Below are 133944 nucleotides of genomic sequence, written 5' to 3'. Positions count from 1 at the left end.
AAAACCTCAATTACTGACACTCCAATAGTGCAGCACACCCTCAATTACTGACACTCCAATAGTGCAGAACAGCTCATTTACTGACACTCCAACTGCTCAGCACACCCTCAATTACTGACACTCCAATAGTGCAGCACACCCTCAATTACTGACACTCCAATAGTGCAGCACACCCTCAATTACTGACACTCAAATAGTGCAGCACACCTTAATTACTTGCACTCCAATAGTGCAGCACTCACTCATTTACTGACACTCCAATAGTGCAGCCACCCTCAATTACTGACATCCCAATAGTGCAGGAACCCCTCAATTACTGACATTCCAATAGTGCAGCACACCTCAATTACTGACACTCCAATAGTGCAGCATGCCCTCAATTACTGACATCCAATAGTGCAGCACACCATCAATTACAGACACTCCAATAGTGCAGCAAACCCTCAATTACTGACACTCCAATAGTGCAGCACACCCTCAATTACTGACACTCCAATAGTGCAGCACACCCTCAATTACTGACACTCCAATAGTGCAGCACACCCTCAATTACTGACACTCCAATAGTGCAGCACAACCTCAATTACTGACACTCCAATAGTGCAGCACACCCTCAATTACTGACACTCCAATAGTGCAGCACAACCTCAATTACTGACACTCCAATAGCGCAGCACACCCTCAATTACTGACACTCCAATAGTGCAGCACACCCTCAATTACTGACACTCCAATAGTGCAGTACACCCTCAATTACTGACACTCCAATAGTGCAGCACAACCTTAATTACTGACACTACAATAGTGCAGCACAGCTTAATTTACTTACCCTCGAATAGTGCAGCACACACTCAATTACTGACACTCCAATAGTGCAGCACACCCTCAATTACTGACACTCCAATAGTGCAGCACACCCTCAATTACTGACACTCCAATAGTGCAGCACACCCTCAATTACTGACACTCCAATAGTGCAGCACACCCTCAATTACTGACACTCCAATAGTGCAGCACACCCTCAATTACTGACACTCCAATAGTGCTGCACAACCTCAATTACTGACACTCCAATAGTGCAGCACACCCTCAATTACTGACACTCCAATAGTGCAGCACACCCTCAATTACTGACACTCCAATAGTGCAGCACACCCTCAATTACTGACACTCCAATAGTGCAGCACACCCTCAATTACTGACACTCCAATAGTGCAGCACACCCTCAATTACTGACACTCCAATAGTGCAGCACTACCTCAATTACTGACACTCCAATAGTGCAGCACACCCTCAATTACTGACACTCCAATAGTGCAGCACACCCTCAATTACTGACACTCCAATAGTGCAGCACACCCTCAATTACTGACACTCCAATAGTGCAGCACACCCTCAATTACTGACACTCCAATAGTGCAGCACACCCTCAATTACTGACACTCCAATAGTGCAGCACACCCTCAATTACTGACACTCCAATAGTGCAGCACACCCTCAATTACTGACACTCCAATAGTGCAGCACACCCTCAATTACTGACACTCCAATAGTGCAGCACACCCTCAATTACTGACACTCCAATAGTGCAGCACACCCTCAATTACTGACACTCCAATAGTGCAGCACACCCTCAATTACTGACACTCCAATAGTGCAGCACACCCTCAATTACTGACACTCCAATAGTGCAGCACACCCTCAATTACTGACACTCCAATAGTGCAGCACACCCTCAATTACTGACACTCCAATAGTGCAGCACACCCTCAATTACTGACACTCCAATAGTGCAGCACACCCTCAATTACTGACACTCCAATAGTGCAGCACACCCTCAATTACTGACACTCCAATAGTGCAGCACACCCTCAATTACTGACACTCCAATAGTGCAGCACACCCTCAATTACTGACACTCCAATAGTGCAGCACACCCTCAATTACTGACACTCCAATAGTGCAGCACACCCTCAATTACTGACACTCCAATAGTGCAGCACACCCTCAATTACTGACACTCCAATAGTGCAGCACACCCTCAATTACTGACACTCCAATAGTGCAGCACACCCTCAATTACTGACACTCCAATAGTGCAGCACACCCTCAATTACTGACACTCCAATAGTGCAGCACACCCTCAATTACTGACACTCCAATAGTGCAGCACACCCTCAATTACTGACACTCCAATAGTGCAGCACACCCTCAATTACTGACACTCCAATAGTGCAGCACACCCTCAATTACTGACACTCCAATAGTGCAGCACACCCTCAATTACTGACACTCCAATAGTGCAGCACACCCTCAATTACTGACACTCCAATAGTGCAGCACACCCTCAATTACTGACACTCCAATAGTGCAGCACACCCTCAATTACTGACACTCCAATAGTGCAGCACACCCTCAATTACTGACACTCCAATAGTGCAGCACACCCTCAATTACTGACACTCCAATAGTGCAGCACACCCTCAATTACTGACACTCCAATAGTGCAGCACACCCTCAATTACTGACACTCCAATAGTGCAGCACACCCTCAATTACTGACACTCCAATAGTGCAGCACACCCTCAATTACTGACACTCCAATAGTGCAGCACACCCTCAATTACTGACACTCCAATAGTGCAGCACACCCTCAATTACTGACACTCCAATAGTGCAGCACAGCCTCAATTACTGACACTCCAATAGTGCAGCACACCCTCAATTACTGACACTCCAATAGTGCAGCACACCCTCAATTACTGACACTCAAGTTGTGCAGCACACCCTCAATTACTGACACTCCAATAGTGCAGCACACCCTCAATTACTGACACTCCAATAGTGCAGCACACCCTCAATTACTGACACTCCAATAGTGCAGCACACCCTCAATTACTGACACTCCAATAGTGCAGCACACCCTCAATTACTGACACTCCAATAGTGCAGCACACCCTCAATTACTGACACTCCAATAGTGCAGCACACCCTCAATTACTGGCACTCAAGTTGCGCAGCACAACCTCAATTACTGACACTCCAATAGTGCAGCACACCCTCAATTACTGACACTCCAATAGTGCAGCACACCCTCAATTACTGACACTCCAATAGTGCAGCACACCCTCAATTACTGACACTCCAATAGTGCAGCACACCCTCAATTACTGACACTCCAATAGTGCAGCACACCCTCAATTACTGACACTCCAATAGTGCAGCACACCCTCAATTACTGACACTCCAATAGTGCAGCACACCCTCAATTACTGACACTCCAATAGTGCAGCACACCCTCAATTACTGACACTCCAATAGTGCAGCACACCCTCAATTACTGACACTCCAATAGTGCAGCACACCCTCAATTACTGACACTCCAATAGTGCAGCACACCCTCAATTACTGACACTCCAATAGTGCAGCACACCCTCAATTACTGGCACTCCAATAGTGCAGCCCACCCTCAATTACTGACACTCCAATAGTGCAGCACAATCTCAATTACTGACACTCCAATAGTGCAGCAACCCCTCAATTACTGACACTCCAATAGTGCAGCACACCCTCAATTACTGACACTCCAATAGTGCAGGAACCCCTCAATTACTGACACTCCAATAGTGCAGCACACCCTCAATTACTGACACTCCAATAGTGCAGCACAACCTCAATTACTGACACTCCAATAGTGCAGCACACCCTCAATTACTGACACTCCAATAGTGCAGCACACCCTCAATTACTGACAGCTCCAATAGTGCAGCACACCCTCAATTACTGACACTCCAATAGTGCAGCACACCCTCAATTACTGACACTCCAATAGTGCAGCACACCCTCATTTACTGACACTCCAATAGTGCAGCACAACCTCAATTACTGACACTCCAATAGTGCAGCACAGCCTCAATTACTGACACTCCAATAGTGCAGCACACCTGCAATTACTGACACTCCAATAGTGCAGCACACCCTCAATTACTGACACTCCAATAGTGCAGCACACCCTCAATTACTGACACTCCAATAGTGCAGCACACCCTCAATTACTGACACTCCAATAGTGCAGCACACCCTCAATTACTGACACTCCAATAGTGCAGCACACCCTCAATTACTGACACTCCAATAGTGCAGCACACCCTCAATTACTGACACTCCAATAGTGCAGCACACCCTCAATTACTGACACTCCAATAGTGCAGCACACCCTCAATTACTGACACTCGAATTGTGCAGCACACCCTCAATTACTGACACTCCAATAGTGCTACAAACCTCAATTACTGACACCCCCATAGTGCAGCACACCCTCAATTACTGACACTCCAATAGTGCAGCACACCCTCAATTACTGACACTCCAATAGTGCAGCACACCCTCAATTACTGACACTCCAATATTGCAGCACACCCTCAATTACTGACACTCCAATAGTGCAGCACACCCTCAATTACTGACACTCCAATAGTGCAGCACACCCTCAATTACTGACACTCCAATAGTGCAGCACACCCTCAATTACTGACACTCCATTAGTGCAGCACATCCTCAATTACTGACACTCCAATAGTGCAGCACACCCTCAATTACTGACACTCCAATAGTGCAGCACACCCTCAATTACTGACACTCCAATAGTGCAGCACACCTCAATTACTGACACTCCAATAGTGCAGCACACCCTCAATTACAGACACTCCAATAGTGCAGCACACCCTCAATTACTGACACTCCAATAGTGCAGCACGTCCTCAATTACTGACACTCCAATAGTGCAGCACACCCTCAATTACTGACACTCCAATAGTGCAGCACACCCTCAATTACTGACACTCCAATAGTGCAGCACATCTCAATTACTGACACTCCAATACTGCAGCACACCCTCAATCACTGACACACCAATAGTGCAGCACATCCTCAACTACTGTCACTACAATAGTGCAGCACACCCTCAATTACTGACACTCCAATAGTGCAGCACACCCTCAATTACTGACACTCCAATAGTGCAGCACACCCTCAATTACTGACACTCCAATAGTGCAGCACACCTCAATTACTGACACTCCAATAGTGCAGCACACCCTCAATTACTGACACTCCAATAGTGCAGCACACCCTCAATTACTGACACTCCAATAGTGCAGCACACCCTCAATTACTGACACTCCAATAGTGCAGCACACCCTCAATTACTGACACTCCAATAGTGCAGCACACCCTCAATTACTGACACTCCAATAGTGCAGCACACCCTCAATTACTGACACTCAATAGTGCAGCACACCCTCAATTACTGACACTCCAATAGTGCAGCACACCCTCAATTACTGACACTCCAATAGTGCAGCACACCCTCAATTACTGACACTCCAATAGTGCAGCACACCCTCAATTACTGACACTCCAATAGTGCAGCACACCCTCAATTACTGACACTCCAATAGTGCAGCACACCCTCAATTACTGACACTCCAATAGTGCAGCACACCCTCAATTACTGACACTCCAATAGTGCAGCACACCCTCAATTACTGACACTCCAATAGTGCAGCACACCCTCAATTACTGACACTCCAATAGTGCAGCACACCCTCAATTACTGACACTCCAATAGTGCAGCACACCCTCAATTACTGACACTCCAATAGTGCAGCACACCCTCAATTACTGACACTCCAATAGTGCAGCACACCCTCAATTACTGACACTCCAATAGTGCAGCACACCCTCAATTACTGACACTCCAATAGTGCAGCACACCCTCAATTACTGACACTCCAATAGTGCAGCACACCCTCAATTACTGACACTCCAATAGTGCAGCACACCCTCAATTACTGACACTCCAATAGTGCAGCACACCCTCAATTACTGACACTCCAATAGTGCAGCACACCCTCAATTACTGACACTCCAATAGTGCAGCACACCCTCAATTACTGACACTCCAATAGTGCAGCACACCCTCAATTACTGACACTCCAATAGTGCAGCACACCCTCAATTACTGACACTCCAGAGTGCAGCACACCCTCAATTACTGACACTCCAATAGTGCAGCACACCCTCAATTACTGACACTCCAATAGTGCAGCACACCCTCAATTACTGACACTCCAATAGTGCAGCACACCCTCAATTACTGACACTCCAATAGTGCAGCACACCCTCAATTACTGACACTCCAATAGTGCAGCACACCCTCAATTACTGACACTCCAATAGTGCAGCACACCCTCAATTACTGACACTCCAATAGTGCAGCACACCCTCAATTACTGACACTCCAATAGTGCAGCACACCCTCAATTACTGACACTCCAATAGTGCAGCACACCCTCAATTACTGACACTCCAATAGTGCAGCGAAATCTCAATTACTGACACTCCAATAGTGCAGCACACTCTCAATTACTGACACTCCAATAGTGCAGCACACCCTCAATTACTGACACTCCAATAGTGCAGCACACCCTCAATTACTGACACTCCAATAGTGCAGCACACCCTCAATTACTGACACTCCAATAGTGCAGCACACCCTCAATTACTGACACTCCAATAGTGCAGCACACCCTCAATTACTGACACTCCAATAGTGCAGCACACCCTCAATTACTGACACTCCAATAGTGCAGCACACCCTCAATTACTGACACTCCAATAGTGCAGCACACCCTCAATTACTGACACTCCAATAGTGCAGCACACCCTCAATTACTGACACTCCAATAGTGCAGCACACCCTCAATTACTGACACTCCAATAGTGCAGCACACCCTCAATTACTGACACTCCAATAGTGCAGCACACCCTCAATTACTGACACTCCAATAGTGCAGCACACCCTCAATTACTGACACTCCAATAGTGCAGCACACCCTCAATTACTGACACTCCAATAGTGCAGCACACCTCAATTACTGACACTCCAATAGTGCAGCACACCCTCAATTACTGACACTCCAATAGTGCAGCACACCCTCAATTACTGACACTCCAATAGTGCAGCACACCCTCAATTACTGACACTCCAATAGTGCAGCACACCCTCAATTACTGACACTCCAATAGTGCAGCACACCCTCAATTACTGACACTCCAATAGTGCAGCACACCCTCAATTACTGACACTCCAATAGTGCAGCACACCCTCAATTACTGACACTCCAATAGTGCAGCACACCCTCAATTACTGACACTCCAATAGTGCAGCACACCCTCAATTACTGACACTCCAATAGTGCAGCACACCCTCAATTACTGACACTCCAATAGTGAAGCACACCCTCAATTACTGACACTCCAATTGTGCAGACGATGCTCAATTACTGACCCTCCAATAGTGCAGCACACCCACAATTACTTATACTCGAATAATGCAGCACACCCTCAATTACTGACACTCAATAGCGCAGCACACCCTCAATTACTGACACTCCAATAGTGCAGCACACCCTCAATTACTGACACTCCAATAGTGCAGCACACCCTCAATTACTGACACTCCAATAGTGCAGCACACCCTCAATTACTGACACTCCAATAGTGCAGCACACCCTCAATTACTGACACTCCAATAGTGCAGCACACCCTCAATTACTGACACTCCAATAGTGCAGCACACCCTCAATTACTGACACTCCAATAGTGCAGCACACCCTCAATTACTGACACTCCAATAGTGCAGCACACCCTCAATTACTGACACTCCAATAGTGCAGCACACCCTCAATTACTGACACTCCAATAGTGCAGCACACCCTCAATTACTGACACTCCAATAGTGCAGCACACCCTCAATTACTGACACTCCAATAGTGCAGCACACCCTCAATTACTGACACTCCAATAGTGCAGCACACCCTCAATTACTGACACTCCAATAGTGCAGCACACCCTCAATTACTGACACTCCAATAGTGCAGCACACCCTCAATTACTGACACTCCAATAGTGCAGCACACCCTCAATTACTGACACTCCAATAGTGCAGCACACCCTCAATTACTGACACTCCAATAGTGCAGCACACCCTCAATTACTGACACTCCAATAGTGCAGCACACCCTCAATTACTGACACTCCAATAGTGCAGCACACCTCAATTACTGACACTCCAATAGTGCAGCACACCCTCAATTACTGACACTCCAATAGTGCAGCACACCCTCAATTACTGACACTCCAATAGTGCAGCACACCCTCAATTACTGACACTCCAATAGTGCAGCACACCTCAATTACTGACACTCCAATAGTGCAGCACACCCTCAATTACTGACACTCCAATAGTGCAGCACACCCTCAATTACTGACACTCCAATAGTGCAGCACACCCTCAATTACTGACACTCCAATAGTGCAGCACACCCTCAATTACTGACACTCCAATAGTGCAGCACACCCTCAATTACTGACACTCCAATAGTGCAGCACACCCTCAATTACTGACACTCCAATAGTGCAGCACACCCTCAATTACTGACACTCCAATAGTGCAGCACACACTCAATTACTGACACTCCAATAGTGCAGCACACCCTCAATTACTGACACTCCAATAGTGCAGCACACCCTCAATTACTGACACTCCAATAGTGCAGCACACCCTCAATTACTGACACTCCAATAGTGCAGCACACCCTCAATTACTGACACTCCAATAGTGCAGCACACCCTCAATTACTGACACTCCAATAGTGCAGCACAACCTCAATTACTGACACTCCAATAGTGCAGCACACCCTCAATTACTGACACTCCAATAGTGCAGCACACCCTCAATTACTGACACTCCAATAGTGCAGCACACCCTCAATTACTGACACTCCAATAGTGCAGCACACCCTCAATTACTGACACTCCAATAGTGCAGCACACCTCAATTACTGACACTCCAATAGTGCAGCACACCTCAATTACTGACACTCCAATAGTGCAGCACACCCTCAATTACTGACACTCCAATAGTGCAGCACACCCTCAATTACTGACACTCCAATAGTGCAGCACACCTCAATTACTGACACTCCAATAGTGCAGCACACCCTCAATTACTGACACTCCAATAGTGCAGCACACCCTCAATTACTGACACTCCAATAGTGCAGCACACCCTCAATTACTAACACTCCAATAGTGCAGCACACCCTCAATTACTGGCACTCCAATAGTGCAGCACACTGTCAATTACAGACACTCCAATAGTGCAGCACACCCTCAATTACTGACACTCCAATAGTGCAGCACACCCTCAATTACTGACACTCCAATAGTGCAGCACACCCTCAATTACTGACACTCCAATAGTGCAGCACACCCTCAATTACTGACACTCCAATAGTGCAGCACACCCTCAATTACTGACACTCCAATAGTGCAGCACACTGTCAATTACTGACACTCCAATAGTGCAGCACACCCTCAATTACTGACACTCCAATAGCGCAGCAAACACTAATTTACTGACATTCCAATAGTGCAGCACACCCTCAAATACTGACATCTCAATAGTGCAGCACACCCTCAATTACTGACACTCCAATAGTGCAGCAAACCCTCAATTACTGACACTCCAATAGTGCAGCACACCAAAAATACTGACTCTACAATAGTGTAGCATACCCTCAATTACTGACAATCGTACAGTGCAGCACACCCTCAATTACTAACAATCCTACAGTGCAGCAAACCCTCAATTACTGACACTCCAATAGTGCAGCACACCCTCAATTACTGACACTCCAATAGTGCAGCACACCCTCAATAACTAACAATCCTACAGTGCAGCACACCTCAATTACTGACACTCCAATAGTGCAGCACACCCTCAATTACTGACACTCCAATAGTGCAGCACACCTCAATTACTGACACTCCAATAGTGCAGCACACCCTCAATTACTGACACTCCAATAGTGCAGCACACCCTCAATTACTGACACTCCAATAGTGCAGCACACCCTCAATTACTGACACTCCAATAGTGCAGCACACCCTCAATTACTGACACTCCAATAGTGCAGCACACCCTCAATTACTGACACTCCAATAGTGCAGCACACCCTCAATTACTGACACTCCAATAGTGCAGCACACCCTCAATTACTGACACTCCAATAGTGCAGCACACCCTCAATTACTGACACTCCAATAGTGCAGCACACCCTCAATTACTGACACTCCAATAGTGCAGCACACCCTCAATTACTGACACTCCAATAGTGCAGCACACCTCAATTACTGACACTCCAATAGTGCAGCACACCCTCAATTACTGACACTCCAATAGTGCAGCACACCCTCAATTACTGACACTCCAATAGTGCAGCACACCCTCAATTACTGACACTCCAATAGTGCAGCACACCCTCAATTACTGACACTCCAATAGTGCAGCACACCCTCAATTACTGACACTCCAATAGTGCAGCACACACTCAATTACTGACACTCCAATAGTGCAGCACAACCTCAATTACTGACACTCCAATAGTGCAGCACACCCTCAATTACTGACACTCCAATAGTGCAGCACACCCTCAATTACTGACACTCCAATAGTGCAGCACACCCTCAATTACTGACACTCCAATAGTGCAGCACAACCTCAATTACTGACATTCCAATAGTGCAGCACACCCTCAATTACTGACACTCCAATAGTGCAGCACACCCTCAATTACTGACACTCCAATAGTGCAGCACACACTCAATTACTGACACTACAATAGTGCAGCATACCCTCAATTACTGACACTCCACTAGTGCAGCACACCCTCAATTACTGACAGTCCAATAGTGCAGCACACCCTCAATTACTGACACTCCAATAGTGCAGCACAGACTCAATTACTGACACTCCAATAGTGCAGCACACCCTCAATTACTGACACTCCAATAGTGCAGCACACCCTCAATTACTGACACTCCAATAGTGCAGCACACCCTCAATTACTGACACTCCAATAGTGCAGCACACACTCAATTACTGACACTCCAATAGTGCAGCACACCCTCAATTACTGACACTCCAATAGTGCAGCAAACCCTCAATTACTGACACTCCAATAGTGCAGCACAACCTCAATTACTGACACTCCAATAGTGCAGCACACCCTCAATTACTGACACTCCAATAGTGCAGCACACCCTCAATTACTGACACTCCAATAGTGCAGCACACCCTCAATTACTGACACTCCAATAGTGCAGCACAACCTCAATTACTGACACTCCAATAGTGCAGCACAGCCTCAATTACTGACACTCCAATAGTGCAGCACACCCTCAATTACTGACACTCCAATATTGCAGCACACCCTCAATTACTGACACTACAATAGTGCAGCACACCCTCAATTACTGACACTCCAATAGTGCAGCACACCCTCAATTACTGACACTCCAATAGTGCAGCACACCTCAATTACTGACACTCCAATAGTGCAGCACACCCTCAATTACTGACACTCCAATAGTGCAGCACACCCTCAATTACTGACACTCCAATAGTGCAGCACACCCTCAATTACTGACACTCCAATAGTGCAGCACACCCTCAATTACTGACACTCCAATAGTGCAGCACACCCTCAATTACTGACACTCCAATAGTGCAGCACACCCTCAATTACTGACACTCCAATAGTGCAGCACACCCTCAATTACTGACACTCCAATAGTGCAGCACACCCTCAATTACTGACACTCCAATAGTGCAGCACACCCTCAATTACTGACACTCCAATAGTGCAGCACACCCTCAATTACTGACACTCCAATAGTGCAGCACACCCTCAATTACTGACACTCCAATAGTGCAGCACACCCTCAATTACTGACACTCCAATAGTGCAGCACACCCTCAATTACTGTCACTCCAATAGTGCAGCACACCCTCAATTACTGACACTCCAATAGTGCAGCACAACCAATAGTGCAGCACACCCTCAATTACTGACACTCCAATAGTGCAGCACACCCTCAATTACTGACACTCCAATAGTGCAGCACAACCTCAATTACTGACACTCCAATATTGCAGCACATCCTCAATTACTGACACTCCAATAGTGCAGCACACCCTCAATTACTGACACTCCAATAGTGCAGCACACCCTCAATTACTGACACTCCAATAGTGCAGCACACCCTCAATTACTGACACTCCAATAGTGCAGCACACCCTCAATTACTGACACTCCAATAGTGCAGCACACCCTCAATTACTGACACTCCAATAGTGCAGCACACCCTCAATTACTGACACTCCAATAGTGCAGCACACCCTCAATTACTGACACTCCAATAGTGCAGCACACCCTCAATTACTGACACTCCAATAGTGCAGCACACACTCAATTACTGACACTCCAATAGTGCAGCACACCCTCAATTACTGACACTCCAATAGTGCAGCACACCCTCAATTACTGACACTCCAATAGTGCAGCACACCCTCAATTACTGACACTCCAATAGTGCAGCACACCCTCAATTACTGACACTCCAATAGTGCAGCACACCCTCAATTACTGACACTCCAATAGTGCAGCACACCCTCAATTACTGACACTCCAATAGTGCAGGAACCCCTCAATTACTGACACTCCAATAGTGCAGCACACCCTCAATTACTGACACTCAATAGTGCAGCACACCCTCAATTACTGACACTCAAATAGTGCAGCACACCCTCAATTACTGACACTCCAATAGTGCAGCACACCCTCAATTACTGACACTCCAATAGTGCAGCACACCCTCAATTACTGACACTCCAATAGTGCAGCACACCCTCAATTACTGACACTCCAATAGTGCAGCACACCCTCAATTACTGACACTCCAATAGTGCAGCACACCCTCAATTACTGACACTCCAATAGTGCAGCACACCCTCAATTACTGACAATCCAATAGTGCAGAACACCCTCAATTACTGACACTCCAATAGTGCAGCACACCCTCAATTACTGACACTCCAATAGTGAAGCACACCCTCAATTACTGACACTCAAGTAGTGCAGCACACCCTCAATTACTGACACTCCAATAGTGCAGCACACCCTCAATTACTGACACTCCAATGGAGTAGCACAACCTCAGTTACTGACACTGCAATAGTACAGCACACCCTCAATTACTGACACTCCAATATTGCAGCACACCCTCAATTACTGACAGTCCAAAACTGCGCTTTAACCTCAATTACTGACAATTCAAAATGCAGCACACCCTCAATTACTGACACTCCAATAGTGCAGCACACCCTCAATTTCGGACAGTCGAATAATGCAGCATACCCTCAATTACTGACACTCCAATAGAGCAGCACACCCTCAATTACTGACACTCCAATAGCGCAGCACATCCTCAATTACTGACACTCCAATAGTGCAGCACACCCTCAATTACTGACACTCCAATATTGCAGCACACCCTCAATTACTGGCACTCCAATAGTGCAGCACTCCCTCAATTACTGACACTCCAATATTGCAGCACACCCTCAATTACTGACACTCCAATATTGCAGAACACCGTCAATTACTGACACTCCAATAGTGCAGCACACCCTCAATTACTGACACTCCAATAGTGCAGCACACCCTTAATTACTGACACTCCAATAGTGCAGCAAACCCTCAATTACTGACACTCCAATAGTGCAGCACACACTCAATTACTGAGAATCCAATAGTGCAGGCACACCGTCAATTACTGACACTCCAATAGTGCAAACCACCCTCAATTACTGACACTCCAATAGTGCAGCTCAGACTCAATTACTGACACTCCAATAGTGCAGCACACCCTCAATTACTGAAACTCCAATACTGCAGCAAACCCTCAATTACTGACACTCCACTAGTGCAGCTCAGACTCAATTACTGACACTCCAACAGTGAAGCACAACCTCAATTACTGACACTCCAATATTGCAGCACACCCTCAATTACTGACACTCCAATAGTGCAGCACACCTCAATTACTGACACTCCAATAGTGCAGCACACCCTCAATTACTGACACTCCAATAGTGCAGCACACCCTCAATTACTGACACTCCAATAGTGCAGCACACCCTCAATTACTGACACTCCAATAGTGCAGCACACCCTCAATTACTGACACTCCAATAGTGCAGCACACCCTCAATTACTGACACTCCAATAGTGCAGCACACCCTCAATTACTGACACTCCAATAGTGCAGCACACCCTCAATTACTGACACTCCAAGAGTGCAGCACACCCTCAATTACTGACACTCCAATAGTGCAGCACACCCTCAATTACTGACACTCCAATAGTGCAGCACACCCTCAATTACTGACACTCCAATAGTGCAGCACACCCTCAATTACTGACACTCCAATAGTGCAGCACACCCTCAATTACTGACACTCCAATAGTGTAGCACACCGTCAATTACTGACACTCCAATAGTGCAGCACACCCTCAATTATTGACACTCAAATAATGCAACCCACGATCAATTACTGACAATCCAATAGTGCAGCACACCCTCAATTACTGACACTCCAATAGTGCAGCTCAGACTCAATTAATGACAATCCAATAGTGCAGCACACCCTCAATTACTGACACTCCATTAATGCAACCCACCCTCAATTACTGACACTCCAATAGTGCAGTTCAAACTCAATTAATGACAATCCAATAGTGCAGCACACCCTCAATTACTGACACTCCAATAGTGCAACACACCCTCAATTACTGACACTCCATTAATGCAACCCACCCTCAATTACTGACACTCCAATAGTGAAGCACACCCTCAGTTACTGACACTCCAATAGTGCAGCTCAGACTCAATTTATGACAATCCAATAGTACAGCACACCCTCAATTACTGACACTGCAATAATGCAACCCACCCTCAATTAATGACACTCCAATAGTGAAGCACACCCTCAATTACTGACACTCCAATACTGCAGCACAACCTCAGTTACAGACACTGCAATATTGCAGCACACCCTCAATTAATGAAACTCCAATAATGCAGCAAACCCTCAATTACTGACACTCCAGTAGTGCAGCACACCCTCAATTACTGACAGTCCAATACTGCACTTCAACCACAATTACTGACAATTCAAAATGCAGCACAGCCTCAATTACTAACAGTTCAATAGTGCAGAACATCCTCAATAACTGACACTCCAATATTGCAGCACACCCTCAATTACTGACACTCCAATAGTGTAGCACACCCTCAATTACTGGCACCCAAATAATGCAGCACACACTCAATTACTGACACTCCAATATTGCAGAACACCCTCAATTGCTTACACTCCAAAAGTGCAGCCCAACTCAATTACTGACACTCCAATAGTGCAGCACATCCTCAATTACTGGCACTCCAATAGTGCAGCACACACTCAATTACTGACACTCCAATAGTGCAGCACACCCTCAATTACTGACACTCCAATAGTGCAGCACACACTCAATTACTGACACTCCAATAGTGCAGCACACCCTCAATTACTGACACTCCAATAGTGCAGCACACCCTCAATTACTGACACTCCAATAGTGCAGCACACCCTCAATTACTGACACTCCAATAGTGCAGCACACCCTCAATTACTGACACTCCAATAGTGCAGCACACCCTCAATTACTGACACTCCAATAGTGCAGCACACCCTCAATTACTGACACTCCAATAGTGCAGCACACCCTCAATTACTGACACTCCAATAGTGCAGCACACACTCAATTACTGACACTACAATAGTGCAGCACACCCTCAATTACTGACACTCCAATAGTGCAGCACACCCTCAATTACTGACACTCCAATAGTGCAGCACACCCTCAATTACTGACACTCCAATAGTGCAGCACACCCTCAATTACTGACACTCCAATAGTGCAGCACACCCTCAATTACTGACACTCCAATAGTGCAGCTCACCCTCAATTACTGACACTCCAATAGTGCAGCACACCCTCAATTACTGACACTCCAATAGTGCAGCACACCCTCAATTACTGACACTCCAATAGTGCAGCACACCCTCAATTACTGACACTCCAATAGTGCAGCACACCTCAATTACTGACACTCCAATAGTGCAGCACACCCTCAATTACTGACACTCCAATAGTGCAGCACACCCTCAATTACTGACACTCCAATAGTGCAGCACACACTCAATTACTGACACTACAATAGTGCAGCACACCCTCAATTACTGACACTCCAATAGTGCAGCACACCGTCAATTACTGACACTCCAATAGTGCAGCTCAACCTCAATTACTGACACTGCATTAGTGCAGCAAATCCTCAATTACTGACACTCCAATAGTGCAGCACACCCTCAATTACTGACACTCCAATAGTGCAGCACACCCTCAATTACTGACAGTCCAATGGAGCAGCACATCCTCAATTACTGACACTGCAATAGTGCAGCACACCCTCAATTACTGACACTCCAATAATGCAGCACACCCTCAATTACTGACACTCCAGTAGTGCAGCACACCCTCAATTACTGACAGTCCAATACTGCACTTCAACCTCAATTACTGACAATTAAAAATGCAGCACACCCTGAATTACTGACACTCCAATAGTGCAGCACACCCTCAATTAGTGAAACTCCAATAGTGCAGCACACAATCAATTTCAGACAGTCCAATAATGCAGCACATCCTCAATTACTGACACTCCAATAGTGCAGCACACCCTCAATTACTGACAGTCCAATACTGCACTTCAACCTCAATTACTGACACTTCAAAATGCAGCACACCCTCAATTACTGACACTCCAATAGTGCAGCACAGCATCAATTACTGACACTCCAATATTGCAGCAAAACCCCCATTACTGACACTCCAATAGTGCAGCACACCCTCAATTACAGACACTCCAATAGTGCAGCAAAACATCGATTACTTACACTCCAATAGTGCAGCACACCCTCAATTACTTACACTCCAATAATGCAGCACATCCTCAATTACTCACACTCCAATATTGCAGCACACCCTCAATTACTGACACTCCAATAGTGCAGCACACCCTCAATTACTGACACTCCAATAGTGCAGCTCAGACTCAATTACTGACACTCCAATAGTGCAGCACTCCCTCAATTACTGACACTCCAATAGTGCAGCACAACTTCAATTACTGACACTCCAATAGTGCAGCACACCCTCAATTACTTACACTCCACTAGTGCAGCTCACCATCAGTTACTGACACTACAATAGTGTAGCAGACCTTCAATTACTGACACCCAAATAGTGCAGCACACTCTCAATTACTGACACTACAATAGTGCAACGCACCCTCAATTACTGACACTCCAATAGTGCAGCTCTGACTCAATTACTGACACTCCAAAAGTGCATGACAGCCTCAATTACTGACAATCCAATAGTGCAGCTCAGACTCAATTACTGACACACCAACAGTGCATCACACCCTCAAGTACTGACACTCCAAATTGCAGCACACCCTCAATTACTGACACTCCAATAGTGCAGCACTCCCTCAATTACTGACACTCCAGAGTGCAGCACACCCTCAATTACTGACACTACAATAGTGCAGCACTCCCTCAATTACTGACACTCCAATATTGCAGCACACCCTCAATTACTGACACTGCAATAGTGCAGCACACGCTCAATTAATGACACTCCAATAGTGCAGCACACCCTCAATTACTGACACTCCAATAGTGTAGCACACCGTCAATTACTGACACTCCAATAGTGCAGCACACCCTCAATTATTGACACTCAAATAATGCAACCCACGATCAATTACTGACAATCCAATAGTGTAGCACACCCTCAATTACTGACACTCCATTAATGCAACCCACCCTCAATTACTGACACTCCAATAGTGCAGTTCAAACTCAATTACTGACACTCCAATAGTGCAGCACACCCTCAATTACTGACACTTCAATAGTGCATCACTCCTTCAATTAGTGACACTCCAATTACTCCAAGCACACCCTCAATTACTGACACTCAAATAGTGAAGCACACCCTCAATTACTGACACTCCAATAGTGCAGCTCAACCTCAATTTATGACACTCCAATAGTGCAGCACACCCTCAATTACTGACACTCCAATAGTGCAGCACACCCTCAATTACTGACACTCCAATAGTGCAGCACACCTCAATTACTGACACTCCAATAGTGCAGCACACCCTCAATTACTGACACTCCAATAGTGCAGCACACCCTCAATTACTGACACTCCAATAGTGCAGCACACCCTCAATTACTGACACACCAATACTACAGCACACCCACAATTACTGACACTCCAAAAGTGCAGCACAGCCTCAATTACTGACACTCAAGAAGTGCAGCACACCCTCAATTACTGACACTCCAATATTGCAGCACACCCTCAATTACTGACACTCCAATAGTGTAGCACACCCTCAATTACTGACACTCCAATAGTGTAGCACACCCTCAATTACTGGCACCCAAATAATGCAGCACACACTCAATTACTGACACTCCAATATTGCAGAACACCCTCAATTGCTTACACTCCAAAAGTGCAGCCCAACTCAATTACTGACACTCCAATAGTGCAGCACATCCTCAATTACTGGCACTCCAATAGTGCAGCACACACTCAATTACTGACACTTCAATAGTGCATCACACCCTCAATTACTGACACTAAAATAGTGCAGCACACACTCAATTACTGACACTCCAATAGTGCATCACAACCCTCAATTACTGACACTACAATAGTGCAGCACACCCTCAATTACTGACACTCCAATAGTGCAGCACACCCTCAATTACTAACACTCCAATAGTGCAGCCCAACCTCAATTATTGGCTTTCCAATAGTGCAGATCAGACTCAATTACTGACAATCCAATACTGCAGCACACCCTCAATTACTGACACTCCAATAGTGCAGCACACACTCAATTACTGACACTACAATAGTGCAGCACACCCTCAATTACTGACACTCCAATAGTGTAGCACACCGTCAAATACTGACACTCCAATAGTGCAGCACACCGTCAATTACTGAGACTCCAATAGTGCAGCTCAGACTCAATTACTGACACTCTAATAGTGCAGCACACCCTCAATTACTGACACTCCAATAGTGCAGCTCAGACTCAATTACTGACAATCCAATAGTGCAGCACACCCTCAATTACTGACACTCCAATACTGCAGCACACCCTCAATTACTGACACTCCAATAGTGCAGCACACACTCAATTACTGACACTCCAATAGTGCAGCACACCGTCAATTACTGACACTCCAATAGTGCAGCACACCCTCAATTACTGACACTCCAATACTGCAGCACACCCTCAATTACTGACACTCCAATAGTGCAGCACACCCTCAATTACTGACACTACAATAGTGCAGCACACCGTCAATTACTGACACTCCAATAGTGCAGCACACCCTCAATTACTGACACTCCAATAGTGCAGCACACCCTCAATTACTGACACTCCAATAGTGCAGCACAAACTCAATTACTGACACTCCAATAGTGCAGCACACCCTCAATTACTGACACTCCAATAGTGCAGCACACCCTCAATTACTGACACTCCAGTAGTGCAGCACACCCTCAATTACTGACACTCCAATAGTGCAGCTCAACCTCAATTACTGACACTCAATAGTGCAGCACACCCTCAATTACTGACACTCCAATAGTGCAGCACACCCTCAATTACTGACACTCCAATAGTGCAGCACACCCTCAATTACTGACACTCCAATAGTGCAGCACACCCTCAATTACTGACACTCCAATAGTGCAGCACACCCTCAATTACTGACACTCCAATAGTGCAGCTCAACCTCAATTACTGACACTCCAATATGCAGCACACCCTCAATTACTGATACGCCAATAGTGCAGCACACCCTCAATTACTGACACTCCAATAGTGCAGCACAGCATCAATTACTGACACTCCAATATTGCAGCAAACCCCCATTACTGACACTCCAATAGTGCAGCACACCCTCAATTACTGAAACTCCAATAGTGCAGCACAACCTCAATTACTTACACTCCAATATTGCAGCACACCCTCAATTACTGACACTCCAAAAGTGCAGCACATCCTCAATTACTCACACTCCAATAGTGCAGCACACCCTCAATTACTGACACTCCAATAGTGCAGCACACCCTCAATTACTGACACTCCAATAGTGCAGCTCAGACTCAATTACTGACACTCCAATCGTGCAGCACACCCTCAATTACTGACACTCCAATAGTGCAGCAGAACCTCAATTACTGACACTCCAATAGTGCAGCACACCCTCAATTACTGACACTCCATTAGTGCAGCTCACCATCAATTACTGACACTACAATAGTGCAGCACACCTTCAATTACTGGCACCCAATAGTGCAGCACACTCTCAATTACTGACACTACAATAGTGCAACGCACCCTCAATTACTGACACTCCAATAGTGCAGCTCTGACCTCAATTACTGACACTCCAATAGTGCATGCACACCCTCAATTACTGACACTCCAATAGTGCAGCACACTCTCAATTACTGACACTACAATAGTGCAGCACACCCTCAATTACTGACACTCCAATAGTGCAGCTCAGACTCAATTACTGACACACCAACAGTGCATCACACCCTCCAGTACTGACACTCCAATATTGCAGCACACCCTCAATTACTGACACTCCAATAGTGCAGCACACCCTCAATTACTGACACTCCAATAGTGCAGCACACCCTCAATTACTGACACTCCAATAGTGCAGCACACCCTCAATTACTGACACTCCAATAGTGCAGCACACCCTCAATTACTGACACTCCAATAGTGCAGCACACACTCAATTACTGACACTCCAATAGTGCATCACACCCTCAATTACTGACACTCCAATAGTGCAGCACACCCTCAATTACTGACACTCCAATTGTGTAGCACACCGTCAAATACTGACACTCCAATAGTGTAGCACACCGTCAATTACTGAGACTCCAATAGTGCAGCTCAGACTCAATTACTGACATTCCAATAGTGCAGCACCCCCTCAATTACTGACACTCCAATAGTGCAGCTCATCCTCAATTACTGACACTCCAATAGTGCAGCACACCCTCAATTACTGACACTCCAATATTGCAGCACACCCGCAAATACTGACACTCCAATAGTGCAACCCACACCCAATTACAGACACTCCAATAGTGCAGCACACTCTCAATTACTGACACTCCAATAGTGCAGCACACCCTCAATTACTGACACTCCAATAGTGTAGCACACCCTCAATTACTGACACTCCAATAGTGCAGCACACCCTCAATTACTGACACTCCAATAGTGCAGCACACCCTCAATTACTGACACTCCAATAGTGCAGCACACCCTCAATTACTGACACTCCAATAGTGCAGCACAACCTCAATTACTGATTCTCAATAGTGCAGCACACCCTCAATTACTGACACTCCAATAGTGCAGCACACCCTCAATTACTGACACTCCAATAGTGCAGCACACCCTCAATTACTGACACTCCAATAGTGCAGCACATCCCTCAATTACTGACACTCCAATAGTGCAGCACACCCTCAATTACTGACACTCCAATAGTGCAGCACACCCTCAATTACTGACACTCCAATAGTGCAGCACACCCTCAATTACTGACACTCCAATAGTGCAGCACACCTCAATTACTGACACTCCAATAGTGCAGCACACCCTCAATTACTGACACTCCAATAGTGCAGCACACCCTCAATTACTGACACTCCAATAGTGCAGCACACCCTCAATTACTGACACTCCAATAGTGCAGCACACCCTCAATTACTGACACTCCAATAGTGCAGCTCAGCCTCAATTACTGACACTCCAATAGTGCAGCACACCCTCAAGTACTGACACTCCAATAGTGCAGCACACCCTCAATTACTGACACTCCAATAGTGCAGCACACCCTCAATTACTGACACTCCAATAGTGCAGCACACCCTCAATTACTGACACTCCAATAGTGCAGCAAACCCTCAATTACTGACACTCCAATAGTGCAGCACACACTCAATTACTGACACTCCAATAGTGCAGCACACCCTCAATTACTGACACTCCAATAGTGCAGCAAACCCTCAATTACTGACACTCCAATAGTGCAGCACACACTCAATTACTGACACTCCAATAGTGCAGCACACCCTCAATTACTGACACTCCAATAGTGCAGCAAACCCTCAATTACTGACACTCCAATAGTGCAGCACACACTCAATTACTGACACTCCAATAGTGCAGCAAACCCTCAATTACTGACACTCCAATAGTGCAGCACACCCTCAATTACTGACACTCCAATAGTGCAGCACACCCTCAATTACTGACACTCAAATAGTGCAGCACACCCTCAATTACTGACACTCCAATAGTGCAGCACACCCTCAATTACTGACACTCCAATAGTGCAGCACACCCTCAATTACTGACACTCCAATAGTGCAGCACACCCTCAATTACTGACACTCCAATAGTGCAGCACACCCTCAATTACTGACACTCCAATAGTGCAGCACACACTCAATTACTGACACTCCAATAGTGCAGCTCACCCTCAATTACTGACACTCCAATAGTGCAGCACACACTCAATTACTGACACTCCAATAGTGCAGCACACCCTCAATTACTGACACTCCAATAGTGCAGCACACCCTCAATTACTGACACTCCAATAGTGCAGCACACCCTCAATTACTGACACTCCAATAGTGCAGCACACCCTCAATTACTGACACTCCAATAGTGCAGCCCACCTGCAATTACTGACACTCCAATAGTGCAGCACACCCTCAATTACTGACACTCCAATAGTGTAGCACACCCTCAATTACTGACACTCCAATAGTGTAGCACACCCTCAATTACTGACACTCCAATAGTGTAGCACACCCTCAATTACTGACACTCCAATAGTGTAGCACACCCTCAATTACTGACACTCCAATAGTGCAGCACACCCTCAATTACTGACACTCCAATGGAGCAGCACAACCTCAGTTACTGACACTGCAATAGTACAGCACACCCTCAATTACTGACACTCCAATACTGCAGCACACCCTCAATTACTGACACTCCAATAGTGCAGCACACACTCAATTACTGACACTACAATAGTGCAGCACAACGTCAAATAATGACACTCCAATAGTGCAGCACACCCTCAATTACTGACACTCGAATAGTGCAGCACACCCTCAATTACTGACAGTCCAATGGAGCAGCACAACCTCAGTTACTGACACTGCAATAGTGCAGCACACCCTCAATTACTGAAACTCCAATAATGCAGCACACCCTCAATTACTGACACTCCAGTAGTGCAGCACACCCTCAATTACTGACAGTCCAATACTGCACTTCAACCTCAATTACTGACAATTCAAAATGCAGCACACCCTGAATTACTGACACTCCAATAGTGCAGCACACCCACAATTACTGACACTCCAATAGTGCAGCACACCCTCAATTACGGACAGTCCAATAATGCAGCACACCCTAAATTACTGACACTCCAATAGTGCAGCACACCCTCAATTACTGACAGTCCAATACTGCACTTCAACCTCAATTACTGACACTTCAAAATGCAGCACACCCTCAATTACTGACACTCCAATAGTGCAGCAAACCCTCAATTACTGACACTCCAATAGTGCAGCACAGCATCAATTACTGACACTCCAATATTGCAGCAAAACCCCCATTACTGACACTCCAATAGTGCAGCACACCCTCAATTACAGACACTCCAATATTGCAGCAAAACATCGATTACTTACACTCCAATATTGCAGCACACCCTCAATTACTTACACTCCAATAATGCAGCACATCCTCAATTACTCACACTCCAATATTGCAGCACACCCTCAATTACTGACACTCCAATAGTGCAGCACACCCTCAATTACTGACACTCCAATAGTGCAGCTCAGACTCAATTTCTGACACTCCAATCGTGCAGCACTCCCTCAATTACTGACACTCCAATAGTGCAGCAGAACCTCAATTACTGACACTCCAATAGTGCAGCACACCCTCAATTACTTACACTCCACTAGTGCAGCTCACCATCAGTTACTGACACTACAATAGTGTAGCAGACCTTCAATTACTGACACCCAAATAGTGCAGCACACTCTCAATTACTGACACTACAATAGTGCAACGCACCCTCAATTACTGACACTCCAATAGTGCAGCTCTGACTCAATTACTGACACTCCAAAAGTGCATGACACCCTCAATTACTGACACTCCAATAGTGCAGCACACTCTCAATTACTGACACTACAATAGTGCAGCACACCCTCAATTACTGACACTCCAATAGTGCAGCTCAGACTCAATTACTGACACTCCAACAGTGCATCACACCCTCCAGTACTGACACTCCAATATTGCAGCACACCCTCAATTACTGACACTCCAATAGTGCAGCACACCCTCAATTACTGACACTCCAATAGTGCAGCACACCCTCAATTACTGACACTCCAATAGTGCAGCACACCCTCAATTACTGACACTCCAATAGTGCAGCACACACTCAATTACTGACACTCCAATAGTGCATCACACCCTCAATTACTGACACTCCAATAGTGCAGCACACCCTCAATTACTGACACTCCAATTGTGTAGCACACCGTCAAATACTGACACTCCAATAGTGTAGCACACCGTCAATTACTGAGACTCCAATAGTGCAGCAAAACCTCAATTACTGACACTCCAATAGTGCAGCACACCCTCAATTACTGACACTCCAATAGTGCAGCTCATCCTCAATTACTGACACTCCAATAGTGCAGCACACCCTCAATTACTGACACTCCAATATTGCAGCACACCCGCAATTACTGACACTCCAATAATGCAACCCACACCCAATTACAGACACTCCAATAGTGCAGCACACTCTCAATTACTGACACTCCAATAGTGAAGCACACCCTCAATTACTGACACTCCAATAGTGTAGCACACCCTCAATTACTGACACTCCAATAGTGTAGCACACCCTCAATTACTGACACTCCAATAGTGTAGCACACCCTCAATTACTGACACTCCAATAGTGTAGCACACCCTCAATTACTGACACTCCAATGGAGCAGCACAACCTCAGTTACTGACACTGCAATAGTGCAGCACACCCTCAATTACTGACACTCCAATAGTGCAGCACACCCTCAATTACTGACACTCCAATAGTGCAGCACACCCTCAATTACTGACACTCCAATAGTGCAGCTCATCCTCAATTACTGACACTCCAATAGTGCAGCAGAACCTCAATTACTGACACTCCAATAGTGCAGCACACCCTCAATTACTTACACTCCAATAGTGCAGCTCACCATCAGTTACTGACACTACAATAGTGTAGCAGACCTTCAATTACTGACACCCAAATAGTGCAGCACACTCTCAATTACTGACACTACAATAGTGCAACGCACCCTCAATTACTGACACTCCAATAGTGCAGCACACCCTCAATTACTGACACTCCAATAGTGCATGACACCCTCAATTACTGACAATCCAATAGTGCAGCTCAGACTCAATTACTGACACACCAACAGTGCATCACACCCTCAAGTACTGACACTCCAAATTGCAGCACACCCTCAATTACTGACACTCCAATAGTGCAGCACACCCTCAATTACTGACACTCCAATAGTGCAGCACACCCTCAATTACTGACACTCCAATAGTGCAGCAAACCCTCAATTACTGACACTCCAATAGTGCAGCACACACTCAATTACTGACACTCCAATAGTGCAGCACACCCTCAATTACTGACACTACAATAGTGCAGCAAACCCTCAATTACTGACACTCCAATAGTGCAGCACACACTCAATTACTGACACTCCAATAGTGCAGCAAACCCTCAATTACTGACACTCCAATAGTGCAGCAAACCCTCAATTACTGACACTCCAATAGTGCAGCACACACTCAATTACTGACACTCCAATAGTGCAGCAAACCCTCAATTACTGACACTCCAATAGTGCAGCACACACTCAATTACTGACACTCCAATAGTGCATCACACCCTCAATTACTGACACTACAATAGTGCAGCAAACCCTCAATTACTGACACTCCAATAGTGCAGCACACCCTCAATTACTGACACTCCAATAGTGCAGCACACCCTCAATTACTGACACTCCAATAGTGCAGCACACCGTCAATTACTGACACTCCAATAGTGCAGCACACCGTCAATTACTGAGCCTCCAATAGTGCAGCTCAGACTCAATTACTGACACTCCAATAGTGCAGCTCATCCTCAATTACTGACACTCCAATAGTGCAGCACACTCTCAATTACTGACACTCCAATAGTGCAGCACACCCTCAATTACTGACACTCCAATAGTGCAGCACATCCTCAATTACTGACACTCCAATAGTGCAGCACACCCTCAATTACTGACACTCCAATAGTGCAGCACACCCTCAATTACTGACACTCCAATAGTGCAGCACATCCTCAATTACTGACACTCCAATAGTGCAGCACACCCTCAATTACTGACACTCCAATAGTGCAGCACACCCTCAATTACTGACACTCCAATAGTGCAGCACACCCTCAATTACTGACACTCCAATAGTGCAGCACACCCTCAATTACTGACACTCCAATAGTGCAGCACACCCTCAATTACTGACACTCCAATAGTGCAGCACACCCTCAATTACTGACACTCCAATAGTGCAGCACACCCTCAGTTACTGACACTCCAATAGTACAGCACACCCTCAATTACTGAACTCCAATAGTGCAGCACACCCTCAATTACTGACACTCCAGTAGTGCAGCACACCCTCAAATACTGACACTCCAATAAAGCAGCACACCCTCAATTACTGACAATCCAATAGTGAAGCACACCCTCAATTACTGACACTCCAATAGTGTAGCACACCCTCAATTACTGACAGTCCAATACTGCACTTCAACCTCAATTACTGACACTTCAAAATGCAGCACACCCTCAATTACTGACACTCCAATAGTGCAGCAAACCCTCAATTACTGACACTCCAATAGTGCAGCACTGCATCAATTACTGACACTCCAATATTGCAGCAAAACCCCCATTACTGACACTCCAATAGTGCAGCACACCCTCAATTACAGACACTCCAATATTGCAGCAAAACACCGATTACTTACACTCCAATAGTGCAGCACACCCTCAATTACTTACACTCCAATAATGCAGCACATCCTCAATTACTCACACTCCAATATTGCAGCACACCCTCAATTACTGACACTCCAATAGTGCAGCACACCCTCAATTACTGACACTCCAATAGTGCAGCAAATTCGCCATTACCGACACTCCAATAGTGCAGCTCTCCCTCATTTACTGACACTCCAATAATGCAACCCACACCCAATTACTGACACTCCAATAGTGAAGCACACCCTCAATTACTGACACTTCAATAGTGCAGCACACCCTCAATTACTGACACTCCAATAGTGTAGCACTTCCTCAATTACTGACACTCCAATAGTGCAGCACACCCTCAATTACTTACACTCCAATAGTGCAGCTCACCATCAGTTACTGACACTACAATAGTGCAGCAGACCTTCAATTACTGACACCCAAATAGTGCAGCACACTCTCAATTACTGACACTACAATAGTGCAACACACCCTCAATTACTGACACTCCAGTAGTGCAGCTCTGACTCAATTACTGACACTCCAAAAGTGCATGACACCCTCAATTACTGACAATCCAATAGTGCAGCTCAGACTCAATTACTGACACACCAACAGTGCATCACACCCTCAAGTACTGACACTCCAAATTGCAGCACACCCTCAATTACTGACACTCCAATAGTGCTGCACACCCTCAATTACTGACACTACAATAGTGCAGCACACCCTCAATTACTGACACTCCAGTAGTGCAGCACACCATCAATTACTCACAATCCAATAGTGCAGTTCAGACTCAATTACAGACACACCAACAGTGCATCACAACCTCAAGTACTGACACTCCAAATTGCAGCACACCCTCAATTACTGACACTCCAATAGTGCAGCACACCCTCAATTACTGACACTCCAATAGTGCAGCACACCCTCAAATACTGACACTCCAATAAAGCAGCACACCCTCAATTACTGACAATCCAATAGTGAAGCACACCCTCAATTACTGACACTCCAATAGTGTAGCACACCCTCAATTACTGACACTCCAATAGTGCAGCTCAGACTCAATAAATGACAATCCAATAGTGCAGCACACCCTCAATTACTGAAACTCCAATAATGCAGCACACCCTCAATTACTGACACTCCAGTAGTGCAGCACACCCTCAATTACTGACAGTCCAATACTGCACTTCAACCTCAATTACTGACAATTCAAAATGCAGCACACCCTGAATTACTGACACTCCACTAGTGCAGCACACCCTCAATTACGGACAGTCCAATAATGCAGCACACCCTAAATTACTGACACTCCAATAGTGCAGCACACCCTCAATTACTGACAGTCCAATACTGCACTTCAATCTCAATTACTGACACTTCAAAATGCGGCACACCCTCAATTACTGACACTCCAATAGTGCAGCTCACCCTCAATTACTGACACTTCAATAGTGCAGCACAACCTCAATTAATGACATTCCAATAGTGCAGCACACCCTCAATTACAGACACTCCAATATTGCAGCAAAACACCGATTACTTACAATCCAATATTGCAGCACACCCTCAATTACTGACACTCCAATAATGCAGCACATCCTCAATTACTCACACTCCAATATTGCAGCACACCCTCAATTACTGACACTCCAATAGTGCAGCACACCCTCAATTACTGACACTCCAATATTGCAGCAAAACCCCCATTACTGACACTCCAATAGTGCAGCACACCCTCATTTACTGACACTCCAATAATGCAACCCACACCCAATTACTGACACTCCAATAGTGAAGCACACCCTCAATTACTGACACTTCAATAGTGCAGCACACCCTCAATTACTGACACTCCAATATTGCAGCGCACACTCAATTACTGACACTCCAATAGTGTAGCACTTCCTCAATTACTGACACTCCAATAGTGCAGCACACCCTCAATTACTTACACTCCAATAGTGCAGCTCACCATCAGTTACTGACACTACAATAGTGCAGCAGACCTTCAATTACTGACACCCAAATAGTGCAGCACACTCTCAATTACTGACACTCCAATAGTGCAACGCACCCTCAATTACTGACACTCCAGTAGTGCAGCACTACCTCAATTACTGACACTCCAATAGTGCAGCACAACTCAATTACTGACACTCCAATAGTGCAGCACACCCTCAATTACTGACACTCCAATAGTGCAGCACACCCTCAATTACTGACACTCCAATAGTGCAGCTCAACCTCAATTACTGACACTCCAATAGTGCATCACACCCTCAAGTACTGACACTCCAATAGTGCAGCACACCCTCAATTACTGACACTCCAATAGTGCAGCACACCCTCAATTACTGACACTCCAATAGTGCAGCACACCCTCAATTACTGACACTCCAATAGTGCAGCACACCCTCAATTACTGACACTCCAATAGTGCAGCACACCCTCAATTACTGACACTACAATAGTGCAGCACACCTCAATTACTGACACTCCAATAGTGCAGCACACCCTCAATTACTGACACTCCAATAGTGCAGCACACCCTCAGTTACTGACACTCCAATAGTGCAGCACACCCTCAATTACTGACACTCCAATAGTGCTGCACACCCTCAATTACTGGCACTCCAATAGTGCAGCACACCCTCAATTACTGACACTCCAATAGTGCAGCACACCCTCAATTACTGACACTCCAGTAGTGCAGCACACCCTCAATTACTGACAGTCCAATACTGCACTTCAACCTCAATTACTGACAATTCAAAATGCAGCACACCCTGAATTACTGACACTCCAATAGTGCAGCACTTCCAAAATTACTGACACTCCACTAGTGCAGCACACCCTCAATTACTGACACTCCAATAGTGCAGCACACCCTCAATTACGGACAGTCCAATAATGCAGCACACCCTAAATTACTGACACTCCAATAGTGCAGCACACCCTCAATTACTGACAGTCCAATACTGCACTTCAACCTCAATTACTGACACTTCAAAATGCAGCACACCTTCAATTACTGACACTCCAATAGTGCAGCACAGCATCAATTACTGATTCTCCAATATTGCAGCAAAACCCCCATTACTGACACTCCAATAGTGCAGCACACCCTCAATTACAGACACTCCAATATTGCAGCAAAACATCGATTACTTACACTCCAATATTGCAGCACACCCTCAATTACTTACACTCCAATAATGCAGCACATCCTCAATTACTCACACTCCAATATTGCAGCACACCCTCAATTACTGACACTCCAATAGTGCAGCACACCCTCAATTACTGACACTCCAATAGTGCAGCTCAGACTCAATTACTGACACTCCTATAGTGCAGCAGAACCTCAATTACTGACACTCCAATATTGCAGCACACACTCAATTACTTACACTCCAATAGCGCAGCACTCCCTCAATTACTGACACTCCAATAGTGCAGCAGAACCTCAATTACTGACACTCCAATATTGCAGCACACACTCAATTACTTACACTCCAATAGTGTAGCACTTCCTCAATTACTGACACTCCAATAGTGCAGCACACCCTCAATTACTGACACTCCAATAGTGCAGCAGAACCTCAATTACTGACACTCCAATATTGCAGCACACACTCAATTACTTACACTCCAATAGTGTAGCACTTCCTCAATTACTGACACTCCAATAGTGCAGCACACCCTCAATTACTTACACTCCACTAGTGCAGCTCACCATCAGTTACTGACACTACAATAGTGCAGCAGACCTTCAATTACTGACACCCAAATAGTGCAGCACACTCTCAATTACTGACACTACAATAGTGCAACGCACCCTCAATTACTGACACTCCAATAGTGCAACGCACCCTCAATTACTGACACTCCAATAGTGCAACGCACCCTCAATTACTGACACTCCAATAGTGCAGCACACCCTCAATTACTGACACTCCAATAGTGCAGCTCTGACTCAATTACTGACACTCCAAAAGTGCATGACACCCTCAATTACTGACAATCCAATAGTGCAGCTCAGACTCAATTACTGACACACCAACAGTGCATCACACCCTCAAGTACTGACACTCCAAATTGCAGCACACCCTCAATTACTGACACTCCAATAGTGCAGCACACCCTCAATTACTGACACTCCAATAGTGCAGCACACCCTCAATTACTGACACTCCAATAGTGCAGCACACCCTCAATTACTGATCCTCCAATAGTGCAGCACACACTCAATTACTGACACTCCAATAGTGCAGCACACCCTCAATTACTGATCCTCCAATAGTGCGGCACACACTCAATTACTGACACTCCAATAGTGCATCACACCCTCAATTACTGACACTCCAATAGTGCAGCACACACTCAATTACTGACACTACAATAGTGCAGCTCAGACTCAATTACTGACATTCCAATAGTGCAGCACACCCTCATATACTGACACTCCAATATTGCAACCCACACCCAATTACTGACACTCCAATAGTGAAGCACACCCTCAATTACTGACACTCCAATAGTGTAGCACACCCTCAATTACTGACACTCCAATGGAGCAGCACAACCTCAGTTACTGACACTGCAATAGTACAGCACACCCTCAATTACTGACACTCCAATGGAGCAGCACAACCTCAGTTACTGACACTGCAATAGTACAGCACACTCTCAATTACTGACACTCCAGTAGTGCAGCACACCATCAATTACTGACAATCCAATAGTGCAGTTCAGACTCAGTTACTGACACACCAACAGTGCATCACAACCTCAAGTACTGACACTCCAAATTGCAGCACACCCTCAATTACTGACACTCCAATAGTGCAGCACACCCTCAATTACTGAAACTCCAATAGTGCAGCACACCCTCAATTACTGACACTCCAGTAGTGCAGCACACCCTCAATTACTGACAGTCCAATACTGCACTTCAACCTCAATTACTGACAATTCAAAATGCAGCACACCCTGAATTACTGACACTCCAATAGTGCAGCACACCCACAATTACTGACACTCCACTAGTGCAGCACACCCTCAATTACGGACAGTCCAATAATGCAGCACACCCTAAATTACTGACACTCCAATAGTGCAGCACACCCTCAATTACTGACAGTCCAATACTGCACTTCAACCTCAATTACTGACACTTCAAAATGCAGCACACCCACAATTACTGACACTCCACTAGTGCAGCACACCCTCAATTACGGACAGTCCAATAATGCAGCACACCCTCAATTACTGACACTCCAATAGTGCAGCAAACCCTCAATTACTGACACTCCAATAGTGCAGCACTGCATCAATTACTGACACTCCAATATTGCAGCAAAGCCCCCATTACTGACACTCCAATAGTGCAGCACACCCTCAATTACTGACACTCCAATATTGCAGCACACCCTCAATTACTTACACTCCAATAATGCAGCACATCCTCAATTACTCACACTCCAATATTGCAGCACACCCTCAATTACTGACACTCCAATAGTGCAGCACACCCTCAATTACTGACACTCCAATATTGCAGCAAAACCCCCATTACTGACACTCCAATAGTGCAGCACACCCTCAATTACAGACACTCCAATATTGCAGCAAAACACCGATTACTTACACTCCAATATTGCAGCACACCCTCAATTACTTACACTCCAATATTGCAGCACACCCTCAATTACTGACACTCCAATAGTGCAGCTCAGACTCAATTACTGACACTCCAATAGTGCAGCAGAAACTCAATTACTGACACTCCAATAGTGCAGCACACCCTCAATTACTGACACTCCAGTATTGCAGCACACACTCAATTACTGACACTCCAATAGTGTAGCACTTCCTCAATTACTGACACTCCAATAGTGCAGCACACCCTCAATTACTTACACTCCAATAGTGCAGCTCACCATCAGTTACTGACACTACAATAGTGCAGCAGACCTTCAATTACTGACACCCAAATAGTGCAGCACACTCTCAATTACTGACACTACAATAGTGCAACGCACCCTCAATTACTGACACTCCAATAGTGCAGCTCTGACTCAATTACTGACACTCCAAAAGTGCATGACACCCTCAATTACTGACAATCCAATAGTGCAGCTCAGACTCAATTACTGACACACCAACAGTGCATCACACCCTCAAGTACAGACACTCCAAATTGCAGCACACCCTCAATTACTGACACTCCAATAGTGCAGCAGACCCTCAATTACTGACACTCCAATATAGCAGCACACCCTCAATTACTGACACTCCAATAGTGCTGCACACCCTCAATTACTGGCACTCCAATAGTGCAGCACACCCTCAATTACTGACACTCCAATAGTGCAGCACACCCTCAATTACTGACACTCCAATAGTGCAGCACACCCTCAATTACTGAGACTCCAATAGTGCTGCACACCCTCTATTACTGACACTCCAATAGTGCAGCAGACACTCAATTGCTGACACTCCAATAGTGCAACAGACCCTCTTTTACTGAACTTGCAATAGTGCGGCACAATCTCAATTACTGGCACTACATAACTGCAGCACACCCTCAATTACTGACACTCCAATATTGCAGCAAAACCCCCATTACTTACACTCCAATAGTGCAGCACACCCTCAATTACTTACACTCCAATAATGCAGCACATCCTCAATTACTCACACTCCAATATTGCAGCACACCCTCAATTATTGACACTCCAATAGTGCAGCACTCCCTCAATTACTGACACTCCAATAGTGCAGCACACCCTCAATTACTGACACACCAATAGTGCTGCACCCCGTAAATTACTGGCACTCCAATAGTGCAGCAAACCCTCAATTACTGACACTCCAATAGTGCAGCACACCCTCAATTACTGACACTCCAATAGTGCAGCACACCCTCATTTACTGACACTCCAATAGTGCAGCTCAGACTCAATTACTGACACTCCAATAGTGCAGCAGAACCTCAATTACTGACACTCCAATAATGCAGCACACCCTCAATTACTGACACTCCAATAGTGCAGCACACCCTCAATTACTGACACTCCAATAGTGCAGCAGAACCTCAATTACTGACACTCCAATAGTGCAGCACACCCTCAATTACTGACACTCCAATATTGCAGCAAAACCCCCATTACTTACACTCCAATAGTGCAGCACACCCTCAATTACTTACACTCCAATAATGCAGCACATCCTCAATTACTCACACTCCAATATTGCAGCACACCCTCAATTACTGACACTCCAGTAGTGCAGCACACCCTCAATTACTGACACTCCAATAGTGCAGCTCAGACTCAATTACTGACACTCCAATAGTGCAGCACACCCTCAATTACTGACACTCCAATATTGCAGCAAAACCCCCATTACTTACACTCCAATAGTGCAGCACACCCTCAATTACTTACACTCCAATAATGCAGCACATCCTCAATTACTCACACTCCAATATTGCAGCACACCCTCAATTACTGACACTCCAATAGTGCAGCTCAGACTCAATTACTGACACTCCAATAGTGCAGCACACCCTCAATTACTGACACTCCAATAGTGCAGCACACCCTCAATTACTGACACTCCAATAGTGCAGCACACTCTCAATTACTGACACTCCAATAGTGCTGCACACCCTCAATTACTGACACTCCAATAGTGCAGCATACCCTCAATTACTGACACTCCATTAGTGCAGCAAACCCTCAATTACTGACACTCCAATAGTGCAGCACAGCATCAATTACTGACACTCCAATATTGCAGCAAAACCCCCATTACTGACACTCCAATAGTGCAGCACACCCTCAATTACTGACACTCCAATATTGCAGCAAAACCCCCATTATTTACACTCCAATTTTGCTGCACACCCTCAATTACTTACACTCCAATAGTGCAGCACACCCTCAATTACTGACACTCCAATAGTGCAGCTCAGACTCAATTACTGACACTCCAATAGTGCAGCAGAACCTCAATTACTGACACTCCAATAGTGCAGCACACACTCAATTACTGACACTCCAATAGTGCAGCACACCCTCAATTACTGACACTCCAATATTGCAGCAAAACCCCCATTACTTACACTCCAATAGTGCAGCACACCCTCAATTACTTACACTCCAATAATGCAGCACATCCTCAATTACTCACACTCCAATATTTCAGCACACACTCAGTTACTGACACTCCAATAGTGCAGCACTTCCTCAATTACTGACACTCCAATAGTGCAGCTCAGACTCTATTACTGACACTCCAATAGTGCAGCAGAACCTCAATTACTGACACTCCAATAGTGCAGCTCAGACTCAATTTCTGACACTCCAATAGTGCAGCACACCCTCAATTACTGACACTCCAATAGTGCAGCACACCCTCAATTACTGACACTCCAATATTGCAGCACACCCTGAATTACTGACACTCCAATAGTGTAGCACTTCCTCAATTACTGACACTCCAATAGTGCAGCACACCCTCAATTACTTACACTCCAATAGTGCAGCTCACCATCAGTTACTGACACTACAATAGTGCAGCAGACCCTCAATTACTGACACCCAAATAGTGCAGCACACTCTCAATTACTGACAATACAATAGTGCAACGCACCCTCAATTACTGACACTCCAATAGTGCAGCTCAGACTCAATTACTGACACACCAACAGTGCATCACACCCTCAAGTACTGATACTCCAAGTTGCAGCACACCCTCAATTACTGACACTCCAATAGTGCAGCACACCCTCAATTACTGACACTCCAATAGTGCAGCACACCCTCAATTACTGACACTCCAATAGTGCTGCACACCCTCAATTACCTGCACTCCAATAGTGCAGCACACCCTCAATTACTGACGCTCCAATAGTGCAGCACACCCTCAATTACTGACACTCCAATAGTGCAGCACACCCTCAATTACTGACACTCCAATAGTGCAGCACACCCTCAATTACTGACACTCCAATAGTGCTGCACACCCTCAATTACTAACACACCAATAGTGCAGCATACCCTCTATTACTGACACTCCAATAGTGCAGCAGACCCTCAATTGCTGACACTCCAATAGTGCAACAGACCCTCTTTTACTGAACTTGCAATAGTGCGGCACAATCTCAATTACTGGCACTACATAACTGCAGCACACCCTCAATTACTAACAGTTCAATAGTGCAGAACACCCTCAATAACTGACACTCCAATACTGCAGCACACCCTCAATTACTGACACTCCAATAGTGCAGCACACCCTCAATTACTGACACTCCAATAGTGCTGCACACCCTCAATTACTGGCACTCCAATAGTGCAGCACACCCTCAATTACTGACACTCCAATAGTGCAGCACACCCTCAATTACTGACACTCCAATAGTGCAGCACACCCTCAATTACTGACACTCCGTTAGTGCAGCACACTCTCAATTACTGACACACCAATAGTGCAGCTCAGACTCAATTACTGACACTCCAATAGTGCAGCAGAACCTCAATTACTGACACTCCAATAGTGCAGCACACACTCAATTACTGACACTCCAATAGTGCAGCACACCCTCAATTACTGACACTCCAATATTGCAGCAAAACCCCCATTACTTACACTCCAATAGTGCAGCACACCCTCAATTACTTACACTCCAATAATGCAGCACATCCTCAATTACTCACACTCCAATATTTCAGCACACACTCAGTTACTGACACTCCAATAGTGCAGCACACCCTCAATTACTGACACTCCAATAGTGCAGCTCAGACTCTATTACTGACACTCCAATAGTGCAGCAGAACCTCAATTACTGACACTCCAATAGTGCAGCTCAGACTCAATTTCTGACACTCCAATAGTGCAGCACACCCTCAATTACTGACACTCCAATAGTGCAGCACACCCTCAATTACTGACACTCCAATATTGCAGCACACCCTGAATTACTGACACTCCAATAGTGTAGCACTTCCTCAATTACTGACACTCCAATAGTGCAGCACACCCTCAATTACTTACACTCCAATAGTGCAGCTCACCATCAGTTACTGACACTACAATAGTGCAGCAGACCCTCAATTACTGACACCCAAATAGTGCAGCACACTCTCAATTACTGACAATACAATAGTGCAACGCACCCTCAATTACTGACACTCCAATAGTGCAGCTCAGACTCAATTACTGACACACCAACAGTGCATCACACCCTCAAGTACTGATACTCCAAGTTGCAGCACACCCTCAATTACTGACACTCCAATAGTGCAGCACACCCTCAATTACTGACACTCCAATACTGCAGCACACCCTCAATTACTGACACTCCAATAGTGCTGCACACCCTCAATTACCTGCACTCCAATAGTGCAGCACACCCTCAATTACTGACGCTCCAATAGTGCAGCACACCCTCAATTACTGACACTCCAATAGTGCAGCACACCCTCAATTACTGACACTCCAATAGTGCAGCACACCCTCAATTACTGACACTCCAATAGTGCTGCACACCCTCAATTACTAACACACCAATAGTGCAGCATACCCTCTATTACTGACACTCCAATAGTGCAGCAGACCCTCAATTGCTGACACTCCAATAGTGCAACAGACCCTCTTTTACTGAACTTGCAATAGTGCGGCACAATCTCAATTACTGGCACTACATAACTGCAGCACACCCTCAATTACTAACAGTTCAATAGTGCAGAACACCCTCAATAACTGACACTCCAATACTGCAGCACACCCTCAATTACTGACACTCCAATAGTGCAGCTCAGACTCAATTACTGACACTCCAATAGTGCAGCACACCCTCAATTACTGACACTCCAATAGTGCTGCACACCCTCAATTACTGGCACTCCAATAGTGCAGCACACCCTCAATTACTGACACTCCAATAGTGCAGCACACCCTCAATTACTGACACTCCAATAGTGCAGCACACCCTCAATTACTGACACTCCGTTAGTGCAGCACACTCTCAATTACTGACACACCAATAGTGCAGCACACCCTAAATTACTGACACTCCAATAGTGCAGCGCACTCTCAATTACTGACACTCCAATAGTGCAGCACACCCTCAATTAATGACACTCCAATAGTGCAGCACACCCTCAATTACTGACACTCCAATATTGCAGCACACCCTCAATTACTGACAGTCCGTTAGTGCAGCACACTCTCAATTACTGACACACCAATAGTGCAGCACACCCTAAATTACTGACACTCCAATAGTGCAGCACACCCTCAATTAATGACACTCCAATAGTGCAGCACACCCTCAATTACTGACACTCCAATATTGCAGCACACCCTCAATTAATGACACATCAATAGTGCAGCACACCCTCAATTACTGACACTCCAATAGTGCAGCACACCCTCAATTACTGACACTCCAATAGTGCAGCACACCCTCAATTACTGACTCTCCAATAGTGCAGCACACCCTCAATTACCGACACTCTAATATTCAGCACACCCTCAATTACTGACACTCCAATAGTGCAGCACACCCTCAATTACTTACACTACAATAATGCAGCACACCCTCAATTACTGACACTACAATAGTGCAGCACACCCTCAATTACTGACACTCCAATCGTGCAGCACACCCTCAATTACTGACACTCCAATAGTGCCGCACACCCTCAATTACTGACACTCCAATCGTGCAGCACACCCTCAATTACTGACACTCCAATAGTGCAGCACACCCTCAATTACTGACACTCCAATAGTGCCGCACACCCTCAATTACTGACACTCCAATAGTGCAGCACACCCTCAATTACTGACACTCCAATAGTGCATCACACCCTCAATTACCGACACTCCAATATTCAGCACACCTTAAATTCCAGACACTCCAATAGTGCAGCACACCCTCAATTACTGACACTCCAATAGTTCAGCACATCCTCAATTACTGACAATCCAATAGTGCAGCACACCCTCAAATACTGACACTCCAATAGTGCAGCACACCCTCAATTACTGACACTCCAATAGTACCGCAAACCCTCAATTACTGACAATCCAATAGCGCAGCACACAATTATTTTCAGAGCTCACTCTTTAAGCCTTGCTGTCTCTCCTTGCCTCTCTCTTTCTCTCTCTCCCTCTAAGCCTTGATGTCTCTCCATTTCCCTCTCTCCCTCTCTCTAAGCCTTGCTGTCTCTCCTTGTCTCTGTCTTTCTGTCTCTCTCTAAGCCTTGCTGTCTCTCCTTGTTTATCTCTCTCTCTCTAATCCTTGCTGTCTCTCCTTGTCTCTCTCTCACTCTCTCTCTCTAATCCTTGCTGTCTCTCCTTGTCTCTCTCTCTCTCTAACCCTTGTTGTCTCTCCTTGTCTCTCTCTCTTTCTCTCTCTCTCTCACTCGCTTTAAACCTTGCTGTCTCTCCTTGTCTCTCTCTTTCTCTAACCCTTGCTGTTTCTCCTCGTCTCTCTCTCTCTCTCTCTCTAACCCTGGCTCTCTCTTCTTGTCTCTCTCTCTCTCTCTCTCTCTCTCTCTAAGCCTTGCTGTCTCTACTTGTCTCTCTCTCTCACTCTCTATAAGCCTTGCTGTCTCTCCTGGTCTCTCTCTCTCTCTGTCTCTCTATCTAAGCCTTCCTTTATCTCCTTCTTTCTCTCTCTAAGCCTTGCTGTCTCTCCTTGTCTCTTTCTCATGCTCTTATCCTTGCTGTCTCTCCTTGTCTCTCTCTCTCTCTATAAGCCTTGCCGTCTCACCTTGTGTCTCTCTCTCTCTCTAAGCCTTGATGTCTCTCCTTGCATCTCTCTCTCTCACTCCATAAGCCTTGCTGTCTCTCCTTGTCTCTTTCTCATGCTCTTATCCTTGCTGTCTCTCCTTGTCTCTCTCTCTCTATAAGCCTTGCTGTCTCTCAATGTTTTTCTCTCTCTCTCTCTGAGCCTTGCTGTATCTCCTAGTTTCTCTCTCACTCTCTCTCGCTAAGCTTTGCTGCCTATCGTTGTCTCTCTCTCTCAAAACTTTGATGTCTCTCCTTGTCTCTCTCTATCTCGCTCTAAGCCTTGATGTCTCTCCTTGTCTCTCTCACTGTCTCTCTCTAAGCCTTGCTGTATCTCCTTGTCTCTCCATCTCTCTCACTCTAAGCCTTGATGTCTCTCCTTGCCTCACTCTATCTCTAAGCCTTGCTGTCTCTCCTTGTCTCTCTCTCTCTCGCTCTAAGCCTTGCCGTCTCTAATTGTCTCTTTCCCTCTCATGCTCTAAGACTTGCTGCCTCTCCTTATCTCTTTCTCTCTCTCTCTCACTAAGCCTTGCTGTCTCTCCTTGTCTCTCTCTCACTCTCTAAGCCTTGCTGTCTCTAATTGTCTCTTTCCCTCTCTCATGCTCTAAGACTTGCTGCCTCTCCTTATCTCTTTCTCTCTGTCTCTCTCTCTCTCTAAGCATTGCTCTCTCTCCTTATCTCTTTCTGTCTCTCTCTCAATAAGCCTTGCTGTCTCTCCTTGTCTCTCTCTCACTCTCTCTAATCCTTGCTGTCTCTCGTTGTCTCTCTCTCTCTCTCTCTCTAAGCCTTGCTGTCTCTCCTTGTCTCTCTCTCTCTCGCTCTGCCTTGCCGTCTCTCCTTGTCTCTCTCTCTCTCTCTGCCTTGAATTCCCTCCTTGACTCACTCTCTCTAAGCCTTGCTGTCTCTCCTTGTCTCTCTCTCTCTCGCTCTGCCTTGCCGTCTCTCCTTGTCTCTCTCTCTCTCTCTGCCTTGAATTCCCTCCTTGACTCACTCTCTCTAAGCCTTGCCGTCTCTCCTTGTCTCTCTCTCTCTCTCTAAGCCTTGCTGTCTCTCCTTGTCTCTCTCTCTCTCTCTAAGCCTTGCTGTCTCTCCTTGTCTCTCTCTCTCTCTCTAAACCTTGTTCTCTCTTCTTGTCTCTCTCTCTCTCTAAGCCTTGCTGTCTCTCCTTGTCTCTCATTCTCTCTAAGCCTTGTTGTCTCTCCTTGTCTCTCTCTCTCTCTCTCTAAGCCCTGCTGTCTCTCCTTCTTTTTCTCTCTAAGCCTTTTTGTCTCTCCTTGTCTCTCTCTCTCTCGCTCTGCCTTGCCGTCTCTCCTTGTCTCTCTCTCTCTCTCTGCCTTGAATTCCCTCCTTGACCCACTCTCTCTAAGCCTTGCCGTCTCTCCTTGTCTCTCTCTCTCTCTCTAAGCCTTGCTGTCTCTCCTTGTCTCTCTCTCTCTCTCTAAGCCTTGCTGTCTCTCCTTGTCTCTCTCTCTCTCTCTAAACCTTGTTCTCTCTTCTTGTCTCTCTCTCTCTCTCTAAGCCTTGCTGTCTCTCCTTGTCTCTCTCTCTCTCTCTCTAAGCCTTGCTGTCTCTGCTTGTCTCTCTCTCTCTCTCTAAACCTTGTTCTCTCTTCTTGTCTCTCTCTCTCTCTAAGCCTTGCTGTCTCTCCTTGTCTCTCTCTCTCTCTCTCTAAGCCCTGCTGTCTCTCCTTCTTTTTCTCTCTAAGCCTTTTTGTCTCTCCTTGTCTCTCTCTCTTTCAGACTTGCTGTCTCTCCTTGCCTCTATGTCTCTCTCTCTAAGCTTTGCTGTCCCTCCTTGTCTCTCTCTCTCTCTCTCTCTAAGCCTTTCTCTCTCTCCTTGTCTCTCTCTGTCTCTCTCTAAGCCTTGCTGTCTCGCCTTGTCTCTCTCTCTCTCTCTAATCCTTGCTGTCTCTCCTTGTCGCTCTCTCTCTCTCTCTAAGCCTTGCTGTCTCTCCTTGTCTCTCTCTCTCACTCTCTCTCAGCCTTGCTGTCTCCTTGTCTCTCTTTCTCTCAAAGCCTTGCTGTCTCTCCTTGTCACTCGCTGTCTCTCTAAGCTTTGCTGTCTCTCCTTCTCTCTCTCTCTCTAAGCCTTGCTGTCTCTCCTTGTCTCTCTCTCTCTCTCTCTAAGCCTTGCTGTCTCTCCTTGTCTCTCTCTCTCTCTAAGCATTGCTTTCTCTCCTTGACTCTCTCTCTCTCTAAACCTTGCTGTCTCTCCTTGTCTCTCTCTCGCTCTAAGCCTTGATGTCTCTCCTTGTCTCTCTCTCTCTCTCTAAGCCTTGCTGTCTCTCCTTGACTCTCTCTCTCTCTAAGCCTTGCTGTCTCTCCTTGTCTCTCTCTCTCTCTCTCTCTAAGCCCTGCTGTCTCTCCTTCTTTTTCTCTCTAAGCCTTTTTGTCTCTCCTTGTCTCTCTCTCTTTCAGACTTGCTGTCTCTCCTTGCCTCTATGTCTTTCTCTCTAAGCTTTGCTGTCCCTCCTTGTCTCTCTCTGTCTCTCTCTAAGCCTTGCTGTCTCTCCTTGTTCCTCTCTCTCCCTCTCTCTAAGCCTTGCTGTCTCTCCTTGTCTCTCTCTCTCTCTCTAATCCTTGCTGTCTCTCCTTGTCGCTCTCTCTCTCTTTAAGCCTTGCTGTCTCTCCTTGTCTCTCTCTCTCTCTCTCTCTCTCTCAGCCTTGCTGTCTCTCCTTGTCTCTCTTTCTCTCAAAGCCTTGCTGTCTCTCCTTGTCACTCTCGCTGTCTCTCTAAGCTTTGCTGTCTCTCCTTCTCTCTCTGTCTCTCTCTAAGCCTTGCTGTCTCTCCTTGTCTCTCACTCTCTCTCTAAGCCTTGCTGTCTCTCCTTGTCTCTCTCTCTCTCTCTAAGCCTTGCTGTCTCTCCTTGTCTCTCTCTCTCTGTCTCTCTCTAAGCCTTGCTCTCTCTCCTTGTCTCTCTCTCTCTCTCTCTCTCTCTCTCTAAGCATTGCTCTCTCTCCTTGTCTCTCTCTCTCTGTCTCTCTCTAAGCCTTGCTGTCTCTCCTTGTCTCTCTCTCTCTCTCTCTCTCTCTCTAAGCATTGCTCTCTCTCCTTGTCTCTCTCTCTCTCTAAGCCTTGCTGTCTCTCCTTGTCTCTCTCTCTCTCTCTCTCTCTCTCTAAGCATTGCTCTCTCTCCTTGTCTCTCTCTCTCTCTCTAAGCCTTGCTGTCTCTCCTTGTCTCTCTCTCTCTCTAAGCCTTGCTGTCTCTCCTTGTCTCTCTCTCTCTCTCTCTCTCTAAGCTTTGCTGTCTCTCCTTGTCTCTCTCTCTCTCTCTCTAAGCCTTGCTGTCTCTCCTTGTCTCTCTCTCTCTCTCTCTCTAAGCCTTGCTGTCTCTCCTTGACTCTCTCTCTCTAAGCCTTGCTGTCTCTCCTTATCTCTTTCTCTCTCTCTGACTTGCTGTCTCTCCTTATCTCTCTCTCTCTCTCTCTCTCTAAGTCTTGCTGTCTCTCCTTGTCTCTCTCTCTCTCTCTCTCTAAGTCTTGCTGTCTCTCCTTGTCTCTCTCTCGCTCTAAGCCTTGAAGTCTCTCCTTGTCTCTCTCTCTCTCTCTAGGCCTTGCTGTCTCTCCTTGTCTCTCTCTCTCTCTCTAAGCCTTGCTGTCTCTCCTTGTCTCTCTCTCTCTCTAAGCCATGCTGTCTCTCCTTCTCTCTCTCACTCTCTCTCTAAGCCTTGCTGTCTCTCCTTGTCTCTCTCTCTCTCTCTCTCTCTAAGCCTTGCTGTCTCTCCTTGTCTCTCTCTCTCTCTCTAAGCCTTGCTGTCTCTCCTTGTCTCTCTCTCCCTCTCTAAACCTTGCTGTCTCTCCTTGTCTCTCTCTCTCTCTAAGCGTTGCTGTCTCTCCTTTTATCTCTCTCTCTCACTCTCTCTAAGCCTTGCTGTCTCTCCTTGTCTCTCTCTCTCTCTCTAAGCTTTGCTGTCTCTGCTTGTCTCTCTCTCTCTCTAAGCATTGCTTTCTCTCTTTGACACTCTCTCTCTCTCTAAACCTTGCTGTCTCTCCTAGTCTCTCTCTCTCACTCTCTATAAGCCTTGCTGCCTCTCCTTGTCTCTCTCTGTCTCTCTGTAAACCTTGCTCTCTCTCCTTGTCTCTCTCTCTATCTCTCTGACGAAGCCTTGATGTCTCTCCTTGTATCTCTGTCTCTCTCTCTAAGCTTTGCTGTCTCTCCTTGTCCCTCTCTCTCTCTCTAAGCCTTGCTGTCTCTCCTTGACTCTCTCTCTCTCTCTAAGCCTTGCTGTCTCTCCTTATCTCTTTCTCTCTCTCTCTAAGCTTTGCTGTCTCTGCTTGTCTCTCTCTCTCTCTCTCTAAGCCTTGATGTCTCTCCTTGTCTCTCTCTCACTCTCTATAAGCCTTGCTGTCTCTCGTTGTCTCTCTCTCTCTCTCTAGGTCTTGCTGTCTCTCCTTGTCTCTCTCTCTCTAAGCCTTGCGGTCTCACCTTGTCTCTCTCTCTCTCTCTCTCTAAGCCTTGCAGTCTCGCCTTGTCTCTCTCTCTCTCTCTCTAACCCTTGCTGTCTCTCCTTGGCTCTCTCTCTCTCTCTATCTAAGACTTGCTGTCTCTCCTTGTATCTCTCTGACTCTAAGCCTTGCAGTCTCGCCTTGTCTCTCTCTCTCTCTAAACCTTGCTGTCTCTCCTAGTCTCTCTCTCTCACTCTCTATCAGCCTTGCTGTCTCTCCTTCTTTCTCTCTCTGAGCCTCGCTATCTCTCCTTGTATCTCTCTGACTCTAAGCCTTGCTGTCTCTCCTAGGCTCTATGTCTCTCTAACCCTTGCTTGTCTCCTTGTCTCTCTCTGTCTATCTCTAAGCCTTGTTGTCATGCTTGTCTCTCTCTCTGTCTCTCTCTCTCTAAGCCTTGCTGTCTCTCCTTGTCTCTCTCTCTCTCTCTAAGCCTTGCTGTCTCTCCTTGTCTCTCTCTCTCTCTCTCTCTAAGCCTTGCTGTCTCTCCTAGTCTCTCTCTCTCTCTCTCTAAGCTTTGCTGTCTCTCCTTGTCTCTCTCTCTCTCTCTCTCTCTCTAAGCCTTGCTGTCTCTCCTTGTCTCTCTCTCTCTCTCTCTCTGAGCCTTGCTGTCTCTCCTTGTCTCTCTCTCTCTCTCTCTCTCTCTGAGCCTTGCAGACTCTCCTTGTGTCTCTCTCTCTAAGCCTTGCTGTCTCTCGCTCTGTCTCTCTTAGCTTTGCTATTTCCCTCTCTCTCTAAGCCTTGCTGTCTCTCCTAGGCTCTATGTCTCTCTAACCCTTGCTTGTCTCCTTGTCTCTCTCTGTCTATCTCTAAGCATTGTTGTCATGCTTGTCTCTCTCTCTGACTCTCTCTCTCTAAGCCTTGCTGTCTCTCCTTGTCTCTCTCTCTAAGCCTTGCTGTCTCTCCTTGTATCTCTATCTCTCTCTCTAAGCCTTGCTGTCTCTCATTGTCTCTTTCTCTCTCTCTCTCTAAGCCTTGCTGTCTCTCCTTGTCTCGCTCTCTCTCTCTAACACTTGCTGTCTCTCCTTGTCTCTCTATCTCCCTCGCTCTAAGCCTTGATGTCTCTCCTTGTCTCACTCTCTCTCTAAGCCTTGCTGTCTCTCCTTGTCTCTCTCTCTCTCTCTCACTCTAAGCCATGCTGTCTCTCGTTGTTTCTCTCTCTCTCTCTCTAATCCTACCTGTCTCTCCTTGTCTCTCTCTCTCCCGCTAATCCTTGCTGTCTCTCCTTGTCTCTCTCTCTCTCACTCTAAGCCATGCTGTCTCTCGTTGTTTCTCTCTCTCTCTCTCTAATCCTACCTGTCTCTCCTTGTCTCTCTCTCTCTCTCTCAAAGCCTTGCTAGATCTCTTTGTCTCTCTCTCTCTCTCTCTCTAAGCCTTGCTGTCTCTCCTTGTCTCTCTCTCTAAGTATTGATGTCTCTCTTTGTCTCGCTCTCTCTCTCTCTCTCTCTCTAAGCCTTGCTGTCTCTCTTTGTCTCTTTCTCACTCTTTATAAGCCTTGCCATCTCACCTTGTTTCTCTCGCTCTAAGCCTTGAAGACTCTCCTTGTCTCTCTCTTTCTCTCTAAGCCTTGCTTGTCTCCTTGTCTCTCTCACTGTCTCTCTCTAAGCCTTGCTGTCGCTCCTTGTCTCTCTCTCTCTCTAACCCTTGCTTGTCTCCTTGTCTCTCTCACTGTCTCTCTCTAAGCCTTGCTGTCTCTCCTTGTCTCTCCCTCTCTCGCTCTGCCTTGCCGTCTCTCCTTGTCTCCCTCTCCCTCTCATTCTCCAAGCCTTTTGTCTCTCCTTGTTTCTCTCTCTCTAAGCCTTGCTGTCTCTCCTTGTCTCTCTCTCTCTCTAAGTCTTGCTGTCTCTCCTTGTCTCTCTCTCTCTCTAAGTCTTGCTGTCTCTCCTTGTCTCTCTCTCTCTCTCTAAGAACTGCTTTCTATCTTTGACACTCTCTCTCTCTCTAAGCCTTGCTGTCTCTCCTTGTCTCTCTCTGTCTCTCTCTCTAAGCCTTGTTGTCTCTCCCTGTCTCCCTATCTCTCTCTAAACTTTGCTGTCTATCCTTGTCTCTCTCTCTCACTCTCTCTAAGCCTTGCTGTCTCTCCTTGTATTTCTCTCTCTCTCTCTCTAAGCCTTGCTGTATCTCTTTGTTTCTCTCTCACTCTCTCTCTCTCTCTTAGCCCTGCTGTCTGTCTCTCTCTCTCTAACCCTTGCTGTCTCTCCTTGTCTCTCTCTCTCTCTCTCTCTAATCCCTGCTGTCTCTCCTTGTCTCTCTCTCTATCTCTCTGACGAAGCCTTGCTGTCTCTCCTTGTATCTCTATCTCTCTCTCTAAGTCTTGCTGTCTCTCCTTGTCTCTCTCTCTCTCTCTAAGAACTGCTTTCTATCTTTGACACTCTCTCTCTCTCTAAGCCTTGCTGTCTCTCCTTGTCTCTCTCTGTCTCTCTCTCTAAGCCTTGTTGTCTCTCCCTGTCTCCCTATCTCTCTCTAAACTTTGCTGTCTATCCTTGTCTCTCTCTCTCACTCTCTCTAAGCCTTGCTGTCTCTCCTTGTATTTCTCTCTCTCTCTCTAAGCCTTGCTGTATCTCTTTGTTTCTCTCTCACTCTCTCTCTCTCTCTTAGCCCTGCTGTCTGTCTCTCTCTCTCTAACCCTTGCTGTCTCTCCTTGTCTCTCTCTCTCTCTCTCTCTCTAATCCCTGCTGTCTCTCCTTGTCTCTCTCTCTATCTCTCTGATGAAGCCTTGCTGTCTCTCCTTGTATCTCTATCTCTCTCTCTAAGCCTTGCTGTCTCTCCTTGTCTCTTTCTTTCTCTCTCTCTAAGCCTTGCTGTCTCTCCTTGTCTCGCTCTCTCTCTCTAACACTTGCTGTCTCTCCTTGTCTCTCTATCTCTCTCGCTCTAAGCCTTGCTGTCTCTCCTTGTCTCGCTCTCTCTCTCTAACACTTGCTGTCTCTCCTTGTCTCTCTCTCTCTATAAGCCTTGCTGTCTCTCCTTGTATTTCTCTCTCTCTAAGCCTTGCTGTATCTCTTTGTTTCTCTCTCACTCTCTCTCTCTCTCTTAGCCCTGCTGTCTGTCTCTCTCTCTCTAACCCTTGCTGTCTCACCTTGAATCTCTCTCTGCCTTGCATTCCCTCCTTGACTCTCTCTCTCTAAGCCTTGCTGTCTCTCCTTGTCTCTTTCTCTCGCTCTCTCTCTCTAAGCCTTGCTGTCTCTCCTAGTCTCTCTCTCTCTCTAACCCTTGTTTGTCTCCTTGTCTCTCTCACAGTCTCTCTCTAAGCTTTGCTGTCATCCTTGTCTCTCTCTCTCTTGCTCTAAGCCTTGATGTCTCTCTTTGTCTCTCTCTCTCTCTCTAAGTCTTGCTGTCTCTCCTTATCTCTTTCTCGTTCTCTCTCCCTAAGCCTTGCTGTCTCTCCTTGTCTCTCTCTCTCACTCTCTCTAAGCCTTGCTGTCTCTCCTTGTCTCTCTCTCTCTCTCTAAGCATTGCTCATTCTCCTTGTCTCTCTCTCTCTCTCTCTCTCTCTAACCCTTGCTGTCTCTCCTTGTCTCTTTTTCTCTCTCTCTCTCTCTAAGCCTTGCTGTGTCTCCGAGTCTCTCTCACTGACTCTCTCTAAGTCTTGTTGTCATCCTTGTCTCGCTCTCTCTCTCTCTAAGCCTTGCAGACTCTCCTTGTTTCTCTCTCTCTCTAAGCCTTGCTATCTCTCTCTCTCTAAGACTGCTGTCTCTCCTTGTCGCTTTCTCTCTCTCTGTAAGCATTGCTGTCTCTCCTTATCTCTTTCTCTCTCTCTCTCTCTAAGCCTTGCTGTTTCTTCTTGTTTCTCTCTCTCTCTCTAAGCCTTGCTGACTCTCCTTGTCTCTCTCTCTCTCTAAGCCTTGCTGTCTCTCCTTGTCTCTCTTTCTCTCTCTTTCTCCCTAAGCCTTGCTGTCTCTCCTTGTCTCTCTCTCACTCTTTATAAGCCTTGCAATCTCAGCTTGTCTCTCTCTCTCTCTAAGCCTTGCAGCTCTCCAGTTCTCTCGCTCTTTCTCTAAGACTTGCTGTATCTCATTGTCTCTTTCTCTCTCATGCTCTAAGCCTTGCCGTCTCTCCTTATCTCTTTCTCTCTCTCTCTCTCTAAGCCTTGCTGTCTCTCCTTATCTCTTTCTCTCTCTCTCTCTCTAAGCCTTGCTATCTCTCGACTCTCTCTCTCCCACTCTCTCTAAGCTTTGCTGTCCCTCCTTGTCTCTCTCTCTCACTCTCTAAGCCTTGCTTTTTCTCCTTGTCTCTCACTCTCTCTCTAAGCCTTCCTTGCTCACCTTGTCTCTCTCTCTCTGCCTTGCATTCCCTCCTTGACTCACTCTCTCTAAGCCTTGCAGTCTTTCCTTGTCTCTCTCTCTCTAACCGTTGCTGTCTCTCCATGTCTCTTTCTCTCTCTCTCTCTCTATAAGCCTTGCTGTATCTCCTTGTTTCTCTCTCACTCTCTCTCTCTAAGCTTTGATGTCTCTCTTTGTCTCTCTCTCTCTAACCCTTGCTGTCTCTCCTTTTCTCTCTCTCTCTAACCCTTGCCCTCTCTCCTTGTCTCTCTCTCTCTAACCGTTGCTGTCTCTCCATGTCTCTTTCTCTCTCTCTCTCTCTCTATAAGGTTTGCTGTCTCTCCTAGTCTCTCTCTCTAACCCTTGCTTGTTTCCTTGTCTCTCTCACTGTCTATCTCTAAGTCTTGTTGTCATCCTTGTCTCTCTCTCTCTCATTCTCCTATGCCTTGCTGTCTCTCCTTGTGTCTCTCTCTCTCTATAAGCCTTGCTGTCTCTCCTAGTCTCTCTCTCTAACCCTTGCTTGTTTCCTTGTCTCTCTCACTGTCTATCTCTAAGCCTTGCAGTCTCTCCTTGTTTCTCTCTCTCTCTAAGCCTTGCTGTCTCTCCTTGTTTCTCTCTCACTCTCTCTCTCTAAGCTTTGATGTCTCTCCTTTTCTCTCTCTCTCTCTCTAACCCTTGTCCTCTCTCCTTGTCTCTCTCTCTATCTCTCTGACTAAGCCTTGCTGTCTCTTCTTGTATCTCTATCTCTCTCTCTAAGCCTTGCTGTCTCTCATTGTCTCTTTCTCTCTCTCTCTCTCTCTCTCTAAGCCTTGCTGTCTCTCCTTGTCTCTTTCTCTCTCTCACTCTCTCTAAGCATTGCCGTCTCTCCTTGTCTCTCTCTCTCTCTCTCTAAGACTTGCTGTCTCTCCTTGTCTCTTCTTCTCTCTCTCTCTTAGCCTTGCTGTCTCTCCTTGTCTCTCCTTGTCTCTCTCTATCTAAGCCTTGCTGTATCTCCTTGTTTCTCTCTCTCTAAGCTTTGCTGTCTCTCCTTGTCTCTCCCTCTCTCTCTCTCTAAGCCTTGCTGTCTCTCCTTGTTCCTTCCTCTCTCACTCTCTAAGCCTTGCTGTCTTTCCTTGTCTCTCTCTCTCTCTCTAACCCTTGCTGTCTCTCCTTGTCTCTCTCTATCTCTAAGCCTTGCTCTCTCTCCTTGTCTCTCTCTCTCCCTCTCTCACTCTCTAAGCCTTGCCATCTCTCATTGTCTCTTTCTCTTTCTCATGCTCATGCTCTAAGCCTTGCTGTCTCTCCTTATCTCTCTCACTCTCTCTCTAAGCCTTGCTGTCTCTCCTTATCTCTCTCACTCTCTCTAAGCCTTGATGTCTCTCCTTATCTCTCTTTCTAAACCTTGTTGTCTCTTCTTGTCTCTCTCTCTCTCTCTATAAACCTTGCTGTCTCTCCTTGTCTCTCTCTCTCTCACTCTAAGCCTTGCCATCTCTCGTTGACTCTTTCTCTTTCTCATGCTCTAAGCCTTGCTGTCTCTCCTTATCTCTTTCTCTCTCTCACTCTCTCTAAGCCTTGATGTCTCTCCTTATCTCTCTCTCTAAGCCTTGCTGTCTCTCGTCTCTCTCTCTCTGTCTGCGTTGCCGTCTCTCCTTGTCTCTCTCTCTCTCTCATTTTCCAAGCCTTGCTGTCTCTCCTTATCTCTTTCTCTCTCTCTCTCTCTCTCTAAGCCTTGCTGTCACTCCTTGTTCCTCTCTCTCTCACTCTTTAAGCCTTGCTGTCACTCCTTGTTCCTCTCTCTCTCTCTCTCTAAGCCTTGCTGTCTCTCCTTTTTTCTCTCTCTCTAGGCCTTGCTGTCTCTCCTTGTCTCTCCCTCTCTCTCTCTAAGCCTTGCTGTCTCTCCTTGTCTCTCTCTCTCTCTCTAAGCCTTGCTGTCTCTCCTTGTCTCTCTCTCTCTCTCTAAGCCTTGCTGTCTCTCCTTGTCTCTTTCTCTCTCTCTCTCTCTCTAGGCCTTGCTGTCTCTCTCTCTCTCTCTCTCTCTAAGCCTTGCTGTCTCTCCTTGTCTCTCTCTCTCTAAGCCTTGCTGTCTCTCCTTGTCTCTTTCTCTCTCTCTCTCTCTCTAAGCCTTGCTGTCTCTCCTTGTCTCTCTCTCTCTCTCTCTAAGCTTTGCTGTCTCTCCTTGTCTCTCTCTCTCTTTCAGACTTGCTGTCTCTCCTTGTCTCTCTCTCTCTCTCTCTAAGCTTTGCTGTCTCTCCTTGTCTCTCTCTCTCTCTCTCTAAGCCTTGCTGTCTCTCCTTGTCTCTCTCTGTCTCTAAGCCTTGCTGTCTCTCCTTGTCTCCCTCTCTCTCTAAGCCTTGCTGTCTCTCCTTGTCTCTTTCTCTCGCTCTCTCTCTAAGCCTTGTTATCTGCTCCTAGTCTCTCTCTCTCTCTAACCCTTGCTTGTTTCCTTGTCTCTCTCACTGTCTCTCTCTAAGCCTTGGTGTCATCCTTGTCTCTCTCTCTATCTCTAAGCCTTGCTATCTCTGTTTGTCTCTCTCTCTCACTCTCCCTAAGCCTTGCTGTCTCTCCTTGTCTCTCTCTCTCTCTGCGTTGCAGTCTCTCCTTGTCTCTCTCTCTCTCATTTTCCAAGCCTTGCTGTCTCTCCTTATCTCTTTCTCTCTCTCTCTCTCTAAGCCTTGCTGTCTCTCCTTATCTCTTTCTCTCCCTCTCAGCCTTGCTGTCACTCCTTGTTCCTCTCTCTCTCACTCTTTAAGCCTTGCTGTCACTCCTTGTCTCTCTCTCTCTAAGCCTTGCTGTCTCTCCTTGTCTCTCTCTCTCTCTCTGCGTTGCTGTCTCTCCTTGTCTCTCTCTCTCTCATTTTCCAAGCCTTGCTGTCTCTCCTTGTCTCTCTCTCTCTCTAAGCCTTGCTGTCTCTCCTTGTCTCTCTCCATCTCTCTCTCTAAGCCTTGCTGTCACTCCTTGTTCCTCTCTCTCTCACTCTTTAAGCCTTGCTGTCACTCCTTGTCTCTCTCTCTCTCTCTAAGCCTTGCTGTCTCTCCTTTTTTCTCTCTCTCTAGGCCTTGCTGTCTCTCCTTGTCTCTCTCTCTCTAAGCCTTGCTGTCTCTCCTTGTCTCTTTCTCTCTCTCTCTCTAAGCCTTGCTGTCTCTCCTTGTCTCTCTCTCTCTCTCTCTAAGCCTTGCTGTCTCTCCTTGTTCCTCCCTCTCTCACTCTCTAAGCATTGCTCTCTCTCCTTGTCTCTCTCTCTCTCTAACCCTTGCTGTCTCTCCTTGTCTCTCTCTCTCTCTAACCCTTGCTGTCTCTCCTTGTCTCTCTCCATCTCTCTCTCTAAGCCTTGCTGTCTCTCCTTGTCTCTATCTCTCTCTAAGCCTTGCTGTCTCTCCTTGTCTCTCTCTCTCTCTCGCTCGAAGCCTTGCCATCTCTCGTTGTCTCTTTCTCTTTCTCTTTCTCATGCTCTAAGCCTTGCTGTCTCTCCTTATCTCTTTCTCTCTCTCACTCTCTCTAAGCCTTGATGTCTCTCCTTATCTCTCTCTCTAGGCCTTGCCGTCTCTCCTTGTTCCTCCCTCTCTCACTCTCTAAGCATTGCTCTCTCTCCTTGTCTCTCTCTCTCTCTCTAACCCTTGCTGTCTCTCCTTGTCTCTCTCTCTCTCTAACCCTTGCTGTCTCTCCTTGTCTCTCTCTCTCCATCTCTCTCTCTAAGCCTTGCTGTCTCTCCTTGTCTCTATCTCTCTCTAAGCCTTACTGTCTCTCCTTGTCTCTCTCTCTCGCTCGAAGCCTTGCCATCTCTCGTTGTCTCTTTCTCTTTCTCTTTCTCATGCTCTAAGCCTTGCTGTCTCTCCGTATCTCTTTCTCTCTCTCACTCTCTCTAAGCCTTGATGTCTCTCCTTATCTCTCTCTCTAAACCTTGCTGTCTCTTCTTGTCTCTCTCTCTCTCTCTCTAAGCCTTGCTGTCTCTCCTTGTCTCTCTCTCTCTCTGCGTTGCCGTCTCTCCTTGTCTCTCTCTCTCTCTAACCCTTGCTGTCTCTCCTTATCTCTTTCTCTCTCTCTCTCTCTCTAAGCCTTGCTGTCTCTCCTTTTTTCTCTCTCTCTAGGCCTTGCTGTCTCTCCTTGTCTCTTTCTCTCTCTCTAAGCCTTGCTGTCTCTCCTTGTCTCTTTCTCTCCCTCTCTCTCTCTAAGCCTTGCTGTCTGTCCTTGTCTCTCTCTGTCTCTAAGCCTTGCTGTCTCTCCTTGTCTCTTTCTCTCTCTCTCTTTCTATAAGCCTTGCTGTCTCTCCTTGTCTCTCTCTATAAGCCTTGCTGTCTCTCCTTGTCTCTCTCTCTCTCTAAGCCTTGCTGTCTCTCCTTGTCTCTCTCTCTCTCTGCGTTGCCGTCTCTCCTTGTCTCTCTCTCTCTCTCTCTAAGCCTTGCTGTCACTCCTTGCTCCTCTCTCTCTCTAAGCCTTGCTGTTTCTCCTTTTTTCTCTCTCTCTAGGCCTTGCTGTCTCTCCTTGTCTCTTTCTCTCTCTCTAAGCCTTGCTGTCTCTCCTTGTCTCTCTCTGTCTCTAAGCCTTGCTGTCTCTCCTTGTCTCTTTCTCTCTCTCTCTCTCTAACCCTTGCTTGTCTCCTTGTCTCTCTCACTGTCTCTCTCTAAGCCTTGTTGTCATCCTTGTCTCTCTCTCTATCTCTTGCTCTAAGCCTTGCTGTCTCTCCTTGTCTCTCTCTCTCTCTCGCTCTAAGCCTTGCCATCTCTCATTGTCTCTTTCTCTTTCTCATGCTCTAAGCCTTGCTGTCTCTCCTTATCTCTTTCTCTCTCTCACTCTCTCTAAGCCTTGATGTCTCTCCTTGTCTCTCTCTCTCTCTAACCCTTGCTGTCTCTCCTTGTCTCTCTCTATCTCTAAGCCTTGCTCTCTCCTTGTCTCTCTCTCTCCATCTCTCTCTCTAAGCCTTGCTGTCTCTCCTTGTCTCTCTCTCTCGCTCGAAGCCTTGCCATCTCTCATTGTCTCTTTCTCTTTCTCTTTCTCATGCTCTAAGCCTTGCTGTCTCTCCTTATCTCTTTCTCTCTCTCACTCTCTCTAAGCCTTGATGTCTCTCCTTGTCTCTCTCTCTCTCTCTATAAGCCTTGCTGTCTCTCCTTGTCTCTCTCTCTCTCTAAGCCTTGCTGTCTCTCCTTATCTCTTTCTCTCTCTCACTCTCTCTAAGCCTTGATGTCTCTCCTTATCTCTCTCTCTAAGCCTTGCTGTCTCTCCTTATCTCTTTCTCTCTCTCTCTCTCTCTAAGCCTTGCTGTCTCTCCTTTTTTCTCTCTCTCTAGGCCTTGCTGTCTCTCCTTGTCTCTTTCTCTCTCTCTAAACCTTGCTGTCTCTCCTTTTTTCTCTCTCTCTAGGCCTTGCTGTCTCTCCTTGTCTCTTTCTCTCTCTCTAAGCCTTGCTGTCTCTCCTTGTCTCTCTCTGTCTCTAAGCCTTGCTGTCTCTCCTTGTCTCTCTCTGTCTCTAAGCCTTGCTGTCTCTCCTTGTCTCTTTCTCTCGCTCTCTCTCTAAGCCTTGTTATCTGCTCCTAGTCTCTCTCTCTCTCTAACCCTTGCTTGTCTCCTTGTCTCTCTCACTGTCTCTCTCTAAGCCTTGGTGTCATCCTTGTCTCTCTCTCTATCTCTAAGCCTTGCTATCTCTGCTTGTCTCTCTCTCTCACTCTCTCTAAGCCTTGCTGTCTCTCATTGTCTCTCTCTCTCTGTCTGCGTTGCCGTCTCTCCTTGTCTCTCTCTCTCTCATTTTCCAAGCCTTGCTGTCTCTCCTTATCTCTTTCTCTCTCTCTCTCTCTAAGCCTTGCTGTCTCTCCTTATCTCTTTCTCTCTCTCTCTCTCTAAGCCTTGCTGTCACTCCTTGTTCCTCTCTCTCTCACTCTTTAAGCCTTGCTGTCACTCCTTGTCTCTCTCTCTCTCTCTAAGCCTTGCTGTCTCTCCTTGTCTCTCTCCATCTCTCTCTCTAAGCCTTGCTGTCACTCCTTGTTCCTCTCTCTCTCTCTCTCTAAGCCTTGCTGTCTCTCCTTTTTTCTCTCTCTCTAGGCCTTGCTGTCTCTCCTTGTTCCTCCCTCTCTCACTCTCTAAGCATTGCTCTCTCTCCTTGTCTCTCTCTCTCTCTCTAACCCTTGCTGTCTCTCCTTGTCTCTCTCTCTCTCTCTAACCCTTGCTGTCTCTCCTTGTCTCTCTCTCTCCATCTCTCTCTCTAAGCCTTGCTGTCTCTCCTTGTCTCTATCTCTCTCTAAGCCTTGCTGTCTCTCCTTGTCTCTCTCTCTCTCGCTCGAAGCCTTGCCATCTCTCGTTGTCTCTTTCTCTTTCTCTTTCTCATGCTCTAAGCCTTGCTGTCTCTCCTTATCTCTTTCTCTCTCTCACTCTCTCTAAGCCTTGATGTCTCTCCTTGTCTCTCTCTCACTCTCTCTAAGCCTTGATGTCTCTCCTTATCTCTCTCTCTAAGCCTTGCCGTCTCTCCTTGTCTCTTTCTCTCACTCATGCTCTAGGCCTTACTGTCTCTCCTTGTTTCTCTCTCTCTAAGCCTTGCTGTCTCTCTCTCTTATCCTTGCTATCTCCCTCTCTCTCTAAGCCTTGCTGTGTCTCCTTGACTCTCTCTCTCTCTCTCTCTCTCTAAGCCTTGCTGTCTCTCCTTGTCTCTCTCTCTCTCCCTAAGCCTTGCTGTCTCTCCTTGTTTCACTCCCTCTCTCTCTCAGCCTTGCTGTCTCTCCTTGTCTCTCCCCCTCTCTCTCTAAGCCTTGCTGTCACTCCTTGTTCCTCTCTCTCTCTAAGCCTTGCTGTCTCTCCTTGTCTCTCTCTCTCTCTCTAAGCCTTGCTGTCTCTCCTTGTCTCTCTCTCTCTCTCTCTCTAAGCCTTGCTGTCTCTCCTTGTCTCTCTCTCTCTCTCTAAGCCTTGCTGTCTCTCCTTGTTCCTCTCTCTCTCTCTCTCTAAGCCTTGCTGTCTCTCCTTGTTCCTCTCTCTCTCTCTAAGCCTTGCTGTCACTCCTTGTTCCTCTCTCTCTCTCTCTCTCAGCCTTGCTGTCACTCCTTGTCTCTCTCTCTAAGCCTTGCTGTCTCTCCTTGTCTCTCTCTCTCTCTGCGTTGCCGTCTCTCCTTGTCTCTCTCTCTCTCTAACCCTTGCTGCCTCTCCTTATCTCTTTCTCTCTTCTCTCTCTCTAAGCCTTGCTGTCTCTCCTTGTCTCTTTCTCTCTCTCTCTCTCTCTAAGCCTTGCTGTCACTCCTTGTCTCTCTCTCTAAGCCTTGCTGTCTCTCCTTGTCTCTCTCTCTCTCTGTGTTGCCGTCTCTCCTTGTCTCTCTCTCTCTCTCTCTCTAACCCTTGCTGTCTCTCCTTATCTCTTTCTCTCTCTCTCTCTCTCTAAGCCTTGCTGTCTCTCCTTTTTTCTCTCTCTCTAGGCCTTGCTGTCTCTCCTTGTCTCTTTCTCTCTCTCTAAGCCTTGCTGTCTCTCCTTGTCTCTCTCTCTCTCTAAGCCTTGCTGTCTCTCCTTGTCTCTTTCTCTCCCTCTCACTCTCTAAGCCTTGCTGTCTCTCCTTGTCTCTCTCTCTCTCTCTGCGTTGCCGTCTCTCCTTGTCTCTCTCTCTCTCTCTCTCTAAGCCTTGCTGTCTCTCCTTGTCTCTCACTCTCTCTAAGCCTTGCTGTCTCTCCTTGTCTCTCTCTCTCTCTGCGTTGCCGTCTCTCCTTGTCTCTCTCTCTCTCTAACCCTTGCTGTCTCTCCTTATCTCTTTCTCTCTCTCTAGGCCTTGCTGTCTCTCCTTGTCTCTTTCTCTCTCTCTAAGCCTTGCTGTCTCTCCTTGTCTCTTTCTCTCCCTCTCTCTCTCTAAGCCTTGCTGTCTCTCCTTGTCTCTCTCTCTCTCTAAGCCTTGCTGTCTCTCCTTGTCTCTCTCTGTCTCTAAGCCTTGCTGTCTCTCCTTGTCTCTCTCTGTCTCTAAGCCTTGCTGTCTCTCCTTGTCTCTTTCTCTCTCTCTAAGCCTTGTTGTCTCTCCTTGTCTCTTTCTGTCTCTAAGCCTTGCTGTCTCTCCTTGTCTCTCTCTCTCTCTCTCTAAGCCTTGTTGTCATCCTTGTCTCTCTCTCTCTATCTCATGCTCTAAGCCTTGCTGTCTCTCCTTATCTCTTTCTCTCTCTCACTCTCTCTAAGCCTTGATGTCTCTCCTTGTCTCTCTATCTCTTGCTCTAAGCCTTGCTGTCTCTCCTTGTCTCTCTCTCTCTAACCCTTGCTGTCTCTCCTTGTCTCTCTCTATCTCTAAGCCTTGCTCTCTCTCCTTGTCTCTCTCTCTCCATCTCTCTCTCTAAGCCTTGCTGTCTCTCCTTGTCTCTCTCTCTCCATCTCTCTCTCTAAGCCTTGCTGTCTCTCCTTGTCTCTCTCTCTCTCTCTCTAAGCCTTGCTGTCTCTCCTTGTCTCTCTCTCACTCTCTCTAAGCCTTGCTGTCTCTCCTTGTCTCTCTCTCTCTCTAAGCCTTGCTGTCTCTCCTTGTCTCTCTCTCTCTCTCGCTCTAAGCCTTGCCATCTCTCATTGTCTCTTTCTCTTTCTCTTTCTCATGCTCTAAGCCTTGCTGTCTCTCCTTATCTCTTTCTCTCTCTCACTCTCTCTAAGCCTTGATGTCTCTCCTTGTCTCTCTCTCTCTCTCTATAAGCCTTGCTGTCTCTCCTTGTCTCTCTCTCTCTCTAAGCCTTGCTGTCTCTCCTTATCTCTTTCTCTCTCTCACTCTCTCTAAGCCTTGATGTCTCTCCTTATCTCTCTCTCTAAGCCTTGCTGTCTCTCCTTATCTCTTTCTCTCTCTCTCTCTCTCTAAGCCTTGCTGTCTCTCCTTTTTTCTCTCTCTCTAGGCCTTGCTGTCTCTCCTTGTCTCTTTCTCTCTCTCTAAGCCTTGCTGTCTCTCCTTGTCTCTTTCTCTCTCTCTAAGCCTTGCTGTCTCTCCTTGTCTCTCTCTCTCTCTCTCTAAGCCTTGCTGTCTCTCCTTGTCTCTCTCTCTCTCTCTAAGCCTTGCTTTCTCTCCTTGTCTCTCTCTCTCACTCTCTAAGCCTTGCTGTCTCTCCTTATCTCTTTCTCTCTCTCTCTCTCTCTAAGCCTTGCTGTCTCTCCTTTTTTCTCTCTCTCTAGGCCTTGCTGTCTCTCCTTGTCTCTTTCTCTCTCTCTAAGCCTTGCTGTCTCTCCTTGTCTCTTTCTCTCTCTCTAAGCCTTGCTGTCTCTCCTTGTCTCTCTCTCTCTCTCTCTAAGCCTTGCTGTCTCTCCTTGTCTCTCTCTCTCTCTCTAAGCCTTGCTGTCTCTCCTTGTCTCTCTCTCTCTCTCTCTAAGCCTTGCTGTCTCTCCTTGTCTCTTTCTCTCTCTCTCTCTCTAACCCTTGCTTGTCTCCTTGTCTCTCTCACTGTCTCTCTCTAAGCCTTGTTGTCATCCTTGTCTCTCTCTCTATCTCTTGCTCTAAGCCTTGCTGTCTCTCCTTGTCTATCTCTCTCTCCCAGCCTTGCTGTCTCTCCTTGTCTCTCTCTCTCTCTTGCTCTAAGCCTTGCTGTCTCTCCTTGTCTCTCTCTCTCTCTCGCTCTAAGCCTTGCCATCTCTCATTGTCTCTTTCTCTTTCTCATGCTCTAAGCCTTGCTGTTTCTCCTTATCTCTTTCTCTCTCTCACTCTCTCTAAGCCTTGATTTCTCTCCTTGTCTCTATCTCTTGCTCTAAGCCTTGCTGTCTCTCCTTGTCTCTCTCTCTCTCTAACCCTTGCTGTCTCTCCTTGTCTCTCTCTATCTCTAAGCCTTGCTCTCTCTCCTTGTCTCTCTCTCTCCATCTCTCTCTCTAAGCCTTGCTGTCTCTCCTTGTCTCTCTCTCTCTCTGGCTCTAAGCCTTGCCATCTCTCATTGTCTCTTTCTCTTTCTCTTTCTCATGCTCTAAGCCTTGCTGTCTCTCCTTATCTCTTTCTCTCTCTCACTCTCTCTAAGCCTTGATTTCTCTCTCTCTCTCTCTCTAAGCCTTGCTGTCTCTTCTTGTCTCTCTCTCTCTCTCTAAGCCTTGCCGTCTCTCCTTGTCTCTTTCTCTCACTCATGCTCTAGGCCTTACTGTCTCTCCTTGTTTCTCTCTCTCTAAGCCTTGCTGTCTCTCTCTCTTATCCTTGCTATCTCCCTCTCTCTCTAAGCCTTGCTGTGTCTCCTTGACTCTCTCTCTCTCTCTAAGCCTTGATGTCTCTCCTTGTCTCTCTCTCTCTCTAAGCCTTGCTGTCTCTCCTTGTCTCTCTCTCTCTCTTTAAGTCTTGATGTCTCTCCTTGTCTTTCTCTCTCTCTCTAAGCCTTGCTGTCTCTCTCTCTTATCCTTGCTATCTCCCTCTCTCTCTAAGCCTTGCTGTCTCTCCTTGTCTCTCTTTCTCTCTCTAAGACTTGCTGTCTCTCCTTGTTTTTCTCTCTCTCTCTCAGCCTTGCTGTATCTCCTTGTTTCTCTCTCACTCTCTCTCTCTAATCATTGCTGTCTCTCCTTGTCTCTCCTTGTCTCTCTCCCTCTAAGCCTTGCTGTCTCTCCTTGTCTCTCTCTCTCTCTCTCTAAGCCTTGCAATCTCTCCTTGTCTCTCGCTCTCTCTCTCTCTCTCGAAGCCCTGCTGTCTCTCCTTGTCTCTCTCTCTCTCTAAGCCTTGATGTCGCTCCTTGTCTCTCGCTCTCTCTCTCTCTCTCGAAGGCTTGATGTCGCTCCTTGTCTCTCTATCTCTAAGCCTTGTAAAGTTACTTTACCTCCACACGACCCTCCCTCTGCACTCCGCAACACTCCCTGCCCTCCTCCCTCCCGACCTCCCCCAATCCCCCCTCCCCCCCCCGACCAACTCCGCACTGCACCAGCCCCCGAATCCAGGAATGTGATGATTGTAACTCCCTCCGGGATGGGGAGTTGGGTGACCCTGTGTTAACCCAGCGAGTTTCCCCCTCCCCCAATCTTCCGGAACTGAGGAAGTCCTGATCTAAATTCTCCTGGATCACCCACCCCTCCCCTCCCCACGTACCCCTCCCTCCCTGTGGCTGAGCCTCTTCCTCGTCAGGAATGAAAGGGGCACAAAGAGGATCCCCGATTGGGGGAAGGTGTTGGGGGGGGTGGGGTTGGGCGCGGATTCGTGCCTGAGTTATCCAGCGAATACTCTGTCCGACGCTGTAGGCGTGGACCGGCTCTAAGGCTCCCCTCAGTCAGGATCGGGACACACCGCTGGAGGCAGGGTCCTCTGGGAGTCGTCCCCGCTAACTAAACATCCCCCCCTCCCCACACCGCCACCCCCACCACCGCCAGGTACGGGAGGCACCGGGACACGAGGCTCTACATAGAGCTGTCTCTCGGTGTCGCTCTGTCACCACGCGGCCAGTGTAAGCTGGACTTCCGAAAGGCTTTGGACGCAGTGCCACATGAAAGGCTTTCCGGCAGAGACAGTGGGTTGGGGGGGTGGTGGGGTCACTGGGATGGGAGGAAACAGAGAGGGCAGGGGGGGTGGTGGGGTCACTGGGATGGGAGGAAACAGAGAGGGCAGGGGGGGTGTGGGGTCACTGGGATGGGAGGAAACAGAGAGGGCGGAGGGGGTGTGAGGTCACTGGGATGGGAGGAAACAGAGAGGGCAGGGGGGTGTGGGGTCACTGGGATGGGAGGAAACAGAGAGGGCAGGGGGGGTGGTGGGGTCACTGGGATGGGAGGAAACAGAGAGGGCAGGGGGGGTGGTGGGGTCACTGGGATGGGAGGAAACAGAGAGGGCAGGGGGTGTGGGGTCACTGGGATGGGAGGAAACAGAGAGGGCAGGGGGGGTGGTGGGGTCACTGGGATGGGAGGAAACAGAGAGGGCAGGGGGGGTGGTGGGGTCACTGGGATGGGAGGAAACAGAGAGGGCAGGGGGGGTGGTGGGGTCACTGGGATGGGAGGAAACAGAGAGGGCGGAGGGGGTGGGGTCACTGGGATGGGAGGAAACAGAGAGGGCGGAGGGGGTGTGGGGTCACTGGGATGGGAGGAAACAGAGAGGGCAGGGGGGGTGTGGGGTCACTGGGATGGGAGGAAACAGAGAGGGCAGGGGTGGGGGGGGTCAAGCCGCAGCTGCATTCAACCTTGGGTAGGCCACACTTGGAATATTGGCTGCAATTCTGGTCCCCACATCTCCGCAAGGAGATGGAGGCGTTGGAGAGGGGGCAGACGGGAGGGTCACCCGGACTGACCAACCTGGAACTGAGCCCCGAGGTGGGGACTGGGACCCTGACCCTCCCCGGTGACACCGTGGGCAGATAGGGGGCAGGTGCAGTTCAATGCGGAGAGCTGTGGGCTGAGACGCTTTGGTACAGAGAATATGGACAGTATAAAATAAAGGACACGAGGGGATCGGTGTCTTGGTTTATATAAACGACGTAGATGACTATGTGGGGGGTAGGATTAGTAAGTTTGCGGATGACACAAAGATTGGCCGGGTGGTTAACAGTGAGGTTGAGTGTCTTGGGCTACAGGAAGATATAGACGGGATGGTCAAATGGGCAGATAAGTGGCAGATGGAATTTAACCCTGAAAAGTGTGAGGTGATACACTTTGGAAGGAGGAATTGGACAAGGAAGTATTCAATGAACAGCATGGCACTAGGAAGTTCTGGGGAACAAAGGGACCTTGGCGTGTGTGTCCATAGATCTCTGAAGGCGGAGGGGCATGTTAGTGGGGGAGGTGAAAAAGACACAGGGGACACTTGCCTTTATCAATCGAGGCATAGATTACAATAGTAGGGAGGTGATGTTGGAGTTGTATAGACCCTTGGTGAGGCCACAGCTGGAGTACTGTGTGCAGTTCTGGTCGCCACATTATAGGAAGGATGTGATTGCACTGGAGGGGGTGCAGAGGAGATTCACCAGGATGTTGCCTGGGATGAAACATTTAAGTGATAAAGAGAGGTTGGATAGACTTGGGTTGGTTTTGTTGGAGCAGAGAAGACTGAGGAGCGACCTGATCGAGGGGTACAAGATTATGAGGGGCATGGACAGGGTGGGTAGGGAGCAGCTTAGTTGAAGGGTCAGTCACAAGGGGGCATAAGTTCAAGGTGAGGGGCAGGAGGTCTGGGGGGGGATGTGAGGAGAAACTTTCTTACCCAGAGGGTGGTGAGGGTGTGGAATGCGCTGCCTGGGAGGGTGGTGGAGGTGGGTTAGACTCACATCCTTTAAAAAGTACCTGGACGAGCGCTCGGCACCTCATAACGTTCGAGGCTGTGGGGGCCGAGTGCTGGTCAATGGGGTTAGGGAGCTGGGTCAGGGGTTTCTCACGGGGTCGGTACAGACTCGATGGGCCGAATTCTGTGCGGGAGCAGAGAGAGCTGGGTGTTTATGTACATTGATCATTGAGGACAGGTGGAGAGAGAGGTTAATATAGTGGACAGCATCCTGGGATTTATTCACAGGGGCACCGAGTACAAGAGCTGGGAGGTTATGCTGAATTTATAGTAGACACTTGGTGAGACCCCAGCTGGAGTATTGTGTACAGTTCTGGGCTCCACGCTACAGGAAGGGTGTGAACACACTGGAGAGAGGGCGGAAGAGGTTTACAGGAACGGTCCCAGGGATGAGAAACTTCAGCTATGAGGGTAGATCGGAGACGTCGGGACTGTCCTCCTGGGAGAGAGAGACTCGGTGGAGATGTTCAAATGGAGTTGGGGGGGGGGGCGGGTGGTGGTGGTGGTGGGGGGTGGACAGAGCGGATAGGGAGAAGCTGTTCCCGCTCGTAAAAAAGGATGGAGAACCCTGAGGGGCACAGATTTCAAGCGATTTGTCAAACAGGTGAATTGTGAGGTGAGAATAACGCTGTTCACCCCCAGCGAGCGGATGGGGGTCTGGAATGAGCTGGCTGGAGGTGGGGTGCAAGCAGGTTCGATCGAAGCTCTCGAGAGGGGGGTTGCTGGGTGGTTATTGGAATGGAAACGACGGGCAGGGGGGGTGTTGGGGGGGGGGCGTAAATCTGCCACCCTTACCCGGTCTGGGCTGCATGTGACTCCAGACCCCCACAGTCACGTGGCTGACCCTTCACTGTCCCCCTGAGATCCTAGACTCCCCCCCAAAACCCCCACAACGCTCAGGTCCCATGAGATGACATGGGATCCACAAGTTAAATACCCCCCTCCTGTCCCCTCGGAGACCCACCCCCCCAGTGGTTTCCCTTCACCAGGGAATGTCACAACACCAGAAAGAGTCCGTCAACATGGAGATGAAGCAGTTTATTAAAGCAAACGCCAGTCACAAAATCCAGGAGCCGACAACTTATAAAAGCCCCATAACAGAGTTCAACCTCTCAGTCTGCTTCATTGACTCAAGAGGGAGGAGGTAAGGAGTGTCTTAAAGGTGGAGGTTACAAAGATAGGGAGGGTTGTAGGGGCTGGAGGAGGTTACAGAGATAGGGAGGGGTGTAGGGGCTGGAGGAGGTTACAGAGATAGGGAGGGTTGTAGGGGCTGGAGGAGGTTACAGAGATAGGGAGGGGTGTAGGGGCTGGAGGAGGTTACAGAGATAGGGAGGGGTGTAGGGGCTGGAGGAGGTTACAGAGATAGGGAGGGTTGTAGGGGCTGGAGGAGGTTACAGAGATAGGGAGATTTATATATAGAATAACAGATACCCGGGACTGAGTTACAGACTGGAAGCTAATTGAGGGGTTCGGGGGGGTTTATATATAGAATAACAGATACCCGGGAGTGAGTTACAGACTGGAAGCTAATTGAGGGGTTCGGGGGGGTTTATATATAGAATAACAGATACCCGGGAGTGAGTTACAGACTGGAATCTTATCGAGGTGTTTAAGGGGGTTTATATATAGAATAACAGATACCCGGGAGGGAGTTACAGACTGGAATCTAATCGAGGGGTTCGGGGTGGTTTATATATAGAATAAAAGATACCCGGGAGTGAGTAACAGACTGGAATCTAATCGAGGGGTTCGGGAGGGTTTATATATAGAATAACAGACACCCGGGAGTGAGTTACAGACTGGAATCTAATCGAGGTGTTTAAGGGGGTTTATATATAGAATAACAGATACCCGGGAAAGAGTTACAGACTGGAATCTAATCGAGGGGTTCGGGGTGGTTTATATATAGAATGACAGATACCCGGGAGTGAGTTACAGACTGGAATCTAATCGAGGGGTTCGGGGGTTTTATATATAGAATAACAGATACCCGGGAGTGGGTTACAGACTGGAATCTGATCGAGGGGATCGGGGGGGGTTTATATATAGGATAACAGACACCCGGGAGGGAGTTACAGACTGGAATCTAATCGAGGGGTTCGGGGGTGTTTATATATAGAATAACAGATACCTGGGAGTGAGTTACAGACAGGAATCTAATCGAGGGGTTCGGGGGGGTTTATATATAGAATAACAGATACCCGGGATTGAGGTACAGAGTGGAATCTAATCGAGGGTTTCGGGGGGGTTTATATATAGAATAACAGATAACCGGGAGTGAGGTACAGAGTGGAATCTAATCGAGGGGTTTGGGGTGGTTTATATATAGAATAACAGATACCCGGGAGGGAGTTACAGACTGGAATCTAATCGAGGGGTTCGGGGTGGTTTATATATAGAATAACAGATACCCGGGAGTGAGTTACAGACTGGAATCTAATCGAGGGGTTCGGGGGGGTTTATATATAGAATAACAGATACCCGGGAGTGAGTTACAGACTGGAATCTAATCGATGGGTTCGGGGGGGGTTTATATATAGAATAACAGATACCCGGGAGTGAGTTACAGACTGGAATCTATTCGAGGGGCTTGTGGTGTTTTATATATAGAATAACAGATACCCGGGAGGGAGTTACAGACTGGAATCTAATCGAGGTGTTTAAGGGGGTTTATATATAGAATAACGGATACCCGGGAGGGTGTTACAGACTGGAATCAAATCGAGGGGTTCGGGGTCGTTTATATATAGAATAACAGATACCCGGGAGTGTGTTACAGACTGGAATCTAATCGAGGTGTTCGGGGGGGTTTATATATAGAATAACAGATACCCGGGAGTGAGTTACAGACTGGAATCTGATCGAGGTGTTTAAGGGGGTTTATATCTAGAATAACAGATACCCGGGAGGGAGTTACAGACTGGAATCTAATCGAGGGGTTCGGGGTCATTTATATATAGAATAACAGATACCCGGGAGTGAGTTACAGACGGGAATCTGATCGAGGTGTTTAAGGGGGTTTATATCTAGAATAACAGATACCCGGGAGGGAGTTACAGACTGGAATCTAATCGAGGGGTTTGGGGTGGTTTATATATAGAATAACAGATACCCGGGAGTGAGTTACAGACTGGAATCTAATCGAGGGGTTCGGGGGGGTTTATATATAGAATAACAGATACCCGGGAGTGAGTTACAGACTGGAATCTGATCGAGGGGTTCGGGGGGGGTTTATGTATAGAATAACAGATACCCGGGAGTGAGTTACAGACTGGAAACTAAACGAGGGGTTCGGGGTCGTTTATTTATGGAATAACAGATACCCGGGAGTGAGTTACAGACTGGAATCTAATCGAGGGGTTCGGGGGGGATTATATATAGAATAACAGATACCCGGGAGTGAGTTACAGACTGGAATCTAATCGAGGGGTTCGGGGGGTTTATATATAGAATAACAGATACCCGGGAGTGAGTTAGAGACTGGAATCTGATCGAGGGGTTCGGGGGGGGTTTATATATAGAATAACAGATAACCGGGAGTGAGTTACAGACTGGAATCTAAACGAGGGGTTCAGGGTGTTTTATTTATAGAATAACAGATACCCGGGAGTGAGTTACAGACTGGGATCTAATCGAGGGGTTCGGGGTGGATTATATATAGAATAACAGATACCCGGGAGTGAGTTACAGACTGGAATCTAATCGATGGGTTCGGGGTCGTTTATATATAGAATAACAGATAACCGGGAGTGAGTTACAGACTGGAATCCAATCGAGGTGTTTAAGGGGGTTTATATATAGAATAACAGATACCCGGGAGGGAGTTTCAGACTGGAATCTAATCGAGGGGTTCGGGGTGGTTTATATCTAGAATAACAGATAGCTGGGAGTGAGTTACAGACTGGAATCTAATCGAGGGGTTCGGGGGGGTTTATATATAGAATAACAGATACCCGGGAGTGAGTTACAGACTGGAATCTAATCGAGGTGTTTAAGGGGGTTTATATATAGAATAACAGATACCCGGGATGGAGTTTAAGACTGGAATCTAATCGAGGGGTTCGGGCTGGTTTATATCTAGAATAACAGATAGCTGGGAGTGAGTTACAGACTGGAATCTAATCGAGGGGTTCGGGGGGGTTTATATACAGAATAACAGATACCCAGGAGTGAGTTACAGACTGGAATCTAATCAAGGGGTTCGGGGTGGTTTATATATAGAATAACAGATACCCGGGAGTGAGTTACAGACTGGAATCTAATCGAGGTGTTTAAGGGGGTTTATATCTAGAATAACAGATACCCGGGAGGGAGTTACAGACTGGAATCTAATCCATGGGTTCGGGGGGTTTATATATAGAATAACAGATACCCGGGAGTGAGTTACAGACTGGAATCTAATCGAGGGGTTCGAGGTGGTTTATATACAGAATAACAGATACCCGGGAGTGAGTTACAGACTGGAGTCTAATCGAGGGTTCGGGGTGGTTTATATACAGAATAACAGATACCCGGGAGTGAGTTACAGACTGGAATCTAATCCAGGGGTTTGGAGTGGTTTATATATAGAATAACAGATACCCGGGAGTGAGTACAGACTGGAACCTAATCGAGGGGTTCGGGGTGGTTTATATATAGAATAACAGATACCCGGGAGTGAGCTACAGACTGGAATCTAATCGAGGGGATCAGGGTGGTTTATATATAGAATAACAGATACCCGGGAGTGAGTTACAGACTGGAATCTAATCGAGGGGTTCGGGGTCGTTTATATATAGAATAACAGATACCCGGGAGTGAGTTACAGACTGGAATCTAATCGAGGGGTTCGGGGTCGTTTATATATAGAATAACAGATACCCGGGAATGAGTACAGACTGGAATCTAATCGAGGTGTTTAAGGGGGTTTATATATAGAATAACAGATACCCGGGAGGGAGTTACAGACTGGAATCTAATCGAGGGTTCCGGGGTGGTTTATATCTAGAATAACAGATAACCGGGAGTGAGTTACAGACTGGAATCTAATCGAGGGATTCGGGGTCATTTATATATAGAATAACAGATACCCGGGAGTGAGTTACAGACTGGAATCTAATCGAGGGGTTCGGGGGGGTTTATATATAGAATAACAGATACCCGGGAGTGAGTTACAGACTGGAATCTAATCGAGGTTTTCAGGGTGCTTTATGTATAGAATAACAGATACCCGGGAGTGAGTTACAGACTGGAATCTAACCGAGGGGTTCGGGGTGGTTTATATACAGAATAACAGATACCCGGATGTGAGTTACAGACTGGAATCTAATCGAGGGGTTCGGGGTGGTTTATATATAAAATAACATATACCCGGGAGTGAGTTACAGACTGGAATCTAATCGAGGTGTTTAAGGGGGTTTATATATAGAATAACAGATACGCGGGAGTGAGTTACAGACTGGAATCAAATCGAGGGGTTCGGGGTGGTTTATATCTAGAATAACAGATAACCGGTTTGAGTTACAGACTGGAATCTAATCGAGGGGTTCGGGGGTGTTTATATATAGAATAACAGATACCCGGGAGTGAGTTACAGACTGGAATCTGATCGAGGGGTTCGGGCGGGGTTTATATATAGAATAACAGATACCCGTGAGTGAGTTACAGACTGGAATCTAAACGAGGGGTTCGGGGTGGATTATATATAGAATAACAGATACCCGGGAGTGAGTTACAGACTGGAATCTAATCGAGGGGCTTGTGGTGGTTTATATATAGAATAACAGATACCCGGGAGGGAGTACAGACTGGAATCTAATCGAGGGGTTTGGGGTGGTTTATATATAGAACAACTGATACCCGGGAGTGAGTTACCGACTGGAATCTAATCGAGGTGTTTAAGGGGGTTTATATATAGAAAAACAGATACCCGGGAGGGAGTTACAGACTGGAATCTAATCGAGGGGTTCGGGATTGTTTATATCTAGAATAACAGATACCCGGGAGTGAGTTACAGACTGGAATCTAATCGAGGGGTTCGGGATTGTTTATATCTAGAATAACAGATACCCGGGAGTGAGTTACAGACTGGAATCTAATCGATGGATTCGGGGTCGTTTATATATAGAATAACAGAGACCCGGGAGTGAGTTACAGACTGGAATCTAATCGAGGTGTTTAAGGGGGTTTATATATAGAATAACAGATACCCGGGAGGGAGATACAGACTGGAATCTAATCGAGGGTTTCGGGGTGGTTTATATCTAGAATAACAGATACCCGGGAGTGAGTTACAGACTGGAATCTAATCGAGGGGTTCGGGGGGGTTTATATATAGACTAACAGATACCCGGGAGTGAGTTACAGACTGGAATCTAATCGAGGGGTTCGGGGTGGTTTATATATAGAATAACAGATACCCGGGAGTGAGTTACAGACTGGAATCTAATCGAGGTGTTTAAGGGGGTTTATATATAGAAGAACAGATACCCGGGAGGGAGTTACAGACTGGAATCTAATCGAGGGGTTCGAGGTGGTTTATATACAGAATAACAGATACCCGGGAGGGAGTTACAGACTGGAATCTAATCGAGGGGTTCGGGGTGGTTTATATACAGAATAATAGATACCCGGGAGTGAGTTACAGACTGGAATCTAATCGAGGGTTTCGGGGTGGTTTATATATAGAATAACAGATACCCGGGAGTGAGTTACAGACTGGAATCTAATCGAGGTGTTTAAGGGGGTTTATATCTAGAATAACAGATACCCGGGAGGGAGTTACAGACTGGAATCTAATCCATGGGTTCAGGGGGTTTATATATAGAATAACAGATACCCGGGAGTGAGTTACAGACTGGAATCTAATCGAGGGGTTCGGGGTGGTTTATATACAGAATAACAGATACCCGGGAGTGAGTTACAGACTGGAATCTAATCGAGGGGTTCGGGGTGGTTTATATACAGAATAACAGATACCCGGGAGTGAGTTACAGACTGGAATCTAATCCAGGGGTTCGGAGTGGTTTATATATAGAATAACAGATACCCGGGAGTGAGTACAGACTGGAACCTAATCGAGGGGTTCGGGGTGGTTTATATATAGAATAACAGATACCCGGGAGTGAGCTACAGACTGGAATCTAATCGAGGGGATCAGGGTGGTTTATATATAGAATAACAGATACCCGGGCGTGAGTTACAGACTGGAATCTAATCGAGGGGTTCAGGGTGGTTTATGTATAGAATAACAGATACCCGGGAGTGAGTTACAGACTGGAATCTAATCGAGGGGTTCGGGGTGGTTTATATACAGAATAACAGATACCCGGGAGTGAGTTACAGACTGGAATCTAATCGAGGTGTTTAAGGGGGTTTATATATAGAATAACAGATATCCGGGAGTGAGTTACAGACTGGAATCAAATCGAGGGGTTCGGGGTGGTTTATATCTAGAATAACAGATAACCGGTTTGAGTTACAGACTGGAATCTAATCGAGGGGTTCGGGGGGGTTTATATATAGAATAACAGATACCCGGGAGTGAGTTACAGACTGGAATCTGATCGAGGGGTTCGGGCGGGGTTTATATATAGAATAACAGATACCCGTGAGTGAGTTACAGACTGGAATCTAAACGAGGGGTTCGGGGTGGATTATATATAGAATAACAGATACCCGGGAGTGAGTTACAGACTGGAATCTAATCGAGGGGCTTGTGGTGGTTTATATATAGAATAACAGATACCCGGGAGGGAGTACAGACTGGAATCTAATCGAGGGGTTTGGGGTGGTTTATATATAGAACAACTGATACCTGGGAGTGAGTTACCGACTGGAATCTAATCGAGGTGTTTAAGGGGGTTTATATATAGAAAAACAGATACCCGGGAGGGAGTTACAGACTGGAATCTAATCGAGGGGTTCGGGATTGTTTATATCTAGAATAACAGATACCCGGGAGTGAGTTACAGACTGGAATCTAATCGATGGATTCGGGGTCGTTTATATATAGAATAACAGAGACCCGGGAATGAGTTACAGACTGGAATCTAATCGAGGTGTTTAAGGGGGTTTATATATAGAATAACAGATACCCGGGAGGGAGATACAGACTGGAATCTAATCGAGGGTTTCGGGGTGGTTTATATATAGACTAACAGATACCCGGGAGTGAGTTACAGACTGGAATCTAATCGAGGGGTTCGGGGTGGTTTATATATAGAATAACAGATACCCGGGAGTGAGTTACAGACTGGAATCTAATCGAGGTGTTTAAGGGGGTTTATATATAGAAGAACAGATACCCGGGAGGGAGTTACAGACTGGAATCTAATCGAGGGGTTCGAGGTGGTTTATATACAGAATAACAGATACCCGGGAGGGAGTTACAGACTGGAATCTAATCGAGGGGTTCGGGGTGGTTTATATACAGAATAATAGATACCCAGGAGTGAGTTACAGACTGGAATCTAATCGAGGGTTTCGGGGTGGTTTATATATAGAATAACAGATACCCGGGAGTGAGTTACAGACTGGAATCTAATCGAGGTGTTTAAGGGGGTTTATATCTAGAATAACAGATACCCGGGAGCGAGTTACAGACTGGAATCTAATCCATGGGTTCAGGGGGTTTATATATAGAATAACAGATACCCGGGAGTGAGTTACAGACTGGAATCTAATCGAGGGGTTCGGGGTGGTTTATATACAGAATAACAGATACCCGGGAGTGAGTTACAGACTGGAATCTAATCGAGGGGTTCGGGGTGGTTTATATACAGAATAACAGATACCCGGGAGTGAGTTACAGACTGGAATCTAATCCAGGGGTTCGGAGTGGTTTATATATAGAATAACAGATACCCGGGAGTGAGTACAGACTGGAACCTAATCGAGGGGTTCGGGGTGGTTTATATATAGAATAACAGATACCCGGGAGTGAGCTACAGACTGGAATCTAATCGAGGGGATCAGGGTGGTTTATATATAGAATAACAGATACCCGGGCGTGAGTTACAGACTGGAATCTAATCGAGGGGTTCAGGGTGGTTTATGTATAGAATAACAGATACCCGGGAGTGAGTTACAGACTGGAATCTAATCGAGGGGTTCGGGGTGGTTTATATACAGAATAACAGATACCCGGGAGTGAGTTACAGACTGGAATCTAATCGAGGTGTTTAAGGGGGTTTATATATAGAATAACAGATATCCGGGAGGGAGTTACAGACTGGAATCTAATCGAGGCGTTCGGGGTGGTTTATATCTAGAATAACAGATAACCGGGAGTGAGTTACAGACTGGAATCTAATCGAGGGGTTCGGGGTCGTTTATATATAGAATGACAGATACCCGGGAGTGAGTTACTGACTGGAATCTAATCGAGGTGTTTGGGGTGGTTTGTATATAGAATAACAGATACCCGGGAGTGAGTTACAGACTGGAATCTAATCGAGGTGTTCGGGGTGGTTTATATATAGAATAACAGATACTCGGGAGTGAGTTACAGACTGGAATCTAATCGAGGTGTTTAAGGGGGTTTATATATAGAATAACAGATACCCGGGAGGGAGTTACAGACTGGAATCTAATCGAGAGGTTCGGGGTGGTTTATATACAGAATAACAGATACCCGGGAGTGAGTTACAGACTGGAATCTAATCAAGGGGTTCGGGGTGGTTATATATCGAATAACAGATACCCGGGAGTGAGTTACAGACTGGAATCTAATCGAGGTGTTCGGGGTGGTTTATATATAGAATAACAGATACCCGGGATCGAGTTACAGACTGGAATCTAATCGAGGGGTTCGGGGGGGGTTTATATATAGAATAACAGATACCCGGGAGTGAGTTACAGACTGGAATCTAATCCAGGGGTTTGGAGTGGTTTATATATAGAATAACAGACACCCGGGAGTGACTTACAGACTGGAATCTTATCGAGGTGTTTAAGGGGGTTTATATATAGAATAACAGATACCCGGGAGGGAGTTACAGACTGGAATCTAATCGAGGGGTTCGGGGTGGTTTATATCTAGAATAACAGATAACCGGGAGTGAGTTACAGACTGGAATCTAATCGAGGGGTTTGGGGTCATTTACATATAGAATAACAGATACCCGGGAGTGAGTTACAGACTGGAATCTAATCGAGGGGTTCGGGGGGGTTTATATATAGAATAACAGATACCCCGGAGTGAGTTACAGACTGGAATCTAATCGAGGGGTTCAGGGTGGTTTATGTATAGAATATCAGATACCCGGGAGTGAGTTACAGACTGGAATCTAATCGAGGTGTTTAAGGGGGTTTATATCTAGAATAACAGATACCCGGGAGGGAGTTTCAGACTGGAATCTAATCGAGGGGTTGAGGGTTGTTTATATACAGAATAACAGATACCCGGGAGTGAGTTACAGACTGGAATCTAATCGAGGTGTTCGGGGTGGTTTATATATAGAATAACAGATACCCGGGAGGGAGTTACAGACTGGAATCTAATCGAGGTGTTCGGGGTGGTTTATATCTAGAATAACAGATAACCGGGAGTGAGTTATAGACTGGAATCTAATCGAGGGGTTCGGGGTCGTTTATATGCAGAATAAAATTCCTGGGAGTGAGTTACAGACTGGAATCGAATCGATGGTTTCGGGGTGGTTTATATATAGAATAACAGATACCCGGGAGGGAGTTACAAACTGGAATCTAATCGAGGGGTTCGGGGTGGTTTATATATAGAATAACAGATACCCGGGAGGGAGTTACAGACTGGAATCTAATCGAGGGGTTTGAGGGGGTTTATATATAGAATAACAGGTACCTGGGAGTGAGTTACAGACTGGAATCTAATCGAGGGGTTCGGGGTGGGTTATATATAGAATAACAGATATCTGGGAGTGAGTTACAGACTGGAATCTAATCGAGGTGTTTAAGGGGGTTTATATATAGAATAACAGATACCCGGGAGTGAGTTACAGACTGGAATCTAATCGAGGTGTTTAAGGGGGTTTATATATAGAATAACAGATACCCGGGAGGGAGTTACAGACTGGAATCTAATCGAGGGGTTCGGGGTGGTTTATATATAGAATAACAGATACCCGGGAGGGAGTTACAGACTGGAATCTAATCGAGGGGTGTGGGGGGGTTTATATATAGATTAACAGATACCCGGGAGTGAGTTACAGACTGGAATCTAATCGAGGGGTTTGGGGTGGTTTATATATAGAATAACAGATACCCGGGAGGGAGTTACGTATCTAATGAATGGTTTTGCGTGTTAGGAATATATTTATATGTTAAGTCCCCGGGCGTGTAGAATCTTTATCTCAGTCCCCAACTCTCGCTCGTGTCTGAATGTTCACTTCATCATCTTGGGCTGAGAATGTCACCACAGTTTGGTCCTCAGGTCTCTGACTGCCGCAGTGCTGATAGTCAGCGTCGTCCGCTCGTGCTTTCAGGCTGGTGTATGTTGAATCCTGAGCTGGCTCCGTCTGGGGGGAGCTGGGCTCAGCCCCGGCCTGCTGCCTGACGGAGCCTGAGCTAGGCCCGGCCCCGGCCTGCTGCCTGACGGAGCCTGAGCTAGGCCCGGCCCCGGCCTGCTGCCTGACGGAGCCTGAGCTAGGCCCGGCCCCGGCCTGCTGCCTGACGGAGCCTGAGCTAGGCCCAGCCCTGACCTCCGCTGTCGGTCCAGAGGGCCCCTTTGGCCCGGCCTGCGCCCACTGGCCTTGGTCCTGGCCTAGATGTTTGGGGTCAGGATGAATCCCAGGAATGAGCAAATCGGAGTAAATTCCTTCTTCTCCTGCAACGAAGAAAGTCCGATGTCAGGGCAAAAGGAAACACTCCCAGGACAGGTACAACACAGGGTTAGATACAGAGTAAATCTCCCTCTACACCGTCCCCATCAAACACTCCCAGGACAGGTACAACACGGGGTTAGATACAGAGTAAAGCTCTCTCTACACCGTCCCCATCAAACACTCCCAGGACAGGTACAGCACGGGGTTAGATACAGAGTAAATCTCCCGCTACACTGTCCACATCAAACACTCCCAGGACAGGTACAGCACGGGGTTAGATACAGAGTAAATCTCCCTCTACACTGTCCCCATCAAACACTCCCAGGACAGGTACAGCACGGGGTTAGATACAGAGTAAATCTCCCTCTACACTGTCCCCATCAAACACTCCCAGGACAGGTACAGCACGGGGTTAGATACAGAGTAAAGCTTCCTCTACACTGTCCCCATCAAACACTCCCAGGACAGGTACAGCACGGGGTTAGATACAGAGTAAATCTCCCTCTACACCGTCCCCATCAAACACTCCCAGGACAGATACAGCACGGGGTTAGATACAGAGTAAATCTCCCTCTACACCGTCCCCATCAAACACTCCCAGGACAGGTACAGCACGGGGTTAGATACAGAGTAAATCTCCCTCTACACTGTCCCCATCAAACACTCCCAGGACAGGTACAGCACGGGGTTAGATACAGAGTAAATCTCCCTCTACACCGTCCCCATCAAACACTCCCAGGACAGGTACAGCACGGGGTTAGATACAGAGTAAATCTCCCTCTACACTGTCCCCATCAAACACTCCCAGGACAGGTACAGCACGGGGTTAGATACAGAGTAAATCTCCCTCTACACCGTCCCCATCAAACACTCCCAGGACAGGTACAGCACGGGGTTAGATACAGAGTAAAGCTCCCTCTACACTGTCCCCATCAAACACTCCCAGGACAGGTACAGCACGGGGTTAGATACAGAGTAAATCTCCCTCTACACTGTCCCCATCAAACACTCCCAGGACAGGTACAGCACGGGGTTAGATACAGAGTAAAGCTCTCTCTACACTTTACCCATCAAACACTCCCAGGACAGGTACAGCACGGGGTTAGATACAGAGTAAATCTCCCTCTACACTGTCCCCATCAAACACTCCCAGGACAGGTACAGCACGGGGTTAGATACAGAGTAAAGCTACCTCTACACCGTCCCCATCAAACACTCCCAGGACAGGTACAGCACGGGGTTAGATACAGAGTAAATCTCCCTCTACACCGTCCCCATCAAACACTCCCAGGACAGGTACAGCACGGGGTTAGATACAGAGTAAAGCTCTCTCTACACTTTACCCATCAATCCCTTCCTGGGCAAATCCCTATGTTAACCAAGCTGTTCCCAAAGTCGTGTTGTCCCACCCCCGGTCAGTCTTTGCCACAGTCAGTTACAGTTTGAATGACCCTCTTGGCCAGTTTTTGATCTATTACCTTTATCCATTCTTGGTTTTGTCTCCTTGGTGCCTGGATAGATGACAGAGCGAAAAGGAAACATTCAGAATCAGATATTAGCAGGTCTCTATTATCATTCTGTCTCCCCCATGTCTCTCTCTGGCTCACCCATGTCCCTCTCTATCTGTCTCCCCCATGTCTCTCTCTGGCTCACCCATGTCCCTCTCTATCTGTCTCCCCCATGTCTCTCTCTCTCTGTCTCCCCCATGTCTCTCTCTCTCTGTCTCCCCCATGTCTCTCTCTGGCTCACCCATGTCCCTCTCTATCTGTCTCCCCCATGTCTCTCTCTCTCTGTCTCCCCCATGTCTCTCTCTCTCTGTCTCCCCCATGTCTCTCTCTCTCTCTCCCCCATGTCTCTCTCTGGCTCACCCATGTCCAACTATATCTGTCTCCCCCATGTCTCTCTCTGGCTCACCCATGTCTCTCTCTGGCTCACCCATGTCCCTCTCTATCTGTCTCCCCCATGTCTCTCTCTCTCTCTTCCCCCATGTCTCGCTCTCTCTGTCTCCCCCATGTCTCTCTCTCTCTGTCTCCCCCATGTCTCTCTCTCTCTGTCTCCCCCATGTCCCTCTCTATCTGTCTCCCCCATGTCTCTCTCTCTCTCTTCCCCCATGTCTCTCTCTCTCTGTCTCCCCCATGTCTCTCTCTCTCTGTCTCCCCCATGTCTCTCTCTCTCTGTCTCCCCCATGTCTCTCTCTCTCTGTCTCCCCCATGTCTCTCTCTCTCTGTCTCCCCCATGTCTCTCTCTCTGTCTCCCCCATGTCTCTCTCTCTGTCTCCCCCATGTCTCTCTCTCTCTCCCCCATGAATCTCTCTCCCCATGTCTCTCTCTCTCTCTCCCCCATGTCTCTGTCTCTCTCCCCCATGTCTCTCGCGCACTCTCCCCCATGTCTCTCGCGCACTCTCCCCCATGTCTCTATCTCTCTCCCCCATGTCTCTCTCTCGCTCTCCCCCATGACTCTCTCTCTCGCTCTCACCCATGTCTCTCTCTCTCTCTCCCCCATGTCTCTCTCTCTCCCCCATGACTCTCTCTCTCGCTCTCACCCATGTCTCTCTCTCTGTCTGCCCCATGTCTCTCTCTCTCTCTCTCCCCCATGTCTCTCTCTCTCTCCCACATGTCTCTCTCTCTCCTCTCCCCCATGTCTCTATCTCTGTCTCACCCATGTCTCTCTTTCTCACTCTCCCCCATGTCTCTTTCTCACTCTCCCCCATGTCTCTCACTCTGTCTCCCCCATTTCTCTCCCTGTCTCCCCCATGTCTCTCTCCCTCTGAGTCCCCCATGTCTCTCTCTCTCTGTGTCCCCCATGTCTCTCTCTTTGTCTCCCCCATGTTTCTCTCTCTTTCTCCCCCATGTCTTTGTCTCCCCTGTGTCTCTCTCTGTCTCCCCGGTGTCTCTCTCTGTCTCCCCCAATTCTTTCTATCAGTCTCCCCCTTGTCTATCTCTATGTCTCCCCCATTTCTCTCAGAATGTCTCCCCCATGTCGCACTCTCTGTCTCACCCATGTCTCTCTCTCTGTCTCCCCCATGTCTCTCTCTGTCTCCTCCATGTCCCTATCTCTTTCTTCCCCATGTCTCTATCACTGCCTCCCCTATGTCTCTCTCTGTCTCCCCCATGTCTCTATCTCTGTCTGCCCCATGTCTCTATCTCTGTCTGCCCCATGTCTCTATCTCTGTCTGCCCCATGTCTCTATCTCTGTCTGCCCCATGTCTCTATCTCTGTCTGCCCCATGTCTCTATCTCTGTCTCCCCCACGTGTCTCTCTCTGTCTCCCCCATGTCTCTCTCTCTCTGTCTCCCCCATGTCTCTCTCTCTGTCTCCCCCATGTCTCTCTCTGTATCCCCCATGTCCCTCTCCCGGTCTCCCCCATGTCTCTCTCTCTGTCTCCCCCATGTCTCTCTCTGTATCCCCCATGTCCCTCTCTCGGTCTACCCCATGTCTCCCTCTCTGTCTCCCCCATGTCTCTCTCTGTCTCCTCCATGTCCCTATCTCTTTCTTCCCCATGTCTCTATCACTGCCTCCCCTATGTCTCTCTCTGTCTCCCCCATGTCTCTATCTCTGTCTGCCCCATGTCTCTATCTCTGTCTGCCCCATGTCTCGATCTCTGTCTGCCCCATGTCTCGATCTCTGTCTGCCCCATGTCTCGATCTCTGTCTGCCCCATGTCTCTATCTCTGTCTGCCCCATGTCTCTATCTCTGTCTCCCCCATGTCTCTCTCTCTGTCTCCCCCATGTCTCTCTCTCTGTCTCCCCCATGTCTCTCTCTCTGTCTCCCCCATGTCTCTCTCTCTGTCTCCCCCATGTCTCTCTCTCTGTCTCCCCCATGTCTCTCTCTCTGTCTCCCCCATGTCTCTCTCTGTATCCCCCATGTCCCTCTCCCGGTCTACCTCATGTCTCTCTCCCGGTCTACCTCATGTCTCTCTCCCGGTCTCCCCCATTTCTCTCTCTGTCTCCCCCTTGCCTCTCTCTCTGTCTCCACCATTTCTCTCTCTCTGTCTCCCACATGTCTCTCAGACAGTCTCCCCGATGTCTCTCTCTCTGTCTCCCCCATTTCTCTCTCTCTGTCTCCCCCATTTCTCTCTCTCTGTCTCCCCCATTTCTCTCTCTCTCTCTCTCCCTCATGTCTCTATCTGTCTCCATTTCTCTCTCTCTGTCTCCCCCATGTCTCTCTCTCTGTCTCCCCCTTGTCTCTCACTCCCTCTCCCACATGTCTTTCTCTCCGTCACACCCATGTCTCTCTCTCCCTCTCCCTGATGTCCCTCACCCTCTCCCCCATGTCTCGCTCTCCCTCTCCCCCATGTTTCTCTCTCTGTCTCCCCCATGTCTCTCTCTGTCTCCTCCATGTCTCTCTCTGTCTCCTCCATGTCTCTCTCTGTCTCCTCCATGTCTCTCTCTGTCTCCTCCATGTCTCTATTTCTTTCTTCCCCATGTCTCTATCTCTGCCTCCCCTATGTCTCTCTCTGTCTCCCCCATGTCTCTATCTCTGTCTGCCCCATGTATCTATCTCTGTCTCCACCATGTGTCTCTCTCTCTGTCTCCCCGATGTCTCTCTCTCTGTCTCCCCGATGTCTCTCTCTCTGTCTCCCCCATGTGTCTCTCTGTCTCCCCCATGTCTCCCTCTTTAACCCCCTTGTCTCTCTTCTGTCTCCCCCATGTCTCTCTCTCCCTCTCCCCCATGTCTATCTCTCCATCTCCCCCATGCCTCTCTCTCCGTCTCCCCCATGTCTCCCTCTTTAACCCCCTTGTCTCTCTTCTGTCTCCCCCATGTCTCTCTCTCCCTCTCAACCATGTCTCTCCCTTTGTATCCCCCATGTCTCTCCCTCTGTCTCCTCCATGTCTCTCCCTCTGTCTCCTCCATGTCTCTCTCTCTGTCTCATCCATCTATATCTCTCTCTCTCCACCATGTCTCTCCCTCCGTCTCCACCATTTCTCTCTCTGTCTCCCCCATTTCTCTCAGAATGTCTCCCCAATTGCTCTCTCTCTCTGTCTCCCGCCTTTCTCTCTCTCTGTCTCCCCCATGTCTCTCTCTCCGTCTCCACCATGTCTCTCTCTCCTTTTCCCCCATGTCTCTTTATCCCTTTCCCCCATGTCTCTCCCTCTGTCTCCCCCATGTCTCTCTCTCCGTCTCCCCCCTGTATCTCTCTCCCTCTCCCCCATGTCTCTCTCTCTGTCTCCCCCATGCCTCTCTCTCCGTCTCCCCCATGTCTCCCTCTTTAACCCCCTTGTCTCTCTTCTGTCTCCCCCATGTCTCTCTCTCCCTCTCAACCATGTCTCTCCCTTTGTATCCCCCATGTCGCTCCCTCTGTCTCCTCCATGTCTCTCCCTCTGTCTCCTCCATGTCTCTCTCTCTGTCTCATCCATCTCTATCTCTCTCTCTCCCCCATGTCTCTTCCTCCGTCTCCACCATTTCTCACTCTCTGTCTCCCCCATTTCTCTCTGTCTCCCCCATTTTTCTCCAACTGTCTCCCCAATGGCTGTCTCTCTCTGTCTCCCGCATTTCTCTCTGTCCGTCTCCCCCATGTCTCTCTCTCCATTTCCCCCATGTCTCTCTCTCCCTTTCCCCCATGTCTCTCCCTCGTCTCCCCCATGTCTCGCTCTCCGTCTCCCCCATGTATCTCTCTCCATCTCCCCCATGTCTATCTCTCCATCTCCCCCATGTCTCTCTCACCATCTCCCCCATGTCTCTCTCACCATCTCCCCCATGTCTCTCTCTCCGTCTCCCCCATGTCTCTCTCCCTGTCTCCCCCATGTCTCTCTCTCTGTCTCCCCAATGTCTCTCTCTCTGTCTCCCCAATGTCTCTCTCTCTGTCTCCCCAATGTCTCTCTCTCTCTGTCTCACCCATGTCTCTCTCTCTGTCTCCCCCATGTCTCTCTCTCTCTGTCTCCCCAATGTCTCTCTCTCTTTCTCCCCAATGTCTCACTCTCTCTGTCTCCCCCATGTCTCTCTCTCTCTGTCTCCCCAATGTCACTCTCTCTGTCTCCCCCATGTCTCTCACGCTGTCTCCCCCATGTCTCTTGCTCTGTCTCCCCCATGTCTCTCTCTCTGTCTCCCCCATGTCTTTCTCTCTGTCTCCCTAATTTCTGTCTCACTATCTCCCCCATGTCTCTCTCTCTGTCTCGCCCATGTCTCTCTGTGTCTCCCTCATCTCTCTCTCTGTCTCCCTCATGTCTCTTTCTGTCTCCCCAATGTCTCTCTCCCTGTCTCCCCCATGTCTCTCTCTGTCTCCCCCATGTCTCTCTCCCGGTCTACCCCATGTCTCGCTCCCGGTCTACCCCATGTCTCGCTCCCGGTCTACCCCATGTCTCGCTCCCGGTCTACCCCATGTCTCTCTCCCGGCCTCCCCCATTTCTCTCTCTGTCTCCCCCATGCCTCTCTCTCCCCATCTCCCCCATGTCCCGCTCTCTGTCTCCCCCATGTGTCTCTCTCTGTCTCCCCATGTCTCTCTCTCTGTCTCCCCATGTCTCTTTCTCTGTCTCCCCATGTCTCACCCTCCCTCTCCCCCATGTCTCTCTCTGTCTCCCACATGTCTCTCTCTGTCTCCCCCATGTCTCTCTCTCCCTCAGTCTCCACTATTTCTCTCTCTCCCTCTCCCCGATATCTCACTCTCTTTCTCGCCATGTCTCTCTCTCTGTCTCCCCCATGTCTCTCCCTGTCTCCCCCATGTCTCTTTCTCTGTCTCCCCCATGTGTGTCTCTCTCTCTCCCCCATGTCTCGATCTGTCTTGCCCATGTCTCTAGCTGTCTTGCCCATGTCTCTCTCTGTCTCTCCCCCATGTCTCTCTCTGTCTCTCCCCCATGTCTCTCTCTGTCTCTCCCCCATGTCTCTCTCTGTCTCTCCCCCATGTCTCTCTCTGTCTCTCCCCCATGTCTCTCTCTGTCTCTCCCCCATGTCTCTCTCTGTCTCTCCCCCATGTCTCTCTCTGTCTCCTCCATCTCTCTCTCTCTGTCTCCTCCATGTCTCTCTCTGTCTACTCCATGTCTCTCTCTGTCTACTCCATGTCTCTCTCTGTCTACTCCATGTCTCTCTCTGTCTACTCCATGTCTCTATCACTTTCTTCCCCATGTCTTTCTCTCTGTCTCCCCCATGTCTCTATCTCTTTCTCTCCCATGTCTCTATCTCTGTCTGCCTCATGTCTCTATATCTGTCTGCCCCTTGTCTCTATATCTGTCTGCCCCATGTATCTATCTCCCCCATGTCTCTTTCTCTGTCTCTCCCATGTGTGTCTCTCTCTCTCCCCCATGTCTCGATCTGTCTTGCCCATGTCTCTAGCTGTCTTGCCCATGTCTCTTCTCTGTCTCTCCCCCATGTCTCTCTCTGTCTCCTCCATCTCTCTCTCTCTGTCTCCTCCATGTCTCTCTCTGTCTCCTCCATGTCTCTCTCTGTCTACTCCATGTCTCTCTCTGTCTACTCCATGTCTCTATCACTTTCTTCCCCATGTCTTTCTCTCTGTCTCCCCCATGTCTCTATCTCTTTCTCTCCCATGTCTCTATCTCTGTCTGCCCCATGTCTCTATATCTGTCTGCCCCTTGTCTCTATATCTGTCTGCCCCATGTATCTATCTCTGTCACCCCCATGTCTATATCTCTGTCTCACCCATTTCTCTCTCTCTCTGTCTCCCCCATGTCTCTCTCTCTGTCTACCCCTTTTCTCTAAGACTGTCTCCCCAATGGCTCTCTCTCTCTGTCTACCCCATGTCTCTCTCTCTCCCTGTCCCCCATGTCTCTCTCTCCCTCTCCCCCATGTCTCTCTCTGTCTCCGCCATCTCTCTCTGTCTGTCTCCTCCATGTCTCTCTCTCTGTCTAATCCATGTCTCTATCTCGTTCTTCCCCATGTCTCTATCCCTTTCTTCCCCAGGTCTCTGTCCCTTTCTTCCCCATGTCTCTCTCTCTGTCTCCCCCATGACTTTCTCTCTGTCTTACCCATGTCTCTATCTCTTTCTCTCCCATGTCTCTATCTTTGTCTGCCCAATGTCTCTATATCTGTCTGCCCCATGTCTCTCTCTCTGTCTCCCCATGTCTCTCCCTCTGTCTCCCCATGTCTCTCCCTCTGTCTCCCCCATGTCTCTCCCTCTGTCTCCCCCATGTCTCTCTCTCTGTCTACCCCATATCTCTAAGTCTGTCTCAACAATGGCTCTCTCTGTCTACCCCATGTCTCTCTCTCTCCCTGTCCCCAATGTCTCGATCTCCCTCTCCCCCATGTCCCTACCTTTCTCCCAATGTCGCTCTCTCTGTCTCCCCCTTGTCTCTCTCTCTCTTTCTCATCAATGGCTCTCTCTCTGTCTCCCCCATGTCTCTCTCTCTCTGTCTCCCCCATGTCTCTCTCTCCTTCTCAACCATGTCACTCCCTCTGTCTCCCCCATCTCTCTCTCTCTGTCTCCCCCATGTCTCTCCCTCTGTCTTCACCATTTCTCTCTCTCTGTCTCCCACATGTCTCTCAGACTGTCTCCCTAATGGCTCTCTCTCTGTCTCCCCCATGTCTCTCTCTCTTTCTCCCCCATTTCTCTCAGACTGTCTCCCCAATGGCTCTCTCTCTCTGTCTCCCCCATGTATCTCTCTCTCTGTCTCCGCCTTGTCTCTCACTCCCTCTCCCACATGTCTTTCTCTCCGTCTCACCCATGTCTCTCTCTCCGTCTCTCCCATTTCTCTCTCTCCCTCTCCGTGATGTCTCTCACCCTCTCCCGCAAGTCTCGCTCTCCCTCTCCCCCATGTTTCTCTCTCTGTCTCCCCCATGTCTCCCTCTGTCTCCTCCATGTCTCTATCTCTTTCCTCCCCATGTCTCTCTCTCAGCCTCCCCTATGTCTCTCTCTGTCTCCCCCATGTCTCTATCTCTGTCTGCCCCATGTCTCTTTCTCTGTCTCCCCCATGTCTCTCTCTCTGTCTCCCCCATGTCTCTCTCTCTGTCTCCCCCATGTCTCTCTCTCTGTCTCCCCCATGTCTCTATCTCTGTCTCCCCCATGTGTCTCTCTCTGTCTCCCCCATGTCTCTCTCTCTGTCTCCCCCATGTCTCTCTCTCTGTCTCCCCCATGTCTCTCTCTCTCTGTCTCCCCCATGTCTCTCCCTCTGTCTCCACCATTTCTCTCTCTGTCTCCTCCATGTCTCTATTTCTTTCTTCCCCATGTCTCTATCTCTGCCTCCCCTATGTCTCTCTCTGTCTCCCCCATGACTCTATCTCTGTCTTCCCCATGTCTCTATCTCTGTCTCCCCAAGTGGCTCTCTCTATCTCCCCGATGTCTCTCTCTCTGTCTCCCACATGTCTCTCTCTCTGTCTCCCACATGTCTCTCTCTCTGTCTCCCACATGTCTCTCTCTCTGTCTCCCACATGTCTCTCTCTCTGTCTCCCACATGTCTCTCTCTCTGTCTCCCACATGTCTCCCTCTTTCACCCCCTTGCCTCTCTTCTGTCGCCCCCATGTCTCTCTCTCCCTCTCGACCATGTCTCTCCCTTTGTATCCCCCATGTCGCTCCCTCTGTCTCCTCCATGTCTCTCCCTCTGTCTCCTCCATGTCTCTCCCTCTGTCTCCTCCATGTCTCTCCCTCTGTCTCCTCCATGTCTCTCCCTCTGTCTCCTCCATGTCTCTCTCTCTGTCTCATCCATCTATATCTCTCTCTCTCCACCATGTCTCTCCCTCCGTCTCCACCATTTCTCTCTCTGTCTCCCCCATTTCTCTCAGAATGTCTCCCCAATTGCTCTCTCTCTCTGTCTCCCGCCTTTCTCTCTCTCTGTCTCCCCCATGTCTCTCTCTCCGTCTCCACCATGTCTCTCTCTCCTTTTCCCCCATGTCTCTTTATCCCTTTCCCCCATGTCTCTCCCTCTGTCTCCCCCATGTCTCTCTCTCCGTCTCCCCCCTGTATCTCTCTCCCTCTCCCCCATGTCTATCTCTCCATCTCCCCCATGCCTCTCTCTCCGTCTCCCCCATGTCTCTCTCTCCGTCTCCCCCATGTCTCTCTCTCTCTGTCTCCCCCATGTCTCTCTCTCTGTCTCCCCCATGTCTCTCTCTCTGTCTCCCCCTTGTCTCTCTCTCTCTCTGTCTCCCCCATGTCACTCTCTCTGTCTCCCCCATGTCTCTCATGCTGTCTCCCCCATGTCTCTCGCTCTGTCTCCCTAATTTCTCTCTCTCTATCTCCCCCATGTCTCTCTCTCTGTCTCGCCCATGTCTCTCTCTCTGTCTCCCCCATGTCTCTCTCTATGTCTCCCCCATGTCTCTCTCTCTGTCTCCCACATGTCTCTCAGACTGTCTCCCCAATGGCTCTCTCTCTCTGTCTCCTCCATGTATCTCTCTCTCTGTCTCCGCCTTGTCTCTCACTCCCTCTCCCACATGTCTTTCTCTCCGTCTCACCCATGTCTCTCTCTCCGTCTCTCCCATTTCTCTCTCTCCCTCTCCGTGATGTCTCTCACCCTCTCCCGCAAGTCTCGCTCTCCCTCTCCCCCATGTTTCTCTCTCTGTCTCCCCCATGTCTCCCTCTCTGTCTCCCCCATGTCTCCCTCTCTGTCTCCCCCATGTCTCTCTCTCCGTCTCTCCCATTTCTCTCTCTCCCTCTCCGTGATGTCTCTCACCCTCTCCCGCAAGTCTCGCTCTCCCTCTCCCCCATGTTTCTCTCTCTGTCTCCCCCATGTCTCCCTCTCTGTCTCCCCCATGTCTCCCTCTGTCTCCTCCATGTCTCTATCTCTTTCCTCCCCATGTCTCTATCTCAGCCTCCCCTATGTCTCTCTCTGTCTCCCCCATGTCTCTATCTCTGTCTGCCCCATGTCTCTATCTCTGTCTCCCCCATGTGTCTCTCTCTGTCTCCCCCATGTCTCTCTCTCTGTCTCCCCCATGTCTCTATCTCTGTCTCCCCCATGTCTCTATCTCTGTCTCCCCCATGTGTCTCTCTCTGTCTCCCCCTTGTCTCTCTCTCTCTCCCTGTCTCCCCCATGTCACTCTCTCTGCCTCCCCCATGTCTCTCGCTCTGTCTCCCCCATGTCTCTCGCTCTGTCTCCCCATGTCTCTCTCTCTGTCTCCCCCATGTCTTTCACTCTTTCTCCCTAATTTCTCTCTCTCTATCTCCCCCATGTCTCTCTCTCTGTCACCCCCATGTCTCTCTCTCTGTCACCCCCATGTCTCTCTCTCTGTCACCCCCATGCCTCTCTCTCTGTCTCGCTCATGCCTCTCTCTCCGTCTCCCTCATGTCTCTCTCTCTGTCTCCCCCATGTCTCTCTCTCTGTCTCCCCCATGTCTCTCTCTCTGTCTCCCCCATGTCTCTCTCTCTGTCTCCCCCATGTCTCTCTCTCTGTCTCCCCCATGTCTCTCTCTCTGTCTCCCCCATGTCTCTCTCTCTGTCTCCCCCATGTCTCTCTCTCTCTGTCTCCCCCATGTCTCTCTCTCTCTGTCTCCCCCATGACACTCTCTCTGTCTCCCCCATGTCTCTCATGCTGTCTCCCCCATGTCTCTCGCTCTGTCTCCCTAATTTCTCTCTCTCTATCTCCCCCATGTCTCTCTCTCTGTCTCGCCCATGTCTCTCTCTGTGTCACCCCGATGTCTCTCTCTCTGTCTCGCTCATGCCTCTCTGTGTCTCCCTCATCTCTCTTTCTGTCTCCCCAATGTCTCTCTCTCTGTCTCCCCCATGTCTCTCTCTCTGTCTCCCCCATGTCTCTCTCTCTGTCTCCCCCATGTCTCTCTCTCTGTCTCCCCCATGTCTCTCTCTCTGTCTCCCCCATGTCTCTCTCCCTGTCTTCCCCATGTCTCTCTCTGTCTCCCCCATGTCTCTCTCTGTCTCCCATATGTCTCTCTCTGTCTCCCCCATGTCTTTCACTCTGTCTCCCTAATTTCTCTCTCTCTATCTCCCCCATGTCTCTCTCTCTGTCACCCTCATGCCTCTCCCTCTGTCTCGCTCATGCCTCTCTCTCCGTCTCCCTCATGTCTCTCTCTCTGTCTTCCCCATGTCTCTCTCTCTGTCTCCCCCATGTCTCTCTCTCTGTCTCCCCCATGTCTCTCTCTCTGTCTCCCCCATGTCTCTCTCTCTGTCTCCCCCATGTCTCTCTCTCTGTCTCCCCCATGTCTCTCTCTCTGTCTCCCCCATGTCTCTCTCTCTGTCTCCCCCATGTCTCTCTCTCTCTGTCTCCCCCATGTCTCTCTCTCTCTGTCTCCCCCATGACACTCTCTCTGTCTCCCCCATGTCTCTCATGCTGTCTCCCCCATGTCTCTCGCTCTGTCTCCCTAATTTCTCTCTCTCTGTCACCCCCATGCCTCTCTCTCTGTCTCGCTCATGCCTCTCTGTGTCTCCCTCATCTCTCTCTCTGTCTCCCTCATCTCTCTTTCTGTCTCCCCCATGTCTCTCTCTGTCTCCCCCATGTCTCTCTCTCTGTCTCCCCCATGTCTCTCTCTCTGTCTCCCCCATGTCTCTCTCTCTGTCTCCCCCATGTCTCTCTCCCTGTCTTCCCCATGTCTCTCTCTGTCTCCCCCATGTCTCTCCCGGTCTACCCCATGTCTCTCTCCCGGTCTACCCCATGTCTCTCTCCCGGTCTCCCCCATTTCTCTCTCTGTCTCCCGCATGCCTCTCTCTCCCCATCTCCCCCATGTCTCTCTCTCTGTCTCCCCATGTCTCTCTCTCTGTCTCCCCATGTCTCTCTTTCTGTCTCCCCATGTCTCTCTCTCTGTCTCCCCATGTCTCTCTCTCTGTCTCCCCATATCTCTCCCTCCCTCTCCCCCATGTCTCTCTCTCTATCTCCCCCATGTCACTCTCTGTCTCTCCCATGTCTCTCTCTCCCTCTGTTTCCACCATTTCTCTCTCTCCCTCTCCCCGATGTCTCACTCTCTTTCTCGCCATGTCTCTCTCTCTGTCTCCCCCATGTCTCTCTCTATCTCCCCCATGTCTCTTTCTCTGTCTCCCCCATGTCTCTCTATCTGTCTCCCCCATGTCTCTATCTGTCTTGCCCATGTCTCTAGCTGTCTTGCCCATGTCTCTAGCTGTCTTGCCCATGTCTCTAGCTGTCTTGCCCATGTCTCTAGCTGTCTTGCCCATGTCTCTAGCTGTCTTGCCCATGTCTCTCTCTGTCTCTCCCCCATGTCTCTCTCTGTCTCCTCCATGTCTCTCTCTCTGTCTAATCCATGTCTCTCTCTCTTTCTTCCCCATGTCTCTCTCTCTTTCTTCCCCATGTCTCTCTCTCTTTCTTCCCCATGTCTCTCTCTCTTTCTTGCCCAATTCTCTCTCTCTTTCTTCCCCAAGTCTCTCTCTCTTTCTTCCCCAAGTCGCTGTCCCTTTCTTCCCCATGTCTCTCTCTGTCTCCCCATGACTTTCTCTCTGTCTTACCCATGTCTCTATCTCTTTCTCTCCCATGTCGCTATCTTAGTCTGCCCAATGTCTCTATATCTGTCTCCCCCATGTGTCTCTCTCTGTCTCCCCCATGTCTCTCTCTCTGTCTCCCCCATGTCTCTCTCTCTGTCTCCCCCATGTCTCTCTCTCTGTCTCCCCCATGTCTCTCTCTCTGTCTCCCCCATGTCTCTCTCTCTTTCTCCCCCATGTCTTTCTCTCTGTCTCCCCCATGTCTCTCTCTCTGTCTCCCCCATGTCTCTCTCTCTGTCTCCCCCATGTCTCTCTCTCTGTCTCCCCCATGTCTCTCTCTCTGTCTCCCCCATGTCTCTCTCTCTGTCTCCCCCATGTCTCTCTCTCTGTCTCCCGCATGTCTCTCCCTCTGTCTCGACCATTTCTCTCTCTGTCTCCTCCATGTCTCTATTTCTTTCTTCCCCTGTCTCTATCTCTGCCTCCCCTATGTCTCTCTCTGTCTCCCCCATGACTCTATCTCTGTCTCCCCCATGTCTTTCTCTCTCTCTCCCCCATGTCTCTCTCTCTGTCTCCCCCATGTCTCTCTCTCTGTCTCCCCCATGTCTCTCTCTCTGTCTCCCCCATGTCTCTCTCTCTGTCTCCCCCATGTCTCTCTCTCTGTCTCCCGCATGTCTCTCCCTCTGTCTCGACCATTTCTCTCTCTGTCTCCTCCATGTCTCTATTTCTTTCTTCCCCTGTCTCTATCTCTGCCTCCCCTATGTCTCTCTCTGTCTCCCCCATGACTCTATCTCTGTCTGCCCCATGTCTCCTTCTCTGTCTCCCCATGTGGCTCTCTCTATCTCCCCGATGTCTCTCTCTCTGTCTCCCACATGTCTCTCTCTCTGTCTCCCCCATGTCTCCCTCTTTCACCCCCTTGTCTCTCTTCTGTCGCCCCCATGTCTCTCTCTCCCTCTCAACCATGTCTCTCCCTTTGTATCCCCCATGTCTCTCCCTCCGTCTCCACCATTTCTCTCTCTCTGTCTCCCCCATTTCTCTCAGACTGTCTCCCCAATTGCTCTCTCTCTCTGTCTCCCGCCTTTCTCTCTCTCTGTCTCCCCCATGTCTCTCTCCATCTCCACCATGTCTCTCTCTCTCCTTTTCCCCCATGTCTCTCTCTCCCTTTCCCCCATGTCTCTCTCTCCCTTTCCCCCATGTCTCTCTCTCCGTCTCCCCCTGTATCTCTCTCCCTCTCCCCCATGTCTATCTCTCTGTCACCCCCATGTCTCTCTCTCTGTCTCCCCCATGTCTCTCTCTCTGTCTCCCCCATGTCACTCTCTCTGTCTCCCCAATGTCTCTCTCTCTCTGTCTCCCCCTTGTCTCTCTCTCTCTGTCTCCCCCATGTCACTCTCTCTCTCTCCCCCATGTCTCTCAAGCTGTCTCCCACATGTCTCTCGCTCTGTCTCCCCATGTCTCTCTCTCTGTCTCCCCCATGTCTTTCGCTCTGTCTCCCTAATTTCTCTCTCTCTATCTCCCCCATGTTTCTCTCTCTGTCTCGCCCATATCTCTCTCTCTGTCTCGCCCATGTCTCTCTCTCTGTCTCGCTCATGCCTCTCTGTGTCTCCCTCATCTCTCTCTCTGTCTCCCTCATGTCTCTTTCTGTCTCCCCAATGTCTCTCTCTCTGTCTCCCACATGTCTCTCTCTCTGTCTCCCCCATGTCTCCCTCTTTCACCCTCTTGTCTCTCTTCTGTCTCCCCCATGTCTCTCTCTCCCACTCAACCATGTCTCTCCATTTGTATCCCCCATGTCGCTCCCTCTGTCTCCTACATGTCTCTCCCTCTGTCTCCTCCATGTCTCTCTCTCTGTCTCATCCATCTATATCTCTCTCTCTCCCCCATGTCTCTCCCTCCGTCTCCACCATTTCTCTCTCTCTGTCTCCCCCATTTCTCTCAGACTGTCTCCCCAATTGCTCTCTCTCTCTGTCTCCCGCATTTCTCTCTCTCCATCTCCACCATGTCTCTCTCTCTGTCTCACCCATGTCTCTCTCTCCGTCTCCCCCCTGTATCTCTCACCCTCTCCCCCATGTCTATCTCTCCATCTCCCCCATGTCTCTCTCTCTGTCTCCCCCATGTCTCTCTCTCTGTCTCACCCATGTCTCTCTCTACGTCTCCCACGTCTCTCTCTCTGTCTCCCACGTCTCTCTCTCTGTCTCCCCCATGTCTCTCTCTCTGTCTCCCCCATGTCTCTCTCTCTGTCTCCCCCATGTCTCTCTCTCTGTCTCCCCCATGTCTCTCTCTCTCTGTCTCCCCCATGACACTCTCTCTGTCTCCCCCATGTCTCTCACGCTGTCTCCCCCATGTCTCTCGCTCTGTCTCCCTAATTTCTCTCTCTCTATCTCCCCCATATCTCTCTCTCTGTCTCGCCCATGTCTCTCTCTCTGTCTCGCCCATGTCTCTCTCTCTGTCTCGCCCATGTCTCTCTCTCTGTCACCTCCATGTCTCTCTCTCTGTCACCCCCATGTCTCTCTCTCTGTCTCGCTCATGCCTCTCTGTGTCTCCCTCATGTCTCTTTCTGTCTCCCCAATGTCTCTCTCCCTGTCTCACCCATGTCTCTCTCTCTCTCCCCCATGTCTCTCTCTGTCACCCCCATGTCTCTCTCTGTCTCCCCCATGTCTCTCTCTGTCTCCCCCATGTCTCTCTCTGTCTCCCCCATGTCTCTCTCTGTCTCCCCCATGTCTCTCTCTGTCTCCCCCATGTCGCTCTCTGTCTCCCCCATGTCGCTCTCTGTCTCCCCCATGTCTCTCTCTGTCTCCCCCATGTCTCTCTCTGTCTCCCCCATGTCTCTCTCCCGGTCTACCCCATGTCTCTCTCCCGGTCTCCCACATGTCTCTCTCTCTGTCTCCCGCATGCATCTCTCTCCCCATCTCCCCCATGTCTCTCTCTCTGTCTCCCCATGTCTCTCTCTCTGTCTCCCCCATGTCTCTCCCTCCCTCTCCCCCATGTCTCTCTCTCTATCTCCCCCATGTCACTCTCTGTCTCTCCCATGTCTCTCTCTCCCTCTGTTTCCACCATTTCTCTCTCTCCCTCTCCCCGATGTCTCACTCTCTTTCTCGCCATGTCTCTCTCTCTGTCTCCCCCATGTCTCTCTCTATCTCCCCCATGTCTCTCTATCTATCTCCCCCATGTCTCTCTATCTGTCTCCCCCATGTCTCTCTATCTGTCTCCCCCATGTCTCTATCTGTCTCCCCCATGTCTCTATCTGTCTTACCCATGTCTGTATCTCTTTCTCTCCCATGTCGCTATCTTAGTCTGCCCAATGTCTCTTTGTCTGTCTGCCCCATGTCTCTCTCTCTGTCTCACCATGTCTCTCTCTGTGTCTCACCATGTGTCTCCCTCCCTCTCCCCCATGTCTCTCTCTCTGTCTCCCCCATGTCTCTCTCCGTCTCTACCATGTCTCTCTCTCCCTCTGTCTCCACCATTTCTCTCTCTCCCTCTCCCCGATGTCTCACTCTCTTTCTCGCCATGTCTCTTTCTCTGTCTCACCCATGTCTTTCTCTGTCTCCCCCATGTCTCTTTCTCTGTCTTCCCCATGTATCGCTCTCTGTCTCCCCCATATCTCTATCTGTCTTGCCCATGTCTCTAGCTGTCTTGCCCATGTCTCTAGCTGTCTCTCCCCCATGTCTCTCTCTGTCTCTCCCCCATGTCTCTCTCTCCGTCTCCACCATGTCTCTCTCTCCGTCTCCCCCATGTCTCTCTCTCTGTCTCCGCAATGTCTCTCTCTCCGTCTCCCCCATGTCTCTCTCGCTCTGTCTCCCCCATGTCTCTCTCTCTGTCTCCCCCATGTCTTTCACTCTTTCTCCCTAATTTCTTTCTCTCTATCTCCCCCATGTCTCTCTCTCTGTCACCCCCATGTCTCTCTCTCTGTCTCGCTCATGCCTCTCTGTGTCTCCCTCATCTCTCTCTCTGTCTCTACAATGTCTCTTTCTGTCTCCCCAATGTCTCTCTCCCTGTCTCACCCATTTCTCTCTCTGTCTCCCCCATGTCTCTCTCTGTCTCCTCCATGACTCTCTCTGTCTCCCGCATGTCTCTCTCCCGGTCTACCCCATGTCTCTCTCCCGGTCTCCCCCATGTCTCTCTCCCGGACTCCCCCATGTCTCTCTCCCGGTCTCCCCCATGTCTCTCTCCCGGTCTCCCCCATGTCTCTCTCCCGGTCTCCCCCATGTCTCTCTCCCGGTCTCCCCCATGTCTCTCTCCCGGTCTCCCCCATGTCTCTCTCTGTCTCCCCCATGCTTCTCTCTACCCATCTCCCCCATGTCCCGCTCTCTGTCTCCCCCATGTCTCTCTCTCTGTCTCCCCCATGTCTCTCTCTCTGTCTCCCCCATGTCTCTCTCTCTGTCTCCCCCATGTCTCTCTCTCTGTCTGCCCCATGTCTCTCTCTCTGTCTCCCCCATGTCTCTCTCTCTCTGTCTCCCCCATGTCTCTCTCTCTCTGCCTCCCCTATGACACTCTCTCTGTCTCCCCCATGTCTCTCACGCTGTCTCCCCCATGTCTCTCGCTCTGTCTCCCCCATGTCTCTCGCTCTGTCTCCCTAATTTCTCTCTCTCTATCTCCCCCATGTCTCTCTCTCTGTCTCGCCCATGTCTCTCTCTCTGTCACCCCCATGTCTCTCTCTCTGTCTCGCTCATGCCTCTCTGTGTCTCCCTCATCTCTCCCTCTGTCTCCCTCATCTCTCTTTCTGTCTCCCCAATGTCTCTCTCCCTGTCTCACCCATGTCTCTCTCCCTGTCTCCCCCATGTCACTCTCTGGCTCCCCCATGTCTCTCTCTGTCTCCCCGATGTCTCTCTCTGTCTCCCCCATGTCTCTCTCTGTCTCCCCCATGTCTCTCTCCCGGTCTACTCCATGTCTCTCTCACGGTCTCCCTCATTTCTCTCTCTGTCTCCAGCATTCCTCTCTCTCCCCATCTCCCCCATGTCTCTCTCTCTGTCTCCCCATGTCTCTCTCTCTGTCTCCCCATGTCTCTCCCTCCCTCTCCCCCATGTATCTTTCTCTATCTCCCCCATGTCACTCTCTGTCTCTCCCATGTCTCTCTCTCTCCCTCTGTTTCCACCATTTCTCTCTCTCCCTCTCCCCGATGTCTCACTCTCTTTCTCGCCATGTCTCTCTCTCTGTCTCCCACATGTCTCTCTCTATCTCCCCCATGTCTCTTTCTCTGTCTCCCCCATGACTCTCTATCTGTCTCCCCCATGTCTCTCTCTCTGTCTCCCCCATGTCTCTCTATCTGTCTCCCCCATGTCTCTCTATCTGTCTCCCCCATGTCTCTCTATCTGTCTCCCCCATGTCTCTCTATCTGTCTCCCCCATGTCTCTCTATCTGTCTCCCCCATGTCTCTATCTGTCTTGCCCATGTCTCTAGCTGTCTTGCCCATGTCTCTAGCTGTCTCCCCCATGTCTCTCTCTGTCTCTCCCCCATGTCTCTCTCTCTGTCTCCCCAATGTCTCTATCTCCCTCTCACCCATGTCTGTCCCTCTGTCTCCCCATGTCTCTCTCTTTGTCCCCCCCATGTCTCTCTCTCTGTCTCCCCCATGTCTCACTTTCTGTCTCCCCTTGTCTCTCTCTCTGTCTCGCCCTGTCTCTCTCTCTGTCTCCCCCTGTCTATCTCTCTGTCTCCCCCTGTCTATCTCTCTGTCTCCCCCTGTCTCTCTCTCTGTCTCCCTCTGTCTCTCTCTATCTCCCCCTGTCTCTCTCTCTGTCTCCCCATCTCTCTCTTTTTCTCTGTCTCACCCATGTCTCTCTCTCTCTGTCTCCCCCATGTCTCTCTCTCTGTCTCCCCCATGTCTCTATCTCCCTCTCCCCCATGTCCATCCCTCTGTCTCCCCATGTCTCTCTCTTTGTCCCACCCATGTCTCTCTCTCTGTCTCCCCCATGTCTCACTTTCTGTCTCCCCTTGTCTCTCTCTCTGTCTCCCCGTGTCTCTCTCTCTGTCTCCCCGTGTCTCTCTCTCTCTCTGTCTCCCTCATGTTGCACTCTCTATATCCCCCAAGTCTCTCTCTCTCTCTCTGTCTCCCCCATGTCTCACTCTCTGTCTCCGCCATGTCTCTCTCTCTGTCTCGCCCTGTCTCTCTCTCTGTCTCGCCCTGTCTCTCTCTCTGTCTCCCCCTGTCTATCTCTCTGTCTCCCCCTGTCTATCTCTCTGTCTCCCCCTGTCTATCTCTCTGTCTCCCTCTGTCTCTCTCTATCACCCCCTGTCTCTCTCTCTGTCTCCCCATCTCTCTCTTTTTCTCTGTCTCACCCATGTCTCTCTCTCTCTGTCTCCCCCAGGTCTCTCTCTCTGTCTCCCCCATGCCTCTCTCTCTGTCTCCCCCATGCCTCTCTCTCTGTCTCCCCCATGCCTCTCTCTCTGTCTCCCCCATGCCTCTCTCTCTGTCTCCCCCATGCCTCTCTCTCTGTCTCCCCCATGTCTCTATCTCTGTCTCCCGCTGTCTCTCTCTCTGTCTCCTCCATGTCTCTCTCTCTCTGTCTCCCCCATGTCTTTCTCCCTGTCTCACCCATGTCTCTCTCTCTCTGTCTTGCCCATGTCTCTCTCTCTGTCTCGCCCATGTCTCTCTCTATCGTCCCACCCATGTCTTTCTCTCTGTCTGCCCTATGTCTCTCTCTCTCTCTCTGTCTCCCCCATTTCTCTCTCTCTCTCTCTCCCCCATGTCTCCCTCTCTCTGTCTCCCCATCTCTCTCTCTCTGTCTCCCCATGTCTCTCTCTCTGCCTTCCTCATGTCTATCTCTTTGTCTCCCCCGTCTCTCTCTCTCTCTCCCGCTCCCCCATGTCTATCCCTCTGTCTCCCCCATGTCTCTCCCTCTGTCCCCCCCATGTCTCTCTCTCTGTCTCCCCCATGTCTCGCTCTCTGTCTCCCCCATGTCTCGCTCTCTGTCTCCCCCATGTCTCTCTCTCTGTCTCCCCCGTGTCTCTCTCTCTCTGTCTCCCCCATGTTGCCCTCTCTATCACCCTCAAGTCTCTCTCTGTCTCTCTGTCTCCCCCGTGTCTCTCTCTCTCTGTCTCCCCCGTGTCTCTCTCTCTCTGTCTCCCCCATGTTGCACTCTCTATCTCCCCCAAGTCTCTCACTCTCTCTGTCTCCCCCATGTCTCTCTCTCCCTCTCCCCCATGTCTCTGTCTCTCCCGCTCCCCCATGTCTCTCTCTCTGTCTCCCCCATGTCTCTCTCTATGTCTCCTCCATGTCTCTATCTCCCTCTCCCCCATGTCTGTCCCTCTGTCTCCCCATGTCTCTCTCTCTCCTGCTCCCCCATGTCATCTCTGTGTCTCCTCCATGTCTCTCTCTCTCCCCAATTTCTACCCCTCTGTCTCCCCGATGTCTCTCTCTCTGTCCCCCCCATGTCTCGCTCTCTGTCTCCCCCATGTCATCTCTGTGTCTCCTCCATGTCTCTCTCTCCCTCTCCCCCATGTCTATCCCTCTGTCACCCCCATGTCTCTCCCTCTGTCCCCCCCATGTTTCTCTCTCTGTCTCCCCCATGTCTCGCTCTCTGTCTCCCCCTGTCTATCTCTCTGTCTCCCCCTGTCTATCTCTCTGTCTCCCCCGTGTCTCTCTCTCTCTGTCTCCCCCATGTTGGCCTCTCTATCTCCCTCAAGTCTCTCTCTCTCTCTCTGTCTCCCCCGTGTCTCTCTCTCTCTGTCTCCCCCATGTTGCACTCTCTATCTCCCTCAAGTCTCTCTCTCTCTCTCTGTCTCCCCCGTGTCTCTCTCTCTCTGTCTCCCCCATGTTGCACTTTCTATCTCCCCCAAGTCTCTCTCTCTCTCTGTCTCCCCATGTCTCTCTCTCCCTCTTCCCCATGTCTCTGTCTCTCCCGCTCCCCCATGTCTCTCTCTCTGTCTCACGCATGTATCTCTCTCTGTCTCACGCATGTCACTCTCTCTGTCCACCCCATGTCTCTCTCTCTGTCCACCCCATGTCTCTCTCTCTCTCTCTCACCCATCTCTCTCTCTCTCTCTCTCTCTCCCCCCCATATCTCTCTCTCCCTCTCCCCGATGTCTATCGTCCCACCCATGTCTTTCTCTCTGTCTGCCCTATGTCTCTCTCTCTCTCTCTGTCTCCCCCATTTCTCTCTCTCTCTCTCTCCCCCATGTCTCCCTCTCTCTCTCTCCCCCATGTCTCCCTCTCTCTGTCTCCCCATGTCTCTCTCTCTGTCTTCCTCATGTCTATCTCTTTGTCTCCCCCGTCTCTCTCTCTCTCCCGCTCCCCCATGTCTATCCCTCTGTCTCCCCCATGTCTCTCCCTCTGTCCCCCCCATGTCTCTCTCTCTGTCTCCCCCATGTCTCGCTCTCTGTCTCCCCCGTCTCTCTCTCTGTCTCCCCCGTGTCTCTCTCTCTCTGTCTCCCCCATGTTGCCCTCTCTATCTCCCTCAAGTCTCTCTCTCTCTCTTTGTCTCCCCCGTGTCTCTCTCTCTCTCTCTCCCCCTTGTCTCTCTCTCTCTGTCTCCCCCATGTTGCACTCTCTATCTCCCCCAAGTCTCTCTCTCTCTCTGTCTCCCCCATGTCTCTCTCTCCCTCTTCCCCATGTCTCTGTCTCTCCCGCTCCCCCATGTCTCTCTCTCTGTCTCCCCCATGTCTCTCTCTCTGTCTCCCCCATGTCTCTCTCTATGTCTCCTCCATGTCTCTATCTCCCTCTCCCCCATGTCTGTCCCTCTGTCTCCCCATGTCTCTCTCTTTGTCCCCCCCATGTCTCTCTCTCTGTCTCCCCCATGTCTCACTTTCTGTCTCCCCTTGTCTCTCTCTCTGTCTCCCCGTGTCTCTCTCTGTCTCCCCGTGTCTCTCTCTCTCTCTGTCTCCCCGTGTCTCTCTCTCTCTCTGTCTCCCTCATGTTGCACTCTCTATATCCCCCAAGTCTCTCTCTCTCTCTGTCTCCCCCATGTCTCACTCTCTGTCTCCGCCATGTCTCTCTCTCTGTCTCCCCTGTCTCTCTCTCTGTCTCCCCCTGTCTCTCCCTCTGTCTCTCTCTCTCTATCTCCCCCTGTCTCTCTCTCTGTCTCCCCCATCTCTCTCTTTTTCTCTGTCTCACCCATGTCTCTCTCTCTCTGTCTCCCCCATGTCTCTCTCTGTCTCCCCCATGTCTCTCTCTGTCTCCCCCATGTCTCTCTCTCTGTCTCCCCCATGTCTCTCTCTCTGTCTCCCGCTGTCTCTCTCTCTGTCTACTCCATGTCTCTCTCTCTCTGTCTCCCCCATGTCTCTCTCTCTCTCTCTGTCTCCCCCATGTCTCTCTCTCTCTGTCTCACCCATGTCTCTCTCTCTCTGTCTCGCCCATGTCTCTCTCTCTCTGTCTCGCCCATGTCTCTCTCTCTCTGTCTCCCCCATGTCTATCTCTCTGTCTCCCCCATGTCTCTCTCTCTCTCTGTCTCCCCCATGTCTCTCTCTCTCTCTGTCTCACCCTTGTCTCTCTCTCTCTGTCTCACCCTTGTCTCTCTCTCTCTGTCTCACCCTTGTCTCTCTCTCGGTCTGAGCCATGTATCTCTCTCTGTCTCATGCATGTATCTCTCTCTGTCTTATGCATGTATCTCTCTCTGTCTCACGCATGTCTCTCTCTCTGTCCACCCCATGTCTCTCTCTCTCTCTCTCACCCATCTCTCTCTCTCTCTCTCACCCATCTCTCTCTCTCTCTCTCACCCATCTCTCTCTCTCTCTCTCACCCATCTCTCTCTCTCTCTCTCTCACCCATCTCTCTCTCTCTCTCTCCCCCATATCTCTCTCTCCCTCTCCCCCATGTCTATCGTCCCACCCATGTCTTTCTCTCTGTCTGCCCCATGTCTCTCTCTCTCTCTGTCTCCCCCATGTCTCTCTCTCTCTCTCTCCCCCATGTCTCTCTCTCTCTCTCTCCCCCATGTCTCTCTCTCTCTCTCTCCCCCATGTCTCTCTCTCTCTCTCTCCCCCATGTCTCTCTCTCTCTCTGTCTCCCCCATGTCTCTCTCTCTCTCACTCCCCCATGTCTCCCTCGCTCTGTCTCCCCATGTCTCTCTCTCTGTCTCCCCATGTCTCTCTCTCTGTCTTCCTCATGTCTATCTCTTTGTCTCCCCCGTCTCTCTCTCTCTCCTGCTCCCCCATGTCTCTCTCTCTCCCGCTACCACATGACTATCTCTCTCTGCCACACCCATATCTCTCTCTCTGTCTCACCAATGTCTCTCTCTCTGTGGCTCACGCATCTCTCTCTTTCTCTGTTTCCCCCATGTCTCTCTCACTGTCTCCACCATGTCTGTCTCTCTCTGTCTCCCCCATGTCTCTTTCTTTGTCTCCTCCATGTCTTTCTCTGCCTCTTCCCCATCTCTCTCTCTGTCCCCCCCATGTCTCTCTCTCCCTTTCCCCCATCTCTCTCTCTCTCTGTCTCCCTCATGTCTCTCACTCTGTCTCCCCCATGTCTCTCTCTGTCTCCCCCATGTCTCTCTCTCTGTCTCCCCCATGTCTCTCTCTCTGTCTCCCCCATGTCTCTCTCTCTGTCTCCCCCATGTCTCACTCTCTGTCTCCCCCATGTCTCTCTCTCTCTCGGTCTCCCCCATTTCTCTCTCTCTCCCGCTCCCCCATTTCTCTCTCTCTATCCCTCTCCCCCATGTTTCTCTCTGTGTCCCCCCCATGTCTCTTTGTCGCTTCCATGTCCCTCTTTCCCTCTCCCCCATCTCTCTTCTCTCTGTTTCCCCCATGTCTCTTTCTTTGTCTCCTCCATGTCTTTCTCTCCCTCTTCCCCATGTCTCTCTCTGTCCCCCCCATGTCTCTCTCTCCCTCTCCCCCATCTCTCTCTCTCTCTGTCTCCCCCATGTCTCTCTCTGTCTCTCCCATGTCTCTCTCTTTCTCCCCATGTCTCTCTCTGTCTCCCCCTTGTCTCTCTCTTTCTCCCCATGTCACTCTCTCTGCCTCTCCCATTTCTCTAACTTTCTCTCCCCCATGTCTCTTCCTCTGTCTCCCCAATGGCTCTCTCTCTCTGTCTCCCCCATGTCTCTCTCTCTCTGTCTCCCCCATCTCTCTCTCTCTGTCTCCCCCATCTCTCTCTCTCTGTCTCCCCCATGTCTCTCTCTCTGTCTCCCCCATGTCTCTCTCTCTGTCTCCCCCATGTCTCTCTCTCTGTCTCCCCCATGTCTCTCTCTCTGTCTACCCCCATGTCCTTCTCTCTGTCTCCCCCATGTCTCTCTCTCCCTCTTCCCCATGTCTCTCTCTCTCCCACTCCCCCATGTCATCTCTGTGTATCCTCCATGTCTCTCCCTCTCCCCCATGTCAATCCCTCTGTCTCCCCCATGTCTCTCTCTCTGTCTCCCCGTGTCTCTCTCTCTCTGTCTCCCCCATGTCTCTCTTTCTCTGTCTCCCCCATGTTGCACTCTCTATCTCCCCCAAGTCTCTCTCTCTCTGTCTCCCCCATGTCTCTCTCTCTCCCGCTCCCCCGTGTCTCTCTCTCTCTTTCTCCCCCATGTCTCTCTCTCTGTCTCCCCCATGTCTCTCTCTCTGTCTCCCCCATGTCTCTCTCTCTGTCTCCCCCATGTCTCTCTCTATGTCTCCTCCATGTCTCTCACTCTGTCTCCCCCATGTCTCTCTCTGTCTCCCCCATGTCTCTCTCTCTGTCTCCCCCATGTCTCTCTCTCTGTCTCCCCCATGTCTCTCTCTCTGTCTCCCCCATGTCTCTCTCTATGTCTCCTCCATGTCTCTCACTCTGTCTCCCCCATGTCTCTCTCTGTCTCCCCCATGTCTCTCTCTCTGTCTCCCCCATGTCTCTCTCTCTGTCTCCCCCATGTCTCACTCTCTGTCTCCCCCATGTCTCTCTCTCTCTGTCTCCCCCATTTCTCTCTCTCTCCCGCTCCCCCATTTCTCTCTCTCTATCCCTCTCCCCCATGTTTCTCTCTGTGACCCCCCCATGTCTCTTTGTCGCTTCCATGTCCCTCTTTCCCTCTCCCCCATGTCTCTTTCTTTGTCTCCTCCATGTCTTTCTCTCCCTCTTCCCCATCTCTCTCTCTGTCCCCCCCATGTCTCGCTCTCTGTCTCCCCCATGTCTCGCTCTCTGTCTCCCCCATGTCTCTCTCTCTGTCTCCCCCATGTCTCTCTCTCTCTGTCTCCCCCATGTTGCCCTCTCTATCACCCTCAAGTCTCTCTCTGTCTCTCTGTCTCCCCCGTGTCTCTCTCTCTGTCTCTCCCGTGTCTCTCTCTCTCTGTCTCCCCCATGTTGCACTCTCTATCTCCCCCAAGTCTCTCACTCTCTCTGTCTCCCCCATGTCTCTCTCTCCCTCTCCCCCATGTCTCTGTCTCTCCCGCTCCCCCATGTCTCTCTCTCTGTCTCCCCCATGTCTCTCTCTATGTCTCCTCCATGTCTCTATCTCCCTCTCCCCCATGTCTGTCCCTCTGTCTCCCCATGTCTCTCTCTCTCCTGCTCCCCCATGTCATCTCTGAGTCTCCTCCATGTCTCTCTCTCTCCCCAATTTCTACCCCTCTGTCTCCCCGATGTCTCTCTCTCTGTCCCCCCCATGTCTCGCTCTCTGTCTCCCCCATGTCATCTCTGTGTCTCCTCCATGTCTCTCTCTCCCTCTCCCCCATGTCTGTCCCTCTGTCTCCCCATGTCTCTCTCTTTGTCCCCCCCATGTCTCTCTCTCTGTCTCCCCCATGTCTCACTTTCTGTCTCCCCTTGTCTCTCTCTCTGTCTCCCCGTGTCTCTCTCTGTCTCCCCGTGTCTCTCTCTCTCTCTGTCTCCCCGTGTCTCTCTCTCTCTCTGTCTCCCTCATGTTGCACTCTCTATATCCCCCAAGTCTCTCTCTCTCTCTGTCTCCCCCATGTCTCACTCTCTGTCTCCGCCATGTCTCTCTCTCTGTCTCCCCTGTCTCTCTCTCTGTCTCCCCCTGTCTCTCCCTCTGTCTCTCTCTCTCTATCTCCCCCTGTCTCTCTCTCTGTCTCCCCCATCTCTCTCTTTTTCTCTGTCTCACCCATGTCTCTCTCTCTCTGTCTCCCCCATGTCTCTCTCTCTGTCTCCCCCATGTCTCTCTCTCTGTCTCCCGCTGTCTCTCTCTCTGTCTACTCCATGTCTCTCTCTCTCTGTCTCCCCCATGTCTCTCTCTCTCTCTCTGTCTCACCCTTGTCTCTCTCTCTCTGTCTCACCCTTGTCTCTCTCTCTCTGTCTCACCCTTGTCTCTCTCTCGGTCTGAGCCATCTATCTCTCTCTGTCTCATGCATGTATCTCTCTCTGTCTTATGCATGTATCTCTCTCTGTCTCACGCATGTCACTCTCTCTGTCCACCCCATGTCTCTCTCTCTGTCCACCCCATGTCTCTCTCTCTCTCTCTCTCACCCATCTCTCTCTCTCTCTCTCTCACCCATCTCTCTCTCTCTCTCTCACCCATCTCTCTCTCTCTCTCTCACCCATCTCTCTCTCTCTCTCTCACCCATATCTCTCTCTCCCTCTCCCCCATGTCTATCGTCCCACCCATGTCTTTCTCTCTGTCTGCCCCATGTCTCTCTCTCTCTCTGTCTCCCCCATGTCTCTCTCTCTCTCTCTCCCCCATGTCTCTTTCTTTGTCTCCTCCATGTCTTTCTCTGCCTCTTCCCCATCTCTCTCTCTGTCCCCCCCATGTCTCTCTCTCCCTCTCCCCCATCTCTCTCTCTCTCTGTCTCCCTCATGTCTCTCACTCTGTCTCCCCCATGTCTCTCTCTGTCTCCCCCATGTCTCTCTCTCTGTCTCCCCCATGTCTCTCTCTCTGTCTCCCCCATGTCTCTCTCTCTGTCTCCCCCATGTCTCACTCTCTGTCTCCCCCATGTCTCTCTCTCTCTCTCGGTCTCCCCCATTTCTCTCTCTCTCCCGCTCCCCCATTTCTCTCTCTCTATCCCTCTCCCCCATGTTTCTCTCTGTGTCCCCCCCATGTCTCTTTGTCGCTTCCATGTCCCTCTTTCCCTCTCCCCCATGTCTCTTCTCTCTGTTTCCCCCATGTCTCTTTCTTTGTCTCCTCCATGTCTTTCTCTCCCTCTTCCCCATGTCTCTCTCTGTCCCCCCCATGTCTCTCTCTCCCTCTCCCCCATCTCTCTCTCTCTCTGTCTCCCCCATGTCTCTCTCTGTCTCTCCCATGTCTCTCTCTTTCTCCCCATGTCTCTCTCTGTCTCCCCCTTGTCTCTCTCTTTCTCCCCATGTCACTCTCTCTGCCTCTCCCATTTCTCTAACTTTCTCTCCCCCATGTCTCTTCCTCTGTCTCCCCAATGGCTCTCTCTCTCTGTCTCCCCCATGTCTCTCTCTCTGTCTCCCCCATCTCTCTCTCTCTGTCTCCCCCATGTCTCTCTCTCTGTCTCCCCCATGTCTATCTCTCTGTCTCCCCCATGTCTCTCTCTCTGTCTCCCCCATGTCTCTCTCTCTGTCTCCCCCATGTCTCTCTCTCTGTCTACCCCCATGTCTCTCTCTCTGTCTCCCCCATGTCTCTCTCTCCCTCTTCCCCATGTCTCTCTCTCTCCCACTCCCCCATGTCATCTCTGTGTCTCCTCCATGTCTCTCCCTCTCCCCCATGTCAATCCCTCTGTCTCCCCCATGTCTCTCTCTCTGTCTCCCCGTGTCTCTCTCTCTCTGTCTCCCCCATGTCTCTCTTTCTCTGTCTCCCCCATGTTGCACTCTCTATCTCCCCCAAGTCTCTCTCTCTCTGTCTCCCCCATGTCTCTCTCTCTCCCGCTCCCCCGTGTCTCTCTCTCTCTTTCTCCCCCATGTCTCTCTCTCTGTCTCCCCCATGACTCTCTCTCTCTGTCTCCCCCATGTCTCTCTCTCTGTCTCCCCCATGTCTCTCTCTATGTCTCCTCCATGTCTCTCACTCTGTCTCCCCCATGTCTCTCTCTGTCTCCCCCATGTCTCTCTCTCTGTCTCCCCCATGTCTCTCTCTCTGTCTCCCCCATGTCTCACTCTCTGTCTCCCCCATGTCTCTCTCTCTCTGTCTCCCCCATTTCTCTCTCTCTCCCGCTCCCCCATGTCTCTCTCTCTATCCCTCTCCCCCATGTTTCTCTCTGTGTCCCCCCCATGTCTCTTTGTCGCTTCCATGTCCCTCTTTCCCTCTCCCCCATGTCTCTTTCTTTGTCTCCTCCATGTCTTTCTCTCCCTCTTCCCTATCTCTCTCTCTGTCCCCCCCATGTCTCTCTCTCTGTCTCCCCCATGTCTCTCTCTCTCTGTCTCCCTCATGTCTCTCACTCTGTCTCCCCCATGTCTCTCTCTGTCTCCCCCATGTCTCTCTCTCTGTCTCCCCCATGTCTCTCTCTCTGTCTCCCCCATGTCTCACTCTCTGTCTCCCCCATGTCTCTCTCTCTCTCGGTCTCCCCCATTTCTCTCTCTCTCCCGCTCCCCCATTTCTCTCTCTCTATCCCTCTCCCCCATGTTTCTCTCTGTGTCCCCCCCATGTCTCTTTGTCGCTTCCATGTCCCTCTTTCCCTCTCCCCCATCTCTCTTCTCTCTGTTTCCCCCATGTCTCTTTCTTTGTCTCCTCCATGTCTTTCTCTCCCTCTTCCCCATGTCACTCTCTGTCCCCCCCATGTCTCTCTCTCTCCCTCTCCCCCATCTCTCTCTCTCTCTCTGTCTCCCCCATGTCTCTCTCTGTCTCTCCCATGTCTCTCTCTGTCTCTCCCATGTCTCTCTCTTTCTCCCCATGTCTCTCTCTGTCTCCCCCTTGTCTCTCTCTTTCTCCCCATGTCACTCTCTCTGCCTCTCCCATTTCTCTAACTTTCTCTCCCCCATGTCTCTTCCTCTGTCTCCCCAATGGCTCTCTCTCTCTGTCTCCCCGTGTCTCTCTCTCTCTGTCTCCCCCATGTCTCTCTCTCTCCCGCTCCCCCGTGTCTCTCTCTCTCTCTGTCTCCCCAATGGCTCTCTCTCTCTGTCTCCCCCATGTCTCTCTCTCTGTCTCCCCCATGTCTCTCTCTCTGTCTCCCCCATGTCTCTCTCTCTCTGTCTCCCCCATGTCTCTCTCTCTGTCTCCCCCATGTCTCTCTCTCTGTCTCCCCCATCTCTCTCTCTCTGTCTCCCCCATCTCTCTCTCTCTGTCTCCCCCATGTCTCTCTCTCTGTCTCCCCCATATCTCTCTCTCTGTCTCCCCCATGTCTCTCTCTCTGTCTCCCCCATGTCTCTCTCTCTGTCTATCCCCTGTCTCTCTCTCTGTCTCCCCATGTCTCTCTCTCCCTCTTCCCCATGTCTCTCTCTCTCCCACTCCCCCATGTCATCTATGTGTCTCCCCCATGTCTCTCTCTCTGTCTCCCCCATGTCTCTCTCTCTGTCTCCCCCATGTCTCTCTCTCTGTCTCCCCCATGTCTCTCTCTATGTCTCCTCCATGTCGCTCTCTCCCTCTCCCCCATGTCTGTCCTTCTGTCTTCACCATGTCTCTCTCTTTGTCCCACCCATGTCTCTCTCTCTGTCTCCCCCATGTCTCGCTTTCTGTCTCCCCTTGTCTCTCTCTCTGTCTCCCCGTGTCTCTCTCTCTCTGTCTCCCCATGTCTCTCTCTCTCTGTCTCCTTCATGTTGCACTCTCTATCTCCCCCAAGTCTCTCTCTCTCTCTCTGTCTCGCCCATGTCTCACTCTCTGTCTCCCCCTGTCTTTCTCTCTCTGTCTCCCCCTGTCTCTCTCTCTCTGTCTCCCCCTGTCTCTCTCTCTCTGTCTCCCATGTCTCTCTCTCTCTGTCTCCCCCATGTCTCTCTCTCTGTCTCCCCCATGTCTCTCTCTCTGTCTCCCCCATGTCTCTCTCTCTGTCTCCCCATGTCTCTCTCTCTGTCTCCCCCATGTCTCTCTCTCTGTCTACCGCCATGTCTCTCTCTCTGTCTCCCCCATGTCCCTCTCTCCCTCTTCCCCATGTCTCTCTCTCTCCCACTCCCCCATGTCATCTCTGTGTCTCCTCCATGTCTCTCCCTCTCCCCCATGTCAATCCCTCTGTCTCCCCCATGTCTCTCTCTCTCTGTCTCCCCGTGTCTCTCTCTCTCTGTCTCCCCCATGTCTCTCTTTCTCTGTCTCCCCCATGTTGCACTCTCTATCTCCCCCAAGTCTCTCTCTCTCTGTCTCCACCATGTCTCTCTCTCTCTGTCTCCCCCATGTCTCTCTCTCTGTCTCCCCCATGTCTCTCTCTCTGTCTCCCCCATCTCTCTCTCTCTGTCTCCCCCATCTCTCTCTCTCTGTCTCCCCCATGTCTCTCTCTCTCTCGGTCTCCCCCATTTCTCTCTCTCTCCCGCTCCCCCATTTCTCTCTCTCTATCCCTCTCCCCCATGTTTCTCTCTTTGTCCCCCCCATGTCTCTTTGTCGCTTCCATGTCCCTCTTTCCCTCTCCCCCATCTCTCTTCTCTCTGTTTCCCCCATGTCTCTTTCTTTGTCTCCTCCATGTCTTTCTCTCCCTCTTCCCCATGTCTCTCTCTGTCCCCCCCATGTCTCTCTCTCTCCCTCTCCCCCATCTCTCTCTCTCTCTGTCTCCCCCATGTCTCTCTCTGTCTCTCCCATGTCTCTCTCTTTCTCCCCATGTCTCTCTCTGTCTCCCCCTTGTCTCTCTCTTTCTCCCCATGTCACTCTCTCTGCCTCTCCCATTTCTCTAACTTTCTCTCCCCCATGTCTCTTCCTCTGTCTCCCCAATGGCTCTCTCTCTCTGTCTCCCCGTGTCTCTCTCTCTCTGTCTCCCCCATGTCTCTCTCTCTCCCGCTCCCCCGTGTCTCTCTCTCTCTGTCTCCCCAATGGCTCTCTCTCTCTGTCTCCCCCATGTCTCTCTCTCTGTCTCCCCCATGTCTCTCTCTCTGTCTCCCCCATGTCTCTCTCTCTCTGTCTCCCCCATGTCTCTCTCTCTGTCTCCCCCATGTCTCTCTCTCTGTCTCCCCCATCTCTCTCTCTCTGTCTCCCCCATCTCTCTCTCTCTGTCTCCCCCATGTCTCTCTCTCTGTCTCCCCCATATCTCTCTCTCTGTCTCCCCCATGTCTCTCTCTCTGTCTCCCCCATGTCTCTCTCTCTGTCTATCCCCTGTCTCTCTCTCTGTCTCCCCATGTCTCTCTCTCCCTCTTCCCCATGTCTCTCTCTCTCCCACTCCCCCATGTCATCTCTGTGTCTCCCCCATGTCTCTCTCTCTGTCTCCCCCATGTCTCTCTCTCTGTCTCCCCCATGTCTCTCTCTCTGTCTCCCCCATGTCTCTCTCTATGTCTCCTCCATGTCGCTCTCTCCCTCTCCCCCATGTCTGTCCTTCTGTCTTCACCATGTCTCTCTCTTTGTCCCACCCATGTCTCTCTCTCTGTCTCCCCCATGTCTCGCTTTCTGTCTCCCCTTGTCTCTCTCTCTGTCTCCCCGTGTCTCTCTCTCTCTGTCTCCCCATGTCTCTCTCTCTCTGTCTCCTTCATGTTGCACTCTCTATCTCCCCCAAGTCTCTCTCTCTCTCTCTGTCTCGCCCATGTCTCACTCTCTGTCTCCCCCTGTCTTTCTCTCTCTGTCTCCCCCTGTCTCTCTCTCTCTGTCTCCCCCTGTCTCTCTCTCTCTGTCTCCCATGTCTCTCTCTCTCTGTCTCCCCCATGTCTCTCTCTCTGTCTCCCCCATGTCTCTCTCTCTGTCTCCCCCATGTCTCTCTCTCTGTCTCCCCCATGTCTCTCTCTCTGTCTTCCCCATGTCTCTCTCTCTGTCTCCCCCATGTCTCTCTCTCTGTCTCCCCCATGTCTCTCTCTCTCTGTCTCCCCCATGTCTCTCTCTCTGTCTCCCCCATGTCTCTCTCTCTGTCTCCCCCATCTCTCTCTCTCTGTCTCCCCCATCTCTCTCTCTCTGTCTCCCTCATGTCTCTCTCTCTGTCTCCCCCATATCTCTCTCTCTGTCTCCCCCATGTCTCTCTCTCTGTCTCCCCCATGTCTCTCTCTCTGTCTATCCCCTGTCTCTCTCTCTGTCTCCCCATGTCTCTCTCTCCCTCTTCCCCATGTCTCTCTCTCTCCCACTCCCCCATGTCATCTCTGTGTCTCCCCCATGTCTCTCTCTCTGTCTCCCCCATGTCTCTCTCTCTGTCTCCCCCATGTCTCTCTCTCTGTCTCCCCCATGTCTCTCTCTATGTCTCCTCCATGTCGCTCTCTCCCTCTCCCCCATGTCTGTCCTTCTGTCTTCACCATGTCTCTCTCTTTGTCCCACCCATGTCTCTCTCTCTGTCTCCCCCATGTCTCGCTTTCTGTCTCCCCTTGTCTCTCTCTCTGTCTCCCCGTGTCTCTCTCTCTCTGTCTCCCCATGTCTCTCTCTCTCTGTCTCCTTCATGTTGCACTCTCTATCTCCCCCAAGTCTCTCTCTCTCTCTCTGTCTCACCCATGTCTCACTCTCTGTCTCCCCCTGTCTTTCTCTCTCTGTCTCCCCCTGTCTCTCTCTCTCTGTCTCCCCCTGTCTCTCTCTCTCTGTCTCCCATGTCTCTCTCTCTCTGTCTCCCCCATGTCTCTCTCTCTGTCTCCCCCATGTCTCTCTCTCTGTCTCCCCCATGTCTCTCTCTCTGTCTCCCCCATGTCTCTCTCTCTGTCTCCCCCATGTCTCTCTCTCTGTCTACCGCCATGTCTCTCTCTCTGTCTCCCCCATGTCCCTCTCTCCCTCTTCCCCATGTCTCTCTCTCTCCCACTCCCCCATGTCATCTCTGTGTCTCCTCCATGTCTCTCCCTCTCCCCCATGTCAATCCCTCTGTCTCCCCCATGTCTCTCTCTCTGTCTCCCCGTGTCTCTCTCTCTCTGTCTCCCCCATGTCTCTCTTTCTCTGTCTCCCCCATGTTGCACTCTCTATCTCCCCCAAGTCTCTCTCTCTCTGTCTCCACCATGTCTCTCTCTCTCTGTCTCCCCCATGTCTCTCTCTCTGTCTCCCCCATGTCTCTCTCTCTGTCTCCCCCATCTCTCTCTCTCTGTCTCCCCCATGTCTCTCTCTCTGTCTCCCCCATCTCTCTCTCTCTGTCTCCCCCATGTCTCTCTCTCTGTCTCCCCCATGTCTCTCTCTCTGTCTATCCCCTGTCTCTCTCTCTGTCTCCCCATGTCTCTCTCTCCCTCTTCCCCATGTCTCTCTCTCTCCCACTCTCCCATGTCATCTCTGTGTCTCCTCCATGTCTCTCCCTCTCCCCCATGTCAATCCCTCTGTCTCCCCCATGTCTCTCTCTCTGTCTCCCCGTGTCTCTCTCTCTCTGTCTCCCCCATGTCTCTCTTTCTCTGTCTCCCCCATGTTGCACACTCTATCTCCCCCAAGTCTCTCTCTCTCTGTCTCCCCCATGTCTCTCTCTCTCCCGCTCCCCCGTGTCTCTCTCTCTCTGTCTCCCCAATGGCTCTCTCTCTCTGTCTCCCCCATGTCTCTCTCTCTGTCTCCCCCATGTCTCTCTCTCTGTCTCCCCCATGTCTCTCTCTCTCTGTCTCCCCCATGTCTCTCTCTCTGTCTCCCCCATGTCTCTCTCTCTGTCTCCCCCATCTCTCTCTCTCTGTCTCCCCCATCTCTCTCTCTCTGTCTCCCCCATGTCTCTCTCTCTGTCTCCCCCATATCTCTCTCTCTGTCTCCCCCATGTCTCTCTCTCTGTCTCCCCCATGTCTCTCTCTCTGTCTATCCCCTGTCTCTCTCTCTGTCTCCCCATGTCTCTCTCTCCCTCTTCCCCATGTCTCTCTCTCTCCCACTCCCCCATGTCATCTCTGTGTCTCCCCCATGTCTCTCTCTCTGTCTCCCCCATGTCTCTCTCTCTGTCTCCCCCATGTCTCTCTCTCTGTCTCCCCCATGTCTCTCTCTATGTCTCCTCCATGTCGCTCTCTCCCTCTCCCCCATGTCTGTCCTTCTGTCTTCACCATGTCTCTCTCTTTGTCCCACCCATGTCTCTCTCTCTGTCTCCCCCATGTCTCGCTTTCTGTCTCCCCTTGTCTCTCTCTCTGTCTCCCCGTGTCTCTCTCTCTCTGTCTCCCCATGTCTCTCTCTCTCTGTCTCCTTCATGTTGCACTCTCTATCTCCCCCAAGTCTCTCTCTCTCTCTCTGTCTCGCCCATGTCTCACTCTCTGTCTCCCCCCTGTCTTTCTCTCTCTGTCTCCCATGTCTCTCTCTCTGTCTCCCCCATGTCTCTCTCTCTGTCTCCCCCATGTCTCTCTCTCTCTGTCTCCCCCATGTCTCTCTCTCTGTCTCCCCCATGTCTCTCTCTCTGTCTCCCCCATGTCTCTCTCTCTGTCTCCCCCATGTCTCTCTCTCTGTCTCCCCCATGTCTCTCTCTCTGTCTCCCCCATGTCTCTCTCTCTGTCTACCCCCATGTCTCTCTCTCTGTCTCCCCCATGTCTCTCTCTCCCTCTTCCCCATGTCTCTCTCTCTCCCACTCCCCCATGTCATCTCTGTGTCTCCTCCATGTCTCTCCCTCTCCCCCATGTCAATCCCTCTGTCTCCCCCATGTCTCTCTCTCTCTGTCTCCCCGTGTCTCTCTCTCTCTGTCTCCCCCATGTCTCTCTTTCTCTGTCTCCCCCATGTTGCACTCTCTATCTCCCCCAAGTCTCTCTCTCTCTGTCTCCCCCATGTCTCTCTCTCTCCCGCTCCCCCGTGTCTCTCTCTCTCTTTCTCCCCCATGTCTCTCTCTCTGTCTCCCCCATGTCTCTCTCTCTGTCTCCCCCATGTCTCTCTCTCTGTCTCCCCCATGTCTCTCTCTCTGTCTCCTCCATGTCTCTCACTCTGTCTCCCCCATGTCTCTCTCTGTCTCCCCCATGTCTCTCTCTCTGTCTCCCCCATGTCTCTCTCTCTGTCTCCCCCATGTCTCACTCTCTGTCTCCCCCATGTCTCTCTCTCTCTCGGTCTCCCCCATTTCTCTCTCTCTCCCGCTCCCCCATTTCTCTCTCTCTATCCCTCTCCCCCATGTTTCTCTCTGTGTCCCCCCCATGTCTCTTTGTCGCTTCCATGTCCCTCTTTCCCTCTCCCCCATCTCTCTTCTCTCTGTTTCCCCCATGTCTCTTTCTTTGTCTCCTCCATGTCTTTCTCTCCCTCTTCCCCATGTCTCTCTCTGTCTCCCCCTTGTCTCGCTCTTTCTCCCCATGTCACTCTCTCTGCCTCTCCCATTTCTCTAACTTTCTCTCCCCCATGTCTCTTCCTCTGTCTCCCCAATGGCTCTCTCTCTCTGTCTCCCCCATGTCTCTCTCTCTGTCTCCCCCATCTCTCTCTCTCTGTCTCCCCCATCTCTCTCTCTCTGTCTCCCCCATGTCTCTCTCTCTGTCTCCCCCATGTCTCTCTCTCTGTCTCCCCCATGTCTATCTCTCTGTCTCCCCCATGTCTCTCTCTGTCTCCCCCATGTCTCTCTCTCTGTCTCCCCCATGTCTCTCTCTCTGTCTACCCCCATGTCTCTCTCTCTGTCTCCCCCATTTCTCTCTCTCCCGCTTCCCCATGTCTCTCTCTCTCCCACTCCCCCATGTCATCTCTGTGTCTCCTCCATGTCTCTCCCTCTCCCCCATGTCAATCCCTCTGTCTCCCCCACGTCTCTCTCTCTGTCTCCCCGTGTCTCTCTCTCTCTGTCTCCCCCATGTCTCTCTTTCTCTGTCTCCCCCATGTTGCACTCTCTATCTCCCCCAAGTCTCTCTCTCTCTGTCTCCCCCATGTCTCTCTCTCTCCCGCTCCCCCGTGTCTCTCTCTCTCTTTCTCCCCCATGTCTCTCTCTCTGTCTCCCCCATGTCTCTCTCTCTGTCTCCCCCATGTCTCTCTCTCTGTCTCCCCCATGTCTCTCTCTCTGTCTCCCCCATGTCTCTCTCTATGTCTCCTCCATGTCTCTCACTCTGTCTCCCCCATGTCTCTCTCTGTCTCCCCCATGTCTCTCTCTCTGTCTCCCCCATGTCTCTCTCTCTGTCTCCCCCATGTCTCACTCTCTGTCTCCCCCATGTCTCTCTCTCTCTCGGTCTCCCCCATTTCTCTCTCTCTCCCGCTCCCCCATTTCTCTCTCTCTATCCCTCTCCCCCATGTTTCTCTCTGTGTCCCCCCCATGTCTCTTTGTCGCTTCCATGTCCCTCTTTCCCTCTCCCCCATCTCTCTTCTCTCTGTTTCCCCCATGTCTCTTTCTTTGTCTCCTCCATGTCTTTCTCTCCCTCTTCCCCATGTCTCTCTCTGTCCCCCCCATGTCTCTCTCTCCCTCTCCCCATCTCTCTCTCTCTCTGTCTCCCCCATGTCTCTCTCTTTCTCCCCATGTCTCTCTCTGTCTCCCCCTTGTCTCTCTCTTTCTCCCCATGTCACTCTCTCTGCCTCTCCCATTTCTCTAACTTTCTCTCCCCCATGTCTCTTCCTCTGTCTCCCCAATGGCTCTCTCTCTCTGTCTCCCCCATGTCTGTCTCTCTGTCTCCCCCATGTCTCTCTCTCTCTGTCTCCCCCATGTCTCTCTCTCTGTCTCCCCCATGTCTCTCTCTCTGTCTCCCCCATCTCTCTCTCTCTGTCTCCCCCATCTCTCTCTCTCTGTCTCCCCCATGTCTCTCTCTCTGTCTCCCCCATATCTCTCTCTCTGTCTCCCCCATGTCTCTCTCTCTGTCTCCCCCATGTCTCTCTCTCTGTCTATCCCCTGTCTCTCTCTCTGTCTCCCCATGTCTCTCTCTCCCTCTTCCCCATGTCTCTCTCTCTCCCACTCCCCCATGTCATCTCTGTGTCTCCTCCATGTCTCTCCCTCTCCCCCATGTCAATCCCTCTGTCTCCCCCATGTATCTCTTTCTCTGTCTCCCCCATGTTGCACACTCTATCTCCCCCAAGTCTCTCTCTCTCTGTCTCCCCCATGTCTCTCTCTCTCCCACTGCCCCGTGTCTCTCTCTCTCTTTCTCCCCCATGTCTCTCTCTCTGTCACCCCCATGTCTCTCTCTCTGTCTTCCTCATGTCTATCTCTTTGTCTCCCCCGTCTCTCTCTCTCCCGCTCCCCCATGTCTCTCTCTCTCCCGCTCCCACATGACTATCTCTCTCTGTCTCACCCATGTCTCGCTCTCTCTGTCTCACCCATGTCTCTCTCTGTGGCTCACGCATGTCTCTCTCTCTCTGTCTCAGGCATGTCTATCCCTCTGCCTCACCCATGTCTATCCCTATGTCCCCCGATGTCTCTCTCTCCCTCTCCCCCATGTCTCTCTCTCTCTGTTTCCTCCATGTCTGTCTCACTGTCTCCACCATGTCTGTCTCTCTCTGTCTACCCCATGTGTCTTTCTTTGTCTCCTCCATGTCTTTCTCTCCCTCTTCCCCATGTCTCTCTCTGTCTCCCCCATGTCTCTCTCTCCCTGTCCCCCATCTCTCTCTCTCTCTGTCTCCCGCAAGTCTCTCTCTCTGTCTCCGCCATCTCTTTCCCTCTGTCTCCCCAATGGCTCTCTCTCTCTGTCTACCCCATGTCTCTCTCTCTGTCTCCCCCATGTCTCTCTCTCTCTCTCCGCCATCTCTTTCCCTCTGTCTCCCCAATGGCTCTCTCTCTCTGTCTACCCCATGTCTCTCTCTCTGTCTCCCTCATGTCTCTCTCTTTCTCCCCATGTCTCTCTCTCTGTCTCCCCCATGTCTCTCTCTCTGTCTCCCCCATGTCTCTCTCTGTCTCCCCCTTGTCTCTCTCTTTCTCCCCATGTCACTCTCTCTGTCTCCCCCCATTTCTCTATCTTTCTCTCGCCCATGTCTCTTTCTCTGTCTCCGCCATCTCTTTCCCTCTGTCTCCCCAATGGCTCTCTCTCTCTGTCTACCCCATGTCTCTCTCTCTGTCTCCCCCATGTCTCTCTCTCCCTCTTCCCCATGTCTCTCTCTCCCTCTTCCTCATGTCTCTCTGTCTGTCTCCCCCATTCTCTCTCTCTCCTGCTGCCCCATGTCTCTCTCTCTGTCTCCCCCATGTCTCTCTCTCTGTCTCCCCCATGTCTCTCTCTCTTCTACCCCATGTCTCTCTCTTTGTCTCCTCCATGTCTCTCTTTCCCTCTCCCCCATGTCTCTTCTCTCTGTTTCCCCCATGTCTCTTTCTTTGTCACCTCCATTTCTTTCTCTCCCTCTCCCCTATGACTCTCTCCGTCTCCCCCATGTCTCTCTCTGTCTCCCTCATGTATCTCTCTCTCTCCCATGTCTCTCTCTCTGTCTCCCTCATGTCTCTCTCTTTCTTCCCATGTCTCTCTCTCTGTCTCACCCATGTCTCTCTCTCTGTCTCCCCCATGTCTCTCTCCGTCTCCCCCATGTCTCTCTCTCTCTGTCTCCCCAATGTCTCTCTCTGTCTGCCTCAAGACTCTCTCTCTCCCTCTCCCCCATGTCTCTCTCTCTTTCTCCCCATGTCTCTATCTCTGTCTCCCCAATGTCTCTCTCTTTTCCCAATGTCTCTCTTTCTGTCTCCCCCATTTCTCTCTCTTTCTCTCCCCCATGTCTCTCTCTGTCTCTGTTATCTCTTGCCCTCTGTGTCCCCTATGTCTCTCTCTGTCTCCGCCATGTCTTTCCCTCTGTCTCCCCCATGTCTCTCTCTGTCTCCCCCATGTCTCTCTTTGCGTTTCCCATGTCTCTCTCTGTCTTCCCCATGTCTCTCTTTGCGTTTCCCATGTCTCCCTCTGTCTCCCCCTTATCTCACCCTGTGTCTCTCTCAGGTCTCCCTCTCCCTCTCAACCATGTCTCTCTCTCCATCTCCCCCATGTCTCCCTTTGTCTCTCCGCATGTCTCTCTCTCTCTGTCTCACCCATGTCTCTCCCTCTGTCTCACCCATGTCTCTCTCTCTGTCTCCCCCGTGTCTCTCTCTCTCTGTCTCCCCCATGTTGCACTCTCTATCTCCCCCAAGTCTCTCTCTCTCTCTGTCTCCCCCATGCCTTTCTCTCTGTATACCCCATCTCTAACTCTGTCTCCCCCTGTCTCTCTCTCTCTGTCACCCCTGTCTCCCTCTGTCTCCCCCTGTCTCTCTCACTGTCTCCCCCATGTGTCTCTCTCTCTGTCTTACCCATGTCTCTCTCTCTGTCTCCCTCAGTCTCTCTCTCTCTGTCTCCCCCATGTCTCTCTCTCTCTGTCTCCCCCATGTCTCTCTCTCTCTCTGTCTCCCCCATGTCTCTCTCTCTCTGTCTTCCCCATGTCTCTCTCTCTCTGTCTCCCCCATGTCTCTCTCTCTCTGTCTCCCCCATGTCTCTCTCTCTCTGTCTTCCCCATCTCTCTCTCTGTCTTCCCCATGTCTCTCTCTCTGTCTCCCTCCTGTCTCTCTCTCTCTGTCACCCCTGTCTCCCTCTGTCTCCCCCTGTCTCTCTCACTGTCTCCCCCATGTGTCTCTCTCTCTGTCTTACCCATGTCTCTCTCTCTGTCTCCCTCAGTCTCTCTCTCTCTGTCTCCCTCATGTCTCTCTCTCTCTGTCTCCCCCATTTCTCTATCTCTGTCTCACCCATGTCTCTCTCTCTGTCTCACCCATGTCTCTCTCTCTGTCTCCCCCATGTCTCTCTCTCTGTCCCCTCCATGTCTCTCTCTCTGTCTCCCCCATGTCACTTTCGTTGTCTCCTCCATGTCTTTCTCCCCCTCTTCCCCATGTCTCTCTCTGTCCCCCCCATGTCTCTCTCTCCCTTTCCCCCATCTCTCTCTCTCTGTCTCCCCCATGTCTCTCTCTCTCTGTCTCCCCCATGTCTCTCTCTCTGTCTCCCCCTTGTCACTCTCTTTCTCCCCATGTCACTCTCTCTGACTCCCCCATTGCTCTATCTTTCTCTCCCCCATGTCTCTTTCTCTGTCTCCGCCATCTCTTTCCCTCTGTCTCCCCAATGGCTCTCTCTCTCTGTCTACCACATGTCTCTCTCTCTGTCTCCGCCATTTCTCTCTCTGTCTTCCCCATGTCGCTCTCTCTGTCTCACCCATGTCGCTCTCTCTGTCTCACCCATGTCTCTCTCTCTCTGTCTCCCCATGTCTCTCTCTCTCTGTCTCCCCCATGTCTCTCTCTCCCTCTCCCCCATGTCTCTCTCTGTCTCCCCCATTTCTCTCTCTCTCCCTCTTCCCCATGTCTCTCTGTCTGTCTACCCCATGTCTCTCTCTCTGTCTTCCCCATGTCTCCCTCTCTGTCTCCCCCATGTCGCTCTCTCTGTCTACCCCATGTCTCTCTCTCTCTGTCTCCCCATGTCTCTCTCTCTGCCTCCCCCATGTCTCTCTCTCCCTCTTCCCCTTGTATCTCTCTGTCTCGCCCATTTCTCTCTCTCTCCCACTCCCCCATGTCTCTCTCTCTTTCCCGCTCCCCCATGTTTCTCTCTGTGTCCCCCCCATGTCTCTCTCTTTGTCTCCTCCATGTCTTTCTCTAACTCTCCCCCATGACTCTCTCCGTCTCCCCCATGTCTCTCTCTGTCTCCCTCATGTATCTCTCTCTCTCCCCCCTGTCTCTCTCTCTGTCTCCCCCATGTCTCTCTCTCTCTGTCTTCCCCATGTCTCTCTCTCTCTGTCTTCCCCATGTCTCTCTGTCTCCCTCATGTCTCTCTCTCTGTCTCCCCCATTTCTCTCTCTCTGTCTCACCCATGTCTCTCTCTCTGTCTCACCCATGTCTCTCTCTCTGTCTCACCCATGTCTCTCTCTCTGTCTCCCCCATGTCTCTCTCTCTGTCTCCCCCATGTCTCTCTCTCTGTCTCACCCATGTCTCTCTCTCTGTCCCCCCCATGTCTCTCTCTCTGTCCCCTCCATGTCTCTCTCTCTGTCCCCTCCATGTCTCTCTCTCTGTCTCCCCCATGTCACTTTCATTGTCTCCTCCAAGTCTTTCTCTCCCTCTTCCCCATGTCTCTCTCTGTCCCCCCCATGTCTCTCTCTCCCTCTCCCCGATCGCTTTCTCTCTCTGTCTCCCTCATGTCTCTCTCTCTGTCTCCCCCATGTCTCTCTCTCTGTCTCCCCCATGTCTCTCTCTCTGTCTCCCCCATGTCTCTCTCTTTCTCCCCATGTCTCTCTCTCTGTCTCCCCCATGTCTCTCTCTCTGTCTCCCCCATGTCTCTCTCTGTCTCCCCCTTATCACTCTCTTTCTCCCCATGTCACTCTCTTTCTCCCCATGTCACTCTCTTTCTCCCCATGTCACTCTCTCTGTCTCCCCCATTTCTCTATCTTTCTCTCCCCCATGTCTCTTTCTCTGTCTCCGCCATCTCTTTCCCTCTGTCTCCCCAATGGCTCTCTCTCTCTGCCTACCCCATGTCTCTCTCTCTGTCTCCCCCATGTCTCTCTCTCTGTCTCCCCCATGTCTCTCTCTCTGTCTCCCCCATGTCTCTGTCTCTGTCTACCCCATGTCTCTCTCTCTGTCTACCCCATCTCTCTCTCTCTGTCTCCCTCATGTCTCTCCCTCTCTGTCTCCCCCATGTCTCTCTCTTTCTCCCCATGTCTCTCTCTCTGTCTCCCCCTTGTCTCTCTCTGTCTCCCCCTTGTCACTCTCTTTCTCCCCATGTCACTCTCTCTGTCTCCCCCATTGCTCTATCTTTCTCTCCCCCATGTCTCTTTCTCTGTCTCCGCCATCTCTTTCCCTCTGTCTCCCCAATGGCTCTCTCTCTCTGTCTACCCCATGTCTCTCTCTCTGTCTCCGCCATTTCTCTCTCTGTCTTCCCCATGTCGCTCTCTCTGTCTCACCCATGTCGCTCTCTCTGTCTCACCCATGTCTCTCTCTCTCTGTCTCCCCATGTCTCTCTCTCTGTCTCCCCCATGTCTCTCTCTCCCTCTGCCCCATGTCTCTCTCTGTCTCCCCCATTTCTCTCTCTCTCCCTCTTCCCCATGTCTCTCTGTCTGTCTACCCCATGTCTCTCTCTCTGTCTCCCCCATGTCTCTGTCTCTGTCTACCCCATGTCTCTCTCTCTGTCTACCCCATCTCTCTCTCTCTCTGTCTCCCCATGTCTCTCTCTCTGCCTCCCCCATGTCTCTCTCTCCCTCTTCCCCTTGTATCTCTCTGTCTCGCCCATTTCTCTCTCTCTCCCACTCCCCCATGTCACTCTCTCTTTCCCGCTCCCCCATGTTTCTCTCTGTGTCCCCCCCATGTCTCTCTCTTTGTCTCCTCCATGTCTTTCTCTAACTCTCCCCCATGACTCTCTCCGTCTCCCCCATGTCTCTCTCTGTCTCCCTCATGTATCTCTCTCTCTCCCCCCTGTCTCTCTCTCTGTCTCCCCCATGTCTCTCTCTCTCTGTCTTCCCCATGTCTCTCTCTCTCTGTCTTCCCCATGTCTCTCTGTCTCCCTCATGTCTCTCTGTCTCCCTCATGTCTCTCTCTCTGTCTCCCCCATTTCTCTCTCTCTGTCTCACCCATGTCTCTCTCTCTGTCTCACCCATGTCTCTCTCTCTGTCTCCCCCATGTCTCTCTCTCTGTCTCACCCATGTCTCTCTCTCTGTCCCCCCCATGTCTCTCTCTCTGTCCCCTCCATGTCTCTCTCTCTGTCCCCTCCATGTCTCTCTCTCTGTCTCCCCCATGTCACTTTCATTGTCTCCTCCATGTCTTTCTCTCCCTCTTCCCCATCTCTCTCTCTGTCCCCCCCATGTCTCTCTCTCCCTCTCCCCCATCGCTCTCTCTCTCTGTCTCCCTCATGTCTCTCTCTCTGTCTCCCCCATGTCTCTCTCTCTGTCTCCCCCATGTCTCTCTCTCTGTCTCCCCCATGTCTCTCTCTCTGTCTCCCCCATGTCTCTCTCTTTCTCCCCATGTCTCTCTCTCTGTCTCCCCCATGTCTCTATCTCTGTCTCCCCCATGTCTCTATCTCTGTCTACCCCATGTCTCTCTCTGTCTCCCCCTTATCACTCTCTTTCTCCCCATGTCACTCTCTTTCTCCCCATGTCTCTCTCTTTCTCCCCTTTGTCTCTCTCTTTCTCTCCATGTCACTCTCTCTGTCTCTCCCCATTTCTCTATCTTTCTCTCGCCCATGTCACTTTCTCTGTCTCCGCCATCTCTTTCCCTCTGTCTCCCCAATGGCTCTCTCTCTCTGTCTCCCCCATGTCTCTCTCTCTGTCTACCCCATGTCTCTCTCTCTGTCTACCCCATGTCTCTCTCTCTGTCTACCCCATGTCTCTCTCTCTGTCTACCCCATGTCTCACTCTCTCTGTCCCCCCATGTCTCTCTCAATGTCTCCCCCATGTCTCTCTCTCCCTCTTCCCCATGTATCTCTCTGTCTCCCCCATTTCTCTCTCTCTCCCGCTCCCCCATGTCTCTCTCTCTGTTTCCCGCTCCCCCATGTTTCTCTCTGTGACCCCCCCATGTCTCTCTCTCTCTCTCCCCCATGTCTCTCTCTGTCTCTCCCATGTCTCTCGCTGTCTCTCCTATGTCTCTCGCTGTCTCTCCTATGTCTCTCTCTTTCTCTCCATGTCACTCTCTCTGTCTCTCCCCATTTCTCTATCTTTCTCTCGCCCATGTCTCTTTCTCTGTCTCCGCCATCTCTTTCCCTCTGTCTCCCCAATGGCTCTCTCTCTCTGTCTACCCCATGTCGCTCTCTCTGTCCCCCCCATGTCTCTCTCTCCCTCTCCCCCATCGCTTTCTCTCTCTGTCTCCCTCATGTCTCTCTCTCTGTCTCCCCCATGTCTCTCTCTCTGTCTCCCCCATGTCTCTCTCTCTGTCTCCCCCATGTCTCTCTCTTTCTCCCCATGTCTCTCTCTCTGTCTCCCCCATGTCTCTCTCTCTGTCTCCCCCATGTCTCTCTCTGTCTCCCCCTTATCACTCTCTTTCTCCCCATGTCACTCTCTTTCTCCCCATGTCACTCTCTTTCTCCCCATGTCACTCTCTCTGTCTCCCCCATTTCTCTATCTTTCTCTCCCCCATGTCTCTTTCTCTGTCTCCGCCATCTCTTTCCCTCTGTCTCTCCAATGGCTCTCTCTCTCTGCCTACCCCATGTCTCTCTCTCTGTCTCCCCCATGTCTCTCTCTCTGTCTCCCCCATGTCTCTCTCTCTGTCTCCCCCATGTCTCTGTCTCTGTCTACCCCATGTCTCTCTCTCTGTCTACCCCATCTCTCTCTCTCTGTCTCCCTCATGTCTCTCCCTCTCTGTCTCCCCCATGTCTCTCTCTTTCTCCCCATGTCTCTCTCTCTGTCTCCCCCTTGTCTCTCTGTGTCTCCCCCTTGTCACTCTCTTTCTCCCCATGTCACTCTCTCTGTCTCCCCCATTGCTCTATCTTTCTCTCCCCCATGTCTCTTTCTCTGTCTCCGCCATCTCTTTCCCTCTGACTCCCCAATGGCTCTCTCTCTGTCTACCCCATGTCTCTCTCTCTGTCTCCGCCATTTCTCTCTCTGTCTTCCCCATGTCGCTCTCTCTGTCTCACCCATGTCGCTCTCTCTGTCTCACCCATGTCTCTCTCTCTCTGTCTCCCCATGTCTCTCTCTCTGTCTCCCCCATGTCTCTCTCTCCCTCTCCCCCATGTCTCTCTCTGTCTCCCCCATTTCTCTCTCTCTCCCTCTTCCCCATGTCTCTCTGTCTGTCTACCCCATGTCTCTCTCTCTGTCTCCCCCATGTCTCTGTCTCTGTCTACCCCATGTCTCTCTCTCTGTCTACCCCATCTCTCTCTCTCTCTGTCTCCCCCATGTCTCTCTCTCTGCCTCCCCCATGTCTCTCTCTCCCTCTTCCCCTTGTATCTCTCTGTCTCGCCCATTTCTCTCTCTCTCCCACTCCCCCATGTCACTCTCTCTTTCCCGCTCCCCCATGTTTCTCTCTGTGTCCCCCCCATGTCTCTCTCTTTGTCTCCTCCATGTCTTTCTCTAACTCTCCCCCATGACTCTCTCCGTCTCCCCCATGTCTCTCTCTGTCTCCCTCATGTATCTCTCTCTCTCCCCCCTGTCTCTCTCTCTGTCTCCCCCATGTCTCTCTCTCTCTGTCTTCCCCATGTCTCTCTCTCTCTGTCTTCCCCATGTCTCTCTGTCTCCCTCATGTCTCTCTGTCTCCCTCATGTCTCTCTGTCTCCCTCATGTCTCTCTCTCTGTCTCCCCCATTTCTCTCTCTCTGTCTCACCCATGTCTCTCTCTCTGTCTCACCCATGTCTCTCTCTCTGTCTCCCCCATTTCTCTCTCTCTGTCTCACCCATGTCTCTCTCTCTGTCCCCCCCATGTCTCTCTCTCTGTCCCCTCCATGTCTCTCTCTCTGTCCCCTCCATGTCTCTCTCTCTGTCTCCCCCATGTCACTTTCATTGTCTCCTCCATGTCTTTCTCTCCCTCTTCCCCATGTCTCTCTCTGTCCCCCCCATGTCTCTCTCTCCCTCTCCCCCATCGCTCTCTCTCTCTGTCTCCCTCATGTCTCTCTCTCTGTCTCCCCCATGTCTCTCTCTCTGTCTCCCCCATGTCTCTCTCTCTGTCTCCCCCATGTCTCTCTCTCTGTCTCCCCCATGTCTCTCTCTTTCTCCCCATGTCTCTCTCTCTGTCTCCCCCATGTCTCTATCTCTGTCTCCCCCATGTCTCTCTCTGTCTCCCCCTTATCACTCTCTTTCTCCCCATGTCACTCTCTTTCTCCCCATGTCTCTCTCTTTCTCCCCTTTGTCTCTCTCTTTCTCTCCATGTCACTCTCTCTGTCTCTCCCCATTTCTCTATCTTTCTCTCGCCCATGTCTCTTTCTCTGTCTCCGCCATCTCTTTCCCTCTGTCTCCCCAATGGCTCTCTCTCTCTGTCTCCCCCATGTCTCTCTCTCTGTCTACCCCATGTCTCTCTCTCTGTCTACCCCATGTCTCTCTCTCTGTCTACCCCATGTCTCTCTCTCTGTCTACCCCATGTCTCACTCTCTCTGTCCCCCCATGTCTCTCTCAATGTCTCCCCCATGTCTCTCTCTCCCTCTTCCCCATGTATCTCTCTGTCTCCCCCATTTCTCTCTCTCTCCCGCTCCCCCATGTCTCTCTCTCTGTTTCCCGCTCCCCCATGTTTCTCTCTGTGTCCCCCCCATGTCTCTCTCTCTCTCTCCCCCATGTCTCTCTCTGTCTCTCCCATGTCTCTCGCTGTCTCTCCTATGTCTCTCGCTGTCTCTCCTATGTCTCTCTCTTTCTCTCCATGTCACTCTCTCTGTCTCTCCCCATTTCTCTATCTTTCTCTCGCCCATGTCTCTTTCTCTGTCTCCGCCATCTCTTTCCCTCTGTCTCCCCAATGGCTCTCTCTCTCTGTCTACCCCATGTCGCTCTCTCTGTCTCCCCCATGTCTCTCTCTCTGTCTCCCCCATGTCTCTCTCTCTGTCTCCCCCATGTCTCTCTCTCTGTCTCCCCCATGTCTCTCTCTCTGTCTCCCCCATGTCTCTCTCTCTGTCTCTCCCATGTCTCTCTCTCCCTCTTCCCCATGTGTCTCTCTCTGTCTCCCCCATGTCTCTCTCTCCCGCTCCCCCATGTCTCTCTCTCTGTCTCCCCCATGTCTCTCTCTCTGTCTCCCCCATGTCTCTCTCTCCCTCTTCCCCATGTCTCTCTCTCCCTCACCCCATGTTTCTATCTCTGTCTCCCCCATGTCTCTCTCTCCCTCTTCCCCATGTCTCTCTCTCTCCCTCATGTCTCTCTCTGTCTCCCCCATGTCTCTCTCTGTCTCCCCCATGTCTCTCTCTGTCTCCCCCATGTATCTCTCTCTGTCTCCCCCATGTATCTCTCTCTGTCTCCCCCATGTCTCTCTCTGTCTCCCCCTTGTCAATCTCTTTCTCCCCATGTCACTCTCTCTGTCTCCCCCATTGCTCTATCTTTCTCTCCCCCATGTCTCTTTCTCTGTCTCTGCCATCTCTTTCCCTCTGTCTCCCCAATGGCTCTCTCTCTCTGTCTACCCCATGTCTCTCTCTATCTCTGCCATGTCTCTCTCTGTCTCCCCCATGTCGCTCTCTCTGTCTCCCCCATGTCTCTCTCTCTGTCTCCCCCATGTCTCTCTCTCCCTCTTCCCCATGTATCTCTGTCTCCCCCATTTCTCTCTCTCTCCCGCTCCCCCATGTTTCTCTCTGTGTCCCCCCCATGTCTCTCTCTTTGTCTCCTCCATGTCTTTCTCTAACTCTCCCCCATGACTCTCTCCGTCTCCCCCATGTCTCTCTCTGTCTCCCTCATGTATCTCTCTCTCTCCCCGCTGTCTCTCTCTCTGTCTCCCCCATGTCTCTCTCTCTCTGTCTTCCCCATGTCTCTCTCTCTCTGTCTTCCCCATGTCTCTCTCTCTCTCTGTCTTCCCCATGTCTCTCTCTCTCTGTCTTCCCCATGTCTCTCTCTCTGTCTCCCTCATGTCTCTCTCTCTCTGTCTCCCCCATTTCTCTCTCCCTTTCTCACCCATGTCTCTCTCTCTGTCTCAACCATGTCGCTCTCTGTCTCACCCATGTCTCTATCTCTGTCTCCCCCATGTCTCTCTCTCTGTCTCACCCATGTCTCTCTCTCTGTCCCCCCCATGTGTCTCTCTCTGTCCCCTCCATGTCTCTCTCTCTGTCCCCTCCATGTCTCTCTCTCTGTCTCCCCCATGTCACTTTCATTGTCTCCTCCATGTCTTTCTCTCCCTCTTCCCCATGTCTCTCTCTGTCCCCCCCATGTCTCTCTCTCCCTCTCCCCCTTCGCTCTCTCTTTCTGTCTCCCTCATGTCTCTCTCTCTGTCTCCCCCATGTCTCTCTCTCTGTCTCCCCCATGTCTCTCTCTCTGTCTCCCCCATGTCTCTCTCTCTGTCTCCCCCATATCTCTCTCTTTCTCCCCATGTCTCTCTCTCTGTCTCCCCCATGTCTCTCTCTCTGTCTCCCCCATGTCTCTCTCTCTGTCTCCCCCTTATCACTCTCTTTCTCCCCATGTCACTCTCTTTCTCCCCATGTCACTCTCTTTCTCCCCATGTCACTCTCTCTGTCTCCCCCATTTCTCTATCTTTCTCTCACCCATGTCTCTTTGTCTGTCTCCGCCATCTCTTTCCCTCTGTCTCCCCAATGGCTCTCTCTCTCTGCCTACCCCATGTCTCTCTCTCTGTCTCCCCCATGTCTCTCTCTCTGTCTACCCCATGTCTCTCTCTCTGTCTACCCCATGTCTCACTCTCTCTGTCCCCCCATGTCTCTCTCAATGTCTCCCCCATGTCTCTCTCTCCCTCTTCCCCATGTATCTCTCTGTCTCCCCCATTTCTCTCTCTCTCCCACTCCCCCATGTCTCTCTCTATGTTTCCCGCTCCCCCATGTTTCTCTCTGTGTCCCCCCCATGTCTCTCTCTCTCTCTCTCCCCCATGTCTCTCTCTGTCTCTCCCATGTCTCTCGCTGTCTCTCCCATGTCTCTCTCTTTCTCCCCTTTGTCTCTCTCTTTCTCTCCATGTCACTCTCTCTGTCTCTCCCCATTTCTCTATCTTTCTCTCGCCCATGTCTCTTTCTCTGTCTCCGCCATCTCTTTCCCTCTGTCTCCCCAATGGCTCTCTCTCTCTGTCTACCCCATGTCGCTCTCTCTGTCTCCCCCATGTCTCTCTCTCTGTCTCCCCCATGTCTCTCTCTCTGTCTCCCCCATGTCTATCTCTCTGTCTCCCCCATGTCTCTCTCTCTGTCTCCCCCATGTCTCTCTCTCTGTCTCTCCCATGTCTCTCTCTCCCTCTTCCCCATGTGTCTCTCTCTGTCTCCCCCATGTCTCTCTCTCCCGCTCCCCCATGTCTCTCTCTCTGTCTCCCCCATGTCTCTCTCTCTGTCTCCCCCATGTCTCTCTCTCCCTCTTCCCCATGTCTCTCTCTCCCTCACCCCATGTCTCTATCTCTGTCTCCCCCATGTCTCTCTCTCCCTCTTCCCCATGTCTCTCTCTCTCCCTCATGTCTCTCTCTGTCTCCCCCATGTCTCTCTCTGTCTCCCCCATGTCTCTCTCTGTCTCCCCCATGTATCTCTCTCTGTCTCCCCCATGTCTCTCTCTGTCTCCCCCTTGTCAATCTCTTTCTCCCCATGTCACTCTCTCTGTCTCCCCCATTGGTCTATCTTTCTCTCCCCCATGTCTCTTTCTCTGTCTCTGCCATCTCTTTCCCTCTGTCTCCCCAATGGCTCTCTCTCTCTGTCTACCCCATGTCTCTCTCTATCTCTGCCATGTCTCTCTCTGTCTTCCCCATGTCGCTCTCTCTGTCTCCCCCATGTCGCTCTCTCTGTCTCCCCCATGTCGCTCTCTCTGTCTCCCCCATGTATCTCTCTCTGTCTCCCCCATGTCTCTCTCTGTCTCCCCCTTGTCAATCTCTTTCTCCCCATGTCACTCTCTCTGTCTCCCCCATTGCTCTATCTTTCTCTCCCCCATGTCTCTTTCTCTGTCTCTGCCATCTCTTTCCCTCTGTCTCCCCAATGGCTCTCTCTCTCTGTCTACCCCATGTCTCTCTCTATCTCTGCCATGTCTCTCTCTGTCTTCCCCATGTCGCTCTCTCTGTCTCCCCCATGTCGCTCTCTCTGTCTCCCCCATGTCTCTCTCTCTGTCTCCCCCATGTCTCTCTCTCCCTCTTCCCCATGTATCTCTGTCTCCCCCATTTCTCTCTCTCTCCCGCTCCCCCATGTTTCTCTCTGTGTCCCCCCCATGTCTCTCTCTTTGTCTCCTCCATGTCTTTCTCTAATTCTCCCCCATGACTCTCTCCGTCTCCCCCATGTCTCTCTCTGTCTCCCTCATGTATCTCTCTCTCTCCCCGCTGTCTCTCTCTCTGTCTCCCCCATGTCTCTCTCTCTCTGTCTTCCCCATGTCTCTCTCTCTCTGTCTTCCCCATGTCTCTCTCTCTCTCTGTCTTCCCCATGTATCTCTCTCTCTGTCTTCCCCATGTCTCTCTCTCTGTCTCCCTCATGTCTCTCTCTCTCTGTCTCCCCCATTTCTCTCTCTCTGTCTCACCCATGTCTCTCTCTCTGTCTCAACCATGTCGCTCTCTCTGTCTCACCCATGTCTCTATCTCTGTCTCCCCCATGTCTCTCTCTCTGTCTCCCCCATGTCTCTCTCTCTGTCTCCCCCATGTCTCTCTCTCTGTCTCCCCCATGTCTCTCTCTCTGTCTCCCCCATGTCTCTCTCTCTGTCTCCCCCATGTCTCTCTCTCTGACACTCCATGTCTCTCTCTCTGTCTCACCCATGTCACTTTCATTGTCTCCTCCATGTCTTTCTCTCCCTCTTCCCCATGTCTCTCTCTGTCCCCCCCATGTCTCTCTCTCCCTCCCCCCATCTCTCTCTCTCTCTGTCTCCCCCATGTCTCTCTCTCTGTCTCCCCCATGTCTCTCTCTCTGTCTCCCCCATGTCTCTCTCTCTGTCTCCCCCATGTCTCTCTCTCTGACACTCCATGTCTCTCTCTCTGTCTCCCCCATGTCACTTTCATTGTCTCCTCCATGTCTTTCTCTCCCTCTTCCCCATGTCTCTCTCTGTCCCCCCCATGTCTCTCTCTCCCTCCCCCCCATCTCTCTCTCTCTCTGTCTCCCTCATGTCTCTCTCTCTGTCTCCCCCATGTCTCTCTCTTTCTCCCCATGTCTCTCTCTCTGTCTCCCCCATGTCTCTCTCTGTCTCCCCCTTGTCACTCTCTTTCTCCCCATGTCACTCTCTCTGTCTCCCCCATGTCTCTCTCTCTGTCTCCCCCATGTCTCTCTCTCTGTCTCCCCCATGTCTCTCTCTCTCTGTCTCCCCGATGTCTCTCTCTCTGTCTCCCCCATGTCTCTCTCTCTGTCTACCCCATGTCTCTCTCTCTGTCTCCCCCATGTCTCTCTCTCTGTCTACCCCATGTCTCTCTCTCTCTGTCCCCCATGTCTCTCTCAATGTCTCCCCCATGTCTCTCTCTTCCTCTTCCCCATGTATCTCTCTGTCTCCCCCATTTCTCTCTCTCTCCCACTCCCCCATGTCTCTCTCTCTGTTTCCCGCTCCCCCATGTTTCTCTCTGTGTCCCCCCCATGTCTCCCTCTCTCTCTCCCCCATGTCTCTCTCTGTCTCTCCCATGTCTCTCGCTGTCTCTCCCATGTCTCTCTCTTTCTCCCCTTTGTCTCTCTCTTTCTCCCCATGTCACTCTCTCTGTCTCCCCCCATTTCTCTATCTTTCTCTCGCCCATGTCTCTCTCTCTGTCTCCGCCATCTCTTTCCCTCTGTCTCCCCAATGTCTCTCTCTCTCTGTCTACCCCATGTCGCTCTCTCTGTCTCCCCCATGTCTCTCTCTCCCTCTTCCCCATGTCTCTCTCTCCCTCTCCCCCATGTCTCTCTCTCTGTCTCCCCCATGTCTCTCTCTCCCTCTTCCCCATGTCTCTCTCTCCCTCTTCCCCATGTCTCTCTCTCTGTCTCCCCCATGTCTCTCTCTGTCTCCCCCATGTATCTCTCTCTGTCTCCCCCATGTCTCTCTCTGTCTCCCCCTTGTCAATCTCTTTCTCCCCATGTCTCTCTCTATCTCTGCCATGTCTCTCTCTGTCTTCCCCATGTCGCTCTCTCTGTCTCCCCCATGTCACTCTCTCTGTCTACCCCATGTCGCTCTCTCTGTCTACCCCATGTCTCTCTCTCTCTGTCCCCCATGTCTCTCTCAATGTCTCCCCCATGTCTCTCTCTCCCTCTTCCCCATGTATCTCTCTGTCTCCCCCATTTCTCTATCTCTCCCACTCCCCCATGTCTCTCTGTCTGTTTCCCGCTCCCCCATGTTTCTCTCTGTGTCCCCCCCATGTCTCCCTCTCTCTCTCCCCCATGTCTCTTTCTCTGTCTCTGCCATCTCTTTCTCTCTGTCTCCCCAATGGCTCTCTCTCTCTGTCTACCCCATGTCTCTCTCTATCTCTGCCATGTCTCTCTCTGTCTTCCGCATGTCGCTCTCTCTGTCTCCCCCATGTCACTCTCTCTGTCTACCCCATGTCGCTCTCTCTGTCTACCCCATGTCTCTCTGTCTCTGTCATCCCATGTCTCTCTCTCTGTCTCCCCCATTTCTCTCTCTCCCTCTTCCCCATGTATCTCCCTGTCTCCCCCATTTCTCTCTCTCTCCCTCTTCCCCATGTCTCTCTGTCTGTCTACCCCATGTCTCTCTCTCTGTCTACCCCATGTCTCTCTCTCTGTCTAACCCATGTCTCTCTCTCTCTGTCTCCCCATGTCTCTCTCTCCCGCTCCCCCATGTCTCTCTCTCTTTCCCGCTCCCCCATGTTTCTCTCTCTGTCCCCCCCATGTCTCTCTCTTTGTCTCCTCCATGTCTTTCTCTAACTCTCCCCCATGACTCTCTCCGTCTCCCCCATGTCTCTCTCTGTCTCCCTCATGTATCTCTCTCTCTCCCCGCTGTCTCTCTCTCTGTCTCCCCCATGTCTCTCTCTCTCTGTCTTCCACATGTCTCTCTCTCTCTGTCTTCCCCATGTCTCTCTCTCTCTGTCTTCCCCATGTCTCTCTCTCTGTCTCCCTCATGTCTCTCTCTCTCTGTCTCCCCCATTTCTCTCTCTCTGTCTCACTCATGTCTCTCTCTCTGTCTCACCCATGTCTCTCTCTCTCTGTCTCAACCATGTCTCTCTCTCTGTCTCAACCATGTCTCTCTCTCTGTCTCACCCATGTCTCTCTCTCTGTCTCCCCCATGTCTCTCTCTCTGTCTCCCCCATGTCTCTCTCTCTGTCCCCTCCATGTCTCTCTCTCTGTCTCCCCCATGTCACTTTCATTGTCTCCTCCATGTCTTTCTCTCCCTCTTCCCCATGTCTCTCTCTGTCCCCCCCATGTCTCTCTCTCCCTCTCTCCCATCTCTCTCTCTCTCTCTGTCTCCCTCATGTCTCTCTCTCTGTCTCCCCCTTGTCACTCTCTTTCTCCCCATGTCACTCTCTCTGTCTCCCCCATTTCTCTATTTTTCTCTCCCCCATGTCTCTTTCTCTGTCTCCGCCATCTCTTTCCCTCTGTCTCCCCAATGGCTCTCTCTCTGTCTCCCCCATTTCTCTCTCTGTCTCCCCCATGTCTCTCTCTCTGTCTCCCCCATGTCTCTCTCTCTGTCTCCCCCATGTCTCTCTCTCTGTCTCCCCCATGTCTCTCTCTCTGTCTACCCCATGTCTCTCTCTCTGTCTACCCCATGTCACTATCTCTCTGTCCCCCCATGTCTCTCTCAATGTCTCCCCCATGTCTCTCTCTCCCTCTTCCCCATGTCTCTCTCTCTGTTTCCCGCTCCCCCATGTTTATCTCTGTGTCCCCCCCACGTCTCACTCTCTCTCTCCCCCATGTCTCTCTCTGTCTCTCCCATGTCTCTCGCTGTCTCTCCCATGTCTCTCTCTTTCTCCCCATGTCTCTCTCTTTCTCCCCTTTGTCTCTCTCTTTCTCTCCATGTCACTCTCTCTGTCTCCCCCCATTTCTCTATCTTTCTCTCACCCATGTCTCTTTCTCTGTCTCCGCCATCTCTTTCCCTCTGTCTCCCCAATGGCTCTCTCTCTCTCTGTCTACCCCATGTCGCTCTCTCTGTCTCCCCCATGTCTCTCTCTCTGTCTCCCCCATGTCTCTCTCTCTGTCTCTCCCATGTCTCTCTCTCCCTCTTCCCCATGTGTCTCTCTCTGTCTCCCCCATGTCTCTCTCTCCCGCTCCCCCATGTCTCTCTCTCTGTCTCCCCCATGTCTCTCTCCCTGTCTCCCCCATGTCTCTCTCTCCCTCTTCCCCATGCCTCTCTCTCCCTCTCCCCCATGTCTCTCTCTCTGTCTCCCCCATGTCTCTCTCTCCCTCTTCCCCATGTCTCTCTCTCTGTCTCCCCCATGTCTCTCTCTGTCTCCCCCATGTATCTCTCTCTGTCTCCCCCATGTCTCTCTCTGTCTCCCCCTTGTCAATCTCTTTCTCCCCATGTCACTCTCTCTGTCTCCCCCATTGCTCTATCTTTCTCTCCCCCATGTCTCTTTCTCTGTCTCTGCCATCTCTTTCTCTCTGTCTCCCCAATGGCTCTCTCTCTCTGTCTACCCCATGTCTCTCTCTATCTCTGCCATGTCTCTCTGTCTGTCTACCCCATGTCTCTCTCTCTGTCTTCCCCATGTCTCTCTCTCTGTCTCCCCCATGTCGCTCTCTCTGTCTCCCCCATGTCTCTCTCTCCCTCTTCCCCATGTATCTCTCTGTCTCCCCCATTTCTCTCTCTCTCCCGCTCCCCCATGTCTCTCTCTCTCTCCCGCTTCCCCATGTTTCTCTCTGTGTCCCCCCCATGTCTCTCTCTTTGTCTCCTCCATGTCTTTCTCTAACTCTCCCCCATGACTCTCTCCGTCTCCCCCATGTCTCTCTCTGTCTCCCTCATGTATCTCTCTCTCTCCCCGCTGTTTCTCTCTCTGTTTCCCCCATGTCTCTCTCTCTCTGTCTTCCCCATGTCTCTCTCTCTGTCTTCCTCATGTCTCTCTCTCTCTGTCTCCCCCATTTCTCTCTCTCTGTCTCACCCATGTCTCTCTCTCTGTCTCAACCATGTCTCTCTCTCTGTCTCACCCATGTCTCTATCTCTGTCTCCCTCATGTCTCTCTCTCTTTCTCCCCCATGCCTCTCTCTCTGTCTCCCCCATGTCTCTCTCTCTGTCTCCCCCGTGTCTCTCTCTGTCTCCCCCATGTCTCTCTCTCTGTCTCCCCCATTTCTCTCTCTCTCTCTGTCTTCCCCATGTCTCTCTCTCTGTGTGGTTGTACCAAGCTTGTTATTTCTCACTCCTTTCATCCCTCTCTCTCATTCTGTCTATCACCACGTGCCCCTCTCTCCCACCACACTTCCACACCCAGTGCCAGTGCTGCCCCCTCTGCCCCTCCCACACCCAGTGCCAGTGTAGCCCCCTCTCTCCCTCCCACATCCAGTGCCAGTGTAGCCCCCTCTCTCCCTCCCACACCCAGTGCCAGTGCAGCCTCCTCTGCCCCTCCCACACCCAGTGCCAGTGCTGCCCCCTCTGCCCCTCCCACACCCAGTGCCAGTGTAGCCCCCTCTCTCCCTCCCACACCCAGTTCCAGTGCTGCCTCCTCTGCCCCTCCCACACCCAGTGCCAGTGCAGCCCTCTCTCTCCCTCCCACACCCAGTGCCAGTGTAGCCCCCTCTGCCCCTCCCACACCCAGTGCCAGTGCTGCCCCCTCCCTCCCTCCCGCACCCAGTGCCAGTGCTGCCCCCTCTGCCCCTCCCACACCCAGTGCCAGTGCTTCCCCCTCTGCCCCTCCCACACCCAGTGCCAGTGCTGCCTCCTCTGCCCCTCCCACACCCAGTGCCAGTGCTGCCTCCTCTGTCTGTCCCACACCCAGTGCCAGTGCTGCCCCCTCTCTCCCTCCCACACCCAGTGCTGCCCCCTCTCTCCCTCCCACACCCAGTGCCAGTGCTGCCCCCTCTCTCCCTCCCACACCCAGTGCCTGTGTAGCCCCCTCTCTCCCTCCCACACCCAGTGCCAGTGCTGCCCCCTCTCTCTCCCACACCTAGTGCCAGTGCTGCCTCCTCTCTCCCTCCCACACCCAGTGCCAGTGCTGCCCCCTCTCTCCCTGCCACACCCAGTGCCAGTGCTGCCTCCTCTCTCCCTCCCACACCCAGTGCCAGTGCTGCCCCCTCTCTCCCTGCCACACCCAGTGCCAGTGTTGTCTCCTCTCTCCCTCCCGCACCCAGTGCCAGTGCTGCCCCCTCTGCCCCTCCCACACCCATTGCCAGTGCTGCCCCCTCTCTCCCTCCCACACCCAGTGCCGGTGCTGCCTCCTCTCTCCCTCCCGCACCCAGTGCCAGTGCTGCCCCCTCTCTCCCTGCCACACCCAGTGCCAGTGCTGCCTCCTCTCTCCATCCCGCACCCAGTGCCAGTGCTGCCCCCTCTGCCCCTCCCACACCCATTGCCAGTGCTGCCTCCTCTCACCCTCCCACACCCAGTGCCAGTGCTGCCCCCTCTGCCCCTCCCACACCCAGTGCCAGTGCTGCCCCCTCTCTCCCTCCCACACCCAGTGCCAGTGCTGCCTCCTCTCTCCCTCCTGCACCCAGTGCCAGGGCTGCCCCCTCTGCCCCTCCCACACCCAGTGCCAGTGCAGCCCCCTCTGCCCCTCCCATACCCAGTGACAGTGCTGCCCCCTCTGTCCCTCCCATACCCAGTGACAGTGCTGCCCCCTCTGTCCCTCCCACACCCAGTGCCAGTGCTGCCTCCTCTCTCCCTCCCACACCCAGTGCCAGTGTAGTCCCCTCTCTCCCTCCCACACCCAGTTCCAGTGATGCCTCCTCTCTCCCTCCCACACCCAGTGCCAGTGCTGCCCCCTCTCTCTCTCCCTCCCACACCCAGTGCCAGTGCTGCCCCCTCTCTCTCTCCCTCCCACACCCAGTGCCAGTGCAGCCCCCTCTCTCCCTCCCACACCCAGTGCCAGTGCTGCCCCCTCTCTCTCTCCCTCCCACACCCAGTGCTGGGAATGGGAGCACCTTGTCTGCTGTCCGTCCGCACCCAGCGCCAACCGAATACTCAACTGGATTCCTCCCGGCAAAGATGGAAGGTGATCAGCAAAGCTGCAGCCCAGATCGCCATGAACATTGCTGTCAGCACTATCTTCACTTTCTGGTATTGTTGCCACGAACTATCTGCAAATAGAGAAAGAGGTGGAGAGAGAATGTTAATAAGGAGCAACACCGACAGGTCATCGTGTGTGTGTGTGTTTGTGTGTGTTTGTCTGAGTGTGTGAAGGAGAGAGAGAGAATGTGTGTGTGTGTGAGAGTGAGTGTGTGAGAGTGAGTGTGAGAGAGTCAGTGTGAGTGTGTGTGAGTGAGAGTGTGTGAGAGTCAGTGAGAGTGTGTGAGAGTCAGTGTGAGTGTGCAAGAGTGAGTGTGCAAGAATGTAAGTGTGTGTGCGAGAGTGAGTGTGAGCGTGAGTGTGTGAGTTGAGCATGAGCGTGTGAGTGTGTGAGTGTGAGTGTGCATATGAGTGTGCGTGTGTGAGGGTATGTGAGAGTGAGTGTGTGAGTGAGTGTGTGAGAGTGTGAGTGTGTGAGTGTGAGTCTGTGAGAGACAGAGTGTGCGAGAGTGTGTGATTATGTAAGTGTGAGTGTGTGAGTATGAGTGTGTGAGAGTGAATGTGTGAGAGTGAATGTGTGAGAGTGAGTGTGTGAGTGAGTGTGTGAGTGTGAGTGTGAGAGTGAGTGAGAGTGAGAGTGAGAGAGTGAGTGTGATTGTGTGAGAGAGAGTTTGAGTGCGTGTGTGAGTGTGTGTGAGAGTGAGAGAGTGTCTGTGGTAGTGAGAGTGAGTGTGTGTGTGAGAGTGAGAGTGTGTGTGTATGTTTGTGTGAGAGTGAGTATGTGTGTGTGAGTGAGAGTGAGTGTGAGTGTGAAGTGAGTGTGTGCGTATATGTGTGTGTGAGTGAGTGTGTGTGAGTGAGTGAGAGGGTGTGTGTGATTGTGTGAGAGTGAGTGAGAGTGAGTGAGTGAGAGTGAGAGTGAGTGTGTGAGAGTGAGTGTGTGAGAGTGAGTGTGAGTGTATGTGAGTGTGAGTGTGAGGGAGTGAGTGAGTGTGAGAGAGTGAGAGTGAGTGTGAGAGTGAGTGTGAGTGTGTGTGTGAGAGTGAGTGTATGAGTGTGAGACAGTGAGTGAGTGTGAGTCTGTGAGAGTGTGTGTGTGAGTGTGAGAGAGTGTGAGAGTGTGAGTGTGAGAGTGTGACAGTGTGAGTGTGTGAGTGTTTGAGAGTGAGTGAGAGTGTGTGAGAGTGAGTGGGAGTGTGAGAGAGTGAGTGCGTGAGAGTGAGTGTGAGTGTGTGGGAGTGAATGAGTGTGAGAGAGTGAGAGTGAGAGTGAGTGTGAGTGTGTGTGAGAGTGAGTGTATGAGTGTGAGAGAGTGCATGTGAGTCTGTGAGAGTGAGTGAGAGTGTGTGAGAGTGAGTGAGAGTGAGTGAGAGTGTGAGAGAGTGAGTGCATGAGAGTGAGCGTGAGTGTGAGTGTGTGGGAGTGAGTGAGTGTGAGAGAGTGAGAGTGAGAGTGAGAGTGAGAGTGAGTGTGTGTGAGAGTGAGTGTATGAGTGTGAGAGAGTGCGTGTGAGTCTGTGAGAGTCTGTGAGAGTGTGTGAGAGTGTGTGAGAGTGTGAGAGAGTGAGTGCGTGAGAGTGAGTGTGTGAGTGTGTGAGTGTGTGAGTGTGTGAGTGTGTGAGTGTGTGAGAGTGAGTGTGAGTGTGTGAGTGTGAGTGTGTGAGTGTGAGTGTGAGTGTAAGAGAATGAGTGAGAGTGAATATTTGAGCGTGAGTATGTGAGTGTGAGTATGTGAGTGAGTATGTGAGATTGTGTGAGAGTGAGTGTGTGAGAGTGTGTGTGTGAGAGTGTGTGTGTGAGAGTGTGTGTGTGAGTGAGTGTGTGTGTGAGTGTGTGTGAGAGTGAGTTGAGAGATTCAGTGTGTGTGTGAGTGTGAGAGAGTCAGTGTGAGTGTGTGAGAGTCAGTGTGAGTGAGCGAGAGTGAATGTGCGAGTGTGAGAGTGAGAGTGAGAGTGAGAGTGAGAGTGAGAGTGAGAGTGAGAGTGTGAGAGTGTGAGAGTGTGAGAGTGTGAGTGTGTGAGAGTGAGAGAGTGAGAGTGAGTGTGAGTGTGAGTGTGAGAGTGTGAGTGTGAGTGTGAGTGTGAGAGAGTGTGAGAGTGTGAGAGTGTGAGAGTGTGAGAGTGTGAGAGTGTGAGAGTGTGAGAGTGTGAGTGTGTGAGAGCCAGTGTGAGTATGTGAGTGTGAGTATGTGAGTGTGTGAGTATGTAAGTGTGAGTGTGTGATTATGAGTGTGTGAGTATGTGTGTGAAAGTGAATGTGTGAGAGTGAGTGTGTGAGTGTGAGTGTGAGTGTGTGAGAGTGAGAGTGAGAGTGAGAGTGTGTGAGAGAGAGAGTGAGAGTGAGTGTGATGAGAGTGAGAGTGATAGTGAGTGTGAGTGAGAGTGAGAGAGTGAGTGTGATTGTGTGAGAGAGAGTGTGAGTGCGTGTGAGAGTGAGAGAGTGTCTGTGGTAGTGAGAGTGAGTGTGTGTGTGTGTGTGTGTGAGTGTGTGTGTATGTTTGTGTGAGAGTGGGTGTGTGTGTGTGAGTGAGAGTGAGTGTGCATGTGAGTGTGAGAGTGAGTGTGAGTGTGAGTGTGAGTGTGTGAACGTGAGTGTGTGTGTGATTGTGAGAGTGTGAGTGTGAGTGTGCGTATGTGAGTGTGAGTATGTGAGTGTGAGTATGTGAGAGTGAGTGTGTGGGAGTGAGTGTGCGAGTGTGTGAGAGTGTGTGTGAGTGTGTGTGAGTGTGTGCATGTGTGAGAGAGTGAGTTGAGAGATTCAGAGTGTGTGAGAGTCAGTGAGAGTGTGTGAGAGTCAGTGGGAGTGTGCAAGAGTGAGTGTGCAAGAATGTAAGTGTGTGTGCGAGAGTGAGTGTGAGCGTGAGTGTGTGAGTTGAGCATGAGCGTGTGAGTGTGTGAGTGTGAGTGTGCATATGAGTGTGCGTGTGTGAGGGTATGTGAGAGTGAGTGTGTGAGTGAGTGTGTGAGAGTGTGAGTGTGTGAGTGTGAGTCTGTGAGAGACAGAGTGTGCGAGAGTGTGTGATTATGTAAGTGTGAGTGTGTGAGTATGAGTGTGTGAGAGTGAATGTGTGAGAGTGAATGTGTGAGAGTGAGTGTGTGAGTGAGTGTGTGAGTGTGAGTGTGAGAGTGAGTGAGAGTGAGAGTGAGAGAGTGAGTGTGATTGTGTGAGAGAGAGTTTGAGTGCGTGTGTGAGTGTGTGTGAGAGTGAGAGAGTGTCTGTGGTAGTGAGAGTGAGTGTGTGTGTGAGAGTGAGTGTGTGTGTGTATGTTTGTGTGAGAGTGAGTATGTGTGTGTGAGTGAGAGTGAGTGTGAGTGTGAAGTGAGTGTGTGCGTATATGTGTGTGTGAGTGAGTGTGTGTGAGTGAGTGAGAGGGTGTGTGTGATTGTGTGAGAGTGAGTGAGAGTGAGTGAGTGAGAGTGAGAGTGAGTGTGTGAGTGTGAGTGTGTGAGAGTGAGTGTGAGTGTATGTGAGTGTGAGTGTGAGGGAGTGAGTGAGTGTGAGAGAGTGAGAGTGAGTGTGAGAGTGAGTGTGAGTGTGTGTGTGAGAGTGAGTGTATGAGTGTGAGACAGTGAGTGAGTGTGAGTCTGTGAGAGTGTGTGTGTGAGTGTGAGAGAGTGTGAGAGTGTGAGTGTGAGAGTGTGACAGTGTGAGTGTGTGAGTGTTTGAGAGTGAGTGAGAGTGTGTGAGAGTGAGTGGGAGTGTGAGAGAGTGAGTGCGTGAGAGTGAGTGTGAGTGTGTGGGAGTGAATGAGTGTGAGAGAGTGAGAGTGAGAGTGAGTGTGAGTGTGTGTGAGAGTGAGTGTATGAGTGTGAGAGAGTGCATGTGAGTCTGTGAGAGTGAGTGAGAGTGTGTGA

General features: G+C 50.2%; 1 protein-coding gene across 1 annotated transcript; it reads right to left on the bottom strand.

Moving 5' to 3' along the window:
• Positions 1–73229: 73229 nt before the first annotated feature.
• LOC121273917 (polysialoglycoprotein-like) lies at positions 73230–130117 on the bottom strand. Its single transcript, XM_041181041.1, has 3 exons — positions 130052–130117; positions 75260–75292; positions 73230–73783 (listed from the first exon to the last, which is right to left on the bottom strand). The coding sequence occupies exons 1-3, from the start codon at positions 130113–130115 to the stop codon at positions 73311–73313; spliced, it is 570 nt and encodes a 189-aa protein (XP_041036975.1). The 5' UTR covers positions 130116–130117; the 3' UTR covers positions 73230–73310.
• Positions 130118–133944: the final 3827 nt, after the last annotated feature.

This window comes from Carcharodon carcharias (genome assembly GCF_017639515.1).
Source record: "Carcharodon carcharias isolate sCarCar2 chromosome 27 unlocalized genomic scaffold, sCarCar2.pri SUPER_27_unloc_26, whole genome shotgun sequence".
NCBI lineage: Eukaryota > Metazoa > Chordata > Chondrichthyes > Lamniformes > Lamnidae > Carcharodon > Carcharodon carcharias.
Note: the sequence above shows the minus strand (reverse complement) of the source record. Positions and strands in the feature narration are given on the sequence as shown.

Bases quoted from the DNA above. Each gene is read 5' to 3' on its own strand.
- LOC121273917 (XM_041181041.1), bottom strand. From the start codon at position 130,115: ATGTTCATGGCGATCTGGGCTGCAGCTTTGCTGATCACCTTCCATCTT. The intron at 75,293-130,051 runs GTTGAGTATTCG...TCATCTATCCAG, and splicing joins TCTTTGCCGGGAGGAATCCA to GCACCAAGGAGACAAAACCA. The intron at 73,784-75,259 runs GTAATAGATCAA...TCTTCGTTGCAG, and splicing joins AAAACCAAGAATGGATAAAG to GAGAAGAAGGAATTTACTCC.